This window comes from Ascaphus truei, chromosome 8 (assembly GCF_040206685.1).
Source record: "Ascaphus truei isolate aAscTru1 chromosome 8, aAscTru1.hap1, whole genome shotgun sequence".
NCBI classification, from domain to species: domain Eukaryota; kingdom Metazoa; phylum Chordata; class Amphibia; order Anura; family Ascaphidae; genus Ascaphus; species Ascaphus truei.
Window position 1 is genome coordinate 5380838 of NC_134490.1, and position 113373 is coordinate 5494210.

Here is a 113373-nt window from a genome sequence, read left to right on the forward strand (position 1 = left end):
CAGATCCTTTGAACATATATAGGGCACTTGTATCTGTATTTACTTTAAAAAAAATATATAGTGCAAATTGTACACTCAAACTTTAAACTAACTCTAAAAAAAATGCAAATGAGAGTCTCAAGAGTCTGTGTGTGACTAGCAAATATGTAATACTAGCTGAGAGACCCGGCGCTGCCCGGTTCCTCCCCCCCGTCCCCTGCGCGTGTTCCTCCCGCCCCGTCCCCTGCACGTGTTCCCCCCCCCGTCCCCTGCGCGTGTTCCTCCCCCCGTCTCCTGCACGTGTTCCTCCCCCCCTACCCGTCCCCTGCTCATGTTCCTCCCCCCCCGTCCCCTGCTCGTGTTCCTCCCCCCATCCCCTACGCGTGTTCCCCCCCCTGTCCCCTGCGTGTGTTCCTCCCCCCCGTCCCCTGCGCGTGTTCCTCCCCCGGTCCCCTGCACGTGTTCCTCCCCCCTACCAGTCCCCTGCTCGTGTTCCTCCCCCCCGTCCCCTGCTCGTGTTCTTCCCCCCCCGTCCCCTGCTCGTGTTCTACCGTCACCGTCCTCTGCTCATTTTCTTCCCCCTCCGTCCCCTGCTCGTTTTCTTCCCCCCCGTCCCCTGCTCATGTTCTTCCCCCCCGTCCCCTGCTCATGTTCTTCCCCCCGTCCCCTGCTTGTTTTCTTCCCCCACCCGTCCCCTGCTCGTTTTCTTCCCCCCCCGTCCACTGCTCGTTTTCTTCCCCCCTCCGTCCCCTGCACGTGTTCTTCCCCCCCCCTTGTCCCCTGCTCGTGTGCTTCTCCACCGTCCCCTGCTCGTGATCTTCCCCCTTCCCTGTCCCCTGCTCGTGTTCTCCCCCCCGTCCCCTGCTCGTGTTCTTCCTCCCCCCCCGTCCCCTGCTCGTGTTCCTCCCCCCCTGTCCCTTGTTGGTGTTCTTCCCCCCCGTCCCCTGCTCGTGTTCTTCCCTCCCCCGTTCCCTGCGCGTTTCCCGCCCCTTTCCCTCCCCGGTGCTCCCCGCTGAGGTGAGGCGGTCCCCACGGGTGGTGAGGAGAAGCGGATTGCGCACCTTCCACCCCCCCTCCCCGGCGCTCCCGTTTCTCCCTCACCTTTGTTGCCGGGCCGCGGGGTGAGAGAAGAGTTGAGGGCAGAGCTCTTCTTGGCCAGCAGCACGTCCATGGATGTTGGGCAGCACGCAAGTTTGGAGGTTTATGCAGGTGGGGAGAGGAGGGGGGTTGGGGGTAGGAAAGGCGGCGCCAGTGTTCAGACCATCGGCCGGGAAGGTGTGTAGTTATCGGGCGTGAAGAGGGTGTTGTGTGCGGGAAGGCGGACATGCGGGCTGGAAGGCGGACATTGTTTGGTGGGAAGGCGGACATTGTTTGGAGGGAAGGCAGCCATTTTTTGAGAGTAGCGGTGCCGCCAAGCGGGCTGGTGAGCGCGGAGGGGGTGTGAAGGCGAAATTGTCACAGGTGCATGGAAGGTGTACAATTAATGTTATCGTGCGTTTGGGAGCGGACGGGAAGGCGTAAATTTAGGGTGGATGAGCGGGAGGGAAGTATTAAGTGTGTGAAGTAAGGGGCCTGCTGAGCGCGGAGCGTGTGGGAAGGCGGAGGGAGTGTGGAGCGTGCGGGAAGCCGGAAATTTTGAGCGTGTAGCGGGCGACAGGGTGATGATGATGGGGCCAGATGTGGGCAGTAGCAGTGCAGACAGTAATCGTGCTGCTGAGCGCGGAGCGGACAGGAAGGCGGAGGGAGTGATTTGTGACAGTAAGGGGAGTGGTGAGGTAGGGGGGGTGGACAGCAGAGGCGGTTTGTGTGATAAGTGGGTTAAACTTACCAAGGTGGGTGGGTGAGTCCGCAGGGGTGATCCCAGATGTGTAGGGTGAGTCTGCAGGGAGAGAGTCTCGAGGCTATTAGGCTTCAGAGTCTCGGGTGACAGTCTCAGGGGGTATGGTGAGACTCTGTGCCAGTATGTGTGTGTGTCACAGTGGAGTAGGTGTGTCCGTGATGTCAGCGTACCTCTTGGCCAGTGAGAGCCTTGGAGGAGGCGGGGCATGGGCGGGCGGACCGAGGGACCAATGAGAATTCCCACATCTACTAACAATCAAACAAATTTCATTTTTATATATATAGACAGTGGTTGACAAATCACCAAAAAATCTACTCGCCACACAAAAAAATATACTCGCCACCTAGTACCAAACGTGTGCTGCTTGGGCCAATATTTACTCGCCCGGGGGTTAAATCCACTCGCCTTGGGCGAGCAAATGTATAGGTTTGTCGAACACTGTATATAGATATCAATTATAGTAATACCTGTAGCTACAATTCTGTCTCACTATACTGTAGAACTGCTGCTGTAAACATAAACTTAGCTTATTGTGCCAAATTGTAACACAAAAAGCTGATTGCTGTTGTGTTGCCGATTTGTATCTGGCTATTGCAACTAAGCTGGAGAAATACCAGTCTGACACTCATTGTGGTGCAGGAAATATATATCAATAGTGGTGCTCTACTTATAATTAAAACACGTGCTAACACAGTATTAACATTTCACATACAAATTGAATATAAATGTAGTGATACAAACGAATTCTTTGGATGCTGCTGTAACCCAGTGAAGGATTGCTCTCTCAATCCCAGGTGAGTATGAAGAGGTAGTGGTCGTTGGGAAGCGCAAACATGTGAAGACAAAAAATATAAATCTAATAGTGCAAGTGTAATTGTCTTCTCGAGGTCTATGAATTGTATACTCACAAAAGTGAGGATAGATCAATGTACGTAGCGGTATCTTTAGATTATGCCTCGTCGGCTGTGAGGAATAGTATATCAGCTTCAGCGGTGATGTAAAAGTGAATACCTTTAGTGGTTAAACACAGAGAACTAAACATAGTGCGGACTGTAGAAAACTATTAAAAATGGTAAGTATATTACAATACACTCACATGATTTAGGATGTTATTAGGCATTTAGATACACTATTGATCTCGCCTCCGGTTTGTATGAGCTTTCTGCTTCCCCTCTGCTTTGCGTGCGTCTCACGGCTGCGTTCCAGCGAATCCGGATTGTGACAACAGCAAGATCCGGGGGTTCCAGTCGGCGAAGTGGCTGTGGATCCTCTGTCAACGTCACTCTACGCGTTTCACCTTTCTCGGTTTCATCAGGAGTGTCGGTGATATAGTTCTTAGTGGTTATAAACCCTAAGCTATCTATTGATAGGTTAAGAGCAAATTGGTGTCTTAAAGTGATACTGTTAAGAGTATGCTATAAATGACTGATATACAAACATATTATCTCCACATCGGACATATATGGAGCTCAAAAATATATAAGTAGATATTTATTTAAGAATTGAACTTTGCTAAATAAAAACATTCAGTTACTGTAGACAAGATTAGTTAAACTAATATTAGTAAAAATAAAAATAAAATATACATAAACATATATTGTAAACATATATTGTAAACAATTTATCTAGGTTGAATTATTATAACCTTTCTAGAAATAATATTTAAAGATCTGTTGGAGATCTATAAGAAGGATAAAAAGTTTATGATTAGATATACATCATAGAAACGGTTTTATATCAAATTCCAAGTTTAAACCCAAAGGGGAAATCGTTTGGAGTTCATATATCCAGTACGATTCCCTCTTTATTAGGGCAGAATTTCTGTTTCCCCCTCTCCAGTGTGGCATTATTTGCTCTATTGCTTTAAAGGTAAGACCTTGGGGGTTGGAATTATGAAATAATAAAAAATTATTAGAAACACTATGTGTGGTTAATTTCTTTTTAATGTTTCCAATGTGCTCTAATATGCGGATTGTGAGGGGACTTAGGGGAAGCAGAAAGCTCATACAAACCGTAGGCGAGATCGATTGTGTATCTAAATGCCTAATAACATCCTAAATCATGTGAGTTCCTCACAGCCGACGAGGCATAATCTAAAGATACCGCTACGTACATTGATCTATCCTCACTTTTGTGAGTATACAATCCATAGACCTCGAGAAGACAATTACACTTGTTATATAACAATATTGCACTATTAGATTTATATTTTTTGTCTTCACATGTTTGCGCTTCCCAACGACCACTACCTCTTGACACTGATTGAGAGCAGAGACCACAGGAGAGGTCTGTCAGATACTTGGGCTTTTTCAGTTTCCCTTAGATAAACAATGATGTTCATCTCTCACAAATACTCAGTATTTACAGAGCGTTTTTATACTCCGGTAAGTCAGAATCACCTGCCCAGTATTATTCAATATACAGGAAGACTGATCCATACTCCGGTTACATTTATTATCTGTATATTATTGCCACACTCTTTAAATTAATATCAACTCCTTTTTTGACACTGTGTAACGTTTGCGCTACCCACGAGCAAGACAGGACCCCAGTACTGAGGTGGGGAAGTATAGAACCACGCACCCACAGCAGCGGAAACGTGCCTGGCAGGCGGATTGTCAACGTAGTCGGGTCTTGGGATGGAGAGGTCAGAATAGTGAAAGTCAGTTAAGCCGTGGTCTGGGGTTGGAAATATCAGAATCGTAGAAGTCTGTATAACCGTGGTCTGGGTTGGAGAGGTACACGTAGTCGAGGGTAAGCCGGGGTCGATATCCAGAGGGGTTCAGTAGTCAAGCCGGGTCGGTACACGTAGAATCTATAAATTGCAAGAGAGAGTGAGACAAGGGCAAAGCACAACAGGTGCAGGAGCACAAGGCTACAACTAGTTATGCTCAGCAATGACTGAGCATGAGCAGAATATAAGTACTGGCGTGGGCCAATAGAACAGGAGGTTGAGCGGAGGCACGGCCCCAGCAGGAGTCGTGATAGGCTGCAGGAGACAAGTGGCATCTGATTAGTTGCCTCGTAGCTGTGGAGCGGTGCACGATGTCACATGCGCGCGCCGCGCGAGAGAAGCGTGGCGCATCCGAGGGGACGGAGTTAAGCTCTGTGGCAGCTTAGAAGAGCTGCGTGTGTGCTATGTAAGCAGAGCGGGGGTGCGCGCACGCGCTGGTGCCAAGCGGAGGTCTCTGCGGAGACAGGTAAGGAGGGAACACGTAAAGTTCCCCGATTCCTTACACACTGGCAATCATAGATCTCTCCAGGGCAATACAGATTAACAGATCAGTCAGAACAAACATTTTTTAGTCTTCTGATTTCCCTTGATTTGATATTAAACCTATGAAATGTTATAACTGCTCACAGGAATACATCATTTCCTACTTTAGGAGTGAGCCAGATGCTACAGTATGTGGCAATTTTTCTATATAACAATTAAGGTCCTAATTAGCATTGGATATGTTTAATTAGCCTTAGTAAAGGTTTTTTACCTATCTGTATTGTTTAGACTGGTATAAAGTTTCTTAATGGCAATCAAATGAGCAAAAATGGATAATGAAAAAAGGATTGCAATAGAAAGTAAGATCAACCCTAAAAAGTTCTTTACCTTAATAAAAAAAATGAGAAAGATAATTTAGGACCCCTTCAGTGTGAGATGGGCTGGCAGATTATTGGAGATAAGGAAAAAGCAGAGGTATTAAACATATTATTTTCCTCTGTGGTTACCAGGAAAGAATAATTACAATAATAGTGCCGCAGGAGGAAGCCACAACTTATATTAACGAACAATTGGTTAACTGAGGAAGAAGTTCATAGGCGGCTTGATAAAATAAAAGTAAGTAAGGCACCTGGCCCCAATGGCATACATCCAAGAGTTCTTAAGGCGTTAAGTTCAGTAATAGCAAAACCATTACATTTAATATTCAAGGACTCCATTTCCACAGGCTCAGTACCACAAGATTGGCGTAAAGCAGATGTGGTGCCTATATTTAAAAAGGGAGCTAGATCACAATCAGGGAATTACAGACCTGTAAGCCTGATATCAATAGTGGAGAAGCCACTTGATGGTTTAGTACAGGATAATATTTAGGAATACCTAATGGAAAATAAAATTATGAGTAATAGTCAGCATGGATTTATAAAGGATAGGTCATGCCAAACGAATAGGAATTTAGACCAGGGTAATGCAGTTGATGTGGTATACTTAGATTTTACAAAGGCTTTTGAGACGGTTCCACATAAGAGGTTGGTGTACAAAAGAAAGAAAATTGGACTCGGTAAATATATTTGCACCTTGTTTGAAAACTGGTTGACAACAGAGAGTTGTCATAAATTTAACTTTTTCAGGTTGGGTAAAGTTGTGAGCGGAGCCATAGCGGGCGCTGCAGCAGGCAGCGGAGACCTAGCCTTAGAGAAGACATTATGGAACTAGAGAGAGTGCAGAGAAGAGCCACCAAATTAATAAAGGGGATGGACAATCTAACTTATGAGGAGAGGCTAGCTAAATTAGATTTATTTACATTAGAAAAGAGGCATCTAAGAGGGGATATGATAACCATATCAAAATATATTCGGGGACAATACAAGGAGGTTTCGAAAGAACTATTCATCCCAAGGGCAGTACAAAGGACTCAGGGTCATCCCTTAAGGTTGCAGTAAAGGAGATTTCACCAGCAACACAGGAAAGGAAAGGGTTCTTTACAGTAAGGGCAGTTACAGTGTGGAATTCATTACCCATGGAGACTGTGATGGCAGCTACAATAGATATCTTCAAAATAAGGTTAGACATCTTTATAGAAAGGAACATGTGACAAAGGCGGCTGCCCCAGGCCTCTCCCCGACCCCAGCACCTCTCTCCCCGACCCCAGCAGCACTCTCCCCGACCCCAGCACCTCTCTCTCAGACCCTAGCACCTCCCTCCCAGACCCCAGCATCTCCCTCTCTCAAACCCTCCCTCCTAGACCCCAGCACCTCCCTCTCCCAGACCACAGCACCTCCCTCTCCCAGACCCCAGCACCTCCCTCTCCCAGACCCCAGCACCTCCCTCTCCCAGACCCCAGCACCTCCCTCTACCAGACCCCAGCACCTCCCTCTCTCAGACCCCAGCACCTCCCTCCCAGACCCCAGCACCTCCCTCTCTCAGACCCCAGCATCTCCCTCCCAGACCCCAGCACCTCCCTCCCAGACCCCAGCATCTCCCTCTCTCAAACCCCAGCACCTCCCTCCCAGACCCCAGCACCTCCCTCTCTCAGACCCCAGCACCTCCCTCCCAGACCCCAGCATCTCCCTCTCTCAAACCCCAGCACCTCCCTCCCAGACCCCAGCACCTCCCTCCAAGACCCCAGCACCTCCCTCCAAGACCCTAGCACCTCCTTCTCCCTACGCAGGGCGGGGTTTTCACACCAGGCCAGGCAGAGAATTCTGTGCTAGGGAATCTGGGCCTGCCAATTGGCCCGCTGCAAGCCCCGCCCCTCCCCTCCAGAATGATTGGCCCTAGATCAGGGTTATGAGGTCATTATGTTACAAAGTCCCCTGATTGGGCCCTCCCCTAGAAAACAGTCCCTGATTGGTGCAGCGGACTCCCATAGGCTTGAATGGAGCCAATTTCCTAACAGGAGCCAGCACAGCCTGTGAGGTGAGACTCACTGGGGGAAGACATTTTAGATGCTGTGAGCTCTCTGTGTAACATGGCGGCCTGCACTGTTACCTCACTGCCCTGCACCATCCCAAAGACTGATTCCTGCCCCCCCCCCCAGGTGACACTGACCCCTTGTATATTCCAAGTAACACTCTGCCAGTTATAACACCCTTTCCTTTACTGATGCTGGCTGTATGTTATATTCTGGGTACTGTACCCTCCAGATTAAACCCTTGTTCAACCGCTCTATTGCCGTGACTGAGTGTGAGCCCACAGGGGTTTGTGTAACTTTTGATCCACTGTGTATGGTGATATGTGCTCAGACGCCACCCACTTGTGAGTTCAGGCTACGGTTGTGTAATTGGGGTCAGTACCTCCAATAGTGTGGGGGTGGGCTATTATTCCAGGTATAAGAGCGTGGCTCTTGGGGTTGGCCCCTAGTGGTTCTGGGTGGTAACTACCCTTCTAGCAGTTTAAGGCTTGGGATAGCAGGGGATGTTTTGGGGCACATTTTTGCCCTCGCCGAGATGCGCTAGTGGTCAGCAGGACCGAGGCATGTTCCCAGCGGGCGGGGTCTGGATAGACTCAGTATACCGGTGTGCCGCTGTTTTGGGTACCGACGGTTGGCGCTCCGGCGTAACCTGACCTCTCTGTGACGGCTGTTCGTCACAAGCGGTATACAGGGATATACCTAATAAGTATACATGGTAAGACTGTTGATCCAGGGAGTAATCTGATTGCCAATTCTTGGAGTCAGGAAGGAATTTATGTTTCCCCTTATGAGATATCATTAGATAATGTGTCACTGGGGTTGTGTGTTTGCCTTCCTCTGGATAAATATACTGTAAGTACAAATATAGGATAAAGTATCTGTCGTCTAAATTTAACATAAGTTGAACTTGATGGACGTATACGTCTTTTTTCAACCTCATCTACTATGTAACTATGTAACTATGGGCTCTATGCAGTAAGCGCCGAAAAGGCTTTATTCGCCATTTTCTCGCCAAAATTGCCTTCCGATTCAGTAAGCGCCGAAAAGTGGCCCGATTAAAAACGATTAAAAACTTTTCGGCATGCGGGTGCCGATAAGCCAATTTTCGGCACTTTTTGAAATCGGCTGAATTCTAGTAGCCCTGATCAGCTTTTCGCTGCTGATCGGCACTCTAGAATTGAGATTTGTACGCCAATCCAGCCCGCCAACTAAAGTTGGCAAGTTGGTGGTGGAGAAGCATTGGCAAGGTCGCCACTTAGAAAAAATGAGGCCTTTTTCCTGCCTGGGATTGATGCCGAGGGTCTCCGGAGCTGATACCCATTAATACCAGCACCGGAGACCCCCGGCATGCATCCGAGGCAGGAAAAATGCATTTAAAGCCCACTTCATTACCTTAGCGGCTAACCGCTAAGGCAATGAAGTGGTTAACCAGCCGTGCCAGGTTTATTGTGGGTAGCGGGGGTGGGTGAAGGAGTATTTGGCCCTTGGTGGCTGTTTAGGGCTTGCGGGGGGGGTTGCGGGTGCACTTAACCCCTTCACGACCGTAGCGGTTAATACCGCTACGGTCATGAAGGGGTTAAGCCCTCCCGCTACCCACCCGCAAGCCCTAAACAAACCACCGTTGGGTCTAATACCCACTTCGGCCACCCCCTGGCATGGCTGGTTAACCCCTTCATTGCCTTATTTTTTATGTAATCTTTCCGGCAACGGAGCACATGGCGCTGCAGTATGCTGACAAGGACGCCCTAAACATTGGCAGGGGTAAGTAGAACAGTTTTTATTTACTTTATGCTTCCTAACTAATGTGGTGTTTAATAATGGGCAAATAATCTATTATCCATATCTGGTTAATAGTTATTTTGACCATTACTGTACTGTATGTGTTTGGGGGGGGGTGTATTTATTGAAAAGTAGGCCATGTTTTTTAAATACAGGAATGGTACCGCAGGCCAGCGGGGACCCACTGGGACCATCCGAGGACCCACGGACACCCACGGGTACCACGTGAGGACCCATGGACACCTGCGGGGGGGACCCCGGTGGGGCCCTGGATACCTGTGGTGACCACCCAAGGGCCCCCAGACACCCGTGGGGATTACCCGGGGACCCCCAGACACCCTCGGGGACAACCCATGGACCCCGTTAGGGCCCTCGGACATGCATGGGGACCACCGGGAGACCCACGGACACTCGCGGGGACCACCCGATGGAACCCGGACACCCGTGGGAACTACACAGGTACACTGTGGGGCCGACAGACAACGCGAGTACGACCCGGGGATCCCCGTCGGCCTGGGGGTATTTATCCTGTTTATTTATTTTTTAATAATGTTGGGGGTGGGTTGTGTATTGGTGTTTACTACATTTTTTTAATTTAAATGTTATGACTAGTGTAGATGAGCAGGGGGTCTCCGGAGTAGCACCTTGTTGATTTGAGGTCCGGGGACCCCCTGTGTAACGGATCGGGGGACTCGCGTTTCCCGGCATGTCCCCGTCACCCCAGGTCCCACGGCGGCTATCTCTCCCTCTTCTCTACGTCCCCACTCTTTCCCCTCATCTTCTCTGAGCCGTTTCTCCGCGGTGCGGTCTGCACGCCCAGGCACACGTTCAGGGCACGCGCGTGGCCCCCGCACTGAGCGTGCGCGCTCCTGTTCGCTTGTCACTTACCATGGGACACGCGCCCCTCGGCGTGCCTCCGACATCCCAGCCCTTACTGTACCTGGCTCCTCTGCTCCTCCTTCCCTTCTGCCTCCCGTGCCAAACACATCCTCAGCGATACGCCCCTCACGCCCTACTACATGTGCGGTGCGCGCGCATAACAATCTTACGGAAGACGCGCGCACCTGCTCTAGTTATCAGCCGTCCCCAAGCACCGGCTCGGCCCCCCGTCGTTTGCAGGCAATCACCCTGGATTACCTCCCTATCTCCTCCTCTGCTCTCACGGGCCTATCCCTGCAAGCTCCCACTCAAACCTCTGCTCCACTCCTCACCCCTATTGGTCCTTCTTCCTATATAACCCCACTCTGTTCTCTCAGTCCTTGCTCTGCATAGCTTTCCTGTATCTCCTGTGTGTGCAGTTCCCTTGAGGAACTCATTGCCCTCAGTATCTGGATGGATCAGCGCACTCAAGAACGACGCCATGAGCGTCACTGTTCTCGTTCTCTCGTCACTGCCTGTTTCTCCTAGGTTTCCTCGTTTGGCCTTCCCTGCGTTGGACGCCCCTGAACCGATGCAAATCGGTAGCCAACAGCTTCAGGCTGCTGAGAAAGCACGACGTCGTGAGGAAGGTCTCTGCTATTATTGCGGTCCCCCAGAACACCGACTTCGTCACTGCTGCTTGAAACTGGGAAACGGGAAGCCCAGTAAAGGTAGAGGGGCTTTTACTGGGTACTATTTCTCCTTGCCCCTCTCTCTCTAAGGAATTACCGAAGAATATACTACTCCCTATTAGTCTGGCGGGTCCTGATCTTCAACTAGAAGTTGAAGCGTTCATCGACTCCGGGTCTGGTGGTAACTTTCTTGATCACACCTTCGCTTGCAACAACCAAATCCCGTTAGTCAAGAAAAAGTTGCCCATCGGCCTGGAGGCTATCGACGGTCGACCGCTTCAACCATTTGGGTGTCTATTCCACTTACCCTGACCACCGCGGATGGTCATACCGAGGTTATGGTCTTAGATGTTTTCCACTCCCCTACTGTCCAGGTTATTCTGGGATTGCCATCGCTCCAGCTTCACAACCCGAGTATTGATTGGACCAATGTTTTGCCAGTCCAATGGGCTGCTACTTCAGAGAAGATAGTTACTCCTTCTGTTGCCGTGCTCACTGGCCTCGACACCACCTCATCTACCCACTCTGCTTTGCCGAAGGTATACCATGAGTACTTAGATGTCTCCAGTAAGACACAGGCTGAGGTGCTACCTCCCAATCACTCTTATTACTGTCCCATTGATTTAATTCCTGGAACCATACTCCCCAAGTCTAAGTCTTACCCCTTATCTGTGCCCGAGACGGAAGCGATGACGTCAAACATCCAGGAGAATCTTAAGAAAGGGTTCATCCGGAATTCCACTTCCCCCACCGGGGCAGGCTTCTTCTTCGTGAAGAAGAAGGATGGCTCTTTAAGACCCTGTATCGACTTTCGTGGGCTTAACAAAATTACGGTAAAAAAACGGTACCCCCTTCCTTTAATTTCTGAACTCTTCGACCAACTACAAGGAGCCTCTATATTCTCCAAACTCGATTTAAGAGGAGCCTACAATCTTATTCGAATAAGAGACGGGGGCGAATGGAAAACGCGTTTAACACGCGTTCCGGACATTATGAGTATTTAGTGATGCCGTTCGGCCTTTGCAATGCCTCTGCTGTTTTCCAAGAATTCACGAATGATATCTTCCGGGACATTTTGGGAACGTTCGTCATTGTATATTTGGACGACATCCTCATTTTCTCCAAAAGCTTAGAGGAGCACATTCGCCATACCAAATTGGTTCTCTCTTGGCTTCTTGCTAATCGCTTCTACGCAAAAATTGAGAAATATATTTTCCATCAATCTTCCACAGCCTTCTTAGGCTATATAATCTCTGACAAAGGCTTCACCATGGATCCCGAGAAATTGAAGTCTGTACTCGACTGGCCGCTGCCGAATTCCCTCAAGGCCGTGCAACGCTTCCTTGGCTTTGCTAATTACTATCGGAAATTCATCCGTAACTTCTCCACTATTGCTCTACCTATCACTGCCCTGACCAAGAAAGGTGCTGATCCAACTGTTTGGTCCCCTGAAGCCATCGAAGCCTTCGAGTTCCTCAAAAAAGCCTTCGTGTCTGCACCCATCCTTCGGCATCCGGATACTTCTCTTCCTTTCACTTTAGAAATAGACGCCTCTGATGTGGGAGCTGGTGCAGTGCTTTCTCAGAGATCCACCGCACAGGAAAAACTCTATCCTTGTGGATTCTTTTCCAGGAAGTTCTCTTCGGCCAAGAGAAATTATGATGTCGGGAACCGTGAGCTTCTGGCCATCAAATTGGCCCTCCAGAATGGAGACATCTCCTCGAGGGTACCAAGGAGCCTGTAGCCATCCTCACCGATCACAAAAACGTATTGTACATTGAGGAGGCTCGTTGTTTGGGATCCCGTCAAGCTCGTTGGGCTTTGTTCTTCTCTCAGTTCAATTACACAATTTCTTATATTCCTGGCACCAAAAATATCAAGGACGGTGCTCTGTCTCGCCAGTTCTCTATGGAGAACGAATCCTCTGAGACGATTCTTCCCGCTAAATGTATTATTTCCGCCAATAACTTTGATATCTTGGATGAAATTAATAAAGCCCAGGCTCATATTCCCAGGAGATTTAAGGTGCCAGAAGGACGGTTGTACGCGGCCCCGCGTTTTCGCCATAAAATACTTCTGTGGGTACATTCTTCTAGATCTGCTGGTCATCCAGGCTTCCAGAGGACAGTAGATCTTATCAAACGGACCTTTTGGTGGCCTAAAATGAACAAGGACATTTTCGATTTCACCAGAGCTTGTCTGGTCTGTGCCAAGAGCAAATCCACCCGACACAAACCTTCTGGTCTCCTCATGCCTCTTCCTATTCCGGAACAACCTTGGAAACATATCTCCATGGACTTTATTGTGGAACTTCCCAATTCTAAAGGGATGAATATGATCCTTGCGGTAGTAGATAGGTTTTCCAAGCATACACACTTTATACCCCTCAAGGGTCTTCCTAATTCAGCTACTTTAGCCGACGTTTTTTCTAAGGAAATTTTCAGACTACACGGTGTACCTATTTCGATTGTTTCAGACAGAGGTACTCAATTCATTTCTAAGTTTTGGCGAGATTTTTCCTCAGAGACTTGGCATTTCCCTTCTATTTTTCTTGGGTTATCACCCACAAACCAACGGTCAGATGGAGCGAATGAATTAAACTCTGGAACAGTACCTCAGATGCTTTGTGTCTGAATCTCAAATCAATTGGGTGGATCTATTACCCTGGGCTGAGTTTGCTATTAACTCATTAAGAAACGAGTCCATGCAAGAGTCGCCTTTTTTCATTAACTATGGATTCCATCCCAGCAGTCTTCCCCTCTCCTTCCTCCCCTCTGGTGTTCCCACAGCGGATTCTCACATTTCCTGTATTCAAAACTCTTGGAAAAGATCCTAAAAACTTTGCAAGGTTCCGTTCAAAGACAAAAGACGCAAGCAGATCGGCGACGTCAAGTGGGTCCAGTATTAAAACCCGGAGACAGAGTTTGGCTATCTTCTAAGAATATCAAGCTCAAGACTCCTTCCCAGAAACTGGCCCCGAGATTCTTGGGTCGTTTTAAGGTCCTCGAAAGGATCAACCCGGTCGCATACCGACTTGCACTTCCTCATACCATGAAGATTCCCTTGGTATTCCACATGTCTCTACTTAAGCCCGTGATCCAAAATGCCCATTTTCCAGACCGCCCTCAGAGACCTAATCCTGTCGTCGTTCAAGGACAACAAGAATTTGAAGTCCAGGCCATACTCGATTCTCGTTGGTCCAGGGGCAGACTTCCTTGTTAACTGGAAAGAATATGGCCCGGAGGAACGTTCCTGGATACCATCTCATCACATTCATGCCCCAACGCTCCTCGGACAGTTCCGTCGGAAGTTTCCTCATAGACCTTGGGAGGAACGTCCGGAGTCCGATCCTCAAGGGGGGATACGGTAACGGATCGGGGGACTCACGTTTCCCGGCATGTCCCCGTCAACCCAGGTCCCACGGCGGCTATCTCTCCCTCTTCTCTACGTCCCCACTCTTTCCCCTCATACTCTCTGAGCCGTTTCTCCGCGGCGCGGTCTGCACGCCAATCTCTCTCCCTGTCTCAAAAGACAGGCTTTTCTAAGAAGCTAATCAGGCAGGTGGTGTCGGATAATTAACTACAAGCAGTTAACCACCACACTGCTGGATTAGAGGCACATTTCCTGAACAGGGATAACTCCCCTGTTACATACCTCCTCTGTTTGTGGGAAGCTCGGGCTTGCCACGGCCAAAGCCCATCCTTCCACTCTCATTCTAGATATCTCTGTGACTTGAATGAGGGTGGATGGAGGAAGAGAACCCTCAGTCCCGCTGGGATCGGGGCCCTTTCTCCAGTTCATTCGTGTCTCCTCCCGAAGGTGCTTGAGATCAGCACTCCTCAGTCGCTCGAGGAGGACTTTTTCTAAGTATAGTATTTTTGCTACGTGCGCGGTCATGAGATTTTCCTCACGGCGGGTGCTCGTTTTATTGTAGGCAGACTGTATGGCAGCAGTTGCAGAGCGTTTAAAAACAGCCCTTTGAGTTTCCCGCTCTTGAAGCTGTCTCTCTGCACTTTTTCCACTTAATGGAGTTGCTAGTTCAGCCTCTTTGGGATTAAGTTGCAAATCCATATCCACTTCCAGAGAATGTCCCATCTTTTCAGCTTCATCAGCTACGGATTATTCTGGTTTTGATTCAGCATGTGTACCTTCTTTTATTGCCTGTTGGGTGGCTGTAGATTTTGCTTGTGTTTGTTTAGGTGGTTCAAATTTTGCAACATTGTTTTTCAGACGAGCGGTATTCCCAGCTCTCACTGTACCCTTGTCTTTATGGGTTTTTGTGGCTGTGGGACACTAACGCTTAGTCAGGGTCAATACTTATCCTTGTAGAACTGTAATCTCATCCGCGCGAGAGCCCTGTTTTTTTGAGTTCGTCTTGCAAGTCTCTTCTCAGGGAATTTATCTGCACCCTTTGTTTTCTCTGAGCTTGCTTCCACATTTTCACTGCATTGTGAAGCACTATGAATTTCTTTTCTCGGGCCACAGTTACTTGTCTCAGTTTCTGGACCTTCTTGTGCTCCCTTTTGTGCCGGGTTACCTGGGTTCTAAGCTTGGCCTTTAGCGATGCTTTGGTGAGGCTCAGGCTAGCCTTTTGGTTTCTCATGCTGCTTTGCGGGGACATATTGGGTAATCAGACGTTCCTGCAGCAACTGTATTTCTTAACAGCCTGCAGATTGTCTTCCTGCAGAGTTCGCTGCTTCTCCTCGGCCATCTGGAGGTGCGTACGCAGACCTTGCAGTTGGTTCTGCTTCAAACTTCTCACCTTACAAAAGTCTATTTATTTCTTTAAGCTCATGCAGCCTTTCATTCTTTTCCTTGACATCGTCTGTCAAATGAAAATTTTCTTCTTCCAGTTCTAAATTTTCTCTTTTTAATCTTCAATTTTCTCCTTTATCAGTCTCTGTACTATTCAGGGCCTCCTTGCAGTTCTCCTTCCATTTACGCACATCTGCTTTGAGAATGACAGTCTCCTGGCGTGAGACTTCCTTCTCTAGGTTGAGGGTCTGAAGCTCCTTCTGAGAGACTTTGAGATCTGTATTAAGATTGACAATAGTTTCTCAGTGAGACTGTGTAGTTCCTTTCTGGAGACTTCCAGGTCTGTGCGGCAGCTGTTGGTCTCATGATGTGAGGCATCCAGTGCTCTGCGGAGTGTCTGAACCTCTTTCTGAGATACGTCCACCTCTGTCCGGACACTGTTGACCTCCTGTTGTGAGGCATTCGGCTCTACGCGACGAGTGTGAACCTCTTGCTGAAAGACTGTCATCTGCTTTAGTGCCTCCTCATACTTCCGCTTCAGCTTAGCCATCATTTTATCAGATTGGCTCTGCTTTTCATCCATGGCAGAAATAGTAGCGTTTGCAGTATCTAGCTCAGTCTTGTGATCATCCAATTCTGTTTCAGATTCAGAGAATATTGCGAGCACCGTCTTCTGTAACTCAGCATTATCTTCCCTCTCAAGTTTCAATTGTTCCCGGAGTAGATCACAGTCACGCCTGGCAATTTTCAGGGCGTCTTCAGGACTGGTCAAGGGATCGTCACTCACTGGTTCCGTCTCCGCTTCCCTGGGATGATTGGTTGAGGGTTCCTCACTGTTGGCACCGGACAGACACTTCTTTGGGGTACACGACTTCTGCCTTGGGCCCTCTGGATATTTGATTATTCGCGGGACGAATTCTCCATTTTCTCTAGGCTGCAGGACAACTCGTCCCCTTTTTTCTCCACAGGATCTGCGGGCATGTCTGTTCCTTCCAAGGTACTGTAAGTGAAGAACCGCTTTTCTTTTTCCTCCTTTTTGTTTTGGATGACTCCGTCCGATACGGAATATTGGGGTCTCCTTCTTTATTTGATACTTCAGCGGCTTCATTGAATACACCAGGCTTTTCTTGCAGTTGCTTTAGCTGACAGAAATATTTGGTGATCTGCTGCTCCCGCTCTTTCTCCTGTCGACCATATTCGTCATCATAGAGAGCGGTCTTTTCGGTTCGTGCCGAGTTCAGGCACCCCACCATTCTTGGGGTGTTTTGTGGGTGTGACTCGGTTCGGGTTCCCCGTAAGAGATGTCTTCCTCTTTATTGGACTGGAAGGACCACTCTTCCGTGGGGTAGGGTTCATTACAGGAACGCTGCCTCTTGTCCTCCATTTTGGGGCTATCAGGTGTAATTTTCTTCCTGACCTCAGGAGGCGCTATTGCAGCTGTTACCACTGTATTTGCTAGAACCCCCAATTGTGGTAGCCTTACAGGTGGGCATATTTTGCTTGTAGAGGTCGTAGCTCTCACAGGCATCTCTGTAGACTTTTCTTTTTCTTGGGTAAGTTTTACAATATCAGCAGTACTGTGCACGCAATTTCTCTCATTAGGTATACTGGATGTGCAGTTGCTAGGTAAAAACTTCTGTTTGCTTTACACCATTTACTTGCTAGGTGCATTCCCTCCGCTTCAGCCAAATAATGTGGTTTTCTGCTTAGTTCAGTAAGGTTCAGTCTCAACTTTGGGTATTATGGCATTCACACTTTCGGATACCTTTTACACAGCTCAGCAATTCCTTTTTCCCCAGTAGGGCAATTTTACCCTCAGCACTTGTTTACTGAAAATTCCCCTGCTTCAGCACAGTCTTGCATCAATTTTCACACTTTTCTGCATATACTCCCTTCATAACTGGAGTTACATTCACATAAAAATCCCGACATGTGTCAGATCGAACATAAATGAACTGCACTATAGGCTCTAAGCAAGCAATCTTATACCAGAAGGAGCGGCGGGCATATTTAATATCACAATGTCAGCAGTTATTACTTTGTCCGACATTTCTAATTGGTGTACTGCACCTTTTAACCGAAACTATTTATATACGGACACACAGAGACTGAGTCATTATCATTTAACCCCTGAGGAAGGAAGCCACGACTTCCGAAACGCATACGGTGGTCCCGTTTTACATTCTACTGTTGCACCATATTTTGTCACCGTCTATTACCAATCTGAACCAGTACAGCGCCCTGAGCAAGAGCGAATCTGCCGTTACCATCATCACAGCATTGCCGAGCTGTGTCTTGACGAATCTGCTGCCATAGATCTACAGCTGCGACTGCGCAAGCGCAGGCTCTTCGTGAGACGGCGTTTGGAGCCACAGATCTGCAGTCTGTCCCCGTGAGTGCAAGGGAGTGTCCCGCCCGGAGGCTGATGCTGACTTGCAGCGTGTGACCGTTTGGTCTGAAAAAAAACGTGTAAAAGCTCCAAGAGTGACGGTCAACGCTGCTCAGCAGCAGCCATTAATCATAAATTGTTCATTCAATCATAGGAGTTTGGCAACGGATTAAAAGGGTACACAGTCAATGCGGGATGACAGGGAAAGCAAGGTGGGCTTTTGCAGAACACTCAGGGGACAATACATGAGAAGGCAACTCACTCAGTCTCCCTCGGTTCGCCCCGGCTGCGCCCGGTGTGGAGTACACGCTACTCACAATCAATCACCGCCTGGCTCCCTGGAAGTCCAATGTAGCCCCAACGTGCAGAGATGTCTCCCTGGAACATCCGGTGGTGAATCTAGATCCTCTCACAGTAACAGAGTAAACAGGCAAAGATCAGTATCCATCCGCTCCATGACAAAATAGTAGAACTCACCAGCAAAGAAGTTAAAACCTAATTTATTAGACTACATAAAAAACAAAACAAACAGTTCAAAGTACTCTCCCACGCGAGAGAAAAGATGCACAAATGCGCACCAGGGGTTAAGTAATTGTCATTTAATAATAAAAATACACAAATAATACTGAGGGGATCCAACCCCACCTCAGCACAAATGTTACACAGCTCAGATTCAATGGAGTTAATTGAATAAGTTCATTGAAACCAGTAGGATATCTAGTTTGCATTTCATAAATCCAATACTGTTCACGTTTTAATAAATGATTTTCTCTATTTCCCTGTCTAGTATTTAATGATACACTTTCAAGTCCCTTAAATGTGATACAGCCAGGATCATTCTTGTGCACCTCTTTAAAGTGTTTTAATAGCGGAGTAAGTGGCATACCTTTAGCTATTATTTTTGGTATGTTTTTTACATTTCTCAAATGTTCTAACATACGCATCTTTAGTGGTCTTTTGGTCTTCCCAATGTACTGTAAATTACCGCTACACTGCAAGACATAGACCACATGCGTTGTCTGACAATTGATGAAACTTTTTTTTATGGTATTTGTATTAATATTGTGTGTTTTTCTTTATATTTCTTGTATTCATTATGTGTGATGGATCTCTGTTGTGTAGCCATTTACGTTCTAATTATCATCTGCCTTGCTTTGACTAACTATTGATCATTGCATGAAGTTTATGAATGTTGTGATATATGGCAGCAGCATGGAATATGAGTTCACATTAATTTGGCAATCAAAGGGTGTTTGCTCTGATTGCCTGCCGTTCATCTTTATGATTTTATCATAGAAGTTCTTTTTATAATTGATATTTTAGGGTATTGTGTGTTTTTCTTATATATATTATTTGCATTATATGTGATGGTTCTATGTCATGTGGCCATTTATATACGAAGTATCGGTTTCCTTGCTTTGATTAACCATTGATCATAGCATGAATCCCGTGGTATATGGCACGGCATAGAATAAGAGGTTACATCACTGTTGCAAATATATGGCATAAAAAGGGTGTCTGTTTTGGGCCATCCCATTTGATTGCCTGCCGCCTACAAATACGCGCGGATGACGCTGTACGTGACCTCCTGACGAAGCACGTGGTGCGAAACGCGTAGAGGTCACGACAGGTCATCCTGCACGTGTTTGCTGACAGGCTGAGACGGAGCCTGCGAGAGGCACAAGCGGCGTGTTCCAGCTCTGCGGTGCCGTGATCCGGATCCTAATACGGTCACCGTGGACCCGCATTTCTGCCTCAGTGTGAGTGTCCGTCTCCCCCTGTCAGTGTGAGTGTCCGTCTCCCCCTGTCAGTTTTTTGATAGTCCTCTATGGCGGTTTCACTTTAAACCACTTTGGATTGTTATTTTTTGTTATTTTTTACATTGATTGATTATATCTGTTTTTTAGTGTATTGTATGTGTTATACTGCTTAGGGTTTTAGATATCTCAGAGTTCATATGTATGGTCACTGAATCTGAGCTGTGTAACATTTGTGCTGTGGTGGGGTTGCATCCCCTCAGTATTATTTGTGTATTTTTATTATTAAATGACAATTACTTAACCCCTGGTGCGCATTTGTGCATTTTTTCTCTTTTTTATTTTTCAGGGTGTCCTCCCCCCTTTTTAGGGGGGATCACCTTGAGGTGGGAGCTTTTGGGGAGACGCTCCATGCACGGGCAGCAAAAGGGATTCTCCATTATCTATCACCTGCAGCACGAGCGCTGAACATCCTTTTCTTTCTACTCTCCCACGCGTTTCACGCCCACTATGGCACTTTCTCAAGGAGTAGTGAGATAGGGGAGGTTCTGGGTATTTAACATACATCCCCGTCATGCAAGACAGCTGTTTAAAATAATGAATTAATTAATTTGTGTGTGTGTGTGTGTGTTTGCATATGTTTGTTCTGATTACCATACAGTATTACGCTATGTTATTTCATCTATTTTCTTTCCATGTTTAACTATCTGCACGGGAGTACTTCAGTGGACTCTCTGTCTCTGATGCTACAAGGGGGGGTTAATAGATAAGATGAGGAGCCCAGCTAAACAAAGAAATTACAGTTGTATTGTATTGTATGTCTTAGTTTCAGCATTAAGGAAAGCTCGAAGGGAAAACTTTGTTTTGCACATATGCGGGTGTCGCTGCACACACGCACTGTATATATAGACCGGACGCGTTCCTTTTACTGTAAGGGCCACATAACGTAGTAGGGTATGTTGCTAGCGTCGTGGAAAAACTCAGTCCCACACTTATTCTTTTTAAGCAAAAACAATCTGTTGGAAATCTTTATTGCAGCAGCTGCTTGCAAGAGTTACATTTACATAAAAATCCAGACATGTGTCAGATCGAACATAAATGAACTGCACTATAGGCTCTAAGCAAGCAATCTTATACCAGAAGGCGCGGCGGGCATATTTAATATCACACTGTCAGCACTTATGACTTCATTGGACATCTTACTTTTCTTTATCTTGTTTTTCTTGCAGTTACTTGGTTATACATTTTGCAATGTATTTAAGCAGATTAAGCAAAAAGAAAACTCTTGTGCTAAGCTACCTCATCTTTCTCAAGGCCGATAGCCGGTACATCTCTCTGTCTCTGACGCTACAAGGGGGGGTTATTATTAGATAAGACGAGGGGCCCAGTTAAACAAAGAAATTACAGTTTCAGCATTAAGGAAAGCTCGAAGGGAAAACTTTGTTTTGCACATACGCGGGTGGCGTTGCACACACACTGTATATATAGACCGGATGGGTTCCGTGGATCCGCACACTTCTCACCATGCTTTCAGTAAGTACAACCTCCAGCTCCAGTAATAACCCCGTGGTTTACATGGACATAGTGGCGGACGGCGAGCCACTGGAGCGCATTACTTTCAAGGTGAGTAGCTGCCCCCTGGGGTCAGGGCAGTTACTGGGGGTATCAGGGTGTTTGGGAGCAGAATGGGGTCTGTCCAGGAGATCCGGGACATTATCCGCAGCCGGGGTCTTTCATTTTACTTATGTCATTGCAACAATGCACCTAAGGAGTTGGGCTACCATCACTATCACCTCAAAGGGACCTGTACCCCCCCCCCCCTAGAGCTCACTCCACCTCACCTTTTTAACTTGGGAGGTCTGTTCACTCTGCTGCAAAGAACAGGATCTACTATGATTCTTTCACCTCATACAGAGGTAAAGGGAAGGGTTCACAGTGTAGTGTAGGACCTGCATTATTGGTTATACCTTGACGTTTGGTATGCAGGCTTATGACGCTTTGGCCAAAGGGTTTAACTAAATAACCAAGTAAATATTATTATTATTGAAGTATTCAAACTTTATACTTATTACTTTATATGTTTTGTCAATTGGATGTAGCATTGGACACGCCTGTCTTTTTCTCCATAAACTATTGACACATGGTAACCAAACGCCCTGAGTACCTTATTGCTCACTGTCTCGGGATAACAGTGCTTGATAACCTAACTCCCTGAGTGTCTAACTATCCTGGTTCTGAGACTTTTCCCTGGTGATGTGATGCAGATGCCTCCAAAAATACCCTAGTTACTTTTCTGTGTTAAGGTAACCTAACTCCTGAGTGAGGATGTGATGCGTGGCATGAAATAAACTTTAATGTTTCACGTTGTTTTTTACTGTTATTTTTCTTTGAAATACAAGTTAGGAGCAAGTTTACTTAAAGGCGCTAAATAATCAGTTTCCTTTGTGCCACGCGCGTTTCCATTGTACCATGCGCGTTTCCATTGTACCATGCGCGTTTCCTTTATGGCGCATTTGAATCTTGCTTGCGATTCTGAAACATTTTTTTGAAAAAGCAGAAATACCAGCATTTATTTCTGTTTTGGGACTTTTTTTTTGCTGCAGTAAGTTTTCTGTAAATAGTTTTTTAAACTTCATGGGTACTTCGATCCAAACAACAGCAGAGCGGCTCCTGGCAGGTGTCGAGTACCTTATTACCCAGCCAGGCTTCCCTTACCTGTTGTGGGAATTTTGTTACTTGTGTTACTCAGTAGGATGCTCCTGTACTAGTGAAAGTGCAGGGAAATAATATGTAATGTTTGGTGGCAGTTACTCTGGGGCTTTACATTGTAGTACTTTATTACTCAGGTCTTTATATGGTACTTTTACTCTTCCGCTGTGTGTCCCTGTGACAGTGACGGGGTCAATGAGGGCACTGTGTGCTTTGGCCAAACATGCAAGTGTCAGCTGAGGGCACGTATGGGGCAGTGGTGGGAGACTGGGACACTTATTGGATAGTGGTGGTTGGGTGGTGGGGGGCACGTATGGTGCAGTGGTGGGTGGCAGGGGGGGCTGTATGGGGTGGTTAGGGGGACACGTATGGGGTAAAGGTGGGTGGCAGGGGAACACATATAGGGGTGGCAGTGGGAGGCGCAGGGGGGACACGTATGGGGCAGCAGTGGGTGGCTGAGGACCCATGGGGCAATGATGGGTGGTTGGGTGGACATGTATGGGGCAGCAGTGGGTGGCTTGTGGGCAAGTATGGGTTGTTTAGCACAGTGTGAATTCCCTTTGCCCTTCAGCTCTGTTGTAATTCTGAATCAAACTGTCATGATAATGTCACAAGATATTATGTATTTTAAATCATCTCATGCTTCAGGGGTTAATGGTGCCGCAAGTTGGGTTTTGAAAATACCATATTTTGCGTTTGTAACAGATCAGGACTTTTTCAGGGTTTGTGCTTGTCTTCAAAGAGAGCTGAATTGGGTGGGTGTGGGGGGGGGGGGGGAGGGGAGGGACGGGGTGGGAGTGGGGGGGGGGGAGGGGGCTGCTATCCTGTATGGCCCACTGAATGTACCAGATGGGTTGTATGTTGCTGATAGATTGAGAAAAGGACAGTTGTCTGGCCAGAGATGGGTATAAAATTTGCCTTTGTGACAACTTTATAAACTTGATCTTTTTAGAGCTGACTTCGAAGATATTCTCTGGAGGGTTCAGGAGGCATGGCTAAGAAAGTATTCAACATAAGAGTGACTATATTAAAAATAGAATATCATGTGATGTCATCTGTGGAACATGCTAAGAATTACGTGTGTGTATCTGTGTCACTGAGTGGCATATATGGTAAGACGGTCATGCTTAGTCTTGTCAAGCCCGCCAGGAGCACCTGCATGTGTTGATGTGATTCAAATGTGAAAGTTATGAGGGAATTTAGATATTTATGTAGCACATGTATCCCCACCCTCTGTGAGATATGTGTCTACGGTGTACATGTGGTGCAATACCTGTGGCTCACAGGAGGTCTGAGCCTCTGCTGCAGGGAGCCTCGGGTGTACTCTGGAACAATCTCCATCAGCGCCTCCACCTGTAGAGTATCCTACTATGTGGATTTGCCCGTTACAGGACCCATATACATATATAGGCATACAATCACACAATGAACACACAGGGTAACACAGAAGAACAGTTTACTGATAGCAACTTATATATGATGGCTACTGGTTACAGCTACCCACTTGCCATGCATGGCTGTAACCAATCCCCACCAATGATTCCACTCTGTACACAGTCCCCACAGTACCTTATGAGGCCTTTGGTCACTCTACCACCTAAGTGTCTCCAAGGTTATAGCCCCAACCTCTATGTGGTCAGCACTGCCACTATACTGTGGGAGTTGGTGCACTTTTGAAGACGGTACCTGCCGGGTGTGTCCACATCTGGGCACGCTAGCTTGGTCTTACGGATGATGGGATCCACGGATCCAGTACTGCAATCTGCGAAGCCTCCGCCTCAAGTTGAGTGGGTCCCGCGTGGATGGTACCACTTGTTTGGATATATTTATTTATTATTTATTTATAAAATATTTTACCAGGAAGTAATACACTACCGACACACTTTATTGAAGTGTGGTCGGTACCGCAAGCCGGGAAATCTCCCGGCTTGCTAGTGGCCGCCCCTCGGCGTGCCGCGCGTCATAGACGCGCGGTCACGCGTCATCGGGAGCGTGCGCCCCCTGCACGCGTGTCCAGGGGCTCCCCGAGGGAGCCCTGGTGTCCCGCGATCGCGGGACAGCGGCAGGGGGTTCCGGGGGACCCGGCAGACCCGGCAGCGGTAGGGAGAGCGCCCCGATCGGAGGGCGCTCTTCCGCTGCTTCGGCGCGCGCCCGTCACACTCGGGCGCGCGCCAGGCTACTGCTGCGGCACAGAACGGGCAAATGCTCGAATAAACTGTGCCGCAGCAGTACATTGAGTTACCTCTCGTTTTCAAGTATGTCCTGGGCATAGAGTTAAGACAAATAATACATTGTTACAAATACAGTTGCATAAATGAACAGGGTATACATTATATACAAGACATTGCATGCCCAGTTAAAAATAATATATATATTATGGGCGTTCAGTATGAAACAGTTACAGACCAGATTAAAATGTGAGACAGCCTTAGATTTGAAAGGACTTAAAACTGGTGGTGGATGTGAGAGTCTCTGGTAGGTTGTTAAAGTTTTGGGGTGCACGGTAAGAGGAGGACCGGCTGGATACTTTGTTGAGCCTTGGGACCATGAACAGTCTTTTGGAGTCTGATCTCAGGTGATAAGTGCTGCATGTGGTAGGGGTGAGGAGCTTGTTCAGGTAGCTGGGTAGCTTGCCCATAAAGAATTTGAAGGCAAGACAGGAAAGGTGAACTTTGCGCCTAGACTCTAGTGATGATCAATCTAGTTCTTTGAGCATTTCGCAGTGATGTGTGTTGTAGTTGCATTGTACGGGAGGGGATTGTTATCCGTCCTTACCTCAAACGTCACCCCGTAAAGGTAATCGTGGAGCTTCTCGGTGATCGCCCACTTGAGAGCCAGGAACTCCAAATTGTGGATGGTGTACCTCTGTTCACTGGGTGTCAGACTGCGACTGATGTAGGCGACAGGCCGAAGGCCCTCGGGCTGCAGGACGGCACCCAGTCCATTAAGACTGGCATCCACATGCAGAACGTATGGTTGTTCGGGATCCGCATACGCAAGCACCGGCGCTTCGGTCAGACATTTCTTCAATTTCAGGAAGGCCTGTTCACACTCAGACGTCCATTTATCACCAAACGGTTGGCGAGCCGATACGGTCTTCCTTTGGGTCTCTTCGGGGTATATCTTCAACCGATTGTTCAGGGGTTTTGCTCTACTAGAGTACCCTTCCACGAAGCGACGGTAATACCCACAGAACCCCAGGAAGGATCGTAGTTCTGTGACATTCTCGGGACGCGGCCAGTTCACGACCGCTTCTACTTTGGCTGGGTCAGTGACGATCCCTTGAGCCGACACGATGTGCCCCACGTAGGTCACCGAGGTGTGACAAAACCGGCACTTGTCTAAGGACAATTTCAGCCCTTTCTTCCCAAGACGGTCTATTACTTTAAACAGCCTTTCTTCATGCTCCTCCAGAGTTCTTCCGAAGACAATGATGTCGTCCAGGTATACAAGACACTCCCGAGGGCTCATATCCCCGATAGTCTTTTCCATCAGTCGTTGGAAGGTAGCAGGGGCCCCACATATACCTTGGGGCATACGTGTAAATTGGTAGAACCCAAGGGGGCAGACGAAGGCTGTTTTCTCCTGATCCTCTGCATTCATAGGTACCTGATAGTACCCAGATCGTAGATCGAGCACGCGGAACCATTGGCTTCCGTTCTGAGCATTCAGGATCTCTTCAATGCGCGGACGGTTGTACTGATCTGGTATCGTACGATTGTTCAGAGTTCGATAGTCGACACACAGTCGTACGGATCCGTTCTTTTTCCACACCACCACTATGGGTGACGCATAGGGCCCCGAGACTCCTTCAAAATCCCAGCGGTTTCCATGTCCTGTATGGCGTTCCTCACATCGTCCACATCCCGCGGGGCGATGCGACGAGAGCATTCCCGGAACGGGGTGGCATCACTCAGTCGAATGGCATGTTGGGCGCTGCGACTGCACCCCACATCCATCTCACTCGTGGAGAACACAGTCCGTCGTCTATTCAACTGGGTTGTCAGCCGTTCTTTCCACTTGGTGGGCAACGTCGACTCGCGGAATTTGAAGTCCAGATCGACTAAACGCTCATTCACTGCCGCCGCATTCACCTGGGTCTTTGTTTCCACAGGGCTGACCGGATATATGCAACCCAAACTCTGGTCGGCATCAAATTCCATCGGGAAGGGGGAGAGATTCTGCACGTACATGTGGGTTCGTAGAGGGATTTTAGTCGTCCACTCCCTCACTTCGGGTAGTACCCTATACCCTCTCTGAACTTCTTCCTCAAGGGTACTCTCCAGAGAGAAAAGCTGATCGCTCTCATCTCGTTTGGGATAACAGCACCAAACGGGCATCCTTTGCACTCCCCCTGGTAATATGGTCGTCAGTCCGTGTTGGCGATTGTAGAGATCCCCGTGACGCTCCAGGGCATATACCCGGTTGCACTCCTCTCATAGGACAGGATCTAGGAGAGAATTGGCTAGCGGCAACTCGTTAGTCTCTTTCAGGTACGCTCGGATTACAGCTTGCACTATATCAGTGTTGGTGCCCAAGATGATCGGATACATGCACTGGTCTTGGGGCTACGGGCATACCATTGCCGCTACATGCATGGGGTGTCTCTTGCCGGTGTTCAGTTGGAGTATTTCCAGTTGAACCCTTACAATCCCATCGATGGGGTAATCTTCATTACTTAACCCCCTTACTTTCATATGATCGGCCGTCCTCAGGGGGCAGTGTCTGAGGTGCTGGTCATAGAACTTGCGGTATATGATGGTCACTTGTGATCCCGTGTCCAGTAGCGCCGATGCATAGATCCCTTCCAGTACAACAGGTACGATGGCCGCGGGGCCTACTTGACTGTAAACTTCCCTGGAGGAGGCGTCATCACCGGGACCGGCATCAGCAGGGACATCTGTGGTTCCAGGAGGGGGTTCTGAGTCAGACTCGGCAGTTTGTACTCGGCATACCATTGACCGGGCTGGCTTTCTTCTATTGGGAGGTTTCTCATCCGGAGGGTACTCCCTCTCCGGACAATCGTTGGAGAAGTGGCCCTTCTTCCCGCAGTTATAGCAAACTACATCGTGACGTTCAGGACGAGCCTTGTACGTGGAAGATGACCTCTTGGGAGCACAACCTTCCCTGGCAGGCGACTTATGAATCACTTCCTCCTCCGGGGTGGAAGATTTCTTACCCTTTGGGGCAGAGGGAACCGCGGTGTCACCCTTGATGGTAGCTTTGGTCTTTTTGGATTCATGGAAATGTCGCTGCACTTCATGTCCTTTGATGTAACCCATTAATTCCATGTAGCTGGGGGGTACTACAGCGATCGGTGCGGCCCGCATCATTATAGCTATGTTGTGATCAGGCAACGACCCCTTGAGTGGCTGTTTGAGTCGGTATGGGTCCGCTTCGGCGGCGGAAATGATATTTTTGGTCAGGAGGGTCCCCAGTGACAGCTGTAGGTCGCAAACGAAGGCAGATAAATCCTCTCCTTCTTTTTGGTGAAGAGCTTTGAACTGGGCCATTAGCTCATCCTCGTCGTCTTCTCAGGTATAGGACTGAGCGAGCATTTCCACTAATTCCTATGCAGTAACTTCTCCTTCCACATCACGGTGCATCCGTACCAGCCGGGCGGCAGGGCCTCGGAGGCACTCGACCAGCCTCTGTCTTTTGCTGGCTTCAGAGCATGACCACTCCGCTATTGCTTGGAGCGTATGGTCCCTCCATGCCTCGATCCCTTCTTCTCCCGCAGGCGTCGGCAGAATCCCAGAAAAGGCCTTTAGTTTCCGGTAGCACTGGGCTTGGGTCGAGCTGGTGACAGCTTCTACTATTTGGGAGGCTATCATATTCAAGGAAAAATCGCCACTATGGGGCTGACTACTGGTTCCAGCTCCTATGCTAGGCATGATTGGGGGCCCGCCGGGCTGTCTATCAGGAATAGGCGTGGTGGGTGGACTCCCCGCCCAGCTGCTGACTCCCCCAAAGCCGCTCGGGGTGAAGGAGGCCTTGGGGGGGCCTGTCCCGAGAGGAGTACTGTTGGCCCGGTGGCTCATGATTGGTCCAGTACGGGCGGACAATTCTTCGGAAGCCTGTGTGTCAGGATAGATCATGAGACAGTCCTCTGCGGAGGGCTCGGGTAGGTTTAATACATGGGGAACAGTCTTTGAGCATATGTCATATTCTGTGGCCATGAGGTAGGTGGTTCCCTGGCCGTCAGCATCTAGTTTAAAGTCTATCATCCATGCAGTGGCCAGTCCCGGACAATCCCGTACTTGGGTGCGTACTGTGTAGAAGCCCGTATCATTGGATACTCCCGCCACTGCAACCACGCGCCTTGGGGACACGTGGCGCGCTAAGGCCCAGTCATGGACGTCTTGCTTTGACGGCACGGACATGATGGCGTTTAAATCGGACAATTTGATATGGAATAGGGCACCCCAGGTAGACATCTCAGCAGCGCCTCCAAATGTAATGGGTATTCCCCCATACAATCGCATATAATATGTGTGTGAGGGGAACTTAGTGTTACCAGGTGTGGTGCTTTACCTGTTAGGCTCACAGGGGGCCTAAGCCTCCGCCACGGGGAGCCTGGGGCACAAATAGTAATAATAAGAGTAACCTCGTACTCGGTGCAGCGCCTCCACCTGCGATGGCTCCCACCCGAGGGGGAGTGATCCTCGCAGGACAATATATATATATATATAGATCACACAACAGCATATAATACAACCAATGACTTTACTTGCGAGCATAGAACGTACTTGCATATAATATCAACAGGTGTCCCTCCCTAGAGGCGACACTAACTACTGCGTCTCGCAGGACGCTATCCCCCTTACACCGGGTGATCCCATCCCGTGTCCAGTAACCCCACACAATGTCCCACAGTCTAGAGAGAGAGGATATGTGTGACTGCGCTGTCACTATTAAAGCTAATAGGATTGTTGGTGCATTTGTTGTTACGGATTACCTGCCGAGCACTCCAGTGCTCGGGCCTGCAACGGGCTTCACAAAGGATCCGATGAGCGAAGACACCGGAACCACCATCGAGGGCGATCCCACCTGGATGACTGTTGCAGCCACAGCGGAGGTCTGAGCTCAAACCTCAAGATGGAAACGCAGTGTCCGCTGTGTCCCTAACTTTCTCTGGATACTGATAAGGGGCAGGGTCCCTAACTTGGGGCCTGTCCCTACAACACTCAGCTACTGTGACTCAGGGCTATCTGGGGCCTGGGGGGCTGCTGGCCTAGTGCAGAGAGTCACTGACTCCTGCACCCTACCTCCTTCCCCTAGCTGCTCCGGTCATCAACTGCCAAACGTGCTGCAAGCCCGTGAAAATGTATCAATCTCCCTGCAGGGAGATGCTGCAGCCCTATTGGCTCCCTGGGGTCACGTGGGGCGCTCCTAGGCTCATGGGATATGTAGTCCCTTCCCAGAGCCCTCTTTCTATTGGCCAGGCCGTCGCGCTATCAAAGCACATGCGCGAGCTGTCTGTGGGCCTCCCGCGCTATCTGGCTCCGGCGCATCCGCAATAGCACTCGTAATGGCGGCGCCCTGCTCCCCGAGCCGCCGGGACCGCAGCAACGCGACCGCGGCCCTAGCAACGGGCCGCATTGAAGAGAGAGGCGCGCTGTGCTCGCGCACGGCCCCGCACCGACAGGGGACCTGGCTACACATGTATGTCTCATTTGAACATTGTTGAAACGCATAGGTGTGTACTGTAACAGTATCACTCTTCCCTCGCTCGCCCCCGCACGCACACACAGGATAATGTACTGCACTGCAGTATTTCAACTTCTTATCTACAATACAGCTCTCCCACGCCATTTCTTTGAGCGGATGGCTTTCTGGTTTCAATCACATTCCTTGTATCACACGATCCAGGGGGAGCATAGGGGAAAAGAACATAAAAATACTCTAAGTGCAGTGGTATCGACAGTGCTAGGAAAATTCCTATTCAACTTGGCTCCTGTGTTATTCCTACTCACAAGAAGTTAGAAGTTTTCAGGCAATAGAGATCAAATAGGCAGATGAGGAAATATCACTGGCCTCCGTAACTCAGGGGATGTACCTCAGCGAGAGGAGAAGAACACCCATAGCACAGATCTGGCGGCAATAACCTTTTATCAACAAACTTATAAAATGCACACTTACAGTGTCTCAGAATTAAAACAGCATTTGTAGCTTATAAAAGCTAAGTGACGCGGCCTGGACGAAAGCCCACACCGTCTCTCACCACACCCTCTCCCTCTGGAGCTCCGATCAGATCACCACCTCGGAGCTCCAGAGGGAGCTGGTGTGGTGAAAGACGGTGCTGGTCTCGGATACAGTGAGATTGTGATAATGCAGCAGAGTGTATTTGACCCTTAAGGCACTCTTCAAATCATTCTGTTCACTTAATTTGTCGACCAGAAGAGTTGTCTCCCTACAGTACAGTGTACAGAAAAACAACAATCCGGTAAGCTACAGTGCAGTAGGCCACAAGTACAGCACATCATTTACAGTAAACAATAATAGATGCAGCAATATACACAATAATAGATAGATATACTATATTACATAGTAATATAAATAAACAGAAATAACCATAATGTTAGATAGATCTATACTATATAGTTATATTTATATGCAGCAATATAAACAATAATAGATATACTATATTATATAGTAATATAAATATACTTACGCGTTAGTTACCGTTGGTGTCCTCATCTCTGCCGTGCCTGTCACGCAGAAAAAGTGAAAGGCAGGAGCCATTTCCAAGCCAAGTCCAAAGTGAAAGGCTAAGGCTAATAAAGAAAACCTTCTGCTTACCCCAAAGGCTAAGGGTTTTATTACACGTAAGCCTTATTATGTCAAGAAGAAATTCGGTGATGTACACTCAAGGCAAAACAAATGGCAGCCAAACCATCGAACCCGCAGGCCACTTCCTTTGATTACGCTTCGACGTCTCTGCCGCTGCTCTCCCGGAAATCCACAGCCCATCTTCTCCACTACTCGTCCACGACGCTGCCGCTGCTCCCCCGGAAACCCATGGCCCATGTTCTCCACTACTCTTCGAAGACACTGCCGCTCGTCTCCCGGAAATCCACAGGTCACTTTCTCCATTACGCCTAGACGACTCTGCCGCTTCTCTACCGGAAATCCACAGGTCACTTTCTCCAACCCGCTTAGACAACGCTGCCGCTTCTCTCCCGGAAATCCACAGGTCACCTCCATCCTTCTTCGACGACGCTGCCGCTTCTCTCCAGGGAACCCCCATCTCATCCTCCGTAGTACCCATCCACCCAGATGTCCACAGCACCCCATGCACAAGATCCAGCTCGTTAGACCGAATGCTGAATGGGTTAAGTGTCGATATCCCCGGGAACTCTACTATGCTGGTAAAGATAGATCTTCTTTTAGAGACTATGCTAAATATGGATCAACGGATGGAGAAGATGGATCAACGGATGGAGAAGATGGATCAACGGATGGAGAAGATGAATCAACGGATGGAGAAGATGGATCAACGGATGGAGAAGATGGATCAATGGATGGGGAAGTTGGATCAACGGATGGAGAAGATAGAGACTGACATAGCGGGTTTACATAATTTGCTCGGAGTTCATGCCCCTGTATCTCCGATGCCGGAGCAGGAGGGTGGCATGGATGGGATGAATGGGACCTTCGACCGCCTTCCATCACCAAGCGCACCCCCTCCACCAGAAGAATATGTGTACATGTATGCCGTTGATAACATGACAACCCCGTCAAGACCACGCCAGGAGACAACACGGCGACCAAAACAAGAGGAACGCATCCTCCCAGACAACCTACCCTCGCCTGCCGCCACAAGCACACCCGCTACCAGAAGAACACCCGCTCCAAGAATCCAAACCACATACGCTTGCATCGATACAGTGCCCGACATCATTCTGCGCGATCTGCCCAATCCACTCAGGGAGAAGTATAGGGTGATGAGTGCTGGTTTACCCCAGAAGTATATTGTGAAATAAGTGATATAAGGCGCAAACAACTATAAATAATAACAATAGTGAATATATCTTAGAAAAGTGATGTATGATGATTAAAATCCAACCACCCAGCTCAAACCTCACTGGTGGGACCTGTTACCCCAGAAGTATGCCATGTTAATTTTCAAGCACCACGTGTCCTACTTGGTGTACTGCGGGTGGGCCAACAATGTAAACTACGAAGGAAATCGCGAAAAAAGGGCGCTTCCTGAAAATTTAAGAAGGACTACTGTGGAGGAATTGCGGCGCTATTTTTCAATTACAGATCCTGTAATGAAAATCGTGAGAGATGCCATAAATGGCATTTTACGTCATACAAGGCACCGCCCCTGGAAGGACAATCTGGTGGGGATCGAATTTGCGTGACTGTTCAACTGTTGTTGATTTTTTGACTTGTTGCTTGTTTTAACTTGTATTAATAAAGACATGTTTTTACTTACACAAGACCTGCACAACACCAGTCCTTGAGGGCCGCAAACAGGCCCGGTTTTCAATCCTGAAAACTGGGCCTGTTTGCGGCCCTCGAGGACTGTGTTGTGCAGGCCTGACTTTTTGTACTGTACACCATCCAACTGTAAATCTTTTGACTTTCTGTACTTTAATAAAGGAGATGTTGCGTGTTTTAAATTTTATTAATAAAGAAATGTTTTTACTTACACAAGTCCTGCACAACTCCAGTCCTCGAGGGCCGCAAACAGGCCCAGGATTGAAAACCGGGCTTGTTTGCGACCCTCGAGGACTGGAGTTGTGCAGGATTGACTTACTGTACTGTGCACCATCCTACTGTAAATGTTTTGACTTTCTGTACTTTAATAAAGGAGATGTTGCGTGTTTGAACTTGTATTAATAAAGGAATGTTTTTTACTAACACCATACTGTTGTTGCTGTACACTTTTTGTACTTACTCCACAAATAAAAGAAAATGTTGATTTGTTTTAAATTGTTCCATTGTCTCCTTTTATACTGTAACAAAATACAGTGTTTCTAGAACATACTGTACCGTATACTGTAGGCATGCTCAGTAATGTACATCACAAGAGTATTAAAACAATACATGCTGTACGGGTAGTAGAATACACATATGTACTGGAATACATGTAGAATAAATGCATACTTTTTATTTTTCGGGTTTATTATACAGTATATATAAAAAAGTATTGTATACGGTCTGAAAACAACAGCATACTGTTTCAGGTTTTCTATGAAGCTCTCAGTTACAGTATTCTATCCTAATCAATAGCAACGGCCACTAAACTGTTGACTCCGGTACGTGGTTTTTTAAATCCGATTCAGCAATGTGCAGGCATTGTTACACAAAGCGATATTATCCATCGAAATCCCTCCATGTGCCGTTTTCCGCATGAGATGACAAAGTTTTCTTTTCTGAGGAAAAACAAAAGTAAAAGTTGTACTGTAATGGTCAGGCAGTCCATAAAGAAGTTCCCACAGTCAGTCCCACCAATAATTTTCTCGGGGGGCGTCTCCTGTTCACATGCGCATGCGCCTACCGTCGATGTGATGACATGCATATGCGTTTCAAGAACGTTCCAATGAGCATGCGCCTAGCTTTCCACCAATTGTTCAGTATCTACTGTAGAAGCTGCTCAGCCAATGATATTGCTTACAGGAGACTCGCTTGACTGTGCATTGATATTGATATTTCAAAAACAGAATAAAATACGGCAACATTACTCACCATAGACTTTGTATATAGAGAGAAACCTGCATATAGTAGATACCGCAGATGCTACCCTGCTCAAACATATATAGAGGGAGAAGAGAACTAAACAGTGAAGGGAGGGTGGTGCTAACAGGGAATGGGGTATTGACAGATTGGAGAAAGAAAGAATCCCTATATTGTGGCACTTCGAGAAAAAACACCCTAGTTAAAACTTAATATTTATTAGATAATTTAAAATAAAACTGTTTTCTAAAAACCACAGGTGCAGGACAAAAAGCTAAATAAAACAAATTAAAAGAACGGAGAGGTGTGGTGAAAGTACTAATAAAGCAGTATTTTATATATACCTTCTTATTAAACTTAATTTAACTGTTATATCTCAGATCCCTTATAGCCAATCGTGTAAAAGATGTAGATCGAATAGGATGTATTACACACAATCTCAGTGGAACATGTCACTGGTGAAGAGGTATTAGTGTAAGGTTAAGCCTGGCTAAATATAGTTGGTGGCTGATGTAGAGCAACCATACATATAGCCCTGGCTGCCTAATAGTATCAGTATATTCAACCTCTAACAGGACAAGCTTGTACAATTATGGTGATAGAGAAGGCTAACCCTAAGGTCTGAGTGCGCTTGCTGCCCACGGACACAGTCTGCGAAGCACTCAGGCGGTATACAGGCCCACACCTCTCCGATGAGCAGACATCACGTGATGGTGACATCAGACGTACCCTACGTACGTTTCACCGTAACTGGCTTCATCGGTGAGTGCTTCGCTTCGGGCGAGATTTGCGCAGAGAGAAGCGGATCTCTCTCTGCAGCAGATACAAGTCTCCAGGTGAGCCCTTTTCGGAGGGCAGGTCGTATTGGCTATAGTGAAAAGAGAGAAAACTAAACTACAAGCCAAGCGCTCAACCTATTGTGAATATAGTGTGTGCATTATTGAATAAAATAATGTAGTGAATAACAAATAATTAAAGTTGTGACAAATAATATATCCAAACTGTGTAAGGATAACCACTAGACACAATAGTCCATCAACCACCAAATATAGGGAGGGTAAGGGAATGGGCTGCCTGGGACTATAAACAAGCTATTCCATATAGCTATAAACAAGTGTTAGTACAGAGAGCAAAGTCCTTGGTGCACTATCAAGTGCGTGAACCTGATATGTTAGTCCTGGTTCTTGAAGAAACAGTTCATAAATTTCCACAGTCTGTCCTCTTGTTTTCCTTCCGATAATCAGTTATCTGTAATCAGAGAGAACAGGAGACCATTGCGCAGTATCCCATGTATATCGAAACCTCATCCACACAGCTGCTAGGTACTTACATCTAGATAGATGAAGGCAGGCCTTGAAAGGTATCTTTAAATCAGAGGTCTGTGTCTCTCGCAGGGTTGTCTTGGATTCTCCAAATGCAATGCTCCCGCTCCACAGACAGCCAATTCGCCCAGTGGTATACAAGAGATAAAAGGCCAAATGGTGTGGTACAGTACAATTTAATAAAAACAATAAAAAGATCAACAATCGATGCACTCACATGCTAGATGATCTTACTACACGGATTACAACGTGCCGTCCGCAGGCTTGAGGGGCTGAACCGTGGTGTGTGTAGAGGCTGGATCCCGCGTGTGTCTCTGCCTCGCGGCCGCAATTCAGACCACCAGGTCCACCTCAGATGACGTCACCTTCCCTTTTTAATGGTGGATCTTCTCCTCTTGCTGCAGTGTTTTTTTAATTATTTGGGTGACGTCATCTGAGGTGGACCTGGCGCTCTGAATTGCGGCCGCGAGGAAGAGACACACGCGGGATCCAGCCTCTACACACACCACGGTTCAGCCCCTCAAGCCTGCGGACGGCACGTTGTAATCCGTGTAGTAAGATCATCTAGCATGTGAGTGCATCGATTGTTGATCTTTTTATTGTTTTTATTAAATTGTACTGTACCACACCATTTGGCCTTTTATCTCTTGTATACCACTGGGCAAATTGTCTGTCTGTGGAGCGGGAGCATTGCATTTGGTGAATCCAAGACAACCCTGCGAGAGACACAGACCTCTGATTTAAAGATACCTTTCAAGGCCTGCCTTCATCTATCTAGATGTAAGTACCTAGCAGCTGTGTGGATGAGGTTTCGATATACATGGGATACTGCGCAATGGTCTCCTGTTCTCTCTGATTACAGATATCTGATTATCGGAAGGAAAACAAGAGGACAGACTGTGGAAATTTATGAACTGTTTCTTCAAGAACCAGGACTAACATATCAGGTTCACGCACTTGATAGTGCGCCAAGGACTTTGCTCTCTGTACTAACAGGTCGTATTGGCGCTTGCAACTCGCCATGTTTAGAGATGTTGCTCTCATTGGTATTTGGGCCTTTCTGCATTTCGTGAGAGCAACTCGGCAAAAACATGGCGAGTTCAAAACCCTGCCGATAATTTCTATTGGACTTTACTGCATAGGCCCCTTGGTCGTGTCGGTCATGGAAGAACTCCTTAAGACGCAATGTTCTGAAGAACTCTTCAAGGTCACTGCACAGCTCAATCTTGTCCATGGGCTTGGTAGGGCAGAATGTTTGTCCCTTTGATACTAAATACTGAGGACTCTGCTTGATTTGGTGTGCAGTCTGAGATGTTAACAGTGCAGTCCTGCTGTTGGTGATAGTCCCTGTTTGTATTATTTGTGGTTGTGCTGGCTGCTGCAGAGTATCCCATTCTCAGTTTCAGTCTGTAGAGTTTATTTTCCTTGTTGCTAATTAGACTCTTCAGGAGTCCTTTATAGAATGTTTGGATTCCTCTCCATGTGTATTTCTTGTGTGGTCAGAATGCCGTCTATCTTCTCTTTTGTATTTCTCCTGTTGCTGTAACAGATACTGATCAGATGGTTCCTTAATCTTTCAGAGGTCCTGGTGCACAGTTGTTGGGAGAATCTTGTGTTGTATGTGTTCTCAAATGGGGTTTTGAAGGCGAGTCCTTTTGGGATCAGATGCTCCTTTTTGCATTTGCTGTGGAAGATGATATCACTGTCTAGTTGTGCCTGTTTCAGTAAATCCTTTAGCTTCATTTGAGTGCGGTACAATGTGGTATCTTCCATATTTTGATGTAGAGGTATCTGTACTGTGATAGCCGAGCTTAATAATCAAAAACAAATAGTCGACACCGTTCTGTGGCTAACAAAATACTTACACACACACACATATATATATATATATGCAAATATGTGACCATGCAGCAAGCTTAAGCCTATAGGGAACCATGTTAAAAATGGTTTTTGAGGCAAAAAGTGATACTGTGTGCTCATTTGCATGTCATTTCCCAGAATCCCTTGCTGCAGTGAAAGTGCTGTATGCTGGGTGATAATGGGGAAAGGCGGGGTTGCAGACCTGCCTAAGACATGCAGATGAGCATACAGTTATATTTGCATATTTGCTGTCCTGTGGAGGGTTTTTGTCACTTTTTTTACTCACCATAACTTAACTCAGTATTATGGTATAGCCTATCCCATAGCCTCTTATGCATATCCAGTTAAAATCAACCCCACACTGATGAGACCCATCAAGGTCGAAACAGCTGTCTGTGGGTGGTTTTCTGGGTATGCACCTTAACCCTGGCTGTGCTCAAAGCTGTGACCATGCAGCAAGCTTAAGCCTATAGGGAACCATGTTAAAAATGGTTTTTGAGGCAAAAAGTGACACTGTGTGCTCATTTGCATGTCATTTCCCAGAATCCCTTGCTGCAGTGGAAGTGCTGTATGCTGGGTGATAATGGGGAAAGGCGGGGTTGCAGACCTGCCTAAGACATGCAGATGAGCATACAGCTGTATTTGCATATTTGCTTTCCTGTGGAGGGTTTTTGTCACTTTTTTTACTCACCATAACTTAACTCAGTATTATGGTATATATATATATATACTTTTTTTTTTATAATTATATTTATGTTTATATATTGTATATATATATAAAATTATAAAAAAAAGTTAATATATACACGTACAGAATATAAGATATAAATGAACATGTAGGTATAATAACCAGTATAGACCAGACGCTCCCACAGCTGCTGCAAAGGATCTTTTAAAGGCTCATCGTCCTCCTTCAAAGGCTATAGTATGCATAGATGTTCACCTACGCCAGACAGCTCAGGTGAGTGAAGGATATTCACCCATGATTGTCTTCACCGTCAAATGTATTCTGGGCACATCTCATCTCCACATCCTCAGGTAAAAGAAGGGGGGATCACTCCCACCACTTAGGCTGTCGAATCACCTTCTACAGCAAGAAGCTCCACCACTTGTCTCCTTATCCGCTCCGGTCACCAGACACTCCGTCCGAGTACTGCTTCGTCATAGACAGGGAAGGAGGGGGAATCCCTCACACCAATTGGCTGAGTGTATCCAGTGACATGCAACGTGTCACAAGCTACAGCTGCTCAAAGCCGTGATTGTACTGTAGTGACAACTTGCTCCCAGCGCACTCTCTTTCAAATCACAATGGAGGAAACGGAAAAATCAGCAACTAGTGGACGCGTCTGATAAAGGGTATTAATCCAAGAAAGTCCAGAACAAGCTCAGAGCTTATAGTGCCTAGTGCCTGTCAGGTCACCTCATATAAAAAAACTCATTTTTTGTGGACAGACAGGGACAGCAGGAGGGAGGGAGGTGTAGCACAGAGCTATCCCAGCTCTTCTCCTCAGCGGACGTGGAACCCTGGTCACGGCGACCATTTTTTCTGCGATCCCGGTTATAACGCGGTCTCATTATGTGGACCCTGAGCACCGCGTTATAATGGGGTTCAGCTGTATATGTAATAACTAGCCACGGACATGCCACATCTCACAGGAAGTCGTGAGAAGTAACAATGAGATTTCACCAGCAACAAAGGAAAGTGTTCTTTACAGTAAGGGCAGTTAAAATGTGGAATTCATTACCCATGGAGACTGTGATGGCAGATACAATAGATTTGTTCAAAAAAAGGTTGGACATCTTTTTAGATGGGAAAGGTATACAGGGATATACCAAATAAGTATATATGGGAAGGATGTTGATCCAGAGATTAATCCGATTGCCAATTCTTGGAGTCAGGAAGGAATTTATTTTTCCCCTTATGAGATATCATTGGATGATATGACACTGATTTTTTTTGTTTGCCTTCCTCTGGATCAATAAGTAAGTATAGATATAGGATAAAATATCTGTTGTCTAAATTTAGCATAGGTTGAACTTGATGGACTTACGTCTTTTTTCAACCTCATCTACTATGTAACTATGTAACTATGTAACAATGAGACCAGTTCCTCTCTTCCAAATCGCTTGATTATCTCTTCTCATGTTAATATATACATTCACATTTCTCTGTTTTATTCATCCCCCCATTTGATGAAGTTGTTGTTATTAGGATAAGATGTACATGCCGTGACATGCTGCACCCACAAAGGATATTGTATTTAATAACAAGGTGCAATTTAACTGCGCATTATTTCTTTAACTGTAAAATAATTTCCCCTCAACTAAAAATATATAATTTTTCTTTTCAGTTGAGAGCTGATGTGGTGCCAAAGACGGCAGGTAAGAATTATATTATTATAGGTGGGGGGGTAAAAGCAAGAAAATGCCTCAATCAAAATGTAATTTGCAGAGTCAAACCGCCCAAAACAGAACAGGTGCTCCTATGTTAAAAATAGTGAGATTTTATATATGTCTGCTCGTTCATATATTGTAGATAGGAACAAACTCAGGTTCGTTATATTGAGTACATTTATTGATACACGATACAGTATGGCCATACAGGAAAGTCAGCAAGATTCTGCAAGGGTAGGTCCTACGCAGGCTTTATATACACTTTTCATATTCTTAGTCTAACATTGGTTAATAGGCAGATTATAATGATGTGATGCCTACATTATAACACAGGCTAATCCCTTTTCTAAACCTATCATCTTAAAGGTCACTACTAAACGTTGGTAAAAATTGCTTTAAAACAGCTCAGTACAACAAGGTACGTCAGGGTACATCTAATCACTATAATACTGTGCAACAACAGAATACATCTTATTCTTATCACTATAATACTGTGCAACAACAGAATACATCTTATTCTTATCACTATAATGCTGTGCAACAACAGAATACGTCTTATTCTTATCACTATAATTCTGGGCGTTGAGCCATAGGCACAAAGTGAAAATCTAGTGTCAGCCAAACTCATCCTTATAAACAAACACATTCTTTCACAAAGAAATAGCTACTGAGAAACGATGTGACAGACAAAAGGGATTCTTAATACTGCTAATAATTCATCTCCAGAGACCCCCCCAGTCCATTTCCACAGTTTATTAGCTATCTATTATAATCTATCACATCTGTGTGATACTGCTACACTCTCGCTCCCTCCTTGCCTTCCCCGCTCTGCATCTTTACACCGCAGACTTTCAGATTTGTGTCCCAGGTCTCAGTTTATTCTGTGATTATTATTTATTTGTGTATAGTTCTGACATTACACACAGCTTTGAACCTTGTATCTGTAGGCACAACCAATCCCTTACCTCAAGAACTTACAATCTAATTTCTGGTCCCCATGTTCCAAAGTCATGGAAGCCCTGATTTATTGAACATTTTGAAGCGTGCCATGATTTACTAAATTCGCTTTCCCAGGATAATAAAAGATTACTCACTCCTCATCCTGTTCTTCCCATTCCTGCTGTTGGTTCAGTAAACCGTGTAACCCCATGTACACCGGCCGCGTGACCCCCTGTACACCGGCCATGTTCCAGGACCCTTTCTTCTTGGTCACACCGTTAACAACCAGAACTGTTCCTGATTTTATATGTATGTGTGTATGTGTATAAGTGTATGTATATGTATATTGCGTGTATATATATATATATATATATATATATATATATATATATATATATATGTAGCCATGTGTAAAATTAGTGTACAGATCTCACTCATGCTGGCAGTAATCCTGGTAAGAAGGCAGGGTTGCCAGTACCTATCATGGAGGTTTACCCTCAAACCCCGGTGAAGTGTCATATGTAGCAAAGGAAGTGACAGCATGCTTTGTGTCCACTGTTAGTGACACAGAGGTGTGGGCCTTTCTGGAGTCTATATATTACACAGCACTGCCTAAAGTTAGTCAGTCCAACTGTTCTACTGGAGAGTCTAAGAGAGTTAAAGGCCTGCAGCAGTACAGTCTGACTGTCAGGAGCAAGCTGATTACACACTGTGTCCAGGGTTCTGGCACAGTTGGTGGTCTCCCTTAGGGGAGAGGTGGACAGTAACCTAATTAAGAGAGGAGGAACCTTCTGCATGGAGTACCTCCACGGAATAAGCGGCTAGAGTCGGCCGCTGTGATGGGCAGTCTGCCAGAGGAGATGACATTAAAGATGCCCTGGTTCTAAAGATCCTTCCTGTGTGAGTTTGGAGTTATTTACCAGGAGGATGCACCAAGGAGGTCCCCGTCAGATACTCCTCCCTGCTGCCGTAGGGATCCTGATGGGGTGGAGGCACTGTACCGAATGTGAGTAGGACTCAGAACACTACCTCAGATGCCTGTCATGGTGATATCCCCACTCACACCCAGCGGGAGACTCAGGAGTCCTGTAAGCCAGCAGGTGCACCACAATACACACACATGTAATTGGGACAGTTTCTCACATATGGGGGTCAGGATAAGAAGGGCCCCGGGAAACACCATTACATTTGGAGGCGCTGCTGAGATACCTCTCGACAGGACAGGCTTTTGTTAGGCACACTGTGAAACAGGAGAGTGTATGCTGCCAGTCAGTGCTGTGGATGGGACGGGACCTAGGGGTAGTCAGGAAATGTCTGGACGACTCGCAAAGCACACCCTAGGGCCTTGAATGGAGTAAAGTGGGTCTGGAGACAGGGCTATACAGTAGCTGTTTAGGTCACCTTGAGGCAGCTAGTCGTGGGATGCCATGCTCATGGGAATAGCCTGGTTAACGCGGGTCAGTAATTCCAGAGAGAACCTGCGCTAGAGGTGGCCAAGAGAGGTTGACGCCCTAGTACTGCATGGGAGAAGCCAGAGTACTCTAGCCAGTAGCCTGAACACTTACCACAGAGCACATACTGGAGGAAGGCAGATACAGCATACAGTGAAAGAGTGAGCCTAGACTGAGATAGTACACATGAGTCAAACATACATTAGATACATGTAGAGTGGTGCACTGGCATTCTTCATTGGATCGAAATGGCAGCTGCCCAGCAGAGAGGCGCACCATGTGCGATAGCAATTATCAAGTAAAGATGGCGACCGCAAGTAGTGAGGTTCCGCGCATGCGGAGAGTCTAAGATGGCAGCCAGAGCCTGATGGAGAGAGTGCACGTGGTGTGTGTACCACAGAAGAACAGACTACCGAACTGACTTTGGCTAGTTTGCTATGGAGTGGCGCTAAAGCAGTGGCTGCGCCGTTTTTGTCCTGTCTAGGATCCCGGGGTGCTACCCTGGGGGAAAGTGTCAAGGACATTGCTATTATGTGCGGGGTGGATGGAGAACCTGATTGCCAGGCGGTGATCACTACACAAACTACCTCAGCTGCTTATGTGAATGGCCGTGCAATCCAAGATGGCGGTTCCCGCTTCCCTGGGAAACCGCGAGGGCCGAGTGAAGAAAATTCTGCAAATCATGCTAGTGCAAGGAGTTGGCCAGGATTGGCGCGAAATAAAGAACCCATCCCTGCTGGGGGAAGTTGCGTGAAAACTGTGGCCGCGCCCTCCTGGACTATGACAGGCTCAGAGCCAATTCTGGGTCATCAAGTGAATCTGTGGGACCCTCCCTTAATATCTACCAGGGGGGGGTCCCTATATCTGCCAATTGCGAACCGAGTTGGCTGAGGGTGGAGCTAAAGGTGCGACCCCTGCCCTTCAGTTGCGAGGAGCTGGTGAACAGGAGAGACTGCTGTGTCGAGTGTCTCCCTTAACCAGTACAATCATGAGTACACCGGACATTTCGTTACACCCTTATTCATTGCCAGGAGGCTTCCTGGTGGTAAAGGCGGGTGACAAAGAAACTTTGCGGTGCCTGTGCATTCAATGCTGGTTGCCCGGCAGAGAAGCCAGCACCACAGCAAGATGCCCCCAGTGTGGCATACATTACCTATGGGCCTTGGAGTCCTTTGTGCCTGGGCACGCCGCAGAGGCGGGAGGAAAGACAGCCAAGCTGATGGCTGGAGCCTCGCCCAAAGTCAAGGCAAAGAAAGCTGATCCCGGAGAATGGGGATCCCTGCTAATGATTGCACCGGAGTGAGAAAAGAAATCGGGGCCTGCAACCGCAGCGAGAACCCGGAACCTCGCTGTCGGTCCCCTTCGGAGGTACCACTACCAGCGTCGGAGTCTGTCTCGTCGGACGACGAGCAAGCCAGCCCTACATCGGTGGTGGTGCGCCTACCGGCGGACCACTACAGCAGTGCTGAAAAAGAGTTGGCACTTACCGGTGATGTAGCGGAGCAGAGTCTGGAGAGTCTGCGGTCACCTGCGCTGGTGCGACCGGAGCGGATGAGTCCCACGGCCGTGGCGACTCCTAGTGCGGAAGGCGGAGAGGACCCCATCGAAAGCCGACAGAGTGGTGAGACACCTTCTTACCCCCCACAGGCTCCGATGGAGGCGACGGCAAAGGAAGGCCCAGCCAAGACCCAAGCAGAGCAGCAAGAGGAACCATCACTTCCGGCGGCGGACGTTGTTCTTGAGGAAGAGGTTCCGGTGGGGAACCCAACCCATGATGGCGGCGCCGAGTCCCGCGAGATAGATGACGTCACTTCCGGCGGACACAGCAGAATGGGCTGGAAGATGGCCGTGCCCTTGGGACCGCCTTGCTGTACCAGGTCGTCTGTAGGTGAGAAGAGCAAGAGTTGGCAGGCCGTGAGAAAGCCCGGGAACAAGGAGACGGGTGAGCCTGAACTGCAACCCACTGGCACCGGCCGCGGTACTGTCCCCCTGTGGATAGTAGTGCCGCATCGCCAGCCCATGTCCCTTTTTGCCCTGCCATTGCCCACACCCCTGCCCCTGTCACCTCGTCATCCGGGTCATTGTCTAGCCAAGGGTGGTCTGGGGAGTCCCGGGATACTTCCGAGGAATGGACTGGGTCAAATCTGGACCTGGGGGGAATGTTTTACCTCCGATGAGGGATCGGGAAGGGAAATGATTGCTTCTGGGGTGTCGTCGAGAATGAATTCGGTTGATTACAATGCAAATGTGAGGGTAGGCCTAAACGCCTTGGATCCAATTCTAGGTCCACAGGGACATCAGGAGTGTCTTCTGGAGGAGTACCGGAGGAAGGAGAAATGGCCGTTGCAGTGAGAGAGCAGGCTGTAGAGCGGGAACACAGATGGTGGGCTCCTATGTTTGAGGGGTATGAGGCCTGGTTGGACCGTACTCGGTTCATACTAATAAGGAGTGATATAGTCGATCACTGGTGGGATATAGGTGAGTACTCCGATGAGGAACGCCTAGAGGCGTTAAGGAAAAGAAGTTACGATATTCAAAAGGGCCTTGTCACTCCCCGAGGGTCTTCCAAATTGTATTATTTATTTATTTATATATAAAATATTTTACCAGGAAGTAATACATTGAGAGTTACCTCTCGTTTTCAAGTATGTCCTGGGCACAGAGTAAAACAAATAATACATGGTTACAAATACAGTTACATAAATGAACAGGGTATACATTATATACAAGACATTGCGTGCACAGTTAAAGAAAATATATATTATGGGCGTATGAAACAGTTACAGACCAGACTAAAATGTGAGACAGCCTTAGATTTGAAAGAACTTAGACTGGTGGTATGACGTGGTTGCTCCTGAAGAACCATTGTCGTGGGTACTGCTAGGCAGGGCAGGCAATAAAAAGCTTATCCGCACCAGCAGGGCTGAGAGGGCAATAGTTGCCAGATACAAAAGGTCTCATGGTCTGGAATATCCAGATGTGCCAGAACCTCTCATGCAGGAGATAGAGGATAACAGGGACGACTGGCTGAGGGAGACTATTGAGGACTATACAGTATAATGGCTAAGTCTGAGCATGCAGCCCATAAGACTGAGGAAAGGATTTGCTATTTGATGAGGGTATGGAGTGTTGGGCGCAACATTTTCATGCATAAGATGGAGTACCGGCCAGAGAATGGGCCGCCCAGATCTTACAGTATCCCAGTGAAGGATGCTAATGGAAGGGAGGTGCAGAAACCTGACCCTAGGCATTATTACTAGATTAATTCTCCTATGGAGTAGTTCTATGTGCTGCTGTAATCAACCTGGTTATGTAATTATGTGATGCAGAAGTGGAAAAATGTGTTTTGAAATAATTTATTTCTATGCTATGTATCTTGTTTATGTGTTGCAGTGCTACCCGAAGGAAGGTTCCGCAAATTTAGATCCCAGCCGGGCCGTTGGGTTCCACCAGGGGGAGATTGTAGCCAATGTAAAATTGGTGTACAGATCTCTCTCATGCTGGCAGTAGTCCTGGTAAGAAGGCAGGGTTGCCAGTACCTATCATGGAGGTTTGCCCTCAAATCCTGGTGAAGTGTCATATGTTGCAAAGGAAGTGACAACATGCTTTGAGTCCACTGTTAGTGACACAGAGGTGTGGGTTTTTCTGAAGTCTATATATTACACAGCACTGCCTAAAGTTAGTCAGTCCAACTGTTCTACAGGAGAGTCTAAGAGAGTTAAAGGCCTGCAGCAGTACAGTCTGACTGTCAGGAGCAGGCTGATTACACACTGTGTCCAGGGTTCCGCATGAGTGGCTAGAGTCGGCCGCTGTGATGGGCAGTCTGCCAGAGGAGATGACATTAAAGATGCCCTGGTTCAAAAGATCCTTCCTGTGTGAGTTTGGAGTTATTTACCAGGAGGATGCACCAAGGAGGTCCCCGTCAGATACTCCTCCCTGCTGCCGTAGGGATCCTGATGGGGTGGAGGCGCTGTACCGAATGTGAGTAGGACTCAGAATACTTCCTCAGACGCCTGTCATGGTGATATCCCCACTAACACCCAGCGGGAGACTCAGGAGTCCTGTAAGCCAGCAGGTGCACCACAATACACACACATGTAATTGGGACAGTTTCTCACATATGGGGGTCAGGATAAGAAGGGCCCCGGGATACACCGTTTTATATATATATAAATATATATATATATATGAACAAAAAACAAACAAAAGCGCAAGCTCCATAGCACGTGACTGAGTAAAAAATAAGGTAAATTTATTTAAAAAATCAGCAACCCATAAGAATGTGCACTTACAGGATTTTAAACAGAACCATTCGCGGGAGCGAAATCTCTATTGTGGTCATCTGCGGTGGTAGGGTGAGTCCCAGGTTTGCAGAGTGGATGTAAACAGTACAGGTTCACCATGAACTCCTATCCCAAATTGGCAACAAAAAAGGCATCCAATGCCTGCTCGTCCTTTGCTCCCTCTCATACAATGGTTGCTAGCACTTTTAATTACCCTATATATTTTTACTCCACATGGCCGTGTGAGTATTTATTTATCTGATTATCTTATTAATATACCCCACGTCCAGTTTTTGTAAGGTTTTGCAAGGTTTTTGATTAGCTATTTGAATACTGTGATTGAAGGTTTGTCTTCTTTTCCCTCTAACCTCCTGCTCCCCCTATTCTTCGTTTGTTCACTTGAAATTACCGCCAGCCGGAGCGCAGGGAAGCCAGGGACTCCAAATACACCAACACGAACGCGATGATGTCACAGCTCTACGCGTTTTGTCACACTGCGGCGTCTTCGTCAGGAGTTATGTGATTGGTCAAGGACAGCCAATTAAATAGGCTGGATCAAGTAAACCTATTTTCACATTGGTACTAAGTTTCACCACAAATCGTATAACTCTAAAATTACTATAAATATCAACATTACAATGAATAACAACAAAAAAACATCAATAATTATGTTGTTCACATCATACAATGAAAATAGCTAAAACTAAACAATTTAATTATGTATAAACTCAACTAACACATAACGTGTTAGAGAAAGCTGTCCCACTATTACCAATCTAAGTTTCATCAAATATGGAAGAATATATATATATACCAAATTAAAATTAAAGCCTAAAACTATAATTTTAGTATGAAAAAATATTAATAAATCAATATATTAATTAGAATATAATAATATAAATATATAAACAACCAAATACCACTACACCATATAAAAAAGGATTATAAAAAAATCTAAATAAAATTGAAAAAATGTATTAAAATCAACCTATTCCTTGTGTGATGAGAACAACATTCACAAAACAATGTTTACATTTTATGTACTAACAAAAATTATTAAATTGATAATTCACATAGTGCATTAATTAAAATTATATCTAATTACATATAATAACAACAATTGTTACAACTAAAATTATAAAAAGATAAAGGAAAAAACTGGATTAACTATTAAATAACACCTACTCTAAGGAAATATCATATAATATAGTATAGAGGAATCCCCTCCAAAAACACAGAACCCCATCCTAGAATAGAGGGAGAGGAACCGAACTGGCAAGGCAGAAAACAGCAAGGCAGGACACTAAACCAGTGTGCTAGTATCCACGCACTCATTAAGATCCCTGGGAGAAAGTGTACCAAGTGAGTATATCCAAAAAGACTCTCTCATACATAGGGCCTCATGCAGTAAGCGCCGATAAGGCTTTTATTGCTATTTTTCCACCAAAATTGCCTTCCCGATTCAGTAAGCGCCGATAAGTGGCCAAAATCGGCATTTTTTGTTCCCGATAAAAATTTATCGGCAGGCGGGTGCCGATAAGCCACTTATCGGCACTTTTTGAACTCGGCTGAATTCAGGTAGCCCCAATCAGCTTTTCGGTGCTGATCGGCACTCCAGAATTGAGATTTCACCGCCAAACCGTCCCGCCAACTAAAGTTGGCAAGTTGGTGGAGGAGAAGCATCGGCAAGGTCGACACTTAGAAAATATTCTGGCCTTTTACCTGGCTGGGATTGATGCCGGGGGTCTCCGGAGCTGATACCCGCACCGAGGCAGGAAAAAGGCATTTAAAAGCCACTTCATTACCTTAGCGGCTAACCGCTAAGGCAATGAAGGGGTTAACCCGCCGTGCCAGGTTTATTGTGGGTAGCGGGTGTGACGATGGGGAGGATTTGGCCCGGGATTAAAGGGGTTACACCCCAATTGGCCACCCTCTAACCTCACCTGGGAAGCAAGGGGTTAACTGGACTGATGTGCAGTAATGTGTTTTTACCTTGCTTCAATATCCAAATGCTTATTCCCCTGTTAAAAATGTATTGTTTCTGGGCCAGTGTCTGCACCACACACACTGGGGCTTAAGGGGTTAATAAGCTACAGTTTAAGAAAATACAACTGTGGGGTGTCTTTTCAGAAAATATGGACTTCAAAAAGCTTGATTGAAGTTGGGTGTGAAAAGCAGAAGGGGTTTTGGTGCACAGTATGTTAATACCTAATTTGCAGGCCAAGGGAATATTGCTAGAGACAGCTAGACCCAGGCTGGGGCATTGGGTGTGACATCTAACACCAGGTGACAAATGTTCCCTACCCAGGGGTCCCTGCTTCAAAGGATTTTTTGATGGGGGTCAGGGGTGCGGTTACACCAGGAGATATCAGAATGAGTGACCTTATTAAATATAAGAATATTATGAGATGTGTATTCGTACATATACACATATACATATGTGTATTCGTGGGACTTACCCGCAACTAACGAATGCAGACACCTGAGGTTTAACAAATACTAAGAGGCAGATATTAATATCTCTCTTAATTTTAGTATTACACGGTAATATTTAGTCTCATTGGGAGCGTCATGCGTGTCCCAGTATGTAGATTATTATCTACAACCCATTGTGGCAAAATTGAGATCACATATTAGGGACACGCTACATGTCTTGGACTTGATCTCTGGGATCTCCTGGAAACCTACGTATATATGGGGCACATGCGATGTGGCTTCCCTATATACGTGTATAGATCACGAGAAGGGAGTACAGGCAGTTAGAACATATCTAGAGGCTGATACACAGTTGGATTTGATCCAAAGGGAATTCATCTTAAAAGCTATACGCTTCATTTTGGAGCATAACTATTTTTTGTTCGAAGAAAAATATTATTTGCAAGTCTGTGGAACGGCCATGGGCTCCAGGTTTGCCCCAGCTACGCTAACCTATACATGGGACTGTGGGAGAGTATCCATGTGTGGGGGAATGCAAGACTGGGGGCTGGACTGGTGTTCTATGGCCGTTTCATAGACGACCTGCTATTCATCTGTGATGGTGACGAAAAGGAACTGGTAGACATCTTTTCTTCCTTTAATACTAATAACATGGGGCTAAAATTCACATCAGAACTTGATAAATCAAGGATCACTTTCCTAGATTTGGAATTGAGTGCCAATGAGGATGGCAGAATTGTCACAAAATTTTTTTTCAAAAAGGTAGCTGCCAATGGGTATATACACAGTACCAGTAACTATTACAAAAAAATGGTTGGGGAATATCCCCAGGGGCCAATTTTTAAGGGTCAGGAGAAATTGTTCTCTTGACTCTGATTATTTGGCCCATGGGGATATTCTAGTCAAGAGATTTGTTGCCAAAGGCTATAATAAGGATATTATTCTGGACACATTCAAACAGGTAGGTTCAATGGATAGATGTGAAATTTTGGAGAAATCAAAACAAAAGATCAAGAATTGTGATAGAGGGTTGAGCAAAAAATTTGGTTCACCTTTTTTTGTCACACAATATAACAATGCATTTCACAAGATCAAATCGATACTGAACTCCCATTGGAACATCCTGTTGAATGACCCGATTATTGGTTAAAAAAAACTACCAGCTAGAGCACCAGTTGTATTTCAAAAGGCAAAAAACATCAAATCCGTCTTGGCACCAAGTAGATTAAAATATTCAGAGGTTATGCACATGAAGGATATAAATGAAGTTGATGGTAATTTTCTTTGTAGGCGCCCTACATGTATAACATGTAAACATCTAAAGACATCAAACAGTATCTCATCTCATTCCAATGGAACTACACATCTAGTTAAAGGACATATAAATTGTTTATCCAGCTTTGTAGTCTATGCTATTATGTGCCCTTGTGGTATACAATATATTGGGAGGACGGCACGTCCTTTAAGTATACGATTTTTAGAACATCGTAGGAACGTAATACATGGACAACAAACACACAGTTTATCTCGCCACTATCAGTTGAAACATAACAAAGACCCAGCCACATTAGTAGTGATGGGCATAGAAAGTATTAAATCCACTCTATTAAATGGGGATAGACATAAATGGTTAAATCTAAGAGAATCTAAGAGAAACCTACTGGATTTATGTTCTTAACACACTTAGCCCATTTGGTCTAAACGACTGCATTGATATCAGTACTGTAGTATGATAGGACAATTCTCCCTTGATGATATGATATAGAGGTCTAGGTTGAACATGCTTGACATGTTCCCTCTGTGTCGGTCTCATGGAGTCTTTTTCTCACACATCTGTTTATTAGATAGGTCATTTATTACAATAGTAATAACATTTATCACTTTATTACACAAATTAAGATTTATTTTAGTTTCATACACTTTAATATCACTTTATATAGGAACATAATATCATTGGGTAGTATACATTGATATACACTAGTATACTTTCTTATTTCACTGTATTCTTTTATTGTACACATATTAGAGATTTAAGAAATATAAGAATATATACATTAATATGTACATTTTCACAATTTTGAACACTTAAAATGATTTCCTCCATAACTGACAGCGATATATAGATTTTTTTCTGTATGGTGCATTCTTTTCAGTTTGCGTTATTTGTGATCTCGGATACAAAGTCTCTGTTTGTTTGATGTTTCTTTTCTCTTTCCTTCTCCTTATCGGAAAGATATTTCACCATTAGTATTTCAGATACACATTAAATTACAAAAATTGTTTCAACATACTATGGGTTAAATATATACCCTGGGGTATCTATTATTCATTATTAACATAAATAGCAACATCACAATTTTTTAATACCCTTGTAACACTATCACTCATACATTCTGTTGCATGATCATGGACATTCCTGATTAGTATCAAAAATTATCAACAGATTATTTAGAGCTATGTATGTGTGGGTTTCTTCTAATTTGTTGCCCTTTCAAGTACATCTCATAAGTATCTTAATCATTTATCCTCCTCTAGTACCCAATTTTGAAAGGCTGCTGATCACTGTTAAGTGGCCAGCATGCATCTCAAATGTATGGGAGGATTGAATGATTGGATTGATTATTATAACATATTTATTTTTTGGTCCTCCTCTTCCATTTCCCTTTAAATTTTAGATTTATTATTGTGGTTACATTGGTACTTGTGCAATTTTAAAATACACGTGTATATACAATCATGTTGTAGTGATTTATAATGTTAATTGATTCATCTAACACAAGCTCATTTTCACAATCGTTATGAATAGTACTTACTGCTCAAATAACATATAGCCTGATTTTATACTTATGTACTTATTATAGGTGCAAACAAAATATACACACGTATACATGAATTTATATACATGTCTTCTTTTGTGGTCATAAATATGTATATTTCAAATGTTTTAAATGATTTGATTCTATTTGATAATGTTATTGTTGTATGGGTCTATTGGGACATACAGCCACTAATTAACTGATTGTATTTATCTATGCAAATATTTAACTAACCATGACCTCTACTGATTGGTGGATTTAAATATAAATACCTATGACGTATATCCGTCATTTATCCCCTGATGAAATCACCCAAGTGTGAAGAAACGTGTAGGGATACTAGTTTTTACTAGTGATAGTTATTGCACCAGACCTGTTTTATATCTGGGACTTTCATTCAGACTTTGGGACTCTGCGACGCTGCCTTGCGCTGACGCGCTGTTTGTTGGGACTTTGGGACGCCACCTCATGGTGATACATCAGTGATTTGGTCCCCTTGGTCCTACCTTCTCCCTTCCTCCTATCCGGAACCATTGTTCACCACAGCTTGTTTCCGGCTGAGAACAGGAGTAGCTGCACATCCCCTGAGTTCCTGCTGGACGGTAGCTCAGAGGTGCCATACAACTTGTGGGAGCAGGACGTGTGAGCGGAGCAGAAGTTTCCAGCGTCTGGCGAATGAGTATTACTCATTACATGCTTTAATACTTTTTATGTTTGTGAGTGCGCATTTGTTGGAGTTTTATGGAACATTACATTTTGTATCTTAATATAATACACTAGGATCGGGCGCTTTCTTCTCTTTTTGTCTTCTAGATCCATATATTAGGTTCCTTTATTACCGTATATATATTTTTTATATTCATTTTTTCCTATATATATTTTTTACTAGCTGAGAGCCCCGGCGTTGCCCGGGATGTTTGTGGTGTGGGGGTGGCATTTGGGTGGGGAGTGGTCCACGCGGCCCATGGCAGTGTGCGGTGGTACTGCTGCTGTGGCTGTACTGACGGTGATTGTATCGGTGTGCTGATTTGGGAGGGTTTGTTGCTGATGTGGGGGTGCGGATGTGGGTGTGCCAATGGGGAGGTGCGAAGGTGCCAATGTGTGGGTGCTGATGGTGTTGGTGGGGAGCCGAGAATGCCAGTGTGCTGGGGGGGGGGGGGGGGGGAGGGCATGGGATACCGGTGTGCTGATGTGGTGGTGCTGGGGATAGTGTATGTGTGTGTATACGTGTGTGTGTGTGTGTGTGTGTATATATACACACACGTGTGTGTATACATGTTTGTGTGTGTGTGTATACATGTTTGTTTGTATACATTGTGTATGTGTACGTGTGTGTGTGTGTGTGTGTGTGTATACACGTGTGTGTGCGTATACACGTGTGTGTGCGTATACACGTGTGTGTGCGTATACACGTGTGTGTGCGTATACACGTGTGTGTGCGTATACACGTGTGTGTGCGTATACACGTGTGTGTGTGCGTATACACGTGTGTGTGTGTGTGCGTATACACGTGTGTGTATACACGTGTGTGTGTGTATACACGTGTGTGTGTGTGTGTATACACGTGTGTGTGTGTATACACGTGTGTGTGTGTGTGTGTGTGTGTGTGTGTGTGTACACGTGTGTGTGTGTGTGTGTACACGTGTGTGTGTGTGTGTGTACACGTGTGTGTGTGTGTGTGTGTACACGTGTGTGTGTGTGTGTACACGTGTGTGGGTGTGTGTGTACACGTGTGTGTGTACACGTGTGTGTGTACACGTGTGTGTGTGTGTGTACACATGTGTGTGTGTGTACACGTGTGTGGGTGTGTGTGTACACGTGTGTGGGTGTGTGTGTACACGTGTGTGGGTGTGTGTGTACACGTGTGTGTGTACACGTGTGTGTGTGTACACGTGTGTGTGTGTGTGTGTACACGTGTGTACACGTGTGTACACGTGTGTGTGTACACGTGTGTGTGTGTGTACACGTGTGTGTGTGTGTACACGTGTGTGTGTGTGTGTACACGTGTGTGTGTGTGTGTGTGTACACGTGTGTGTGTGTGTGTGTACACGTGTGTGTGTGTACACGTGTGTGTGTGTGTGTGTGTACACGTGTGTGTGTGTACACGTGTGTGTGTGTGTACACGTGTGTGTGTGTGTGTACACGTGTGTGTGTGTGTGTGTGTGTACACGTGTGTGTGTACACGTGTGTGTGTACACGTGTGTGTGTGTGTACACGTGTGTGTGTGTGTGTGTGTGTGTGTGTGTGTGTACACGTGTGTGTGTGTGTGTACACGTGTGTGTGTGTGTGTACACGTGTGTGTGTGTGTACACGTGTGTGTGTGTGTGTGTACACGTGTGTGTGTACACGTGTGTGTGTGTGTGTGTGTACACGTGTGTGTGTACACGTGTGTGTGTACACGTGTGTGTGTGTGTGTACACATGTGTGTGTGTGTACACGTGTGTGGGTGTGTGTGTACACGTGTGTGGGTGTGTGTGTACACGTGTGTGGGTGTGTGTGTACACGTGTGTGTGTACACGTGTGTGTGTGTACACGTGTGTGTGTGTGTGTGTACACGTGTGTACACGTGTGTACACGTGTGTGTGTACACGTGTGTGTGTGTGTACACGTGTGTGTGTGTGTACACGTGTGTGTGTGTGTACACGTGTGTGTGTGTGTGTACACGTGTGTGTGTGTGTGTGTGTGTACACGTGTGTGTGTGTGTGTGTACACGTGTGTGTGTGTGTGTACACGTGTGTGTGTGTGTGTACACGTGTGTGTGTGTGTGTACACGTGTGTGTGTGTACGTGTGTACACGTGTGTGTGTGTGTGTGTGTGTGTACACGTGTGTGTGTGTGTACACGTGTGTGTGTGTGTGTGTGTGTACACGTGTGTGTGTGTACACGTGTGTGGGTGTGTGTGTACACGTGTGTGTGTGTGTACACGTGTGTGTGTGTGTGTGTGTGTACACGTGTGTGTGTGTGTGTACACGTGTGTGTGTGTGTACACGTGTGTATGTACACGTGTGTGTACACGTGCGTGTGTGTCTACGTATACGTGTGTGTACGTGTCTGCGTGTGTCTGCGTGTCTACGTGTGTCTACGTGTGCCTGCGTGTCTACGTGTGCCTGCGTGTCTACGTGTGCCTGCGTGTCTACGTGTGCCTGCGTGTCTACGTGTGCCTGCGTGTCTACGTGTCTACGTGTGCCTGCGTGTGCCTGCGTGTCTACGTGTGCCTGCGTGTCTACGTGTGCCTGCGTGTCTACGTGTGCCTGCGTGTCTACGTGTGCCTGCGTGTCTACGTGTGCCTGCGTGTCTACGTGTCTACGTGTGCCTGCGTGTGCCTGCGTGTCTACGTGTGCCTGCGTGTGTATGTGTACGTGTGTGTGTGTCTACGCGTGTGTGTATACATGTGCCTACGTGTGTGTGTATATACGTGTGTGTGTGTGTACGTGTGTGTACGTGTGTGTACGTGTGTAGGGCAGGGAGGGTGGGGGCGAAGGGCAGGGAGGGTGGGAGCGAAGGGCAGGGAGGGTGGGGGCGAAGGGCGGGAGCGAAGGGCAGGGGTGAAGGGCAGGGACGGGGGGGGGTGAAGGGCAGGGCCGGGGGGGGGCCAATGAGAGTCAGTGAGGGGTGGGACAGTGGGGTGAGGGGTGGGACAGTGTGGCAGTGGTGTTGGCCAAAGGCCAATGAGAGTCAGTGAGGGGTGGGACAGTGGGGTGAGGGGTGGGACAGTGTGGCAGTGGTGTTGGCCGAAGGCCAATGAGAGTCAGTGAGGGGTGGGACAGTGTGGTGAGTGGTGGGACAGTGTTGAGGTGGAGTGACAGGCCAAAGGTGCAATGCGATTGGCCCTAGGGACACAGGGCATGCAGACAAACATACAGACATTTCAGAAATATATAGTAGATATACACACCACACATACATATATACACACCACACATTATATATATATATATATATATATATATATATATATATATATATATATATATATATATATATATATAAAAACATATATATATATATATATACATACACATATATATATATATATATATATACACACCACACATACACACACATATATACACACACACACACACCACACATATATACACACACACCACACATATATACACACACACACACACACACACACACACACACCCTGCAGCCCGTTTTTCACACACACACACACACACACACACACACACACACACACACACACACACACACACACCCCCTGCAGCCCGTTTTTCACACACACCCCCTGCAGCCCGTTTTTCACACACACACACACACACACACACACACACACACACACACACACACACACACACACACACACACACACACACACACACACACACACACACCTTGGTGCTGTCTGGTGGCTCTGGCTCTGCAGTTGCAATGCCGGGCAGGCTGCAGCCCCATTGGATGGGTCGGGCACTTCTTTGATTTTACACTCACCGACTTTTGTGAGTATTTTAACTGTTTTAGATAGGCGTCCAATAAAAGTTTTTATTTCTGCGCAATCCTTTGCCCTCTTTTATCCCCACTGGAGAATAAAAGACCGCAGGGACCCTAAGACTGATCCAGGAGACTACGTTCCTGAAAGGGAGACCTTCCTAAACATCCACGGTAGCAGAGGACACCACGAGGGGTTCGTGATTTACCGAAGGCGACCAGGACACAGAAGGCTCCAAGCACAGATTCTCTCCCCTGCATGTATTTCATCTACTTCTAGTAAGTAGGCAATCTATTGAGCTTAGAAATTAAGTGCAACATTGGCAATCAAATATACTGCGCAATGTCCTGTTTCTCTGCTTAATGTCACACATCTGCAGGTTGAACATACAACGTGAAGAGGACTGTATGCTTTACATTTTGTGAACTGTGATTTTGAAACCATCTATCATCAGCTGACCTTTCAGGATTGGGACTTACAGTCTGTATATCCTTTAACTTTGGACTTTAATATCACTTCACATTTATATCACATGCGCCAGGTTTATGTCTATTTTTGTATTTGTATTCATGTGTAGAGGTTTATTTTGGGATATTCCTCAGTAGATCACCAGGCTGGTTTTTTTTTTTTTTTTTTTTTTTTTTTTGTGCACTGCACTGTTTAATTCAATTGTGCACTGCACAGTCACATTTAGGTATAGCGCTTGTCATAGTATATTTTGTATTTTTATATATATTTTTTATACATTGATTATACAGTTAGTTGGTAATACATTGCAGACAGATACTTAAAGCGCAGTCTTTTTTGTATATTTATATATATATATGAAAATCTTGGTTGTGAGTGTCTGTAGACCAGGTCTGCACAACTTGTACAGTGAGAAGGGCCGAACTGCTCCAAGGAAAAAAGTTTGGGGCCGCACGGGTAAAATCATCATCATCATCATCCTCATATATCTACCCCAGCACCCTTCATCATCATCATCATTATCATCCTCCTCCTCATATATCTACCACAGCACCCTTCATCATCATCCTCATATCTCCCCCAAAAACCCTCATCATCATCCTTTGCGAGACTCCCCATCGATCTCTCATACCCCCATCTCTCCCCCTCACCCATACACATAATACCCCCCTGCACACCACACACATCACTCTCCCCCTGCACCTCACATCTCTCTCCCCCCCTGCACCTCACATCTCTCTCCCCCCCTGCGCCTCACATCTCTCTCTGCCCCTGCACCTTACATCTCTCTCCCCCCCTGCACCTCACATCTCTCTCCCCCCTGCACCTCACATCTCTCTCCCCCCCTGCACCTCACATCTCTCTCCCCCCCTGCACCTCACATCTCTCTCCACCCCTGCACCTCACATCTCTCCCCCCAACCCATTTCAGCAGCCCCCCAGCCCATTTCAGCAGCCCCCTGCCCATTTCAGCAGCCCCCCAACCCATTTCCGCAGCCCCCCAGCCCATTTCAGCAGCCCCCAACCCATTTCAGCAGCCCCCCAGCCCATTTCAGCAGCCCCCCCAGCCCATGTAAGCAGCCCCCAACCTCTCATGGATGAACTACCCCCCCCCCCCCGTTACCTGATGGCGGCGGCAGCAGCAGGAGAGGTGGATGGCGACGGCTGAGGCAACAGATGGCAGCAAGGAGAAGCGCGAGGGATGCGCGCTCTAGCAGCAGACCCTGGAAGTTCCGGGTTGCGCTACACTGCTAGAGCGGGAGAGGGGGGGGGGGAGCACACTGTCACACACTGCTGGAGCGCGCTCCTTCCCTACCAGGGAAGGGGGGGTGTGAAGTGGGGGGGGGTGAAGTTTGGGGGGGGGGGGGTGGAGTGGGGGGGGGGTGAAGTTTGGGGGGGGTGAAGTGGGGGGGTGGAGGGAGCCGTCGCGGGCCGCACAGCGTGTCCCGGCGTGCCGCATGTGCAGGCCTGCTACAGACCATTTGATGTCCGTCGGTAGCTCTCATTGGCCGGTGTCTGGCCCCCCACCCGGAGGGCCCGGCCCCCCACGGCTCTAATTGGCCGGTGTGCTCTAACCCAGCGGTGCGCAAACTGTGGGGCGCGACCCCCAGGGGGGGCGCGAGACTGCCGACGGGGGGCGCGGGGTTTACAGAGGCCCCGCGCGCTTCCCGAAGGCACTTAAATTAAGTGCCGGGGGAGCTGCAGGGCCTCTGTAAACCATACTTACCCGTGGCTCCGGCGGCTTCCTCCCGGCGTCGCCATGGCAACGCGGCGTCAAAATGACGCTGCGAGGTCATGTGACGTCACGTTGCTATGGCAACGTGACGTCATTACGCCGGAGCGAGGGTAAGTTGGGGTTGGGGGGGGCGCGGGAGTGAGGGGACAGCCGGCAGGGGGGCGCAGGGAAAAAAGTTTGCGCCCCCCTGCTCTAACCCATGGGTCCCCAACCCCCGGCCACACTGCTGCTGCTGCCTGAGGTGAGGAAATGCTCCCTGGTGGTGGTGGTGGAGCCGGCTGTTGCTGCTGCTGGTGGGGGGGGGGATTAACTGAGCTTCTGTTTTTGACCCCCCCCAGCTCCGTCTTTGACCCCCCCCAGCTTCGTTTTTGACCCCCCCAGCTCCGTTTTCACCCCCCAGCTTCGTTTTTGACCTCCCTCTCCCAGCTCTGTTTTTGACCCCCCCAGCTCAGTTTTTGACCCCCTCAGCTCCGTTTTTGACCCCCCCAGCTCCGTTTTTGACCCACAGCTCCGTTTTTGACCCCCCCAGCTCCGTTTTTGACCCCCCTAGCTCCGTTTTTGACCCACCCCCCTAGCTCCGTTTTTGACCCCCCCAGCTCCGTTTTTGACGCCCCCAGCTCCGATTTTGACCCCCCAGCTCTGTTTTTGACCCCCAGCTGGTTTTTGACCCCCCCCAGCTCCGTTTTTGACCCCCCCAGCTCCGTTTTTGACCCCCTAGCTCCGTTTTTGACCCACCCCCCAGCTCCGTTTTTGACCCACCCCCCAGCTCCGTTTTTGACCCCCCCGGCTCCGTTTTTGACCCCCCCAGCTTCGTTTTTGACCCCCCCAGCTTTGTTTTTGACCCCCCCAGCTCCGTTTTTGACACCCGCCCCCTCCGACACACACAGTGACAGACACATTGACACACACAGTGACAGACACACTGGCACACACAGTGACAGGCAGTGACACCCCCCCTGCCCCTGCCTTCCCCCCCTCGCCCCTGCCTCCCCCCCCTCACCCCTGCCTTCCCCCCCCTCGCCCCTGCCTTCCACCCCCGGCCCCGCCTTCCCCCCTGCCTTTCCGCCCCCCTCGGCCCCGCCTTCCCCCCCTGCCTTTCCGCCCATGCCTTCACCCCCCCCCCCCCCGCCCCTGCCTTCTCCCCCCCCCCACCCCTACATTCTCCCTCCCGCCCCTGCCTTCTCCCCCCTCTGCTTTCTCCCATCCCGCCCCTGCCTTCTCCCATCCCGCCCCTGCCTTCTCCCACCCCCGCCCCTGCCTTCTCCCACCCCCGCCCCTGCCTTCTCCCACCCCCGCCCCTGCCTTCTCCCACCCCCGCCCCTGCCTTCTCCCGCCCCTGCCTTCTCCCACCCCCGCCCCTGCCTTTCACCCGCCCTCCCGCCTCTGCCCTTCACTCATTCAAAGACACAAAAATCACCAGGCGCTCCTGCGAGTGTTTCAGATAGGAGGAGATACTGCAGTATAGTAAATGCACAATATAGAATGAAATTATATACAACCAGTGCCAGTTTGCAGCTCGACCTTCAGTGGATCTTCCTTATAGATCCTTATATAGTGGCAATGTCCAGAAGTCAGGGAGCGCAGACACCAGGATGAACATATGAGGAGAAAAAACAATAACACAAATGATAGTGCAATCCTGTAGGATAAAAAAATATTCTAACTGGGATTGGGGACATGCACAGTGGTTAGAAACAAAATATAGACAGATAGCCACTGCTATAGTCCTATGGGGTAAGAGGCTGGAATATGATCAGGTATACACAGGACACAGTGGTTGAAATCAAGAATGGCCACACAAATGTAGAAAATGATAAAAAAAAAAAAGGGTTTAGTAAAATGACATCAGGAGGCACACGGATGCAGTGGGAACTTACAATTAAGCCCCAGAAATCAGGCAATGGAAATAGAGCTTAGTCTGTGTCCGTTCTGGGAGAGATAACCTGTATGCGTAGCAACTGCTGCAGGGGAGTCAGGCAGCGCCGGCGCTTCCTCCACTGTCAGCCTCCGCAGGACTTCCGGGTTAGATTCTCTCCACCAGCATTCGGCACCACGTGACTGCGTCACACTGCGGGCAAAGCAAGCTGCTATAAAACAGGAACCAGAGACTCAACGCAAGTAGACTTCTGCGTTTCGCTAACAGCTTCCTCAGGAGTCTGTGGTGCCTGTTAGTGGCTGGCCTGCTTGATATACAGAGGCACAGCCAATAGGGAGTCAAGTGTGATGTCATCCATCCAATCATCTGCCTGCATCATTTCCACCAATGGTGGTATGGATTGCTCGATTCTGCACCTATCATCCTTCAGAGGGGCGGGACTAATGTCCGTGGGCAACATAAACACTAACAACAATTTTAATGGGTGAAAAAACAGATATGTGTTCCCTTAAACTCTGGGGAACAGGCAGCAATAAAAAGCATTAAAAACCTTTAAAGAACTGGCAGGATTCAAAGACATTTAAAGGGTTAATTCCAACAGCATAGGCTTAAGTGCCAACTTGAAGGGGAAGTTTAAAACCTATCATGCTCCAAAGGTCAGAGCTTACGTACGTCATAATTATGCATACATAATAATAATTTTAATAAAACAAATAATACAAGATCACTCAAAAGAGAGTAATAAGGAACACACTGCATGAAAAAAATGGTCATTAAAAGGCTAGAGGAGTTAAAGGCCAGCAACATTTAAAAGTTAAACTAGGGGAAAAAAAGTTAAACTAGGGGAAAAAAAGGGGGGTGGCAGTATGGACAAGGGGCGTGGTGACATAATATCATATATAACTATATATAATGGACATAATTCAACAAATGAAATAGCCAGAAAATGACATTGTATAAAAACATTTCATAAAAAACACGTTCCTATAAAAAAGCAATAATATCAATATCGATATTGAGACCATCAGGTTCTAAAGTTTTTAATTTGAAGATCCAATAGCTCTCACGCTGAATTAATCTCTTATCCCTATCCCCTCCTCTCCAATGGGGGTCCACACATTCGATAGCTCTATATGTGAGACCTGCAGGTTTACCATTGTGTGCTTGCAAGAAATGTTTGGGCACGCTATGTGTTAGTAACTTCCTTTTAATATTTCCTACATGTTTTGGATGCGTGTCCTAAGTGGTCTTATTGTCTTACCTACATATTGGAGGCCACAAGGGCACTCCAATAAGTATACAGCGAAATTGGTCCTACAATTAGCAAATTGTTTCATTCTGAAGACCTCACCAGTTATGTTGGATTTGAAATCTAATTTGCTCCTTGAAGCAAACGAGCAAGCCTTACAATTAATACATTTAAAAAATCCTTTTGGTTTTGTTAACCACCCCTCTTGTTTTTCTGTTTTAAAGGCGCTTGGTGCTAGTTGGTTTTTTAAATTGGGAGCTCTTTTGAAAATTATCTTAGGTCTCTCTTCTAATGTACTGCCTAACACTGGGTCATCTTTTAGAATATGCCAATATTTGTTGATGATTCCTTTAATTTCTGCAGCCTTCCTATTATAAGGTGTAATAAAAGCTGTTTGGAAACTTGTCTCATTCTGTTGTCTTAATTTTGGTTGCAGAAGAGAGGCACGTTCAATTTAATTGGTTTTTCGCATTGCTTCCTTTACAGTTGATGTATTGTACTTTCTATCTAAAAACCTTTTTTGTATGATACTCGATTGACTCTGAAAATCTGCTTCCTTGCTGCAGTTACGCTTAATGCGTTTCGACTGTCCAAAAGGTATATTTCGTAACCAGCCTGGATGGTGACAGCTGGATTGTAGGACATAATTGTTGGAATCAACAGGTTTTAAAAAAGTTTTGGTATTCAGTTGGTCATTCTCAATAAAAATCAATAGATCTAAGAACTCGACTTGGACTGGGCTGTACTTGCTAGTAAAGCGAAGATTAAAGGGGTTTACATCTAAGTATTTTAAAAAGCAATTCAAGGATATCTCATCCCCTCGCCAAATGAAAAAAATGTCATCGATATATCTATGCCAGAGGACCAGGTTCGCGCCAAATGGGTTCTGGGACCAAATGTAATCTAGTTCCCAGACACCCATAAACAGGTTTGCGTAGCTTGCGGCGAACCTGGTCCCCATGGCAGTCCCACATTTTTGAACATAGAACTCATCTTTAAAAGCGAAATAGTTGTGTTCTAGAATAAAAATTATACTGTCCACTATAAAATCAACTTGGTCTGGCAATAATTCTTGGTCCCCCATTAGGGTTCTCCGTATGGCACCTACACCTTGATTATGATTTATTGAAGTACAGTATATAGTGATGTGACATCTGTAGTCACTAAAAAACAACCTTTTTCCCATTTTGTTTTATTAAGGATTTCTAAGACCTGCATGGTGTCTCTTAAATAAGATCGGATCTTCATGACGTATTTTTATTAAAAAGACATCAATATATTCTGACAGGTTCTCTGTTATAGACCCAATCCCGGAAATTATAGGTCTCCCGGGTGGTTCCTGTAAATTTTTATGAATCTTCGGGAGAAAATAAAACACCGGTATTATTGGTTTTGTAACACTCAGATATAAAAATTCCTTTTCATTCAAAATTTCTTTTTGTTTCCCCTTTAATAGATGTGCTGCTAGGGCTTCTAGAAACTTTTTTGTAGGGTCTCTTGTGAGTTGCTCATAGGTTGTTGTATCACTTAAAATCCTTGTGGCCTCTTTAATGTAATAACTTTTGTCCATTATGACCACACCTCCCCCCTTGTCGGCTTGCTTTATGATGATCCTATCATCTTCCATTAGTTGTTTGAACGCTGTACGTTCTGCAGGGCTTAAATTGTTCCGAAAAGGCTTATCATCTTTCAATTTACCAAAACTTTTTAAAACTAAATAGTAGAATGTATCTAAATACGGGCCTTTACTAAAACTGGGGTAAAGTGTTGATTTCCTCTTTAGAGAAGTGTGTTTAAAATGAGGACTTATCTCACTTTCATTTCCTACATTAAAAGGTTGATTGGTCAAATCTTTCTCATTAGGTAGCAGGGTACTATTTTTTAACAGAAAAAAATCTTTTCAATGCCAGTTTCCGCAAATACTTATTAGCATCTAAAAATAGCTCGAAGCTATTGGGTCCTATAGTTGGAGCGAAATTGAGCCCCTTTTTTAAAATGGAATATTGTGCTGGGGTTAAAACTACGGTGCTCAGATTAAAAATACTGCTCAGTGGTTCGTTGGTTTCGACCTTTTTACCCCTTCTTCCTCTCTTTCCCCTAGGCTTCTTTTCCTTTGGGGTTTTGGTGTCTTGTGTTCCCAACTATGATTCTCCAGTGCTGTGAACCTGTTCGGATCTTCCCATCTGCTGTGATGGGGGACACTGTCTAAAAAATGGGAGCTCGTGGTCTTACTGCTGTTATTCTTCTGCTGCTCTTTCCTGGGACTGTGGATAAACCTACTTGATTTGCTCCATGGTCTCCCTTCATCTCTCCTATCTAGTTCTTTAGTTTTTTCGTCTCTGCCTAGTTTATCTCTAGATCTATCTCTTCTAGTTGGTGGGCTTCTCAAATCTTCTCTATGTGTTTCAGGTGATTTCCTTGGAGGACTTCTATCTCGTATATAGCTATTTTTACGAGATAATTCTGGTGATTTCTTTCTATATCCCTCTCAGTGGTTAACAAAACCAAAAGGATTTTTTAAATGTATTAATTGTAAGGCTTGCTCGTTTGCTTCAAGGAGCAAATTAGATTTCAAATCCAACATAACTGGTGAGGTCTTCAGAATGAAACAATTTGCTAATTGTAGGACCAATTTCGCTGTATACTTATTGGAGTGCCCTTGTGGCCTCCAATATGTAGGTAAGACAATAAGACCACTTAGGACACGCATCCTAGAACATGTAGGAAATATTAAAAGGAAGTTACTAACACATAGCGTGCCCAAACATTTCTTGCAAGCACACAATGGTAATCCTGCGGGTCTCACATATAGAGCTATCGAATGTGTGGACCCCCATTGGAGAGGAGGGGATAGGGATAAGAGATTAATTCAGCGTGAGAGCTATTGGATCTTCAAATTAAAAACTTTAGAACCTGATGGTCTCAACATCGATATTGATATTGCTGCTTTTTTTATAGGAACATGTTTTTTATGAAATGTTTTTATATAATGTCATTTTCTGGCTATTTCATTTGTTGAATTATGTCCATTATATATAGTTATATATGATATTATGTCACCACGCCCCTTGTCCATACTGCCACCCCCCTTTTTTCCCCCTAGTTTAACTTTTTTTCCGCTAGTTTAACTTTTAACTGTTGCTGGCCTTTAACTGCTCTAGCCTTTTAATGACCATTTTTTCATGCAGTGTGTTCCTTATTACTCTCTTTTGAGTGATCTTGTGTAACGGGTATTCCCCCCCCCAATCGCAGATCTGATGTGGGTGCAAGGAACATACGGTGTTACCATAGGTGTGGTGCATTACCTGTTGGCTCGCAGGAGGGCTGAGCTTCCGCCACGGGGAACCTGGGGCAATTATACTAGGGGTAACCACTTACTCAATTCAGCGCCTCCACCTGCGATGGCTCCCACCAGAGGGGGAGTGGTTCCTCGCAGGACAATACAATAATCACATACACGGGAATATATATATTAACGAGTGACTTTACTAACAAGCAATATAACATATCACGCAATACCTTTATATAACCTGTGTCCCTCTCTAGAGGAGACACCTACGGCGTCGCGCAGGACGCTTCCCCAACACCAGGTGATCCCACCCAGTGTCCCGAGAATCCCACCCAATGTCCCACACTCTTGGAGAGAACGTGGGTGACTGCACAGTCACAGTTACACTAAGGGCCCGGTGGTGCACTTATGACTGTATGGTACCTGCCGAGCACTCCGGTACTCGGGTCAGCAATCTTCACAAAGGGTCAGACGTGTGATGTATCCGTCTGATCCTCCAACCGAACTCCGGCACGTGCGGACCGCCAGGGCGGTCCCACTCTGGAATCGTCTCTGTGGACCCCAACGTGGGTCCAACCGCGTCCACAGGAACAGCAGCAGCCGCTGTGACCCTATCTATCTAAGTGGTACTAACGTGACAGGAACCCTAACCTAATGCCTGTCCCTGTAGTACACCAACCTGTAGTGGCTTGGGGAACTCCTATGGGCCTGCAGGGGTTACGACCTGTCCCTCTCCCCTAACTACCCAAGTCCCTTCAGCCTCACTAAATGCTTGCAGCCAATGTGCTGCGCAACAAGGTGCCTGCCTATCAGACCTCACAGCACTAACAGCCGTGACTCTGACAAGGCAGCACTCTATACTAAGGGCAGCGTCCCTATCTTGGGCCTCCCTAAGCACTTACCCACTAAACTAGTGGGGAGTTGGGGCCTACCTGGGGTGTAGGTACCTATATGGGGCAGGAGCTGCACTCGCTCCCCGCACCCTTCCTTCCCTCACCGCTCCCTGACTCCAACTCTTTGTAACCTTCCTTTCCCAGCTCCCACTAATGTAAGTGGCAGGGTCCCTAACCTGAGGGCTGCCCCTGGCAACACTCACCTTACTGGGGAGCTGAGCTATCTCGGGCCCTGGGGGTGCTGGCCTAGTACAGGGAGTCCCCGACTCCTGTACCCTACCTCCTTCCCTGGGCTGCTCCGGTCTCTGACTGACAAGCGTGCTCTCTGCCCGCGAAATGTATCCAATTCTGTCCAGGGCAGTCCTGCAGCCCTATTGGCTCCTATGAGGCACCTGGTGCCTCCCTCGCTAGGCACTATGGGAATTGTAGTCCCGGGGCACCTATAATAACATTGGGGCCGCGTCAACCCTTCCTGCACATTCCCTACACTCGCGCGACATCTCCCTAGCTCCAGGGACCCTTCCGCGCCTGCGCGATCACTGCGCATGCGTGCGTGGCTATGTAATGGCGGCGGCCTCACAGACCTGCTCCGGGAGCGCCGGGAGCCCAGCGACGCGATCGCGGCCTTGGCAACCGGCCGCACGCGTCCCCGGCAACCCCCGAGCAGGAGCCTGACCGCCCTCACCCCTGCTATACGCCAACGGCGGCACCCGCGATCGGCAGCTAGGTGAGGGGGGTACTGACAGGCTGGGGAGACCTGGCTACACTTGCATTATGTGTTTTATTAAAATTATTATTATGTATGCATAATTATGACGTACGTAAGCTCTGACCTTTGGAGCATGATAGGTTTTAAACTTCCCCTTCAAGTTGGCACTTAAGCCTATGCTGTTGGAATTAACCCTTTAAATGTCTTTGAATCCTGCCAGTTCTTTAAAGGTTTTTAATGCTTTTTATTGCTGCCTGTTCCCCAGAGTTTAGGGGAACACATATCTGTTTTTTCACCCATTAAAATTGTTGTTAGTGTTTATGTTGCCCACGGACATTAGTCCCGCCCCTCTGAAGGATGATAGGTGCAGAATCGAGCAATCCATACCACCATTGGTGGAAATGATGCAGGCAGATGATTGGAAGGATGACGTCACACTTGACTCCCGATTGGCTGTGCCTCTGTTTTATAGCAGCTTGCTTTGCCCGCAGTGTGACGCAGTCACGTGGTGTCGAATACTGGTGGAGAGAATCTAACCCGGAAGTCCTGCGGAGGCTGACAGTGGAGGAAGCGCCGGCGCTGCCTGACTCACCTGCAGCAGTTGCTACGCATACAGGTTATCTCTCCCACAACGGACACAGACTAAGCTCTATTTCCATTGCCTGATTTCTGGGGCTTGATTGTAAGTTCCCACTGCATCCGTGTGCCTCCTGATGTCATTTTACTAAACCCTTTTTTTTTATCATTTTCTACATTTGTGTGGCCATTCTTGATTTCAACTACTGTGTCATGTGTATACCTGATCATATTCCAGCCTCTTACCCCATAGGACTATAGCAGTGGCTATCTGTCTATATTTTGTTTCTAACCACTGTGCATGTCCCCAATCCCAGTTAGTGCAATCCTGTAGGGTAAAAAAATATTCTATCATTTGTGTTATTGTTTTTTCTCCTCATATGTTCATCCTGGTGTCTGCGCTCCCTGACTTCTGGACATTGCCACTTTCACTCATTCGCCTCACTCCCGCCTCTGCCTTTCACCTACTGCCGCCCGCACTCCCGCCGCCTCTGCCTTTCAGCCACCAGCCACCTCACAACCCTGCGCCCCACAGCCGCCGCCCGCACTCAGACACCCGCCGCCTCTCACCCACCCACCACACACCTGCCGCCTCTACGCAGCGACATCACTACCAGCCGCCGCACCCACTCACCACCCACCCGGCGCCTCCCGCCTCACACCCACCCGCCGCACTCACACCCCTACGCACCGACATCACTGACCAGCCGCCGCCCGCACTCACCAGGCACCCGACGCCTCACACCCTCTCGGGACACACACCTCACATTTTTATATAATTTATGTCACCAAAATATACATTGAACTGTCGTGTGTTTACAATAAACCATTTTTAAACAACATCGTATTACATTTTCTTCCATCTTTTCAACATTATTATACAACCTTTCCACCAAATAGTCATCCTATTGTTCCCCTATTTATAAATAATACTACCTACAGTATTACGGATTTACGTCCCGGGCAACGCCGGGTATATCAGATAGTATATCTGTCAGTATGTGTCTCTCTCTTCTCTCTCCTCTCGTGTTAGCCGAGCTTATTAATCAAAAACAAATAGACGATACCGTTCTGTGGCGAACGAAATTCTTTTATTTGTGCGAGCTTTCGAGATACAATGACATCTTCTTCCGGCGGTGTTACAGTGGATATAGCAAGAAAGGGGTTTTCTTAAAAACAGCGCATCCTGGAATGTATCTGACTGAAGCCTATCCCTCCCCCCCTGTGCAGTATGCGATTTATGTCTTGAGGTGTTTAATGGTCCCTGAATGTTGATGATGTAAGAGTGTGTGTGTGTGTGTGTGTGTGTGTGTGTGTGTGTGTGTGTGTGTGTGTGTGTGTGTGTGTAAATATAAATTTATAAAGCACCCACAGTGTATACAGCGCTTTACAAAAAGGTGTGTATGGAGTGGGAGTGTATAACAATGGTATGCGTAGGTGTAGAATTGTAAGAGGCAGTTGCATTACTATAAGTGTGAGTGTAGATACTATGTGGTCCCTATTGGTATATAGGGAATAATTACATTGTGCATTTGAAGGTGTTAGACAGCTGTGTGTGCGTTCATATAGCGCAGTATGTAGACTCCGCCCTAAGACATACTCAATCCCCACAATGAGCGGCCACTTTACATTTTGTTTCAACATTGCCCTTATTCCCTGTAGAGTGAAAGCTCTGAGGAGCGAGGCCTCATCGCCTCCGGTGTCGGTTTGTGCTTTTCTCCTGATTTGGGAGGTCACCCTGTTTATGTAATATACAGGCAGTCCTCGGTTATCCGACACAATGCGTTACTCGAAATGGCGATGGATAGCGAAACATCTTAAAGTGAAACACGGTTTCCCACAGGAACACTGTTTAAATGAAAGGTTCCGTTCCTGAAGACATTTTTAATGCTAAAATACACAAAATATTTTATGCAGGCAATAAGATACGCAGCACACACATAAATTATATAGTTTATATACTGTATTATATATATAATATAAAATATAATAATATATATTATATAGTATAAATATAATAATATATTATATACACATAAACAACTTTGCAAAGCGTCGTAAGAGCGTTGGATAAGCCGTTTTGGAGTTGTAAAAATGAACATGGGTATGCATTGCATAGCGTTGGATAAGCCATTCGTTGTAAAGCGAAGCGTTGTAAAACGAGGACAGCCTGTACATAACTCTGTACCCCCATTGTACTGCGCTGCAGCATATGTTGGCGCTTGATGAGCAATCTGATGATAAACTGTATTAATCAGAAGTGATAAATGGCCCAAAGACGACGAACCAGGTCATTCTAAAAACCAGTTTAGTAGACAGTGTCTTTAAGAGGAAAATGTGTAATCCTCCTGATTTAATCTTAACCGGGTTTGTTATTTAGCCCTGCCCATTAACCCCTGTATTGCTCACAGCCCAGCAAAGTGGATGTATATTTTTATTTATATAGTGCCCACAGTGTCGCAGCACTTTTTAAGAGCGCCAATACGGGGTAGTATAATACAATAAGTGCAGCAAAGATAAACTCCCTGGCCCGGGGAGCTTACAATCTAAGGTTAACATGCACCAGTTCATAGTTCAATTGGCCTTTTTTAACTTTCTGAACGCCCTCTTCTCTGCAGAGAATTTCCGCGCCCTGTGCACCGGCGAGAAGGGTTTCGGTTACAAAGGGTCAACTATTTACCGGATCATCCCTGGCTTCATGTGCGAGGTAAGTCTGATTGTTCTCTCTCCTATCGGTGACTTCCTTGTAAGTCCTCAAGGGTCATCAACAGGTCAGGTTTTCAGGATATCCCAGCTTCAGCCCAGGTAGCTCAGTCAAAGACCGAGCTGCTTATTGAGCCAATTGTGCTGAAGCAGGGATATCCTGAAAACCTGAGCTGTTGTATGGTTTTATCACAGATAGATCTTAGTCTCACTGTTATTACAACAAGCAGCAGCAGCAGCAAAAACTGAACACTTTCCCCTTTTACTGTAAGTGCCACATCACATAGTAGGGTACGTTGCTAGTAACGTGTTTAAATGCTTTCTGAATTGCAGGTAACATTCTGCATACGCTTAGTATTGGATGCACGGTCCCACTGCGTCCCCATCCCCAGCAGAGAACGTGTAGCGCTGGGCGCTTAAATATACGATAGTCATTGGTTTTTATGCAAATATACAGGCGACCGCATTACCCGTGCGAAGTCTTAGGCCTAGGACATAGTGGAATCAGCGTCACTGAGGTGGGCTGAGCTGCGCTGAACAGATGCACAAAGACCCTGCATCTGTAATCAGCGCGGCTATAGTTTCTCCCTCCGCATGCGTGCTAATGCGTGCGGAGGCTGAGAAAATCAGAAGAGACAGGCAAGTTTGAAATTTTGCCGCTTGGGGGAGCGGAGGAGCGGTCACGTGACCACTCCCATCCAATGGGGCTGCAGCTAGCATTTTACCTACTGTGTCGGTGAGATAGCAGAGCCACCAGACCAGACAGAGTAGAGGCCGCACAGAGGACACACACACACACACACACACACACACACACACACACACACACACACACACACACACACACGTTCCCCAGTTACACACAAACACACAGACCACTTCAAAGTGACACACACAGTTACCCAATGACACACACACACACACTGACAGCTACCAAGTGACACACACACACAGTGATACCCGCCTCCCAAGCGCGCTTGCTGTCTCCTCTGCCAGGACAGCAAAAAGCTCCTGGTAGAGCGAGCGGCAGCAAGCAACAGCACCAAATTCTTTACTATGTCCCAGGCCTTATCTCTGTATTGATTTGGCCCAAAATATTTCACAATAGAAGTCTATATTAAAGGAGTATTTCCATTATTATGACATTAGGGATGATTCGTCTTTCATGCAGCTTTGTAGAGAAGAAATGTGAAAATAAAATCCTTTCTGGCTGTATAAACGTATCCTTGTACATCTAGTAACAGGACTGGTCGTGTGCAGACGTGCTGCGGCTTGTGATATCTACTCGACTATGCCTTCGAATATTTCCAATCCGAGTTCTTAAAACTCTGTGATACCCATGCTCCACTACGCAGAATAAGGGTACGGGGGGCCCACCTTCCGTGGGTTACAACCGTACTTATAGCACTCTACCATCTTAGGAATGCCTTGTGGAAAAGCTACAAAGTAACTGGCACTACCAAGGATCTTAATAACTACGGATGCCTGCGGAATATGTGCACAAGGCACACAAGGCACGCAAAAGCACAATATTACTCTGACAATCTTCATCAGAATAAATCAAACCCAGCTAGCTTCTGGAAGGTCATCAACAATATATTCCAGCCTCCTAACCATCAACAACCAAGTATTATCACTATGGGGGATATTACTCTGATAAATCCCACTGACATTGCAAACGCATTCAATGATTACTTTGTGGGGTGTGGTACTAAGTTAATAGTAAAACGCAACCCAAACCACAAACATGAACCTCATTCTAAGAGTACCCCTAGAGCCCCACCCCCTCCCAACACTGCTCACAATTTTCAATTTGTCCCGGTATCTGAAGCGCTCCTCAAATTAAAACTAAGCAGCCAATGTGGACCTGATTTACTGCAATCTAAGTTCCGAAGACTTGGTGCCCCAGTCATTGCCAAACCAATTGCTTCCTTAATCAACAGTATTCTGTCTGCAGGACATATCCCTAAAACCTGGAAAACTGTCAGAGTTGTCCCAATCTTCAAAAGTGGGGACAAAAATACTGTCTCAAACCACAGGCCACTCTCTCTTCTCCCAATACTATCCAAAGTCATGGAAAAATGTGTTCACTCCCAATTGTATTGTATGTCTTTATTTATATAGCGCAAAAAGTGTAGTTAGCACTTCACAAAGAATACTGTACAAGGAATTATAATAATACAATAAGTGCAGCAAAATCAGACAATAGGAAAGGAAATCCCTGCCCCGAAGAGCTTACAATCTAAGAGGATTGATGGGGAATTTACAGAGACAGCAGGTGAGGGAATAAGTGCTGTAGATGGCAGTGCTCGGTCACAATGGGTGGTAGGAGTGACTGACTGTGGGAGAATAGCCAGGAGTGCAGGCTATTAGGATGCTTGATTTGTGGGGCAAGCTTTAAGGTTAGTCAGTATTAAAATGAGAGGGTTAACACACTTTACAGGGGAAGAGATGACAGTGAGGCGTGAGTGAAATCAGGTGTGTATGTCTGGCTTCAGGCTTAGGGCAGATCCCCAGCAGCAGGAAGGAGTAGATAGAGGGTGCGAATAGAGGATTTGTGTGGGTGTTTTTTTATTGGGGGGTAAAGAAGTTGTTGGGAGAGAGGTATAAATAATGGTGCAGTGGGGAGTGGGGAAGTTCGAGAGAACAGAGACGTTCACAAAAGGAGTGAGGAAACAGTAAACAGAAAAAGCAGTAGGGAGAGCATAGTGAGATGCAGGAGGAGAGACTTCCCAGGTACTGAGGGATAGAAAGAGTACAAAGAATCACAGCTTTTGGAAAGTACATTTCTCACAGTGGCAAAGTTGTTGTTGTGCAGAGTCACGATCTCCTCAAATCTTCACCTCCAATTTCAACTCCAAAATTAACTCTGCCAGACACTTTAGATGTGACACTTAAGATGGGACACACAGCCTAGATGGATGGTCTAAAGTACTCTAAAACACAGCCACTTGACTAACAATTAAGGGAGGGGTTTGCCTAATCAACTCTCACAGACATACTGATTCAATTTAAAGTTCTGTAGCAATCGATGGAAGAAATTCAGCTCAGAAACATACCAATTAATACATTTTGAATTTTGTAGTAAATTCAGTTAAACGATTACTATACCAAAACAACTTTCCCTAGCCAATTCCAATCTGGCTTTCAACGCAGACTCCACGGTAACTACCCTCCTAAAAGTTTGCAATGAGATCCAGTGTGGCATGAAACTGGTACAACTCACTGGTGCAATATTCCTAGATTTTGCAAAGGCTTTTGATACTGTTGATCATGTTATCTTGCTAAACAAACTCCAGTGCTCTGGAATAGGGAAGCATGCTTTAAACTGGTTTAATTCCTGCCTATCAGGTAGATCCATGTCTATCTCAGGCTCTAATTCCAACCTCTTGGATATCACCTGTGGTGTCCCACAAGGCTCTGTTCTGGGGCCCCTACTCTTCTCATATCATCAATGATCTTCCTACAGCTTCAATACACACATATGCGGATGACACAATCTTATATGCACACAGCCCTAGCCTCTCCGAAATGGACACGTACTTCAATCTGACTTTGAGACTTGAAAATTGGATTTCCCAAAACTGTTTTTGAAAACTGACAAGACTGTAACAATAGTATTTGGGACCATTGTCACGGTAACTTATGACAAGCTATAATATACACCAAAATACCTAGGTTCAACTGAACATGACTAAGATATAAATAAATATAGTTTATTCCTTGAAAAAGTGAACACACAAGATATACAAATAACAGACAAAATATACACTTACTTATGATTGGAATGATGAAATAATCAGGAATCTTGATTAGCAATTCATGCAGCAATCTCGAAATGACACAAAGACAATGGGTGTAGGCTGAGCCTCGTTTATATACAATTTCAGTCCTATCCCTTAACCTTGGGGCGCCTGGCTGGCTAGCAGATTCCTTTGAAGTAGAATCTCCCTTATCTGCAAGTGTGAATTATGACACTTACAGACCACTCAGGCCCTTTATTCCTCCGCCCAACTGAATACAATCCGAGCGGTCAACCTTTGATCAGAGGGCTTATGCTAGACAATTTGTCTGCCCTCCTGACCTATTACCATAGCAATGGGCTCTGCGTTCTCATATCAGACCCAAAATACCATTCACAGTTTAATATCTTCACATATTAAAATAAGCGGTTCTGTTGGGCCCAGTGGGCTGGTACTAGCCAGTTTTTCCTGCCGCAAGTGACTCCTCATTGTGGCCAAGTTTCAGCCCACTGCGACCCCCAGAACCGGAGATACACAAATGCAAGTTAAAACACTTTTAAAATACAGGATTCTTCCCTTTAAAAATGAATCTCTGCCTTTCACTCTTTCCCCATTGAAATCAACGGGCTCTGCCGCCATAGGCTTCAATGGGGCGCTCCACCGTTGAAGTCAATGGTCTTCGCCACCATAGACATTCAATGGGGGAAGCTCCGCCACTGAAGTCTATGGAAAAAAACACAAATCTTTACATTTGCCCACACTCCGTCTAGTTGTTCGGAGAGGGCTGGAAATGGACATGCATTCAAGCCGGAACCTTGGCTACATGCCACCCAAATCCCAGCCCTCTGGTCCTTCCAGAACCGGAGATATGGACTTACCCTTTTCACAATTTCGGACTTAGCCGTTTTCACGCCACGCGGTTTTCTCCCATTGGAATCAATGGCCGGCGCCGCCATAAACAATGCATGGGCGAGCGCCGCCATTGGATTCAATTGGACCTCCGCTCCGCCATTAAAGTCAACGGCGGGACCCTTGTTCATGAGTATGACCCTTTACGGGGGTCCCTCATTCCCGGACCCGATGGAGGTTGTGTGTGGGGGTTCCTAGGGGCTAGGGGCAAAAAGAATTTTATTTCTGGGTGCCCTAGTACCTAAGATTCCCACACCAGTTGTCGTTGAACTTGAACCAAGTGATAAAGCTCTTTTCAAAGACATTGTATCCGCTTCTGCGGTTTTGCGGTTTGGATGGCTGCCAACCTGTTCCTGGAGGTCGGCGTCGAGGAATCCCCATTGAAGTCAATGGCCCCATTGACTTACAATGGGAAACTGCCGCTCCTCCTCTCGGACGCCACCTGCTGGTCGTCGCTGGAAAACAGGTCCAAAACTGCTACTTCTGCCATTGGAATGCATGGAGCCTCAATGGTGACCTACGGAAGGCTGGAAATTGGAGCCTGAAAAGGCGGGAAAAGGGAACAAAGGGCTATAATCACTGAATTAACATTAACCCCTCCCGCATCAACCCCAGTGTATGTGTTGATGCAAACACTGGGATGGGACAATACATTTTTACAGGGGAATAAACAATTGGATTCTGAAGCAGGGTAAAATACATTACTGGACCACAGTCCAGTTAACTCCTTGCTTCCCAAGTGAGAGCAGGGAGTGGCCAAATGGGGTGTAACCCCTTTAATCCCGGGCCAAACCCCCTCTCCCATGACAACCATGGCTAAATGTTGAAAGCTTCCAATGAATGAACTCAAGGTCTGAACCAAAGCTAATACCACCCTAACTCCTGTTACTAGTTTTAATTACTTGGGCATATGGTTAGACTCCCATTTAACATTTGGGTTGCGCATTGATACCCTGACATCCAAAGCCTCTGCCAAACTAGGTGCACTTTATAGGAACAAAAACCTTCCTAAGTCTGCTGGTCAGAAAGTGCATCGCACAGTAGATGCTAATGCCAATGATAGACTATGGGGACAGAGTATACGGCTCGGAACCCCAAACCCACCTTAGCAAACTTGATACCCTCTACAAGTCAATATGCTGTTTTGTTCTCCAATGCAACTACAAACACACATCAGTGCAAAATACTCAAAGAACTAGATTGCTATCACTTGAGTCTAGGCACAAAGTTCATCTTTCCTGTCTTACATTCAAATATTTTCTGGGCAAGCTACCCGTCTATCTGAACAGGCTCCTCACCCCTACCACATGCAGCTCTTATCATCTGAGATCTGACTCCAAAAATGTGTTCATGGTCCCAAGGCTCAACAAAGTATCCGGCCGCTCCTCCTTCTCTTACTGTGCACCCCAAAACTGGAACAATCTACTGGAGACTCTCACATCCGACACCAGTCTAAGTTCTTTCAAAACTAAAGCTGTCTCACATTTTAATCTGGACAGTAACTGTTACGCCTATAACATATATTATATTTAACTGTTCATGCAATGTCTTGTATATAATGTATAACTCTGCTCACGTAACGTAACCATGTAGTTGTCATTATAACTCTGTGCCCAGGACATACTTGAAAATGAGCGGTAAGTATCAGTGTATTCCTTCCTGGTAAAACATTTTATAAATAAATAAAATAAATAATTGTAACCTTTTAACATCAGGGATCCTTTTTTTTGTTGCATTTTTAGGGTGGCGATATCACAAATAACAACGGCACCGGCGGAAGATCCATATATGGCAACCGCTTTCCAGATGAGAATTTCACACTGAAGCACACGGGGCCAGGTACGCCCGTTTCATTGTCAGGCCGCCCGTACATGGGAGCTGCGGGATTCAAACACGGACTTCCTGTTTGGGAGCAAAATGAACCAATGTTAGCAAAATGACGGCAGGGGGAATTGGGAGGGCTTTCCCAAAAAGGAAAACCACAAAGTATTTTCTTTCATTAAGTTACAGACATAAGTGGGAACAGGTTGCTAGGGAGTCACTGACCCGAAGAGCTGACAATTTAATAAGTGTAATGGAAGACCTACAATATCCTATTCTCTCTGTAGTCTAAGTGCAGATGATATTTGCATGTAGGTTTGATTGGGTGAGCCTGTAGAGTGGGGGCGGCCAACTTCAGTCTTCAGGGGCCACCAACAGGTCAGGTTATAAGGATATCCTTGCTTCAGCACAGGTAGTTGAACCACCTGTGCTGAAGCAGGGATATCCTCAACCTGTAATATAGAGAAAAGTCCCTGCTCAGCTAGTCAAATGTATTACTTGCTGAAGGGGTGCAAACAGGGAATTGTATATCGTACAGAAGAGAAAGATTCCCTCCTTGTTGCATTCAGTCACTAATACATTAAAATATAACCTTTATTCATTTCAGAAAGGAAGCATCTATCATTTAAAACCTATAGAGCACCGCCTGTAACTGAGGGTGCGGAGTGGGTAAAGGGGAAGCAAGCGCAGGAAAGCGCTGTGTAATGCGAGTTCAGAGGAGCGCTGCTTAAGGAGACAAAACAATTTGTATTTGCCGTGCGATGGCCGGGTCACGTGAGCGGTTCGCCCAATGAGGGCAAACCAGCTCTGTGATGTCACGGCCACGCTCCCCTCGCGCGCGCTACAGCCCCTTTTCAAATGGCCAGGAATCGCTCCAGCTTGCTCAGTGCGTGACGTCATGGTGCTCGAGAGCGAGCGTACATTTATCCTGGCTGAGGCCTAACAAAGCGAAGACACGGACTTGTATAGGAACCTGCAGAACTCTTATTAAACATGGTGTATCCCCCACAGCTACTTCTCACGCTCTGTCATGTACACCACACCTGTGAGCACGTGACCTGCACACGGGACAAGGGTTAATACACAGCTCGCAAGCTATCCCACTTTTCACCTCCGCAAATGTCCCTCAAATGGATAATATCCCCTAAATATATGTTCCCTTATACCACCTGTCACAAACAGCACACAAGTGAGCACGTGACTTAGATATGCAACCAGGGTTAATACACACGGCTACTCTAGCCAACTCGCCCTTCTCCTGTGCAAGGTACTTTCAATGAGTTAATATTACCCCTTACTCAATTGCAATCATATCTATACGCTGCCACTACCTAAGAATTAAGTAAATTAATATATCTGCCAGGTTCTCAGGTCCCTGTTTATTATAGTACAACTATGTACTGTGTCCGAAAATGTAAATACTCTCTCCAGTGCGTGCAACAGTTCATTCAGAGCACAAAGTATCACTCATTAAATGTTTTAATATATATAAAAATACAGTGCTTATGTCATGATAATGTCATGAGAGATTGGGTATTTTTAATCCCTTTGGTGCTTGAGGGGTTAATGAGCTACACGTGTGTACAAAATACCAAATGCTGGGTTTGAAACTGGTCAGGACTGTTTTCTGTCTGCTCTGAATTTCAAAGGAACTTACTTGGGGCGGAGGTCCATCCTGGATAGCCCACTCAAGGTGTCAATTGTTTTAATCAAAGAAGAGCAGCTTCAAAGTATTCTGTAGAAAGGGGTGGGGTGATGAAGGTGCCTTAAAGTATTGTATCTAAGTCTGGGGGAGTTTGTTACAAGTCAGATCTGACTAGGGGCATGCTTGGATAGCATGTCAGACCTCATCCTCTGAACCAGTGCCTCTCTGGGGAAAATCCATAGCATGTGGTAAGGTACTGTATAGGATTTTCTGTCTTACCCCTTTTGTATTAAGAAGCTGTTCTGCCTTATATTGTAATTGTATGTTATTGTTTAATACCTTTTCTGTAATTCAAGCACTGTATTGTTATATATATTAAACCATTTAATAAGTAATGCTTTGGGCTCTGAATGAACTTTGTGCACGCTGGAGAGAATAACTTGCTAAATTCAGGCACATGTTACTACAGCTGATTTTGTGTTAAAGTGCATAGTTTTTTCTATAATAAACAGGGACCTGAGGCCCTAGCTGATATTTTAGTCTAAGATCTTTTATCATATCTGCATAACCTCAGGTGGTGGCAGTGGATGGTTATGATGTGCAATTGGGTAGGGGTTAATACTAACTCGCTTGTTCCTTGCAGAGGAGAAAGGGGGGTTGCTAGAGAAGCCTTTGTGTATTAACCCTGGTTGCATATCTAAAGTCACGTCCTCACTTGTGTGCTGTTCGTGGCGGTGGTATATTGGGACGGCTTGAGGAGAGATACAACTCATTTGAGGGACCCCTGAGTGGGTGAAGAGTGGGGCAGCTTGCGGGTTGTGTATTGATCCTTGATCCTGTAAGAGGGGATACTGTCCATTTGACGGACCTTTGCGGAGGTGAAGAGTGGGTGCGCTTGCGAGCGTCGGTATTAACCCTTGTCCCGTATACAGGTCGTGTGCTAGCAGGGGGTCGTACGTGACAGCTTACATTGCAGAAAAAGAATTACAAGAACATACAATTACACTAAATGCAGGACTGTTTCTTAAAATAACCGGATAAAACAGAAAACCCTATACACTACGTTACCATATGTCAGGGTTTTCTCCCAGAGAGGTCACTGGTGCAGAAATGAAACTTTACGTGTTTGGTCCAAAACACACCTCTGTTGAAATCTGATTTTCATAATACCTTGCTATGTTTTATGTACTATTTTTCCCCATTGAAACAACATAAGACCAACCCTGTCGTAAATCAGCTGTGAGATTGACGGTGTTAGGACAGAGTATAAAACTTCTACCAAACGAAGTTTACGCTTGTTGCCTTCATGTATAAACACACTCATGACTTCCCTTCTCTAGTACCTAGACCAGGGGTGGGGAACATCCGGCCCGCGAGCCGTGTAAGGCCCGCGAGATCATCTGGTCCGGCCCCCTGGAAGCATTGAAACAAAAAAAAAAACATTTTTTTTAAAAACTCCCCCTCTCCTGATTGGCTGCCCGTGCTGTCACTCTGCCAAGATTTTTTTTTTTTGGCCGCCTCTTCCTACAGCACTGCCCCCTCCCTTCTCTCCAGTAATGCCGGGCTAGGCTCCGCCCCTCTGTCCCTCCCTTTGGGCTCCGCGGGCCTGCCAGTCTCAGCTGCACTGGCCATGCTGCTCCAGCAGCCCATCCACGGGCCCCAGGTAACCCACATACCCCCTCCCAGACACCTTACCCACCCCAAGGGGGGAGAGGCCTTATTATTGTGTGTGTTTGCAGAGGAGGGCGTATTGTGTGTGTGTGACTGTGTGTGACTGTGTGTGTATCTGTCACTGTGTGTGTGTGTTTACAGAGGTGGGCTTATTGTGTGTGTGTGTGTGTGTGTATCTGTCACTGTGTGTGTGTGTCAATGTCACTGTGTGTGTGTGTCAATTTCACTGTGTGTGTGTGTCAATGTCACTGTGTGTGTGTGTGTGTCTCAATGTCACTGTGTGTGTGTGTGTGTGTGTGTGTGTGACTGTCACTGTCACTGTGTGTCTCTGTGTGTGTGTCACTGTCACTGTGTGTGTCACTGTCACTGTGTGTGTCACTGTCTCTCTCACTGTGTGTGTATGTCACACTCACTGTGTGGTGTGTGTGTGTGTGTGTGTCTATCACTCTCACTGTGTGTGTGTGTGTGTGTGTCACTCTCACTGTGTGTGTGTCACTCTCACTGTGTGTGTCTCACTCACACACACACATAGTGAGTGACACACACACAGTGAGTGACAGACACACACACATAGTGAGTGACACACACACACACATAGTGTGTCACTCACTATGTGTGTGTGTCTGTCACTCACTGTGTGTGTGTGTCACTCTCACTGTGTGTGTATCACTGTCACTGTATGTGTGTGTGTGTGTGTGTGTGTGTGTGTGTGTGTCACTCTCACTGTGTGTGTGTGTGTGTGTCACTCACTGTGTGTGTGTCACTCTCACTGTGTGTGTGTCACTCTCACTGTGTGTGTGTGTCACTCTCACTGTGTGTGTTTGTCACTCTCACTGTGTGTTTGTCACTCTCACTGTGTGTGTCACTCTCACTGTATGTGTGTGTGTGTGTGTGTCACTCTCACTTTGTGTGTGTGTGTCACTCTCACTTTGTGTGTGTGTGTTTGTGTCACTGTCTGTGTCATGGTCACTGTGTTTGTGTGTCACTGTCTGTGTGTGGCAGCAGCCACCTGAGGTGATGAAGGACCTGAGTATCACCAGGGCGGCGCGGGTAAGCAGCGCTCCGGGGGGGAGAGGGTATGAGAGGAGTGGGGGATGGGGGGGGATGGGGGGGGAAGGGGGTATAAGAGGCTTGGGGGATAGAAGAACGAGTCTGCGGTGGGAGAGACACCTCACTACCGCCTCTCCTCCTCCTCCCCACACCGGGCAGCAGTTGTGGAGGGTACCTGCTCCGATCTCCCAATGCTCCGCCCCTTCCCCCCCCCGTGCACTTACACGGCCCTCCTCCCCACACCGGGTAGCAGTTGCGGAGGGCACCTGCTCCGATCCCAACTGCTCAGACTCCCCCCCCCCCTTGCGCACTTACACGATCCTTCTTCTCCCCACACCGAGAAGCAGTTGCGGAGGGCACCTGCTCCGATCCCCCCCACCCCCAATCAGATTTCCCTCCCCCTGTGTGTGTCAGAGAGAGTGTGTGTGTGTGCGTCTGAGCGAGTGTGTCTGAGCGAGTGTGTGTGTGTGTGTCTGAGCGAGTGTGTGTGTGTGTCTGAGCGAGTGTGTGTGTGTGTGTGCCTGAGCGAGTGTGTGTGAGGGAGAGTGTGTGTCTGAGGGAGAGTGTGTGCCTGAGGGAGAGTGTGTGCCTGAGGGAGAGTGTGTGCCTGAGGGAGAGTGTGTGCCTGAGGGAGAGTGGGAGAGTGTGTGCCTGAGGGAGAGTGGGAGAGTGTGTGCCTGAGGGAGAGTGGGAGAGTGTGTGCCTGAGGGAGAGTGGGAGAGTGTGTGCCTGAGGGAGAGTGGGAGAGTGTGTGCCAGTGGGAGAGTGTGTGCCTGAGGGAGAGTGGGAGAGTGTGTGCCTGAGGGAGAGTGGGAGAGTGTGTGCCTGAGGGAGAGTGGGAGAGTGTGTGCCTGAGGGAGAGTGGGAGAGTGTGTGCCTGAGGGAGAGTGGGAGAGTGTGTGCCTGAGGGAGAGTGGGAGAGTGTGTGCCTGAGGGAGAGTGTGTGCCTGAGAGAGAGAGGGAGAGTGTGTGTCTGAGAGAGAGAGGGAGAGTGTGTGTCTGAGAGAGAGAGTGTGTGTCTGAAAGGGAGAGTGTGTGTCTGAGAGGGAGAGTGTGTGTCTGAGAGGGAGAGTGTGTGTCTGAGAGGGAGAGTGTGTGTCTGAGAGGGAGAGTGTGTGTCTGAGAGGGAGAGTGTGTGTCTGAGAGGGAGAGTGTGTGTCGGAGAGGGAGAGTGTGTGTCGGAGAGGGAGAGTGTGTGTCGGAGAGGGAGAGGGAGAGTGTGTGTCGGAGAGGGAGAGTGTGTGTCTGAGAGAGAGAGGGAGAGTGTGTGTGAGCGAGTGTGTCTGAGCGAGTGTGTGTGTGTGTCTGAGCGAGTGTGTGTGTGTGTCTGAGCGAGTGTGTGTGTGTGTGTGTGCCTGAGCGAGTGTGTGTGTGAGGGAAAGTGTGTGTCTGAGGGAGAGTGTGTGTCTGAGGGAGAGTGTGTGTCTGAGGGAGAGTGTGTGTCTGAGGGAGAGTGTGTGTCTGAGGGAGAGTGTGTGTCTGAGGGAGAGTGTGTGTCTGAGGGAGAGTGTGTGCCTGAGGGAGAGTGTGTGCCTGAGGGAGAGTGTGTGCCTGAGGGAGAGTGTGTGCCTGAGGGAGAGTGTGTGCCTGAGGGAGAGTGTGTGCCTGAGGGAGAGTGTGTGCCTGAGGGAGAGTGTGTGCCTGAGGGAGAGTGTGTGCCTGAGGGAGAGTGTGTGCCTGAGGGAGAGTGTGTGCCTGAGGGAGAGTGTGTGCCTGAGGGAGAGAGTGTGTGCCTGAGGGAGAGTGTGTGCCTGAGGGAGAGTGGGAGAGTGTGTGCCTGAGGGAGAGTGGGAGAGTGTGCCTGAGGGAGAGTGGGAGAGTGTGTGCCTGAGGGAGAGTGGGAGAGTGTGTGCCTGAGGGAGAGTGGGAGAGTGTGTGCCTGAGGGAGAGTGGGAGAGTGTGTGCCTGAGGGAGAGTGGGAGAGTGTGTGCCTGAGGGAGAGTGGGAGAGTGTGTGCCTGAGGGAGAGTGGGAGAGTGTGTGCCTGAGGGAGAGTGGGAGAGTGTGTGCCTGAGGGAGAGTGGGAGAGTGTGTGCCTGAGGGAGAGTGGGAGAGTGTGTGCCTGAGGGAGAGTGGGAGAGTGTGTGCCTGAGGGAGAGTGGGAGAGTGTGTGCCTGAGGGAGAGTGGGAGAGTGTGTGCCTGAGGGAGAGTGGGAGAGTGTGTGCCTGAGGGAGAGTGGGAGAGTGTGTGCCTGAGGGAGAGTGGGAGAGTGTGTGCCTGAGGGAGAGAGGGAGAGTGTGTGCCTGAGAGAGAGAGGGAGAGTGTGTGTCTGAGAGAGAGAGGGAGAGTGTGTGTCTGAGAGAGAGAGTGTGTGTCTGAGAGGGAGAGTGTGTGTCTGAGAGGGAGAGTGTGTGTCTGAGAGGGAGAGTGTGTGTCTGAGAGGGAGAGTGTGTGTCTGAGAGGGAGAGTGTGTGTCTGAGAGGGAGAGTGTGTGTCTGAAAGGGAGAGTGTGTGTCTGAGAGGGAGAGTGTGTGTCTGAGAGGGAGAGTGTGTGTCTGAGAGGGAGAGTGTGAGAGGGAGAGTGTGTGTCTGGGAGGGAGAGTGTGTGTCTGAGAGGGAGAGTGTGTGTCTGAGAGGGAGAGTGTGTGTCTGAGAGGGAGAGTGTGTGTCTGAGAGGGAGAGTGTGTGACTGAGAGGGAGAGTGTGTGTCTGAGAGGGAGAGTGTGTGTCTGAGAGGGAGAGTGTGTGTCTGAGAGGGAGAGTGTGTGTCTGAGAGGGAGAGTGTGTGTCTGAGAGGGAGAGTGTGTGTCTGAGAGGGAGAGTGTGTGTCTGAGAGGGAGAGTGTGTGTCTGAGAGGGAGAGTGTGTGTCTGAGAGGGAGAGTGTGTGTCTGAGAGGGAGAGTGTGTGTCTGAGAGGGAGAGTGTGTGTCTGAGAGGGAGAGTGTGTGTCTGAGAGGGAGAGTGTGTGTCTGAGAGGGAGAGTGTGTGTCTGAGAGGGAGAGTGTGTGTCTGAGAGGGAGAGTGTGTGTCTGAGAGGGAGAGTGTGTGTCTGAGAGGGAGAGTGTGTGTCGGAGAGGGAGAGGGAGAGTGTGTGTCGGAGAGGGAGTGTGTGTCGGAGAGGGAGAGTGTGTGTCGGAGAGGGAGAGTGTGTGTCGGAGAGGGAGAGTGTGTGTCGGAGAGGGAGAGTGTGTGTCGGAGAGGGAGAGTGTGTGTCGGAGAGGGAGAGTGTGTGTCGGAGAGGGAGAGTGTGTGTCTGAGAGGGAGAGGGAGAGTGTGTGTCTGAGAGAGAGAGGGAGAGTGTGTGTCTGAGAGAGAGAGGGAGAGTGTGTGTCTGAGAGAGAGAGGGAGAGTGTGTGTCTGAGAGAGAGAGGGAGAGTGTGTGTCTGAGAGAGAGAGGGAGAGTGTGTGTCTGAGAGAGAGAGGGAGAGTGTGTGTCTGAGAGAGAGAGGGAGAGTGTGTGTCTGAGAGAGAGAGGGAGAGTGTGTGTCTGAGAGAGAGAGGGAGAGTGTGTGTCTGAGAGAGAGAGGGAGAGTGTGTGTCTGAGAGAGAGAGGGAGAGTGTGTGTCTGAGAGAGAGAGGGAGAGTGTGTGTCTGAGAGAGAGAGGGAGAGTGTGTGTCTGAGAGAGAGAGGGAGAGTGTGTGTCTGAGAGAGAGAGGGTGAGTGTGTGTCAGAGAGAGAGAGGGTCTGACAGAGTGGGTCTGACAGTCTGAGAGATAGTGGGTCTGACAGTCTGAGAGATAGTGGGTCTGAAGGTGAGAGAGTGGGTCTGAGAGTCTGTGAGTGGGTCTGAGAGTCTGAGAGAGAGTGGGTCTGAGGGAGAGTGGATCTGAGGGTCTGAGAGAGAGTGGGTCTGAGGGTCTGAGAGAGAGTGGGTCTGAGAGAGAGTAGGTCTGAGAGAGAGTGGGTCTGAGGGTCTGAGAGAGAGTAGGTCTGAGAGAGAGAGTAGGTCTGAGGGTCTGAGAGAGAGAGTGGGTCTGAGGGTGTGAGAGAGAGAGAGTGGGTCTGAGTGAGAGTGGGTCTGAGGGAGAGTGGATCTGAGGGTCTGAGAGAGAGTGGGTCTGAGGGTCTGAGAGAGAGAGTGGGTCTGAGGGTCTGAGAGAGAGAGTGGGTCTGAGGGTCTGAGAGAGAGTAGGTCTGAGGGTCTGAGAGAGAGAGTGGGTCTGAGAGAGAAAGTGGGTCTGAGGGTCTGAGAGAGAGAGTGGGTCTGAGGGTCTCTGAGGGTCTGAGAGAGAGAGAGTGGGTCTGAGAGAGAGAGAGTGGGTCTGAGAGAGAGAGAGTGGGTCTGAGATAGAGAGAGAGTGGGTCTGAGAGAGAGAGTGGGTCTGAGGGTCTGACAGAGAGAGTGGGTCTGAGAGTCTGATTTCCCTAGCCCCTGCCCGATTTCTGTGTGTGTGTGTGCGTGTGCATTTGCGTGTGCACAGACACCAACCCACAGTCAGTCATAGTCACCCACCACCCAAGAGTCAGTCAGTCACCCAAAGAGAAGCAGTTCCAGACATCACATTAGTGGTGAGTTCATTAAATGTTTCACCAAATACAGCAGGCTAATTTTTAAGTTGATAATTTTGGATGGCCCTCGAATGATTTTATAAATATCAAAATGGCCCTTGGCAGAAAAAAGGTTCCCCACCCCTGACCTAGACACATGAGTCACATCAGTAGATTCAGGCGGTCATAATGGACGCAACGAGACCAAGTATGACCATCTTGCCCCTAAAATGGATATTAGTTCCTTATTACCTGCTAAACCTCACATATCTGGCCTCATTGCATGTGTCTCCGTGCCACAATTACACACATGTAACTCTTAGTACTGCTGCGGCACAGTTTATTCGAGCATTTGCCCGTTCTGTGCCGCAGCAGTAGCCTGGCGCGCGCCCGAGTGTGACGGGCGCGCGCCGAAGCAGCGGAAGAGCGCCCTCCGATCGGGGCGCTCTCCCTACCGCTGCCGGGTCCGCCGGGTCCCCCGGAACCCCCTGCCGCTGTCCCGCGATCGCGGGACACCAGGGCTCCCTCGGGGAGCCCCTGGACACGCGTGCAGGGGGCGCACGCTCCCGATGACGCGTGACCGCGCGTCTATGACGCGCGGCACGCCGAGGGGCGGCCACTAGCAAGCCGGGAGATTTCCCGGCTTGCGGTACCGACCAACTTCAATAAAGTGTGTCGGTAGTGTATGTACAGTAGATGACATCTCATTTTTAACAAACTCCTCCAGGGAAGGCATACGCTGTGTGCAGTGGTGGGATTCAGCCAGTTCGCACCGGTTCGTGGAATTTTTCAAGTTTGCAGAACCGGTGCATTAACCGGTAGTAGAATCACATGTTTCAGAGCAGAGCAGGACTGCAGGGGAGGTGCGCCATCTAGCTTTCTGACCCGAAACTTCCGGTGCCTGCAGCTAGAGCTCCTCACATCCTGCTCTGAGTGTGTGCCTGAGGGAGAGTGGGAGAGTGTGTGCCTGAGGGAGAGTGGGAGAGTGTGTGCCTGAGGGAGAGTGGGAGAGTGTGTGCCTGAGGGAGAGTGGGAGAGTGTGTGCCTGAGGGAGAGTGGGAGAGTGTGTGCCTGAGGGAGAGTGGGAGAGTGTGTGCCTGAGGGAGAGAGGGAGAGTGTGTGCCTGAGAGAGAGAGGGAGAGTGTGTGTCTGAGAGAGAGAGGGAGAGTGTGTGTCTGAGAGAGAGAGGGAGAGTGTGTGTCTGAGAGAGAGAGGGAGAGTGTGTGTCTGAGAGAGAGAGGGAGAGTGTGTGTCAGAGAGAGAGTGTGTGTCAGAGAGAGAGTGTGTGTCTGAGAGGGAGAGTGTGTGTCTGAGAGGGAGAGTGTGTGTCTGAGAGGGAGAGTGTGTGTCTGAGAGAGAGAGTGTGTGTCTGAGAGGGAGAGTGTGTGTCTGAGAGGGAGAGTGTGTGTCTGAGAGGGAGAGTGTGTGTCTGAGAGGGAGAGTGTGTGTCTGAGAGGGAGAGTGTGTGTCTGAGAGGGAGAGTGTGTGTCTGAGAGGGAGAGTGTGTGTCTGAGAGGGAGAGTGTGTGTCTGAGAGGGAGAGTGTGTGTCTGAGAGGGAGAGTGTGTGTCTGAGAGGGAGAGTGTGTGTCTGAGAGGGAGAGTGTGTGTCTGAGAGGGAGAGTGTGTGTCTGAGAGGGAGAGTGTGTGTCTGAGAGGGAGAGTGTGTGACTGAGAGGGAGAGTGTGTGTCTGAGAGGGAGAGTGTGTGTCTGAGAGGGAGAGTGTGTGTCTGAGAGGGAGAGTGTGTGTCTGAGAGGGAGAGTGTGTGTCTGAGAGGGAGAGTGTGTGTCTGAGAGGGAGAGTGTGTGTCTGAGAGGGAGAGTGTGTGTCTGAGAGGGAGAGTGTGTGTCTGAGAGGGAGAGTGTGTGTCTGAGAGGGAGAGTGTGTGTCTGAGAGGGAGAGTGTGTGTCTGAGAGGGAGAGTGTGTGTCTGAGAGGGAGAGTGTGTGTCTGAGAGGGAGAGTGTGTGTCTGAGAGGGAGAGTGTGTGTCTGAGAGGGAGAGTGTGTGTCTGAGAGGGAGAGTGTGTGTCTGAGAGGGAGAGTGTGTGTCTGAGAGGGAGAGTGTGTGTCTGAGAGGGAGAGTGTGTGTCTGAGAGGGAGAGTGTGTGTCTGAGAGGGAGAGTGTGTGTCTGAGAGGGAGAGTGTGTGTCTGAGAGGGAGAGTGTGTGTCTGAGAGGGAGAGTGTGTGTCTGAGAGGGAGAGTGTGTGTCTGAGAGGGAGAGTGTGTGTCTGAGAGGGAGAGTGTGTGTCTGAGAGGGAGAGTGTGTGTCTGAGAGGGAGAGTGTGTGTCTGAGAGGGAGAGTGTGTGTCTGAGAGGGAGAGTGTGTGTCTGAGAGGGAGAGTGTGTGTCTGAGAGGGAGAGTGTGTGTCTGAGAGGGAGAGTGTGTGTCTGAGAGGGAGAGTGTGTGTCTGAGAGGGAGAGTGTGTGTCTGAGAGGGAGAGTGTGTGTCTGAGAGGGAGAGTGTGTGTCTGAGAGGGAGAGTGTGTGTCTGAGAGGGAGAGTGTGTGTCTGAGAGGGAGAGTGTGTGTCTGAGAGGGAGAGTGTGTGTCTGAGAGGGAGAGTGTGTGTCTGAGAGGGAGAGTGTGTGTCTGAGAGGGAGAGTGTGTGTCTGAGAGGGAGAGTGTGTGTCTGAGAGGGAGAGTGTGTGTCTGAGAGGGAGAGTGTGTGTCTGAGAGGGAGAGTGTGTGTCTGAGAGGGAGAGTGTGTGTCTGAGAGGGAGAGTGTGTGTCTGAGAGGGAGAGTGTGTGTCTGAGAGGGAGAGTGTGTGTCTGAGAGGGAGAGTGTGTGTCTGAGAGGGAGAGTGTGTGTCTGAGAGGGAGAGTGTGTGTCTGAGAGGGAGAGTGTGTGTCTGAGAGGGAGAGTGTGTGTCTGAGAGGGAGAGTGTGTGTCTGAGAGGGAGAGTGTGTGTCTGAGAGGGAGAGTGTGTGTCTGAGAGGGAGAGTGTGTGTCTGAGAGGGAGAGTGTGTGTCTGAGAGGGAGAGTGTGTGTCTGAGAGGGAGAGTGTGTGTCTGAGAGGGAGAGTGTGTGTCTGAGAGGGAGAGTGTGTGTCTGAGAGGGAGAGTGTGTGTCTGAGAGGGAGAGTGTGTGTCTGAGAGGGAGAGTGTGTGTCTGAGAGGGAGAGTGTGTGTCTGAGAGGGAGAGTGTGTGTCTGAGAGGGAGAGTGTGTGTCTGAGAGGGAGAGTGTGTGTCTGAGAGGGAGAGTGTGTGTCTGAGAGGGAGAGTGTGTGTCTGAGAGGGAGAGTGTGTGTCTGAGAGGGAGAGTGTGTGTCTGAGAGGGAGAGTGTGTGTCTGAGAGGGAGAGTGTGTGTCTGAGAGGGAGAGTGTGTGTCTGAGAGGGAGAGTGTGTGTCTGAGAGGGAGAGTGTGTGTCTGAGAGGGAGAGTGTGTGTCTGAGAGGGAGAGTGTGTGTCTGAGAGGGAGAGTGTGTGTCTGAGAGGGAGAGTGTGTGTCTGAGAGGGAGAGTGTGTGTCTGAGAGAGAGAGGGAGAGTGTGTGTCTGAGAGAGAGAGGGAGAGTGTGTGTCTGAGAGAGAGAGGGAGAGTGTGTGTCTGAGAGAGAGAGGGAGAGTGTGTGTCTGAGAGAGAGAGGGAGAGTGTGTGTCTGAGAGAGAGAGGGAGAGTGTGTGTCTGAGAGAGAGAGGGAGAGTGTGTGTCTGAGAGAGAGAGGGAGAGTGTGTGTCTGAGAGAGAGAGGGAGAGTGTGTGTCTGAGAGAGAGAGGGAGAGTGTGTGTCTGAGAGAGAGAGGGAGAGTGTGTGTCTGAGAGAGAGAGGGAGAGTGTGTGTCTGAGAGAGAGAGGGAGAGTGTGTGTCAGAGAGAGAGAGGGTGAGTGTGTGTCAGAGAGAGAGAGGGTCTGACAGAGTGGGTCTGACAGTCTGAGAGATAGTGGGTCTGACAGTCTGAGAGATAGTGGGTCTGAAGGTGAGAGAGTGGGTCTGAGAGTCTGTGAGTGGGTCTGAGAGTCTGAGAGAGAGTGGGTCTGAGGGAGAGTGGATCTGAGGGTCTGAGAGAGAGTGGGTCTGAGGGTCTGAGAGAGAGTAGGTCTGAGAGAGAGTGGGTCTGAGGGTCTGAGAGAGAGTAGGTCTGAGAGAGAGAGTAGGTCTGAGGGTCTGAGAGAGAGAGTGGGTCTGAGGGTGTGAGAGAGAGAGAGTGGGTCTGAGTGAGAGTGGGTCTGAGGGAGAGTGGATCTGAGGGTCTGAGAGAGAGTGGGTCTGAGGGTCTGAGAGAGAGTGGGTCTGAGGGTCTGAGAGAGAGAGTGGGTCTGAGGGTCTGAGAGAGAGTAGGTCTGAGGGTCTGAGAGAGAGAGTGGGTCTGAGGGTCTGAGAGAGAAAGTGGGTCTGAGGGTCTGAGAGAGAGAGTGGGTCTGAGGGTCTGAGAGAGAGAGAGTGGGTCTGAGAGAGAGAGAGTGGGTCTGAGAGAGAGAGAGTGGGTCTGAGAGAGAGAGAGTGGGTCTGAGATAGAGAGAGAGTGGGTCTGAGAGAGAGAGTGGGTCTGAGGGTCTGACAGAGAGAGTGGGTCTGACAGAGAGAGTGGGTCTGAGAGAGAGAGTGGGTCTGAGAGTCTGATTTCCCTAGCCCCTGCCCGATTTCTGTGTGTGTGTGTGCGTGTGCATTTGCGTGTGCACAGACACCAACCCACAGTCAGTCATAGTCACCCACCACCCAAGAGTCAGTCAGTCACCCAAAGAGAAGCAGTTCCAGACATCACATTAGTGGTGAGTTCATTAAATGTTTCACCAAATACAGCAGGCTAATTTTTAAGTTGATAATTTTGGATGGCCCTCGAATGATTTTATAAATATCAAAATGGCCCTTGGCAGAAAAAAGGTTCCCCACCCCTGACCTAGACACATGAGTCACATCAGTAGATTCAGGCGGTCATAATGGACGCAACGAGACCAAGTATGACCATCTTGCCCCTAAAATGGATATTAGTTCCTTATTACCTGCTAAACCTCACATATCTGGCCTCATTGCATGTGTCTCCGTGCCACAATTTCACACATGTAACTCTTAGTATGTACAGTAGATGACATCTCATTTTTAACAAACTCCTCCAGGGAAGGCATACGCTGTGTGCAGTGGTGGGATTCAGCCAGTTCGCACCGGTTCGTGGAATTTTTCAAGTTCGCAGAACCGGTGCATTAACCGGTAGTAGAATCACATGTTTCAGAGCAGAGCAGGACTGCAGGGGAGGTGCGCCATCCAGCTGTCTGACCCGAAACTTCCGGTGCCTGCAGCTAGAGCTCCTCACATCCTGCTCTGACTGAAGTGATTGCTCTGCAGCTGCAAACCATCTCCCCCCGCCTGTGTGCAGCCAGGGAGCCATGGAGGAGGGGAGGGAGAGATATGAGGGAGGTTTGAGAGTGGCTGGGGGAGATGTGAGATGGACTGAGTGAGATGTGAGAGGGACTGGGAGAGATGTGAGAGGGGCTGGGAGAGGTGTGAGAGGGGCTGGGGGAGGTGTGAGAGGGGCTGGGGGAGGTGTGAGAGGGGCTGGGGGAGGTGTGAGAGGAGCTGGGGGAGATGAGAGGGGGACTGGGGGATGTGTGAGAGGGGGCTGGGGGAGATGTGAGAGGGACTGGGGGAGATGTGAGAGGGACTTTCTGCCCCCCCAGTCTCTCTCTGCCCCCCTCTGGTCTCTCTCTGCCCTCCCCCCCTGGTCTCTCTCTGCCCTCCCCCCCTGGTCTCTCTCTGCCCTCCCCCCTGGTCTCAGATACAATGGATCGTTAACTGGAAGCAATGTAACTAATTATCTTGATTGTCTTCTCCTAGGAGTCCTCTCGATGGCCAATGAGGGACGAAACACAAACGGGTCTAAGTTCTATATCTGTACTGCAAAAACTGAATGGTGAGTGTGTTCTCCCCTGTTGGTGCTGACACGGGGGGGGGGATTAGGCATCACCTGATGTATTACACACTGTATAAAAATCCCTCTCTTCAGTGGTCTGTTATGTGGCCTACCAATTAGGAAGCAGACACGTTTACATTTGTTTTTTGCTTTCCGTGGGCTGCCCTGTCTTAACCCAAGCTTGGTCCCTCTCCTAGGGCTGCTACTGTGTATATAGCTGCAGAGGGAGACGGATAGACTCGGTTACCATGCAATGTTAATACCAGCCAGGCGCTGGGAATGGGGTCTCTGTCCTTCTGACCCAGGCACTGCCACCAACCCCTGCACAGCCACAGATGTCTGTGGGAGTTTCTGAAGCCACGGTGTGCGTAGACCAGGGGTGGGCAACTCGAGTCCTCAAGGGCCCCCAACAAATCAGGTTTCCAGGATATCCCTGCTTCATCACAGGTGGTGCAGTTTTTGACTGCACCCCTGATTGAGCCACCTATGCTGAAGCAGGGATACTGAAAACCTGACCTGTTGTTGGCTCCAAGTGGGTATGGACAACCCTGGTATTTGTTTCTTTTATTACTATAATTTCCCACCTATTTCTAAGAGCTTTGTTACCATATTTCCTGCATTCTCGCACTGGGCTGTAAGAGCAGGCTGCTATTCTCTGCTTTTGTCATTAGGACTTCTATTCCCCTTTCTGAAAGCAAAGGCTGACTCTTTAATGAACGAAGCTTCCTCTAGACCAGTTGTTTCTAACTTTGTAATTTTTTTGGTTAAGGAACCCTATAATTATATTGTGAAATTCTGCGGAACCCCAACTCCCCTCTCTAACAGCGTGTCTGATATCAGATGGATTGTAAGGAACCCCAACTCTCTCTAATAGAGCGTCTGAGATCAGATGCATTATAAGGAATCCCAACCCTCTCTAATAGCGCGTCTGAGATCAGATGTCTTGTAAGGAACCCCAACCCTCTCTAATAGCGCGTCTGAGATCAGATGCATTATAAAGAATCCCAACCCTCTCTAATAGCGCGTCTGAGATCAGATACATTGTAAGGAACCCCAACCCTCTCTAATAGAGCGTCTGAGATCAGATCTATTGTAAGGAACCCCAACTCTCTCTAATAGCGCATCTGAGATCAGATCTATTGTAAGGTACCCCAACCCTCTGTAATAGCGCGTCTGAGATCAGATACATTGTAAGGAACCCCAACCCTCTCTAATAGCGCGTCTGAGATCAGATCTATTGTAAGGAACCCCAACCCTCTCTAATAGCGCGCCTGAGATCAGATCTATTGTAAGGAACCCCAACCCTCTCTAATAGCGCGCCTGAGATCAGATGCATTGTAAGGAACCCCAACCCTCTCTAATAGCGCGCCTGAGATCAGATCTATTGTAAGGAACCCCAACCCTCTCTAATAGCGCGCCTGAGATCAGATGCATTGTAAATTCTTCTGGATTTGGTGCAAGTTTCAAATGACCTGAATATTGCACAGAACGCTTTCGGGGTGTCTGGGGGAACCCAAGGATTCCTAGGAACCACGTTTGAAAATATTGCTCTAGATCAGTGGTGCGCAAACTTTTTTGCCTGCTTTTCCCCCCTGCTTGCTCTCTCTACCCCCCTCCCCCCCCGCTGGCATGCCCTCTCTCCCCCTTTTTCTCCGGTGCTTCTGACGCCATGGCAACGTCATGTGTCTCCGCTGCATCATTTGATGCCGTGTTGCCATGGCAACGCTTCACCAGAAGGTTACGGAGAGCAGGTTAGGGACTATACAGAGGCCTCCCGCACTCCCCCGGCATTTAATTTGAATGTTGCCGGGAAGAGCGCAAGGCCTCTGTGAACACTGCCCTTCCCCCCCCCAGAAAATCTCGCGCCCCCCCAGTTTGCGTACTCCTGCTCTAGACCTAGGAAACAGCCAAACTAAAACACTGCAGTTGTTTTGGGTTATATTGAGAAACTTCCTTTTTGAGAGGCCGGTAAGAAGCATCAGTCACAGTGAATGCTTTTGGTTTCACCCCCTGTGCTTCTCTTGTGTCTCCTCTCTCTTTATATAAGAACTAGCTATTGTGCCCGGCTTCGCCAGGGGAATGTAATATTGAATAAATGTCCCCCCCCCCCGCTGCCGGCACATCTCCCCGGCCCCCCCCCCCTCCCCGCTGCTGGATGTAGTGCGGGTGAGATTTGTCTCTGTCTGTGTGTGTCTCCCCCTGCTGCCGGAACATCTCCCCGCCCTCCCCCCCTGCTGGCGGCACATCTCCCCGCGCCGCTGTGGCATTTCCCCTTGCTGCCGGCACATCTCCCCGCCCTCCCCCGTTGGTACATCTCCCCCTGCTGCCGGCACATGTCCCCACCCCCCTGGCTGGTTCATCTCCCCCCGCTAGCTGGCACTCCTCCCCCCCTGCTGGTACATCTCCCCCTGCTAGCTGGCACATCTCCCCCCGCTAGCTGGCACATCTCCCCCTCCCCCCCCCCCCCGCTGGCACATCTCCCCCCTCCCACCCCCCCCCCCCCCGCTGGCACATCTGACCCCCCCGCTGGCACATCTCACCCCCCCACATCTCACATCACACACGCAGAGACCCATACACACAGCCCCGATCCAGGCAAGGATACGCCCCTCCCTTATTAGCCCCGCCCCCCGCTCCTGCTCTAACAGATTTGTTGGACAGGGAAAATTTGAATGTCCATAATTTAGGAGGTGAGTCACATTGGAAGCTCAAAATAGTTGCGTTGACCTACAAATTCGCAGCAGAATGTCCAGTGAAAGTTTTGTTGTGCTACGTGGTGCCATTTCTGAGATTCTGATGCTTCGGACAAACAGACGGAATCCAATTTAGAATTATAGTATAGACTAGCTGAGAGACCCGGCTTTGCCCGGGATTAAAATTTCCCTATCACTCCTCTCTCTTTCTCCGCTCCCCTCCCCCTGCACAGCTCCATTCCCACCCCCTCCTGTGCAGCTCCGGTGTTCACCTCCCCTGCGCTGCACCGGTCGTCGTCAGGGAACTGGGAAGAACTCTCCCACAGACTCACTACAATTTAGGTTTTGTCTCTTCCTTAGGGCAGAAGGGGAGGGCACAAGGTCTGCACCAACGATTGGGCAACGCACAGACCAAGTCCCACATCCACTCCTGCCAATAAAGGAAGCTGCAGAAGGGAGGGGTAAATCCAAGATGGGCCTCCCAGTACCTGCATCTACCAGGGCTTACATGTTATTGAGGGCAGATGAGTAGCCAGAACCAGCCACGTCTACATGTGAAACAAATATTATAGCACTGACGGGGCACACAAACTTGTACAGGCACTTTGTTGGGTTATTTATTCCCCGTCCCCAACTAAATATATCTAGAAAAACCATTTGAACTGCAACCAATAGGCTTCTCGTCACTGTTCCGCCTGTTTTTAGTGCACGGAGATACTTCCAGCCTTGGACCACTTTTACCTCCCACCAGTGTCGTTGCTTCTAATGTCTTTATCCCTCTCCTATTTCAGGCTGAACAATAAAAACGTGGTGTTTGGCTATATTATTGACGGCTTCGACGCGGCCGTGCAAATGGAGAGTTTTGGTTCTAGGAGTGGCAAATCCAGCAAAAGAATTGTCATCGCAGAGTGCGGGCAGCTGGCCTGACCCCCTCCGGCTCTCCCACCATCCCTCACTGCATCCTAACCAGCTCGGAGCTGTGAATAATACATTTCTATGAATGGCAGATTAATGCATGGCTAAGAAAATGGTATAGGAAGGAGGGCTTTGGGGTTTTTAGAGCACTGGGACTCCTTTTCTGAGAGGTGCAGTCTTTACTGCACCTCATTGAAGAGGGATCTTCTGTGCTAGGGGGAGAATGTTGAGATAACAGTACTGACTGAAAAATAAAAACTTCAATGCATGCTTGCTGTTAAATGCCCTGGTTTTTCTATAAATTACTCCAGCACAACATAACTCGGCATTCTTGTCTTTGCACACAAAAAGAAATGTTTATGTAGACCCCCTTGGTATCTTGATGTTAAATCCTGATCCTCATCTCTCCAGATCTTAACACGTCTCTCAGCCCTCATGGTGGAATCACTATGTTCTCACATCCTGGTGGAAGCAATCATTCTGTGCCTTGCCGCCTGTCTCTCTCTTCAGCTACAACTGCCATATATTTATCCAGATATTCCTTGAATCAGCTGTTACTATATACAGCTCAACCCCGTTACAACGCGAATCCGCTTATAACGCGATGCAAGCGCGGCTCCCAATTTTTGTATCTATGAATACTTTACAACACGATTATTGGTATCTTAAATACTTTATTGTACAATGCATACAATTGTACATTATTTCTAACGCGATCTGCTTATAACGCGATATGATTCTTTGGACCCCAAGCACAGCTTTATAAGGGGGTTGAGCTGTATTTCTATTCCAAATTAGGTCCTGCAGCTTCAAACAGATGTCATAGAACTGCCCACAACTCCATACATAAAAACCAAATATGGCATATGTACTGGAAGGTTCTCAGAGCTCTGTAATAGCCTCTTCTCTCAGCTACTGCAGGACCTACATTTGGAATCACAAAGGGGAGAGGGGAGGGAAAATATCCTTTTATTGGGTGCACTCCTAGCTCAAACACAGGGTGGGTGGTGTGCATGTTTATTAATCAATCACATCTCTTGCACAGAAACAAGCTGGAGTACCAGGTGGGTTAAAATGTAAGAACAGATCCTTTGAACATATATAGGGCACTGTATCTGTATTTACTTTAAAAAAAATATATAGTGCAAATTGTACACTCAAACTTTAAACTAACTCTAAAAAAAATGCAAATGAGAGTCTCAAGAGTCTGTGTGTGACTAGCAAATATGTAATACTAGCTGAGAGACCCGGCGCTGCCCGGTTCCTCCCCCCCGTCCCCTGCGCGTGTTCCCCGTCCCCTGCGCGTGTTCCTCCCTCCCGTCTCCTGCATGTGTTCCTCCCCCCCCTACCCGTCCCCTGCTCATGTTCCTCCCCCCCCCGTCCCCTGCTCGTGTTCCTCCCCCCATCCCCTACGCGTGTTCCCCCCCCTGTCCCCTGCGTGTGTTCCTCCCCCCCGTCCCCTGCGTGTGTTCCTCCCCCCCGTCCCCTGCGCGTGTTCCTCCCCCGGTCCCCTGCACGTGTTCCTCCCCCCTACCAGTCCCCTGCTCGTGTTCTTCCCCCCCCGTCCCCTGCTCGTGTTCTTCCCCCACCGTCCTCTGCTCATTTTCTTCCCCCTCCGTCCCCTGCTCGTTTTCTTCCCCCCCGTCCCCTGCTCGTTTTCTTCCCCCCCGTCCCCTGCTCATGTTCTTCCCCCCCGTCCCCTGCTCATGTTCTTCCCCCCGTCCCCTGCTTGTTTTCTTCCCCCACCCGTCCCCTGCTCGTTTTCTTCCCCCCCCGTCCACTGCTCGTTTTCTTCCCCCCTCCGTCCCCTGCACGTGTTCTTCCCCCCCCCCCTTGTCCCCTGCTTGTGTGCTTCCCCACCGTCCCCTGCTCGTGATCTTCCCCCCTCCCTGTCCCCTGCTCGTGTTCTCCCCCCCGTCCCCTGCTCGTGTTCTTCCTCCCCCCCGTCCCCTGCTCGTGTTCCTCCCCCCCTGTCCCCTGCTGGTGTTCTTCCCCCCCGTCCCCTGCTCGTGTTCTTCCCTCCCCCGTTCCCTGCGCTTTTCCCCCCCCCTTTCCCTCCCCGGTGCTCCCCGCTGAGGTGAGGCGGTCCCCACGGGTGGTGAGGAGAAGCGGATTGCGCTCCTTCCACCCCCCCTCCCCGGCGCTCCCGTTTCTCCCTCACCTTTGTTGCCGGGCCGCGGGGTGAGAGAAGAGTTGAGGGCAGAGCTCTTCTTGGCCAGCAGCACGTCCATGGATGTTGGGCAGCACGCAAGTTTGGAGGTTTATGCAGGTGGGGAGAGGAGGGGGGTTGGGGGTAGGAAAGGCGGCGCCAGTGTTCAGACCATTGGCCGGGAAGGTGTGTAGTTATCGGGCGTGAAGAGGGTGTTGTGTGCGGGAAGGCGGACATGCGGGCTGGAAGGCGGACATTGTTTAGCGGGAAGGCAGCCATTTTTTGAGAGTTGCGGTGCCGCCAAGCGGGCTGGTGAGCGCGGAGGGGGTGTGAAGGCAGAAATTGTCACAGGTGCATTGAAGGTGTACAATTAATGTTATCGTGCTTTTGGGAGTGGACGGGAAGGCGTAAATTTAGGGTGGATGAGCGGGAGGGAAGCATAAAGTGTGTGAAGTAAGGGGCCTGCTGAGCGCGGAGCGTGTGGGAAGGCGGAGGGAGTGTGGAGCGTGCGGGAAGCCGGAAATTTTGAGCGTGTAGCGGGCGACGGGGTGATGATGATGGGGCCAGATGTGGGCAGTAGCAGTGCAGACAGTAATCGTGCTGCTGAGCGCGGAGCGGACAGGAAGGCGGAGGGAGTGATTTGTGACAGTAAGGGGAGTGGTGAGGTAGGGGGGGTGGACAGCAGAGGCGGTTTGTGTGATAAGTGGGTTAAACTTACCAAGGTGGGTGGGTGAGTCCGCAGGGGTGATCCCAGATGTGTAGGGTGAGTCTGCAGGGAGAGAGTCTCGAGGCTATTAGGCTTCAGAGTCTCGGGTGACAGTCTCAGGGGGTATGGTGAGACTCTGTGCCAGTATGTGTGTGTGTCACAGTGGAGTAGGTGTGTCCGTGATGTCAGCGTACCTCTTGGCCAGTGAGAGCCTTGGAGGAGGCGGGGCATGGGCGGGCGGACCGAGAGACCAATGAGAATTCCCACATCTACTAACAATCAAACAAATTTCATTTTTATATATATAGATATCAATTATAGTAATACCTGTAGCTACAATTCTGTCTCACTATACTGTAGAACTGCTGCTGTAAACATAAACTTAGCTTATTGTGCCAAATTGTAACACAAAAAGCTGATTGCTGTTGTGTTGCCGATTTGTATCTGGCTATTGCAACTAAGCTGGAGAAATACCAGTCTGACACTCATTGTGGTGCAGGAAATATATATCAATAGTGGTGCTCTACTTATAATTAAAACACGTGCTAACACAGTATTAACATTTCACATACAAATTGAATATAAATGTAGTGATACAAACGAATTCTTTGGATGCTGCTGTAACCCAGTGAAGGATTGCTCTCTCAATCCCAGGTGAGTATGAAGAGGTAGTGGTCGTTGGGAAGCGCAAACATGTGAAGACAAAAAATATAAATCTAATAGTGCAAGTGTAATTGTCTTCTCGAGGTCTATGAATTGTATACTCACAAAAGTGAGGATAGATCAATGTACGTAGCGGTATCTTTAGATTATGCCTCGTCGGCTGTGAGGAATAGTATATCAGCTTCAGCGGTGATGTAAAAGTGAATACCTTTAGTGGTTAAACACAGAGAACTAAACATAGTGCGGACTGTAGAAAACTATTAAAAATGGTAAGTATATTACAATACACTCACATGATTTAGGATGTTATTAGGCATTTAGATACACTATTGATCTCGCCTCCGGTTTGTATGAGCTTTCTGCTTCCCCTCTGCTTTGTGTGCGTCTCACGGCTGCGTTCCAGCGAATCCGGATTGTGACAACAGCAAGATCCGGGGGTTCCAGTCGGCGAAGTGGCTGTGGATCCTCTGTCAACGTCACTCTACGCGTTTCACCTTTCTCGGTTTCATCAGGAGTGTCGGTGATATAGTTCTTAGTGGTTATAAACCCTAAGCTATCTATTGATAGGTTAAGAGCAAATTGGTGTCTTAAAGTGATACTGTTAAGAGTATGCTATAAATGACTGATATACAAACATATTATCTCCACATCGGACATATATGGAGCTCAAAAATATATAAGTAGATATTTATTTAAGAATTGAACTTTGCTAAATAAAAACATTCAGTTACTGTAGACAAGATTAGTTAAACTAATATTAGTAAAAATAAAAATAAAATATACATAAACATATATTGTAAACATATATTGTAAACAATTTATCTAGGTTGAATTATTATAACCTTTCTAGAAATAATATTTAAAGATCTGTTGGAGATCTATAAGAAGGATAAAAAGTTTATGATTAGATATACATCATAGAAACGGTTTTATATCAAATTCCAAGTTTAAACCCAAAGGGGAAATCGTTTGGAGTTCATATATCCAGTACGATTCCCTCTTTATTAGGGCAGAATTTGTGTTTCCCCCTCTCCAGTGTGGCATTATTTGCTCTATTGCTTTAAAGGTAAGACCTTGGGGGTTGGAATTATGAAATAATAAAAAATTATTAGAAACACTATGTGTGGTTAATTTCTTTTTAATGTTTCCAATGTGCTCTAATATGCAGATTGTGAGGGGACTTAGGGGAAGCAGAAAGCTCATACAAACCGTAGGCGAGATCGATTGTGTATCTAAATGCCTAATAACATCCTAAATCATGTGAGTTCCTCACAGCCGACGAGGCATAATCTAAAGATACCGCTACGTACATTGATCTATCCTCACTTTTGTGATTATACAATCCATAGACCTCGAGAAGACAATTACACTTGTTATATAACAATATTGCACTATTAGATTTATATTTTTTGTCTTCACATGTTTGCGCTTCCCAACGACCACTACCTCTTGACACTGATTGAGAGCAGAGACCACAGGAGAGGTCTGTCAGATACTTGGGCTTTTTCAGTTTCCCTTAGATAAACAATGATGTTCATCTCTCACAAATACTCAGTATTTACAGAGCGTTTTTATACTCCGGTAAGTCAGAATCACCTGCCCAGTATTATTCAATATACAGGAAGACTGATCCATACTCCGGTTACATTTATTATCTGTATATTATTGCCACACTCTTTAAATTAATATCAACTCCTTTTTTGACACTGTGTAACGTTTGCGCTACCCACGAGCAAGACAGGACCCCAGTACTGAGGTGGGGAAGTATAGAACCACGCACCCACAGCAGCGGAAACGTGCCTGGCAGGCGGATTGTCAACGTAGCCGGGTCTTGGGATGGAGAGGTCAGAATAGTGAAAGTCAGTTAAGCCGTGGTCTGGGGTTGGAAATATCAGAATCGTAGAAGTCTGTATAACCGTGGTCTGGGTTGGAGAGGTACACGTAGTCGAGGGTAAGCCGGGGTCGATATCCAGAGGGGTTCAGTAGTCAAGCCGGGTCGGTACACGTAGAATCTATAAATTGCAAGAGAGAGTGAGACAAGGGCAAAGCACAACAGGTGCAGGAGCACAAGGCTACAACTAGTTATGCTCAGCAATGACTGAGCATGAGCAGAATATAAGTACTGGCGTGGGCCAATAGAACAGGAGGTTGAGCGGAGGCACGGCCCCAGCAGGAGTCGTGATAGGCTGCAGGAGACAAGTGGCATCTGATTAGTTGCCTCGTAGCTGTGGAGCGGTGCACGATGTCACATGCGCGCGCCGCGCGAGAGAAGCGTGGCGCATCCGAGGGGACGGAGTTAAGCTCTGTGGCAGCTTAGAAGAGCTGCGTGTGTGCTATGTAAGCAGAGCGGGGGTGCGCGCACGCGCTGGTGCCAAGCGGAGGTCTCTGCGGAGACAGGTAAGGAGGGAACACGTAAAGTTCCCCGATTCCTTACACACTGGCAATCATAGATCTCTCCAGGGCAATACAGATTAACAGATCAGTCAGAACAAACATTTTTTAGTCTTCTGATTTCCCTTGATTTGATATTAAACCTATGAAATGTTATAACTGCTCACAGGAATACATCATTTCCTACTTTAGGAGTGAGCCAGATACTACAGTATGTGGCAATTTTTCTATATAACAATTAAGGTCCTAATTAGCATTGGATATGTTTAATTAGCCGTAGTAAAGGTTTTTTACCTATCTGTATTGTTTAGACTGGTATAAAGTTTCTTAATGGCAATCAAATGAGCAAAAATGGATAATGAAAAAAGGATTGCAATAGAAAGTAAGATCAACCCTAAAAAGTTCTTTACCTTAATAAAAAAAATGAGAAAGATAATTTAGGACCCCTTCAGTGTGAGATGGGCTGGCAGATTATTGGAGATAAGGAAAAAGCAGAGGTATTAAACATATTATTTTCCTCTGTGGTTACCAGGAAAGAATAATTACAATAATAGTGCCGCAGGAGGAAGCCACAACTTATATTAACGAACAATTGGTTAACTGAGGAAGAAGTTCATAGGCGGCTTGATAAAATAAAAGTAAGTAAGGCACCTGGCCCCAATGGCATACATCCAAGAGTTCTTAAGGCGTTAAGTTCAGTAATAGCAAAACCATTACATTTAATATTCAAGGACTCCATTTCCACAGGCTCAGTACCACAAGATTGGCGTAAAGCAGATGTGGTGCCTATATTTAAAAAGGGAGCTAGATCACAATCAGGGAATTACAGACCTGTAAGCCTGATATCAATAGTGGAGAAGCCACTTGATGGTTTAGTACAGGATAATATTTAGGAATACCTAATGGAAAATAAAATTATGAGTAATAGTCAGCATGGATTTATAAAGGATAGGTCATGCCAAACGAATAGGAATTTAGACCAGGGTAATGCAGTTGATGTGGTATACTTAGATTTTACAAAGGCTTTTGAGACGGTTCCACACAAGAGGTTGGTGTACAAAAGAAAGAAAATTGGACTCGGTAAATATATTTGCACCTTGTTTGAAAACTGGTTGACAACAGAGAGTTGTCATAAATTTAACTTTTTCAGGTTGGGTAAAGTTGTGAGCGGAGCCATAGCGGGCGCTGCAGCAGGCAGCGGAGACCTAGCCTTAGAGAAGACATTATGGAACTAGAGAGAGTGCAGAGAAGAGCCACCAAATTAATAAAGGGGATGGACAATCTAACTTATGAGGAGAGGCTAGCTAAATTAGATTTATTTACATTAGAAAAGAGGCACCTAAGAGGGGATATGATAACCATATCAAAATATATTCGGGGACAATACAAGGAGGTTTCGAAAGAACTATTCATCCCAAGGGCAGTACAAAGGACTCAGGGTCATCCCTTAAGGTTGCAGTAAAGGAGATTTCACCAGCAACACAGGAAAGGAAAGGGTTCTTTACAGTAAGGGCAGTTACAGTGTGGAATTCATTACCCATGGAGACTGTGATGGCAGATACAATAGATATCTTCAAAATAAGGTTAGACATCTTTATAGAAAGGAACATGTGACAAAGGCGGCTGCCCCAGGCCTCTCCCCGACCCCAGCACCTCTCTCCCCGACCCCAGCAGCACTCTCCCCGACCCCAGCACCTCTCTCTCAGACCCTAGCACCTCCCTCCCAGACCCCAGCATCTCCCTCTCTCAAACCCTCCCTCCTAGACCCCAGCACCTCCCTCTCCCAGACCACAGCACCTCCCTCTCCCAGACCCCAGCACCTCCCTCTCCCAGACCCCAGCACCTCCCTCTCCCAGACCCCAGCACCTCCCTCTACCAGACCCCAGCACCTCCCTCTCTCAGACCCCAGCACCTCCCTCCCAGACCCCAGCACCTCCCTCTCTCAGACCCCAGCATCTCCCTCCCAGACCCCAGCACCTCCCTCCCAGACCCCAGCATCTCCCTCTCTCAAACCCCAGCACCTCCCTCCCAGACCCCAGCACCTCCCTCTCTCAGACCCCAGCACCTCCCTCCCAGACCCCAGCATCTCCCTCTCTCAAACCCCAGCACCTCCCTCCCAGACCCCAGCACCTCCCTCCAAGACCCCAGCACCTCCCTCCAAGACCCTAGCACCTCCTTCTCCCTACGCAGGGCGGGGTTTTCACACCAGGCCAGGCAGAGAATTCTGTGCTAGGGAATCTGGGCCTGCCAATTGGCCCGCTGCAAGCCCCGCCCCTCCCCTCCAGAATGATTGGCCCTAGATCAGGGTTATGAGGTCATTATGTTACAAAGTCCCCTGATTGGGCCCTCCCCTAGAAAACAGTCCCTGATTGGTGCAGCGGACTCCCATAGGCTTGAATGGAGCCAATTTCCTAACAGGAGCCAGCACAGCCTGTGAGGTGAGACTCACTGGGGGAAGACATTTTAGATGCTGTGAGCTCTCTGTGTAACATGGCGGCCTGCACTGTTACCTCACTGCCCTGCACCATCCCAAAGACTGATTCCTGCCCCCCCCCCCCCAGGTGACACTGACCCCTTGTATATTCCAAGTAACACTCTGCCAGTTATAACACCCTTTCCTTTACTGATGCTGGCTGTATGTTATATTCTGGGTACTGTACCCTCCAGATTAAACCCTTGTTCAACCGCTCTATTGCCGTGACTGAGTGTGAGCCCACAGGGGTTTGTGTAACTTTTGATCCACTGTGTATGGTGATATGTGCTCAGACGCCACCCACTTGTGAGTTCAGGCTACGGTTGTGTAATTGGGGTCAGTACCTCCAATAGTGTGGGGGTGGGCTATTATTCCAGGTATAAGAGCGTGGCTCTTGGGGTTGGCCCCTAGTGGTTCTGGGTGGTAACTACCCTTCTAGCAGTTTAAGGCTTGGGATAGCAGGGGATGTTTTGGGGCACATTTTTGCCCTCGCCGAGATGCGCTAGCGGTCAGCAGGACCGAGGCATGTTCCCAGCGGGCGGGGTCTGGATAGACTCAGTATACCGGTGTGCCGCTGTTTTGGGTACCGACGGTTGGCGCTCCGGCGTAACCTGACCTCTCTGTGACGGCTGTTCGTCACAAGCGGTATACAGGGATATACCTAATAAGTATACATGGTAAGACTGTTGATCCAGGGAGTAATCTGATTGCCAATTCTTGGAGTCAGGAAGGAATTTATGTTTCCCCTTATGAGATATCATTAGATAATGTGTCACTGGGGTTGTGTGTTTGCCTTCCTCTGGATAAATATACTGTAAGTACAAATATAGGATAAAGTATCTGTCGTCTAAATTTAACATAAGTTGAACTTGATGGACGTATACGTCTTTTTTCAACCTCATCTACTATGTAACTATGTAACTATGGGCTCTATGCAGTAAGCGCCGAAAAGGCTTTATTCGCCATTTTCTCGCCAAAATTGCCTTCCGATTCAGTAAGCGCCGAAAAGTGGCCCGATTAAAAACGATTAAAAACTTTTCGGCATGCGGGTGCCGATAAGCCAATTTTCGGCACTTTTTGAAATCGGCTGAATTCTAGTAGCCCTGATCAGCTTTTCGCTGCTGATCGGCACTCTAGAATTGAGATTTGTACGCCAATCCAGCCCGCCAACTAAAGTTGGCAAGTTGGTGGTGGAGAAGCATTGGCAAGGTCGCCACTTAGAAAAAATGAGGCCTTTTTCCTGCCTGGGATTGATGCCGAGGGTCTCCGGAGCTGATACCCATTAATACCAGCACCGGAGACCCCCGGCATGCATCCGAGGCAGGAAAAATGCATTTAAAGCCCACTTCATTACCTTAGCGGCTAACCGCTAAGGCAATGAAGTGGTTAACCAGCCGTGCCAGGTTTATTGTGGGTAGCGGGGGTGGGTGAAGGAGTATTTGGCCCTTGGTGGCTGTTTAGGGCTTGCGGGGGGGGTTGCGGGTGCACTTAACCCCTTCACGACCGTAGCGGTTAATACCGCTACGGTCATGAAGGGGTTAAGCCCTCCCGCTACCCACCCGCAAGCCCTAAACAAACCACCGTTGGGTCTAATACCCACTTCGGCCACCCCCTGGCATGGCTGGTTAACCCCTTCATTGCCTTATTTTTTATGTAATCTTTCCGGCAACGGAGCACATGGCGCTGCAGTATGCTGACAAGGACGCCCTAAACATTGGCAGGGGTAAGTAGAACAGTTTTTATTTACTTTATGCTTCCTAACTAATGTGGTGTTTAATAATGGGCAAATAATCTATTATCCATATCTGGTTAATAGTTATTTTGACCATTACTGTACTGTATGTGTTTGGGGGGGGGTGTATTTATTGAAAAGTAGGCCATGTTTTTTAAATACAGGAATGGTACCGCAGGCCAGCGGGGACCCACTGGGACCATCCGAGGACCCACGGACACCCACGGGTACCACGTGAGGACCCATGGACACCTGCGGGGGGGACCCCGGTGGGGCCCTGGATACCTGTGGTGACCACCCAAGGGCCCCCAGACACCCGTGGGGATTACCCGGGGACCCCCAGACACCCTCGGGGACAACCCATGGACCCCGTTAGGGCCCTCGGACATGCATGGGGACCACCGGGAGACCCACGGACACTCGCGGGGACCACCCGATGGAACCCGGACACCCGTGGGAACTACACAGGTACACTGTGGGGCCGACAGACAACGCGAGTACGACCCGGGGATCCCCGTCGGCCTGGGGGTATTTATCCTGTTTATTTATTTTTTAATAATGTTGGGGGTGGGTTGTGTATTGGTGTTTACTACATTTTTTTAATTTAAATGTTATGACTAGTGTAGATGAGCAGGGGGTCTCCGGAGTAGCACCTTGTTGATTTGAGGTCCGGGGACCCCCTGTGTAACGGATCGGGGGACTCGCGTTTCCCGGCATGTCCCCGTCACCCCAGGTCCCACGGCGGCTATCTCTCCCTCTTCTCTACGTCCCCACTCTTTCCCCTCATCTTCTCTGAGCCGTTTCTCCGCGGTGCGGTCTGCACGCCCAGGCACACGTTCAGGGCACGCGCGTGGCCCCCGCACTGAGCGTGCGCGCTCCTGTTCGCTTGTCACTTACCATGGGACACGCGCCCCTCGGCGTGCCTCCGACATCCCAGCCCTTACTGTACCTGGCTCCTCTGCTCCTCCTTCCCTTCTGCCTCCCGTGCCAAACACATCCTCAGCGATACGCCCCTCACGCCCTACTACATGTGCGGTGCGCGCGCATAACAATCTTACGGAAGGCGCGCGCACCTGCTCTAGTTATCAGCCGTCCCCAAGCACCGGCTCGGCCCCCCGTCGTTTGCAGGCAATCACCCTGGATTACCTCCCTATCTCCTCCCCTGCTCTCACGGGCCTATCCCTGCAAGCTCCCACTCAAACCTCTGCTCCACTCCTCACCCCTATTGGTCCTTCTTCCTATATAACCCCACTCTGTTCTCTCAGTCCTTGCTCTGCATAGCTTTCCTGTATCTCCTGTGTGTGCAGTTCCCTTGAGGAACTCATTGCCCTCAGTATCTGGATGGATCAGCGCACTCAAGAACGACGCCATGAGCGTCACTGTTCTCGTTCTCTCGTCACTGCCTGTTTCTCCTAGGTTTCCTCGTTTGGCCTTCCCTGCGTTGGACGCCCCTGAACCGATGCAAATCGGTAGCCAACAGCTTCAGGCTGCTGAGAAAGCACGACGTCGTGAGGAAGGTCTCTGCTATTATTGCGGTCCCCCAGAACACCGACTTCGTCACTGCTGCTTGAAACTGGGAAACGGGAAGCCCAGTAAAGGTAGAGGGGCTTTTACTGGGTACTATTTCTCCTTGCCCCTCTCTCTCTAAGGAATTACCGAAGAATATACTACTCCCTATTAGTCTGGCGGGTCCTGATCTTCAACTAGAAGTTGAAGCGTTCATCGACTCCGGGTCTGGTGGTAACTTTCTTGATCACACCTTCGCTTGCAACAACCAAATCCCGTTAGTCAAGAAAAAGTTGCCCATCGGCCTGGAGGCTATCGACGGTCGACCGCTTCAACCATTTGGGTGTCTATTCCACTTACCCTGACCACCGCGGATGGTCATACCGAGGTTATGGTCTTAGATGTTTTCCACTCCCCTACTGTCCAGGTTATTCTGGGATTGCCATCGCTCCAGCTTCACAACCCGAGTATTGATTGGACCAATGTTTTGCCAATCCAATGGGCTGCTACTTCAGAGAAGATAGTTACTCCTTCTGTTGCCGTGCTCACTGGCCTCGACACCACCTCATCTACCCACTCTGCTTTGCCGAAGGTATACCATGAGTACTTAGATGTCTCCAGTAAGACACAGGCTGAGGTGCTACCTCCCAATCACTCTTATTACTGTCCCATTGATTTAATTCCTGGAACCATACTCCCCAAGTCTAAGTCTTACCCCTTATCTGTGCCCGAGACGGAAGCGATGACGTCAAACATCCAGGAGAATCTTAAGAAAGGGTTCATCCGGAATTCCACTTCCCCCACCGGGGCAGGCTTCTTCTTCGTGAAGAAGAAGGATGGCTCTTTAAGACCCTGTATCGACTTTCGTGGGCTTAACAAAATTACGGTAAAAAAACGATACCCCCTTCCTTTAATTTCTGAACTCTTCGACCAACTACAAGGAGCCTCTATATTCTCCAAACTCGATTTAAGAGGAGCCTACAATCTTATTCGAATAAGAGACGGGGGCGAATGGAAAACGCGTTTAACACGCGTTCCGGACATTATGAGTATTTAGTGATGCCGTTCGGCCTTTGCAATGCCCCTGCTGTTTTCCAAGAATTCACGAATGATATCTTCCGGGACATTTTGGGAACGTTCGTCATTGTATATTTGGACGACATCCTCATTTTCTCCAAAAGCTTAGAGGAGCACATTCGCCATACCAAATTGGTTCTCTCTTGGCTTCTTGCTAATCGCTTCTACGCAAAAATTGAGAAATATATTTTCCATCAATCTTCCACAGCCTTCTTAGGCTATATAATCTCTGACAAAGGCTTCACCATGGATCCCGAGAAATTGAAGTCTGTACTCGACTGGCCGCTGCCGAATTCCCTCAAGGCCGTGCAACGCTTCCTTGGCTTTGCTAATTACTATCGGAAATTCATCCGTAACTTCTCCACTATTGCTCTACCTATCACTGCCCTGACCAAGAAAGGTGCTGATCCAACTGTTTGGTCCCCTGAAGCCATCGAAGCCTTCGAGTTCCTCAAAAAAGCCTTCGTGTCTGCACCCATCCTTCGGCATCCGGATACTTCTCTTCCTTTCACTTTAGAAATAGACGCCTCTGATGTGGGAGCTGGTGCAGTGCTTTCTCAGAGATCCACCGCACAGGAAAAACTCTATCCTTGTGGATTCTTTTCCAGGAAGTTCTCTTCGGCCAAGAGAAATTATGATGTCGGGAACCGTGAGCTTCTGGCCATCAAATTGGCCCTCCAGAATGGAGACATCTCCTCGAGGGTACCAAGGAGCCTGTAGCCATCCTCACCGATCACAAAAACGTATTGTACATTGAGGAGGCTCGTTGTTTGGGATCCCGTCAAGCTCGTTGGGCTTTGTTCTTCTCTCAGTTCAATTACACAATTTCTTATATTCCTGGCACCAAAAATATCAAGGACGGTGCTCTGTCTCGCCAGTTCTCTATGGAGAACGAATCCTCTGAGACGATTCTTCCCGCTAAATGTATTATTTCCGCCAATAACTTTGATATCTTGGATGAAATTAATAAAGCCCAGGCTCATATTCCCAGGAGATTTAAGGTGCCAGAAGGACGGTTGTACGCGGCCCCGCGTTTTCGCCATAAAATACTTCTGTGGGTACATTCTTCTAGATCTGCTGGTCATCCAGGCTTCCAGAGGACAGTAGATCTTATCAAACGGACCTTTTGGTGGCCTAAAATGAACAAGGACATTTTCGATTTCACCAGAGCTTGTCTGGTCTGTGCCAAGAGCAAATCCACCCGACACAAACCTTCTGGTCTCCTCATGCCTCTTCCTATTCCGGAACAACCTTGGAAACATATCTCCATGGACTTTATTGTGGAACTTCCCAATTCTAAAGGGATGAATATGATCCTTGCGGTAGTAGATAGGTTTTCCAAGCATACACACTTTATACCCCTCAAGGGTCTTCCTAATTCAGCTACTTTAGCCGACGTTTTTTCTAAGGAAATTTTCAGACTACACGGTGTACCTATTTCGATTGTTTCAGACAGAGGTACTCAATTCATTTCTAAGTTTTGGCGAGATTTTTCCTCAGAGACTTGGCATTTCCCTTCTATTTTTCTTGGGTTATCACCCACAAACCAACGGTCAGATGGAGCGAATGAATTAAACTCTGGAACAGTACCTCAGATGCTTTGTGTCTGAATCTCAAATCAATTGGGTGGATCTATTACCCTGGGCTGAGTTTGCTATTAACTCATTAAGAAACGAGTCCATGCAAGAGTCGCCTTTTTTCATTAACTATGGATTCCATCCCAGCAGTCTTCCCCTCTCCTTCCTCCCCTCTGGTGTTCCCACAGCGGATTCTCACATTTCCTGTATTCAAAACTCTTGGAAAAGATCCTAAAAACTTTGCAAGGTTCCGTTCAAAGACAAAAGACGCAAGCAGATCGGCGACGTCAAGTGGGTCCAGTATTAAAACCCGGAGACAGAGTTTGGCTATCTTCTAAGAATATCAAGCTCAAGACTCCTTCCCAGAAACTGGCCCCGAGATTCTTGGGTCGTTTTAAGGTCCTCGAAAGGATCAACCCGGTCGCATACCGACTTGCACTTCCTCATACCATGAAGATTCCCTTGGTATTCCACATGTCTCTACTTAAGCCCGTGATCCAAAATGCCCATTTTCCAGACCGCCCTCAGAGACCTAATCCTGTCGTCGTTCAAGGACAACAAGAATTTGAAGTCCAGGCCATACTCGATTCTCGTTGGTCCAGGGGCAGACTTCCTTGTTAACTGGAAAGAATATGGCCCGGAGGAACGTTCCTGGATACCATCTCATCACATTCATGCCCCAACGCTCCTCGGACAGTTCCGTCGGAAGTTTCCTCATAGACCTTGGGAGGAACGTCCGGAGTCCAATCCTCAAGGGGGGATACGGTAACGGATCGGGGGACTCACGTTTCCCGGCATGTCCCCGTCAACCCAGGTCCCACGGCGGCTATCTCTCCCTCTTCTCTACGTCCCCACTCTTTCCCCTCATACTCTCTGAGCCGTTTCTCCGCGGCGCGGTCTGCACGCCAATCTCTCTCCCTGTCTCAAAAGACAGGCTTTTCTAAGAAGCTAATCAGGCAGGTGGTGTCGGATAATTAACTACAAGCAGTTAACCACCACACTGCTGGATTAGAGGCACATTTCCTGAACAGGGATAACTCCCCTGTTACATACCTCCTCTGTTTGTGGGAAGCTCGGGCTTGCCACGGCCAAAGCCCATCCTTCCACTCTCATTCTAGATATCTCTGTGACTTGAATGAGGGTGGATGGAGGAAGAGAACCCTCAGTCCCGCTGGGATCGGGGCCCTTTCTCCAGTTCATTCTTGTCTCCTCCCGAAGGTGCTTGAGATCAGCACTCCTCAGTCGCTCGAGGAGGACTTTTTCTAAGTATAGTATTTTTGCTACGTGCGCGGTCATGAGATTTTCCTCACGGCGGGTGCTCGTTTTATTGTAGGCAGACTGTATGGCAGCAGTTGCAGAGCGTTTAAAAACAGCCCTTTGAGTTTCCCGCTCTTGAAGCTGTCTCTCTGCACTTTTTCCACTTAATGGAGTTGCTAGTTCAGCCTCTTTGGGATTAAGTTGCAAATCCATATCCACTTCCAGAGAATGTCCCATCTTTTCAGCTTCATCAGCTACGGATTATTCTGGTTTTGATTCAGCATGTGTACCTTCTTTTATTGCCTGTTGGGTGGCTGTAGATTTTGCTTGTGTTTGTTTAGGTGGTTCAAATTTTGCAACATTGTTTTTCAGACGAGCGGTATTCCCAGCTCTCACTGTACCCTTGTCTTTATGGGTTTTTGTGGCTGTGGGACACTAACGCTTAGTCAGGGTCAATACTTATCCTTGTAGAACTGTAATCTCATCCGCGCGAGAGCCCTGTTTTTTTGAGTTCGTCTTGCAAGTCTCTTCTCAGGGAATTTATCTGCACCCTTTGTTTTCTCTGAGCTTGCTTCCACATTTTCACTGCATTGTGAAGCACTATGAATTTCTTTTCTCGGGCCACAGTTACTTGTCTCAGTTTCTGGACCTTCTTGTGCTCCCTTTTGTGCCGGGTTACCTGGGTTCTAAGCTTGGCCTTTAGCGATGCTTTGGTGAGGCTCAGGCTAGCCTTTTGGTTTCTCATGCTGCTTTGCGGGGACATATTGGGTAATCAGACGTTCCTGCAGCAACTGTATTTCTTAACAGCCTGCAGATTGTCTTCCTGCAGAGTTCGCTGCTTCTCCTCGGCCATCTGGAGGTGCGTACGCAGACCTTGCAGTTGGTTCTGCTTCAAACTTCTCACCTTACAAAAGTCTATTTATTTCTTTAAGCTCATGCAGCCTTTCATTCTTTTCCTTGACATCGTCTGTCAAATGAAAATTTTCTTCTTCCAGTTCTAAATTTTCTCTTTTTAATCTTCAATTTTCTCCTTTATCAGTCTCTGTACTATTCAGGGCCTCCTTGCAGTTCTCCTTCCATTTACGCACATCTGCTTTGAGAATGACAGTCTCCTGGCGTGAGACTTCCTTCTCTAGGTTGAGGGTCTGAAGCTCCTTCTGAGAGACTTTGAGATCTGTATTAAGATTGACAATAGTTTCTCAGTGAGACTGTGTAGTTCCTTTCTGGAGACTTCCAGGTCTGTGCGGCAGCTGTTGGTCTCATGATGTGAGGCATCCAGTGCTCTGCGGAGTGTCTGAACCTCTTTCTGAGATACGTCCACCTCTGTCCGGACACTGTTGACCTCCTGTTGTGAGGCATTCGGCTCTACGCGACGAGTGTGAACCTCTTGCTGAAAGACTGTCATCTGCTTTAGTGCCTCCTCATACTTCCGCTTCAGCTTAGCCATCATTTTATCAGATTGGCTCTGCTTTTCATCCATGGCAGAAATAGTAGCGTTTGCAGTATCTAGCTCAGTCTTGTGATCATCCAATTCTGTTCCAGATTCAGAGTATATTGCGAGCACCGTCTTCTGTAACTCAGCATTATCTTCCCTCTCAAGTTTCAATTGTTCCCGGAGTAGATCACAGTCACGCCTGGCAATTTTCAGGGCGTCTTCAGGACTGGTCAAGGGATCGTCACTCACTGGTTCCGTCTCCGCTTCCCTGGGATGATTGGTTGAGGGTTCCTCACTGTTGGCACCGGACAGACACTTCTTTGGGGTACACGACTTCTGCCTTGGGCCCTCTGGATATTTGATTATTCGCGGGACGAATTCTCCATTTTCTCTAGGCTGCAGGACAACTCGTCCCCTTTTTTCTCCACAGGATCTGCGGGCATGTCTGTTCCTTCCAAGGTACTGTAAGTGAAGAACCGCTTTTCTTTTTCCTCCTTTTTGTTTTGGATGACTCCGTCCGATACGGAATATTGGGGTCTCCTTCTTTATTTGATACTTCAGCGGCTTCATTGAATACACCAGGCTTTTCTTGCAGTTGCTTTAGCTGACAGAAATATTTGGTGATCTGCTGCTCCCGCTCTTTCTCCTGTCGACCATATTCGTCATCATAGAGAGCGGTCTTTTCGGTTCGTGCCGAGTTCAGGCACCCCACCATTCTTGGGGTGTTTTGTGGGTGTGACTCGGTTCGGGTTCCCCGTAAGAGATGTCTTCCTCTTTATTGGACTGGAAGGACCACTCTTCCGTGGGGTAGGGTTCATTACAGGAACGCTGCCTCTTGTCCTCCATTTTGGGGCTATCAGGTGTAATTTTCTTCCTGACCTCAGGAGGCGCTATTGCAGCTGTTACCACTGTATTTGCTAGAACCCCCAATTGTGGTAGCCTTACAGGTGGGCATATTTTGCTTGTAGAGGTCGTAGCTCTCACAGGCATCTCTGTAGACTTTTCTTTTTCTTGGGTAAGTTTTACAATATCAGCAGTACTGTGCACGCAATTTCTCTCATTAGGTATACTGGATGTGCAGTTGCTAGGTAAAAACTTCTGTTTGCTTTACACCATTTACTTGCTAGGTGCATTCCCTCCGCTTCAGCCAAATAATGTGGTTTTCTGCTTAGTTCAGTAAGGTTCAGTCTCAACTTTGGGTATTATGGCATTCACACTTTCGGATACCTTTTACACAGCTCAGCAATTCCTTTTTCCCCAGTAGGGCAATTTTACCCTCAGCACTTGTTTACTGAAAATTCCCCTGCTTCAGCACAGTCTTGCATCAATTTTCACACTTTTCTGCATATACTCCCTTCATAACTGGAGTTACATTCACATAAAAATCCCGACATGTGTCAGATCGAACATAAATGAACTGCACTATAGGCTCTAAGCAAGCAATCTTATACCAGAAGGAGCGGCGGGCATATTTAATATCACAATGTCAGCAGTTATTACTTTGTCCGACATTTCTAATTGGTGTACTGCACCTTTTAACCGAAACTATTTATATACGGACACACAGAGACTGAGTCATTATCATTTAACCCCTGAGGAAGGAAGCCACGACTTCCGAAACGCATACGGTGGTCCCGTTTTACATTCTACTGTTGCACCATATTTTGTCACCGTCTATTACCAATCTGAACCAGTACAGCGCCCTGAGCAAGAGCGAATCTGCCGTTACCATCATCACAGCATTGCCGAGCTGTGTCTTGACGAATCTGCTGCCATAGATCTACAGCTGCGACTGCGCAAGCGCAGGCTCTTCGTGAGACGGCGTTTGGAGCCACAGATCTGCAGTCTGTCCCCGTGAGTGCAAGGGAGTGTCCCGCCCGGAGGCTGATGCTGACTTGCAGCGTGTGACCGTTTGGTCTGAAAAAAAACGTGTAAAAGCTCCAAGAGTGACGGTCAACGCTGCTCAGCAGCAGCCATTAATCATAAATTGTTCATTCAATCATAGGAGTTTGGCAACGGATTAAAAGGGTACACAGTCAATGCGGGATGACAGGGAAAGCAAGGTGGGCTTTTGCAGAACACTCAGGGGACAATACATGAGAAGGCAACTCACTCAGTCTCCCTCGGTTCGCCCCGGCTGCGCCCGGTGTGGAGTACACGCT

At 47.8% G+C, this 113373-nt stretch overlaps 1 protein-coding gene across 4 annotated transcripts; it reads left to right on the forward strand.

Moving 5' to 3' along the window:
• Positions 1-21050: 21050 nt before the first annotated feature.
• On the forward strand, positions 21051-94566 carry LOC142501071 (peptidyl-prolyl cis-trans isomerase F, mitochondrial-like). Of its 4 annotated transcripts, XM_075610381.1 has the most exons (7): positions 21051-21299; positions 39607-39637; positions 69439-69527; positions 75918-76014; positions 90562-90637; positions 93691-93791; positions 94122-94259. In XM_075610381.1, exons 1-7 carry the CDS (start codon positions 21201-21203, stop codon positions 94124-94126), a joined length of 498 nt encoding a protein of 165 aa, XP_075466496.1. In that variant the 5' UTR covers positions 21051-21200; the 3' UTR covers positions 94127-94259. The 4 variants fall into 4 exon arrangements, with proteins under 4 accessions (XP_075466496.1, XP_075466495.1, XP_075466498.1 ...); XM_075610380.1 differs by lacking the exon at positions 93691-93791 and having other exon boundaries at positions 21069-21299; positions 94122-94566; XM_075610383.1 differs by lacking the exons at positions 21051-21299; positions 39607-39637; positions 93691-93791 and adding an exon at positions 52158-52290 and having other exon boundaries at positions 94122-94566.
• The last annotated feature ends 18807 nt before the right edge of the window (positions 94567-113373 follow it).

What these genes read in the sequence shown, in the direction of transcription:
- LOC142501071 (XM_075610380.1), top strand. Translation starts at nt 21,201, where the DNA reads ATGCTTTCAGTAAGTACAACCTCCAGCTCCAGTAATAACCCCGTGGTT. An exon ending in TGGAGCGCATTACTTTCAAG is followed by an intron (nt 21,300 to 39,606) that starts GTGAGTAGCTGC and finishes TTTTCTTTTCAG; the next exon opens with TTGAGAGCTGATGTGGTGCC. An exon ending in TGTACTGCAAAAACTGAATG is followed by an intron (nt 90,638 to 94,121) that starts GTGAGTGTGTTC and finishes CTCCTATTTCAG; the next exon opens with GCTGAACAATAAAAACGTGG.